Source organism: Mytilus trossulus, chromosome 4, assembly GCF_036588685.1.
Source record: "Mytilus trossulus isolate FHL-02 chromosome 4, PNRI_Mtr1.1.1.hap1, whole genome shotgun sequence".
Taxonomy (NCBI): domain Eukaryota; kingdom Metazoa; phylum Mollusca; class Bivalvia; order Mytilida; family Mytilidae; genus Mytilus; species Mytilus trossulus.
In genome coordinates, this window is record NC_086376.1 from 59,583,528 (window position 1) to 59,719,116 (window position 135,589).

The 135,589-nt window shown below is 32.2% G+C and overlaps 2 protein-coding genes across 3 annotated transcripts; one reads left to right on the forward strand and one right to left on the reverse strand.

Annotated features, from left to right (window-relative positions):
* Window positions 1–616: 616 nt before the first annotated feature.
* Window positions 617–90,198, forward strand: LOC134715647 (uncharacterized). 2 transcript variants are annotated; one of them, XM_063577977.1, is made up of 100 exons: window positions 617–805; window positions 5,486–5,588; window positions 6,185–6,321; window positions 12,142–12,256; window positions 13,275–13,502; window positions 15,189–15,413; window positions 16,004–16,267; window positions 16,652–16,900; window positions 17,274–17,650; window positions 18,550–18,690; window positions 19,287–19,325; window positions 19,576–19,684; window positions 20,496–20,753; window positions 21,297–21,581; window positions 22,148–22,423; window positions 22,671–22,870; window positions 23,310–23,495; window positions 24,072–24,104; window positions 24,770–24,884; window positions 25,565–25,801; window positions 26,166–26,326; window positions 26,742–26,841; window positions 27,703–27,827; window positions 28,303–28,323; window positions 28,639–28,723; window positions 29,009–29,233; window positions 29,509–29,742; window positions 30,259–30,513; window positions 30,773–31,021; window positions 31,400–31,761; window positions 32,263–32,398; window positions 32,872–33,123; window positions 33,537–33,809; window positions 35,166–35,393; window positions 35,745–36,121; window positions 36,557–36,679; window positions 37,113–37,221; window positions 37,697–37,966; window positions 38,382–38,645; window positions 39,005–39,202; window positions 39,903–40,117; window positions 40,637–40,942; window positions 41,395–41,486; window positions 41,986–42,142; window positions 42,559–42,646; window positions 42,976–43,194; window positions 43,718–43,981; window positions 44,464–44,675; window positions 45,160–45,316; window positions 46,038–46,435; window positions 46,801–47,008; window positions 47,683–47,913; window positions 48,846–49,112; window positions 49,643–49,909; window positions 50,962–51,359; window positions 52,015–52,053; window positions 52,733–52,838; window positions 53,144–53,355; window positions 53,589–53,907; window positions 54,348–54,890; window positions 55,521–55,775; window positions 56,250–57,358; window positions 58,151–58,233; window positions 58,819–58,954; window positions 59,488–59,578; window positions 59,948–60,166; window positions 60,649–60,927; window positions 61,334–61,570; window positions 62,035–62,436; window positions 62,983–63,344; window positions 63,658–63,766; window positions 64,583–64,819; window positions 65,049–65,273; window positions 65,861–66,094; window positions 66,457–66,872; window positions 67,226–67,334; window positions 68,066–68,347; window positions 69,069–69,440; window positions 69,683–69,934; window positions 70,517–71,142; window positions 71,511–71,607; window positions 72,343–72,540; window positions 73,032–73,164; window positions 73,660–73,805; window positions 74,203–74,425; window positions 74,822–74,898; window positions 75,435–75,498; window positions 75,931–76,143; window positions 76,399–76,492; window positions 76,873–76,984; window positions 77,318–77,460; window positions 78,208–78,335; window positions 80,998–81,144; window positions 81,397–81,571; window positions 81,927–82,102; window positions 82,788–83,000; window positions 83,519–83,633; window positions 84,741–84,960; window positions 87,510–87,711; window positions 88,748–89,026. In XM_063577977.1, exons 1-99 carry the CDS (start codon window positions 643–645, stop codon window positions 87,706–87,708), a joined length of 21,393 nt encoding a protein of 7,130 aa, XP_063434047.1. In that variant the 5' UTR covers window positions 617–642; the 3' UTR covers window positions 87,709–87,711; window positions 88,748–89,026. The 2 variants fall into 2 exon arrangements, with proteins under 2 accessions (XP_063434047.1, XP_063434046.1); XM_063577976.1 differs by lacking the exon at window positions 87,510–87,711 and having other exon boundaries at window positions 88,748–90,198.
* Window positions 90,199–92,718: 2,520 nt separating this feature from the next.
* Window positions 92,719–103,284, reverse strand: LOC134715648 (small ribosomal subunit protein mS26-like). Its single transcript, XM_063577978.1, has 4 exons — window positions 102,975–103,284; window positions 97,376–97,504; window positions 96,034–96,157; window positions 92,719–92,919 (listed from the first exon to the last, which is right to left on the reverse strand). The coding sequence occupies exons 1-4, from the start codon at window positions 103,202–103,204 to the stop codon at window positions 92,767–92,769; spliced, it is 636 nt and encodes a 211-aa protein (XP_063434048.1). The 5' UTR covers window positions 103,205–103,284; the 3' UTR covers window positions 92,719–92,766.
* Window positions 103,285–135,589: the final 32,305 nt, after the last annotated feature.

Here is a 135,589-nt window from a genome sequence, read left to right on the forward strand (position 1 = left end):
ACGAAAAAAGTTAGAACACATTCCATTCGTTATATTTATTTATTAACCTTACCCATTAATTCCGGCCCCTATGCCCTATGCTTTCACTAAAAAGTCGTCGAATAAGCAACTATTTTACGGTTAAGTTAATAAGTAGAAGTAAGCAACATTTGTACAGGTTGACAAATCATGTTGGACTAGTTTTGTTTATTTTTATTTTTTAGATGTTTTTCGTTTGTTTTGTTTGTTTGCTGTCGAGATCGAGGATACCTGTAGATAATCAAACGTGTTTTAAAAATAAGTTCAAATAACTAATAAAATGCCTGTACCAAGTCAGGAATATGTCAGTTGTTACCCATTCGTTTGATGTGTTTGGACTTTTGATTTTGCCTTTTGATTTTTGATTTTCCTTTTTGAATTTTCCTCGGAGTTCGGTATTTTTGTGTTTTTACTTTTTACGCGGCACCTTTCGTTCTAGCTATGCGGTGATCCGTAACCAGTGGCTGAAAGACAAATTATATTGATTGAAAATCATGAATCAGTGTAAATATAGAAAATTTAAACTCCCGTGTAAATATATCTTATGACTATATAACGGGTTTGTTCGGCTATTTAAAACCCAGTGCCGTTGATTTCACTAAGACAGACAGGCACATTTCCATCATGGGGACACATCAACCCCAATATCATACTCTTTGGACTTTTATACTGTTGTGCTGTTTTATTATTCCTGTTCGGACTGATGCACATGGGAACGAAGTGTCTGAAATTAAGGAACAATTTACGAACAAGCTTAATGAGCTCATCTACGCCGCCAACAAAAGTTGTAAGTATATTATAGATTACTGGGGATCAATTGAAATTTTTGTCCTGCAAAAAATAAATAAAATGGAAACTATATAATTTTAATAGTGATCAATGCATCAAAAATTAAATAAAATAATATTGACTTTGTTTAACATACAAATGTAATTCAACTGATCCGGTTAAAAGGTCAGATTAAGTTACTTTATAACACTATGTAGACGTCTAATAACGCATGAGTCCTTCTGTGTGTGTGTGTCTGTTTGTGTGGATATGCCACTTTCTTCTTTTGTTTAAATCAATCTATTTGGCGTTAGTCCGACGACAGTAAAAACAATTTGAGTTCAGGTGGTATGGGAGTCTAAAATAAAAATTATAGAACTTTTCATACTTTGTTAAAATAACAATAAAAATGATAGGTCACTGCGCATTTTCTCAAGCTACAGATTGTGACAGAATGACACAAAAAAAGAAGTCATTGTATGGATTATACAGGAAAAACACTAAGTCGTGATTAGAAACTAAACAAAATGATAGAATGTTAAAATGAATTAGAAAAGATAGCTTTCATACAATGCTTTGAGAATATTAAAGAAAAGATAGGGTCACCGTACGTTTTTATCCAGCTACAAAATAGGAAATCCCATGAAGATTCCTCCAGAAATGCACTGTTTTAGAGTTACCTCCCCTTAAAATGCCAAACTAATAATATTTTAAAAACAACCAAAAATAATCTACATTGTAAAAATATTAATATTTATAAGTTATATGCTTATGAATTGGTTCTTTCAAATGAAAACTCACATTAAATATCTGCATTCCTGCATCAAAACTTGATAGAAAATCTTGACCTTAGGTTCTCTGTTTTTTACAATCCAAGATGGCGGAAGACACCCATACCACCTTAAGTAACGTTTGAGGTTCCTGTTTTGATACTAATCCACCAAGATACCCAAAACTCACTGAGTCATATTGTTCAAGTCACATACATATCTTATTGCTTTTATTAAAATGGACTTCGCCGTTAATTTTAATAGTACTTTCTTTTTTTTACTTAAAGGGGTTAAACGACTCCATGACTAGACACATCCCTGTAATTTATATCCTCAACTTATCAGGCTATTGCGATAATCTGCTCGAAAATAAGACCTAGCCTTAAAACGTATATTTCGTATCTTATCACTGTGAAGTAGTGAACGGCCCTATAACAAGACATGCTAGCCCTATGTCTAACATTCCGTAATTTATCCCCCTCAGTATAGCGACGAACGGCTCAATGCCAATACATATCTGTGAACCAGAAGGTAAACCATACAAAAACTTTATGAATATTGCATAGCTGCCTTTCCCCGAAAATAGGCGTGGATTGTAAAAGAACTGTATTAACAAAGTGCAACCTATTGTTTATAAACGGTTCCATGACAAGACTTGTCCCTATGTCTAAACATTCCGTTACTTCTCACGTATAATAGCGATGTACGATTATATACACAATATCTCATATTTCGCTTATTCAACTATATATACATGCAATTACCTTCAATTTAGTAACATTTAAAATGATACTTTACGCGTAGTATCGCTATAAAAATCGAACCCTGAGGATGCTTATTGAACTTTTGACTATTATTCCAATATACCACATTATACTGACGAACAACACTGTTATTTGTAGTCTTCATTTGAGAAATTGTAACTTTAATGTAATAAGCCTGAAATATATAGTTGTGTCGTTTGGTTTCTGGCTTTATTGTCCCGGATACTCTGTACTTCTGATAAATAAATTGTATTTTAAACAGAACTTCATATAAACTCGAGTTGTTTGTAGAAATCATTTTAAAAATCTTCAAGGTATAATGAACTTCTGTAATGATAAGATACAGTCATTCATCACAGACAGTCATCACAGACAGTGATATGGTGAAAAGAAAGAAGTTATTAAAAGCAGCTATGCATTTTAACGGAGTTCAAGGCTAATGTGAAACATCAACTTACATTAGATATCCCAATCCAATCGTGAATAATTTATTTCAATTGTGCAGAGTACGCATAAAAAGGGGTATCCGACAGCAATTCAACGACACAGAGAAACAAATAGATATCGTTAAGTCAACATATTGTTGTTAAAACTCAATATGTGCCTATACAGAATAAGCTCAAAATCGTCCCGTGCCTAATCAAATATGAATACATTTAACAAACATTCAAAAATGAGTCACTAGCACTGCATTTCCCAAAAGTTTAAAAAATCTAAGAATATGACCTACCGAATTAGAATTACCAGAGGAGTTATACTCATATGAGCAACACTCGTGTAGCATGATCTGCTTACCCTACTGATGGAGCACCTGAGTTGACTGCCATGGGATTTTGGTGGGGATCGTGTTGCTTTAGTTTTTTTATGCTGTGTTGTGTTATGTTGTGTTTTTTTCCTGTTAAATTGTTTTTCGTTTCCTTTCATGACATTGTACGCTTGTTTCTCTCTTTAAAATCTCAATCCATGAATTAGAATATAAAAGTGTAAAATAAATGTAAACCCCCATTAGCATGGACTTATTATATTGATCTTAGCGCTGAGTTGGAAAAAAATGCACGACTTTATTAAATATCGTACTAATACTCTTACTAAGGTTTATACATCAATGTTACATGAAGTGGATAAATATCTGCAGAAATAAAACTTTTGGTCTGACGCAACTGGGGTTAAGTTCTAATAATGACTCTATGCTTGTGATATATCTTATCCCTATCTTTTTTAATAGACTTAGGTGTCACGGAGTGCTTTGGCTATTGTGTCCGTGTCTTTCATAATGAATGTAGTGGCTTGACCATTGCCCGTGTCTTTCATAACCCGAACTATATATAATAGTGGATTGATGGGGGTTCTCGGCTTTCATAATCAAAGTTATATGTAGTGGATGACCAGTGCCCCTTTCTTTCATAATGTATATCAGAATCAACATTGAAGTCCTTCAAACAAATTATCTTTAAATATGCCAGTTTTATTAATCCTCATGGTAAATATATTAGGTTTATACAGTAAAATTGCTTTGAACGATCAATTAAATCTGAACACAAATTCTAAAGATTTTTTTTCACACAATGTAGACGTTCGCTAATTTACATTAAAAGTGTTATTTTGAGAAAAGGTTGTTTAATTATGTACACAATTCAGTTAAATGGACATAACAAGGCCAAAAGGTTTCCATTGAGAGTTAAGCAACACCTCAGAGTCACGGGAACGTCAAAATGTGGGACGTGGTTACACAATGTAATAACTACTTTGCATTGACACTTATTCTTTTAGTGGGTGTGGTGAATCTAGAACCCGTTAACTTTGATGGATGGTGTTAAAGTTTACTGACCTCTAGTGGCTTACCACTCTGCTATTTTTTCACGTTTTATTGTGTACTAGTATATTATGTTATGCTTTCTTCATTCACAACACCTATTGTGTCTTGGTACTTATTGTATCAGTTCTATTGAAGTATTGGTAATATGTGATTTCATATCAAATATCACATTCAAATATGATATAAAACTTTTAAATACAAATTAAGAATATTGATTAGAGACAACAATCAACCAGAAATAACTGACAAGGACAAAAATAAAAAGACATATTATATCATTTTGCTCCTCGCAATTCAAATTTCAACATTCATGATTATGCCTCAGCGTTATAGTCGGAAAGGGTGAGATAAATGCAAAATCGATGGCGTAAATGGGGAGGTTTGTATACAGATTAAACCAGTCTTTAACGAGTAGCATTAGCAGCTTGAAGACCAGCAATAAGATTTATGTGACATTTACAGCAGTAACCCAAAAATGATAAAAAAATATATCCGATATGGATTTTTTCATCATGTACATTATTTCGTCATTTTAATTTACCTTACCATGAAATCACAACAAATTGGTTCAATACGAATAAAACACAATATTTTGAATACCCAGCAACAACCATCAATACACTGGTCTGCATGTTGTACGGTTGACCTCACTTTGTCTTATCTTCGATTTATTTTTCTTTGGTAAAACTCTCCCCTCGGTCAAGTTAATCACCTTTTTATACACCTTTTTTGAAGAAACGCCATCATATGTCAATACAATTCGGAATGCTATGCACCACCGAATACCTAAAGAAATTGGACATAGATTTTAATGTCCTCTATGTCAACCCCTGTGTTAGAAGAAAACCGACAATAAATTATGGAGATGCTGAATGATATAGTTGAGTAAATAATTTCAAAACTAAATATCAGTGAAACGAAAATCCACGAACACAAGTTTTTAAAAGTAATAGACATGTAGATTAAAAACGCCGAACAAACATCCACCACATATATTCCTTTTCAATTCGACAAAATCTTCCTATATAGTCAAAAATGAAATGTGTTTTTATTTTTTCATGTGACGTACTATATATCTACAGTGCAAAACATATAGTATATAAATATCAATGTATACGTACTTACAATCCCTGTTACATTTTAGGATATAGCTCAATGTTTACAACACTAAAATAATCAGAATCAGCCAACCCAGGCACATTGCAATATTGTGTTTCTCATATCCCCCAAATGAATCAATAGCGCCGTCAAATATTCATTTATTTCTCAGCTGCACGGTGCCATAAGGAACGATAAGTACCAACATGTGCGTTTTAAATTTTAAAACTACATTTTTTTTTTTCTTTCAGCGCCACAATGCAATTTTTACAATGCCAGAATGTGTTTCATGAAGATGGCAAATGCGACAATGGACGCCGTCACAAAAGAAGACGAAAAGGACGACTACTGTCGGTAAGTTGGTATTTTTTACCATTTGAGATTGAAAATGGAAATTGGGAATGTGTCAAAGAGACAACAACCCCACTAAATAACAGACAACAGCCGAAATTTAATAATAAAGTTGATTTTTTTTATAGAAGTTATTTTTAGAACTCAATTGAAACAAACGTAATTGAACTATTTTGATAAATATGTATGAAGCAAAGTGTTAAGTGTTATATATAATTGCAAACAGCAATGGTAAATTCCATCCGTCCAAAGGCTTTTCCGTGTGTTTACGTTCATCAGGAAATATCAAAGCCGAATGTTTGAAAGACAAGAATATATCAGAACCGAAAAAGTTGTAGCTCTATATGACCAAAACTGGACACAGTGACAACTCGTCAACAAATATATATGTGGGCGATGCAAGGAAAGTTTCTTATACTAGGTAATGTAAACCAGTCTAGATCCTTGAATGGGTACAATCATACCCCATTTTCTTGTTATACAAGTATCTTAAGATCGAAAAAACTTAAAAGCGATGATGATATGAGGAAATGTCAACGAAAAGATAAAAACAAAAAGGGCAACATAACTAACATATGTTTTCTATTTTTTTTTTTTAGAGAAGTTGATAGAATGTCGTCTTGTGTAGAATGGAGTATGTCAGACTGCCCATCAGAATATTCATGGCCAGGTCTACGAGTAGTCCATCCATTTGTCAGTTTACTGAAGGCAATAAAATCAACCGTATGTTCACCGGGTATGTACAGTGAACTTCTGTAGTTAAATCAACCGTATGTTCACCGGGTATGTACAGTGAACTTCTGTAGTTAAATCAACCGTATGTTCACCCGGTATGTACAGTGAACTTCTGTAGTTAAATCAACCGTATGTTCACCGGGTATGTACAGTGAACTTCTGTAGTTAAATCAACCGTATGTTCACCGGGTATGTACAGTGAACTTCTGTAGTTAAATCAACCGTATGTTCACCGGGTATGTACAGTGAACTTTTGTAGTTTTTGTAATCCGTTTACATTTTGATATCAAATGCGCATTGTTATTATTTTGATATTTGTACATACATGTAGTTTGTATAGGAATGCAGCTTTTTGCTACGGATTTTGTATGGAGACTAATATGGGTACCAATCAGGCGACTGTCTGTTTGCCGATGTTGTTTCATACATAGCACTTTCGTAATTTCATATTTTTAGGGGGAAGTGATCAAGATGATTCTTTGAACTATCGTTTGAATGGTACATAATGTGAATTATATAAATGTATAGTTGAATTTGCAATTGAATTTACCAGATACACATTTACATCATAGTAAAGATATCAAAACGCACCTGTTAGTATAAACCTCGTTCTGTTTTAATGAAGTGAGCATGTTTTATATGGAGAAAAAGAGAACGGAATGACAAATCAGATTTATGGGGATGAAAATCAATAAGAATTTTCAATTTTCGGGTGCAAAAATACTTTGCAGAAAAATATTTTTATATTTGCCATGTTGTTCTTAAGTCGGCACATGACATTGAGAAAGGCTGTGTTTCATAAACATCGTCGGCATTTTTTTTATATAAATTTGTCATATGCGTATATACCTCTCAGGTTTGGTCATGTTAATCCAATATTGACAGCTTATTTTTCTATTTAAAATCGAGTGTTTACTTTTTTATTGTCAATAAAAACCATGTGCAAACACCATCTATTCATAACCGGTATATAGAAATATGTTGAAGACATTTGACCTGTTAAAAGTACCTGTTAAAAGTCTATACTTTGATCTTTAAAAGTATCTTGCCTTTCCTTCTTGCGAGACGGGATTAAACTGCTATGAGTTTCTCGACCCGATACGGCGAATGCCGATTATGACTTCAAAGTGGAGCAATTATGGGGAACAATCAATCTTATTTCTTTTTTCTTTCAAATTCTTATTTTCTACTTCTCTGCTTAAAGATCGAAAACTTTAAAGTTTCACATTTTCAACTTATAAAGTGACAGACCATCAGTATTGTGACCTCTTATCGGTCAAATGTGTTGTTTACTGACTTTTTACCCCTAACATCCTTTTATGACCACAACTCCTGTAACTTTTCAACAAATTAAAAGCTGCTTTTATTGACCAGATTGACCTACACATTGTTGACACATCACTTTTGATAAATATGTTGTATATATTATTGAACTCATTGAAATCGTGTATACATTTTCTTTGGGTATTGCACAAGATTATGTTCTCCTTCAAGACTCATGCTTATAGTTGTATGACATTGAACTTTTAAGTACAGCCGTCTACATAATTAGAGAGAATGAATTTTAGATAACAATTTTCTTCTGTATATAAACTTTAAAAGTTTTCAGCAATAGAGCTAAGACAACTGTCGATACAATGCCAACAAAGGCATGAAGCAACAATAAACATTATTGAAACTTTGTGATCAATGTGCTCTAAAGAAAAAAACATTCGAGCTTTTGATTAAATTTGTTTTTATCTTAAGGCAGTTGGCTGGCCTTCTTAGTTTCAAAGTAATAAACTTTTCAAAACACTAGCATACACTGACTGATAGGGAATTTATAAAGGAATCAAAAGATAAAAAAAAATATAGGTCACCGTGCTTGTTTTCGAGATATTAGCCATTACAATTTTGGAGGGAAAATGTTCTCTCTTGACTTTTCATAGCTTTATCATTGACAAGTTAAAGTCCTCAAAAACTATTGAAAAATAATTAGAATTTTATAAGACTTTAACAGACAGCTTATCATTATACATGCAAAACAATTACTAGTATATAAAGAAAAATGGGGGTCACCGGCTAAAATTTGTTAAAGCTTTCAATTTGATCAAACCAGAGGATTCCGAAAATCTGACTTAAATACAAAAAATATGACAAGCCAGCTTCCTTGTTAATGAAGGAAACCCAAGCAATCCTTTTATTTAAATAAATTAATCTCAAATTTCTACAAACTGATTAGGCACTGACCATGTACTGTTAGCTATTCAAAGAAAAGCTTTGTAGCCTAAAACTGCACATATCTACAAAAAAGTGAAAAAATATTAATACCAGTGCTTGAAATGAATAAAATCTTTTATATAAAAACGTTAAAAGTTTCAATGGTCTATAATAATATAAGTATATAACAAAAATCTCGTCTGATGAGAAATCAAAAGATCTTACGAAACGTATCATGAATCATGCTATTTAGTCAGTTATTAGCAAAAAAATATATAATTTCATAATATAATGGGATATGTAATGACAACATGTATTCTACAATTTTCAAGGTAACTGTGAAACTACATTGTGAATATAATGACAGTTGTATTGAATATAGAATTGAGCTATTAATACTTTTCCGATGAGAAGTACGATATGTGTCAAACATTTAAAAAATGGTATCGAGTTTTATAATAAAGTTTAAATAGTAGACCGTGAAAACATGCGAAGGCCTGAGTGCGAATCTCAGTGCAGTAGTTATTTAAATTTTGTAGATTCAAATCTAGATACTGATTCATATTTATAAAATCACATGGTATTATAAAGAGAACATGCATACTAGGATTGAAAGTCTGTTGTCTCAATCCCCTTTTACCCTTAATCACCATGCACAATCATTCGTGTATCAAATTCTATTTAAAAGAGCCGAAAATTATGCTATAATTGTTTAGTTATTTTCAATTCTTATAAAGGCAGCCTATGATTTTGAAGGTGAAAACACCTTTGTAAAACCCTAGCTGCGGAATTTTAGTTTTTATGTCCTCATGATATGTTTGACTGACTATTTGCGGATCATATAGTCTTCAAACAATATCACAAGGTCCAAAGAGCTACGGTTTCGCAGCTAGTAAAACCCCTGATTATAAAGGTATATAGATGAAGGTATCAGTCAATGAGACAGCAACCAAAGACACTACTATAACACATGACACTACTATAACACATGACACTACTATAACACATGTGTTATAGTAGTCTCAGAGAAGACAAACAAAAAAATCTGAATCCAAATTTTCTCCAAACCTTGTACGGTGTAAAATTTAAAAAAAAATGATTCTGACTTAGAAAAAATCCCCCCCCCCCCCATTTCAAGTTTAAAAAAAAAATTAATGGTCGCTTCCTAAATTAAAAGTATTAATAAAGGAAATTGTAAGTTCCTACAAAGAAAAGCAAACAAGGATATATATGATATAGAATCCGCTTCAAGGGTCAAGTAATTTCCCAGCTTGAATAACGGGACTATATACTGATAAAGCGAAAGCTTCGGAAGATGGCAAAATTATAGTTTTGGTTCCAGCTCAGGTACCAGGAGATTCAGATACATCTGGCTAAAACTGTAAAACTGTTCGACTTGACACTGCATGTATGGTTGCAGTCTCCTTTGGTAGACTGGTAGATAGTATTGGTTGATTCTTTTATATAGTAGAAAGCTTTTAAGAGAAGCAAGAGTAATGGAAATCAAAATATTATTTCGCTCACGTTCACCCAAAACTTGATAGCAAAGAATGATAACTCCATTTTTTTTATAAACTACTTTGGGGCTTATTTTGGCTCAGAGTATTTTGGTGTTCTCTGATAACATGGTTTTACCAAGTTATATTGGATGATAAGGCAATTAAGATTTCTTAACTTGTATTTAAAAGTTATAAATAAATAATAAACAAATAAATACAAATATTTTATTGGCACAAACACAATTACAATAATTGGCAATGGCCCATACCAAGGATTTGTATAGTGATACAATACAAATCCTTGCCCATACAAACTTTGCAAATTCGATGCACAATAGTAATACAAATACAATGAAAGTCAAATGAAAGTGTTAAATATGACATGAAAACATGATAAAATCAGAATTGTAATGCAACATCATTTGTAATTTTTATTTTGAAATAATTTAATTTTGGATGTAAGACATCTTCTGATTCGCCAAGGACTTATATACGTCCATGGATTCGCTCACTTAGTTTTGTTTATCAGCTCATAGATATAATTTTGTCAAGTAAACGTGATGTCATCAACATTTTTTCATGGTTTACTCTGGTTTAGATTATGGTCATGGAATTTAGAATAAATTATAAAAAATGACTGTAATTTTTTTTCTGTCTATTTCGAAATAACTTTTCAAAGTAACATTGCCTAAATGAGGGGGGATAGGACCTTTATCGGGACTCCGGGATCAGCTGTTTTTAAGCTCGGGATTTCAGGATTGACCCTTTCGGGATCCGGGAATTCTTTTTTTCTGATTTCGGGATGCCGAGATTTACTCTATTTAATTTCGGGACCTCAAGATTTAGTGTTTTTAAGCCAAGGATTTCGGGAGCAGGACCCCTCCTATCCCCCCTCTTACATGGATTATTCAGTGTGCACCACATTTTTTATGTTATTTCTTCATAGATAGAAAAAATATAACAGTCATTTCTAATAATTCCCCTTTAAAAAAAACTCTTTAGAATCTTATGATCTGTGATGGACTGGACTGGACCCGCATTCTAAAACCTTGTGAATTTCTGTTGGTGGATAGAAAACACTGGGAATTTTCATCCTCTTGATAAAGTACACTCACAGGTGGAATCATACCACTGTTACATTTTCTGTCAGTTTCATTAGAATGGAGATAACAATATTGTATTTTAAGCTTCAACAGCATCAATTGGTGATCGCAATTTGATGGTTGCAAATAACGGGTTACTTGCTTTGCTTACTTGTCACCAATTGATTCAGGCAGAGCTTAGAATACTCTACATTTATCTCCTAAATGATCAGAAATTAAATGTAAATGCACATTTAAAAAGAATAAAATTATACTGAATTTGAAAATATGCTATGTAAAATCTTGAGAGTGAAAATAATTTTCTAGTAATATGCAAAACTTACACCAAAATCATCAAATATTTAAAAACAACTGAAGATATTGCTTAAGTGTATACATGAATTAAAAGAAAGCATGTAATACTTGAGATAAAATTCCATGTGTATGAAAATAGATGCATTTGATATATATAAATCCATTCAAAATATTAAATATAATATAAAAATCTTATCACAGACGTATTCCTATCTGTGAGTAAAAAATTATTCACTAATTGCAATAATTTCTGTGTTTATGATAATCTTATTTTTATTCCCTTTCTGACATGTCTGAAGACCTTTAAATATACCAACTGAAATAGGGTACTATGCATAGCCTAGGAAGACCAGCTTGGCTACTTGTCTCTGCATGAGCCAGGTGGTATAGGGGGTACCTTCATGACCAATGTTCACTTTCTTTCAGATGATAAAAAAAGTAGACAGATATTTGACAAATCACATTATTTTTCCCAAAAATAAAGTGAACAAGACTTTGACAAATCAAAGTAAAATTTAAATCAAATTGATGCCTAATGGTAGCCAAAAATTACCTTTTGATGCCAGATGATAAAGGCATTCATACCCTCCTACATGCAGAGTAGCGCAGACACTGCATTGAGTTTGAAAGTTTGGAGTTCAACCTTTACTTATGTGTAATTCAGTTATTTAGGTCTTCAGTTCCATGAATTAATTGACTTTTTATTCAATTATTTTTTTCTTGAAGGTTTTCGAAATGACAAAGAGGACGATGATGAAAAGTGTAATATGGATACCATATCCCAATGCATTGTGGGATTTGTGTACATTGCTGCTGACACTTCCACAGTTAACACATGCTGGTAAGTTTATAAACATCAACAATATAATGGTAAATCTGTGAGCTTCAACAGAAGATGGCAAGTCTGTAAACTAATGATTTAATTAGTCTATCAACCTAAATTTGACACTCGGTAGCAAGTCTTAAATGATTAAAACAGAAAGATAACCAAATGCAAAAGAAACAGAAAAACAGTAGTCCACAAAATTTGAGACAGAAAACAAAATAAATGCCATAAAAAACTAGTGTTGAATTCTTGGTCTTCTGAGAAGAAGGGTAATCAATTCTGCTCCACTTGGGACACCCATTGTGCTGTTCACTTCAGGTAAAAATCCATCGGTAAATTTATAAAAGGTACAATTATGTTCATTAAATACAGAATTAAACTTCAAATATATATTTATATATTATACATATATTATTTCAAAGTTGCAAAAGCCTTAGCTCTATAATGAAAAAGGAAAGAAAATGTCATATAATTGAAGTAATTGGTCAATCAAATGATGGAAACTACTACACACAGTCATTGGTCGTGATGGCAAATTTAACATTTTTATCTTACAAAAAACTTTCTCCAAAGCATAATATATTGGATGATAGCCATTATAATATAAAACAGTATCCATGATAAACCACAATTCTACAGCTTAGACCAGTAAAAATGCTGTGAGGCCCAAAAGATTTTCCTGAAACAAGGCCTCACAAGTCATATAAGTCAAAGAAAATTAATAAATGACTGAAAAAATCATACATGTCACATTTTTGTGCCTGTCCCAAGTCAGGAGCCTCTGGCCTTTGTTCGTCTTGTATTTTATTAATTTTAGTTTCTTGTGTACAATTTGGAAATTAGTATGGCGTTCATTATCACTGAACTAGTATATATTTGTTTAGGGGCCAGCTGAAGGACGCCTCTGGGTGCGGGAATTTCTCGCTACATTGAAGACCTGTTGGTGACCTTCTGGTGTTGTTTTTTATATGGTCATGTTGTTGTCTCTTTGACACATTCCTCATTTCCATTTTTAATTTTATGTATATTCTAGGCAAGCAAAGCAGACTCACAAATGTCTGTCTACAGCTACACAACATTGTAAAAGTCTTCAGATTAAAAATATGGTTTCCATGGTGAATGGACTATTGTCACAAACAGCGAGAGAATCATGTGTAGAACCAGGATGTAATGTTCCTATAGCCAAAGAATGTTTTGAAGCAACAAAAGCCATTTTACTTTCTCCTGTCGGTGGTTTAGAAAAATCTCCAGTTCTATGTGGGTATGTATGTTTAATACAGAAGAAATCTGGTTTGATTTGGTAAAGAAATGGTAAAAACATTAGTTATGATAATAACATTTTAAGTTGTATTTAAAGAGATTTTAGCCAATCAAAATGTTTTGTCGGGCTGTTAGTCTTTTATGAAACTATAAAAAGCATAAAATGTTTTAAGACATAAATTTACTGTTCCATGTCTCATTTCTCATTTAATGTAAAAGCTTTGCAAATATTTCATGTTTACATTTTTTTTTAAAGTCTTTGAAGTTTTTTTTCTCACTTTATGTATTTATTTTTATGAATTTACCCTCTAAATTTACTGCTATCGCAATCATAAATCTCATAATAAAATAGAGATAGTGAGTAGAAAATTACACAGATAGAACTTTATATTATAATTGACATGATTGATACAATTTAGAAATTAAGCCATTTAAAAAAAACATAAATTAAGTTTTCAACATCAAAAATCCATTAGAAATATATTTTAAGGTATCTTTTAATCATTTACTACAGGAAACATGTTTACTTTAGGTATAACATATTGTATTCATTCAAAGTGTATGAAATTCATTTAAAATATTGAATAGCTTAGGGCTACCTATTTAATATGGACTTTCATTGAATATATATTATATTTGAATAACTAAGATATGAAATGGTTTTACCTATTTAAATATGCAAGTTCAAATGTACTGTGACTTGTAAGCAGTTGACTTTATGGTCAAGGTTGCAAAAAATCCTGATTCAGCTAGTAGTCAAAAACATTACCTGCTTAAGGTTTTTTTCCCCAATGAATGGAAAAATATGAGTTCATAAAACTGTATTGAGTGTTAAATAACAAAATGTAAAAATATTCAAAAATAAATTACTTAATTTACAGTTGTAAAATGAAATGTATTTAGATTTATATTAACATACTGATATATAACGACAACTGAACAAATCTTTAGGTAAACAAGTACAGATACCATTTGGATTTAACTTTCATTTTGCAGCCAGTTCATAATGAACAAGAAGCTTAAAATGTTACCAGATAGTAGTTTAGTATTAGCTTTAAAATAAACAAACATCTACTGCTTACTGTTAAGGCTATGACATTGGAATAAAGCCTATGCAGTTTACAGTTAGGCCACTGGAATAAATATTGTTTTTGCTGTTTAACTATCCTACATTGTATCACCATGGATTGTACAGGGAAATAATTTTCTTTTCTTAAGAAACAAATTAAAAACATTGTTTAGAACATCTTCAAAATTTGAAATTTTGTTAAATAAAACAACAATCAAATAAATTTATTTCATGACTTTTAAAAGTTTCATTGATTTCATCACTGATGAATAAAAATGTAAACCATATTATATTTTATGAAGGATGGTATTAATGGGGGTACCTTCATGATGAATAACAGTAAAAGTTCTTGCCAAATGATGTTTCTGGTAATTTTTTATGCATGACAATAAATGTACAGTTTCTTTTAGACAATAATTTTGATCACTTTAAGGAAATTTTGGTGAATCGCAGTAAAATTTTAACCAATTTGAACCTAAAGGTAGCCGAAAAAAAACAGTTTGACAACAGTAAATGGCAATACTATATAGTAACCTCATGAAAATGTCCCTGTTATATAATAACAACTCAAACATGTTTCTGTCTCCCTATCAATATGTTTTTATATTTATTTTTCAGAGCAATGATGGAAATGATGTCCTGCGTATCAAAGAACACTATGAATTGTGAATATGAAGTTTATCAAGAATGGGGAGATCATATGATACATTTACATGAAATTACCAACAAAACCTGCCAAAACAACACTTTAACTATGTCAATGACTCAGCCATTTGTTGGGCATATTGCCTCATTTTATGCTGTGGCAACTAGTCCATTTGCCAATAAAGAAATAGTTTGCCCGTATGTATTATAAATGTTGAACACATTAATTTATTTTTAGTTGCCTGGTTTTGAAAAGTACAGTGTAACCAATAAAAAATGCATCTGTTGTGCAAAATGCCGAGTTTTAATAGAAAAACAGTGTAAAGAATTATAATGCTATTAAGACAAGACAAGTTGTTAAAAACTGCAGACAAGGTTTCAGAACTCAATAATGTTAACTATGTAAACACTTAATTTTGAAGACTCAAAGAAAAAGAAACAATTTTGATTTATGTCTTGTCTGGAATTAAAGATATAAGAAGTTAAATTTGGAAATATCTATACATGCTATAGTCTTCACATTTTGAAAATTTTCAGTTTTTGAAAGATCTTTATCTCCTCATTTAAGCAATTTTTTCGAGTAAAAGGTAGGCTGGAGCAGACAATCCTTGATGAAGTAGAGAAAAAATAGAAGGCTTCAGTACGTCTTAAGGCTCTTACTAGAAGAAGATGTTTAGGCTTATACTTTAATTGAAGCTTCTAAAGGACATGATAACTGACTAAAGCCTATTATATTTTCCATGAGTTTAGATGCAAAAAAAGTGATACATTTTACTGTTATTTTACAGGTTGTATTACAGCTCAGTTCACAAAATGATGGGTATGTTGAGGGAAGGGGAAGGAAACTCAATGGATATATGGTACGCCATAAGTATGGCACAACACACTACTGGGGGAATGTGTGACGATAAAAGAATGTGTGGAGATATGAACATGAAGATGATGATGGAGTCACGTTGTGAGACACAGATGGCTCAAGATTGTGTTAAATACGGTGACATTATGTCACTAGTAGCCAGCGTAGATGTTCTTGGATGGGATGTCGTCTGCCAGTATGTACATTTACAACATTAAGTTTTAGCATCTTAACATTTTAAATTGTACAATGATTGAAATATCTATTATCAGTTGATCACTTTAAAGGTCTAACACACCTTATTGCTATTTGGAAATCTGTGCCTGTTGACCTGAGAATCTGTGCCACATAAACTTTTTGATGTCATACAACAATCACTTTTTCATTGTGGTTTCAATATTTTCTATTGTGTCGTAAAATTTTTATGGGAACCTTTGTTATATCCATTAATGGCAGATAATTAGCAATGTAGTGAAGTGATTTCCTATTTTAAGGTCTGTAATTAAAATCTCAAAATTGAAGACAATTTTGCATAAACATGTTATATTTAGAAGATCAACTACATATTTTTTGTTTGCAGTGAGACATTAAAGATGATGGAGTGCGTTACTCATAGTACTTCTGGTTGTGACATGTCTGTTATGAGAGAGATGGAGGAAACCAATAAAACCATCCACCGTACTTTAATGATGGTAGCTAGCCATTGTCAAGTGGAACCAATCCTGGCCAAAATAAATTGTTTACAACCAAAATGTGATGCCACATCAGCAATGAGTAATTGCTTTCAGATGCCCAATGTAACAACACTAGCTGCAGGTCAAGCTCCTGTGTAAGTCAATATTCATGTATTGTTTTAAGAAATCTAATGAAGAGACACTGGTTTTAGAACAATATGAGTACATGTACAAAGAAACATTATTAAGGTATCAGTATGAATATGATAAAAGAACTTTTAAGCAGTAAGCAAGAATGAGAAACAATTCTATTTATTGTAAATGGATAGAGAATTCTAGGTACAGACACTGTATTCTTTCATTATCTCTGCTAATGATTTAGTTACTAGTCTAAGGTCAAAAGTGTTTTTATGATAGTCTAACTGATAGATTTCAGGTGTAATTTTCATAACATAATATTGTTTGTAGACTTTTTAATCTTGTGTATTCTACTTCTTCAACATCTGCAAATTGTATATGTATTTTCAGGATGGTTAATGAGACTTTACACTGTATCAAACAACATACTGCAGGGTGTCCAATGTCACCCTCTCTGTTACCTCTGGGTTACAGTCAAAAGAAATATCTAGATTACTTGAGGCCATATGCCTACACTCCCCCCATGGAATTGGACGGAAAGGACGCACTGTCACGTATGACAAGATGTTGGTTCAAGTTTATGAGCGGATTTGAGACTGTAATGTCTCACAGTAAGAACTTCAGTCAAGCCATGTGCCATCTGTATATGAGTATGGACAAGGAATGTGGGAAGATGGATGATCTCCCTTCAGTGTTACAGCCAGGAATGAAATATCAAGAAATGATTTGGACTGGAATGGTTCAATACCACTGTTCTCAAATGGAAGGTAACGTTTTGATATACATGTATATATATATATATATATACTGTAAATTCAGAAATTATTGCGAGGTTTTTATTATTGAGAATAATGTGACAGAGTTGAGAACGCAATAATTAAAACTTGCATTTCGTAATATTTTAACTGAATATAGCATGACTTTTCTCAAAATCATAAACATTAAAATCGCATTTAAGAATGAAAAAATCGCAATGATAAATGCATGCAAAAATTTCTGAATTTACCGTATACTGAAATAATAGTTTGAATGATGATGTATAGCATTTTATGCAGTAGAAATTTTAGATGGAGTTTCAAATATTGTCGATTTCAAGAATAAAACTGGAAGAAAACATGAAATGATAGACCTTTATCCCCCCAAAATCAATTTTATCCAGGGAACTGCAGAATTGTAACCCCTGGAAAAAGAATGTTTTAAAAAATACTGAAATATTTTGAAGAAGCAGAATAACAAATGACCCACAAAGATTATTATTGACATTACTTTATTTACTTGTAACCACTTACTACATGTATTTATATTATGAAATATACATTAAAAAAAAGGTTAAGCATTTGCATTTCATAGTAAATATTTACTAACATAGTCAATACTCTTACTTAGAAATACCAAATCGTCAAGCATCTAAACACTGATTTTAAAAATATAAAAGCAATATGAAATGGCATTGACAATTTTGTTTTATAGACATGTTAAACAATTTGAATTCTCATTCACTACTGAAGTTACAAGTATTTGCCAGTAGATGTTAACCAAGCAACGGATTTTTTTTATAACACATATGGTGCCATATTAAGTTTGCAGTAGCTCTATCTGTCAAGAGAAAGCTACTATAATTTAATAAATGTATTTAGAAATAATGAACTTTTAATGTATTGAACAGAATTGCCTGGAAATTGTCCAGAGATATCTAAAGACCAGGCTGGAACATGTGTTGAGCAGTGTTCTGCAATGAAAAAATGTCCTGAAGGAAAGAAATGCTGCAGTAACGGGTGTGGTCATACATGTGTGGAGCCAGTCGTTGGTATGTATCAATATCTTTGTTTCAAGTTATTTATTCTGAAAACTTGGGAGATTTTAATAGCATCATTGTTAAGTTTTTGTTAGAAATATGTCTTGTAATATTAGGACAAAAATCACATCATAACATTGAAACACAGTACTTCTAAAAAGAACAAGATAATTCTAAAATATTCATAGGATATTACAGGAAATTTAAATAATAGTCTATATCAAACTACATGACTGATAGGTTAATAGAAAAGAAGATGTGGTTGAGTTCCAATTAGACTACTCTTCCCAACAGACCAAATTATACAGAAATAAGAAACTGTATGTCACTATAAAGCCTTCAACAATGAGTAAAGCCCATATTGCATTGTCAGCAATAAAAGACCTTGAAATTACAATTGTAAAACAATTAGCATGTTTAAATATAATAAATATATCTTTTGGAAAAGAAATTGAGTAACCTTTTTTTTTTAACTTTTCTATATTAGTTGTTTCATTTAACACCATATCTAGAAAAAGAATTTGAGATTTGAGATGTGGTAAGTAGCATATAGAATAATGGTTGTCATGAAGTTGATCAATTTTTTATTTATTTAAACTCTGTTTTAGATATGGATTCATTGAAGGAACTAATGTCCACAGTGCAAGGTAGGACATTTATTAACTAGGAAATTGTGGATATTCTTATTTGAATTAGATTTTTTTAGAATATTTAAAATTCATCTAGAGGACTAAACATTACATGGATTTATGTAAATTAGAAAAAAATCATGTTTGTGTAATTTAGAAAACTTTTTTGTTTAAGTCGAAGAATTATATTTCTATGTTGTTTTTAAAATGAGAACTGTTTTGTGTTATTTGTGTTTATTTTGATTTTGTGTTATTTATAAAATTTCAGAAAGTGCAACATGTAAAGCAGATGAAGTTGCAAGCTATTTGAGTAATTATTGGTTACGGCTCATGCAAATAGCTTTTACACCAATTAATGAAATGGATGAATTATGCGGGTATATATCTTTATTTTTTATATCTTTTATTTTTTTTATATCTATTTTTTGGTTAATTGATTTTTTAAAGAAAAAGGCAACACTGCCTTGGTTGAATATCTGAGTTGTTTAGTTGTAAGCTGAAATATGGGTAAAAGAGATTATTCCATATTGCTAAAACTTTAGTAGGTTTTCCGATATGAATGGGATTTTGAATAAAAATACATATTCACCTGCGGAAAAAGTATATTCAGCGGGCAAACATTGTGTGCGTTTGCGTGTACAATTTTGGTTAAAAAATGGATTTGAGAAATAATTGCCATTACATACGTTTCTCTTCAAACATGGAATAGTACAATTACTGTTTTTTGTTTTGGTAAATATGTGGTTTAATTGAAGTTTAAAAAACTGATATTAACTTCGGTCCTTGGCCTCAGTGAATATCAGTTTTTCAAAAGTCAATAAAACTACATATTTACCTCATCAAAAGACAGCAATTGTATAAAATCTATTTTAGAGATTAATTTGGTCATCATTTATTTGTGAAGTGTTGTGTTATTCAAGTGTAATAGCAGAAGCTGGTCAACCTGGTGTCAAAATAATGTGGGAGAGTGAACTAAATAACTTAGTTGCATATTTATATCAAGTTAACATATTCTAGTCTTGAATATGCATTTAATTTTTCAATTGACTTTTAGCAATTGTCCATCTAACTTCTGTACTTTTTATTTGTATTTAAAAGTGTTTTTGTTGATGTCATTCTTTGACTTCTGGTTATAGTAGTTCCTTTCCTATTCTTATTTCCCTTTATTTATAAAACTTTCTATTTCAGATCTTTAAGTTGGTTTCACGAGTATGCCATGGCAAATTTAATTGGATGTTCAACAGAGAGAGAGATGGCATTCAATGAAACCTGGGGAATGATAAAAAAAATCCATCAAAATGTGTGTCCAGTTAAAATGATTATAACCTATAATGACCAGGAAATGGACCAACCTATGTGTAACTTGGAAGCTGCAGATATGTGTCATGATCACTTTATGGATGTTCTGCTGAAGACCAATGCTTACCATACAGATCAGACATGCATGTAAGATAGTTATGATAAAAACACAAATAAAATCACTAAAAAACTAAAAAACTTTATTTTTTTTATGGATTTTTAAAAGTTTAAGAGGGTTGAATTTGATGAAAACACTAAGGACAAAATAATGTTCATACTTTGTCAAATGTAGTTTATATCAAACAATTTTCAAAAATGTAACAATGATTATAGATTGTTCTTATTTAAAAAATTGCACTTTGCTCATCATTAAAAATCAAGTCTGATCTTTTGCTTTTATTTCTTATGCTAAGACTCCCCTACCAACTGAAAATTTCAGTATATATAATGTTGTTTAAAACAAGAATATTGTATAAGAAATTCGGAAAAAAATTGAATGACATTAAAAAATATAATAATTGTGATGGTCTATTTTTTTTCTCTCAAATAATAGTTTTTTTTAGACACATTGTAATAAATCAACTATATAGCATGTTGCAGTCAAAATTTTTTTTTTAGATTTTTTTTTTAGATTTTTATTTTTCAAGGCCATGTAAATATATTTATATACTTGTAATGTGATATTTTCAGGGAACTTGTAAAAACATTTAAATGTATGGAGCATGCAATTGGTAACTGTTCCATGGATATACCTGAAATGGATTACATTAAGGTAGAACTTCCATTCCTTAAATCTATGATTGGAAATCAATGCAGAAAACACTTCCATGGAGAAAAATTCTGTGCCATGAGAGAAAATAATGTTGTTAAAATGATGAACGACATGATGTGTAGTAAAACAGAAGCAGAGAGATGTTACAATCTGTTCACCACAGCTAAACCAATGCTGGAACATGATGGCAAAGCTTTATGCAGGTAAGTTTAGATACAGGGCTATTGTTGACAGTTATGTCTGTCAGTCTGTTCACCAAAACTAATCCAATGCTTAAACATAGCTTATATAGTGAAAAAGCTTTTAAGGAAGTAAGTTTAGATACAGAGTTATATTTGACTGTTAGGTCTGTCAGTCTGTTCACCACAACTAAATAAATTCTAGAACATAGTTAAAAAGCTATGAGTAGGCTCATTTTGATACAGGGTTATTGCTGATAGTTAGGTCTTTCTGCCTGTTTACCAAACTAAACCCATGCTAGAACATGATGGAAAAACTGTATGCTGGTTAGTTCATGTACAGAGTTATTGTTGCTTGTTAGGTCTGTCTGTCTGTTCACCATAACTAAACTCAAGCTAGAACATAGTCAAAAAGCTTTATGCTGGTTAGTTTAGATACAGAGCTATTGTTGACAGATAAATATCTTTTTGTGTGTTTATTTAGTGTGGTGTTTGTCTCATTTATGCATATTCTTCCCTTTTTTATCCATTTGTAGTACCGGTAGCAGGTTATTTTTATTTTATAATTTCGTATTTGTATTTTGTTTCAGAGCTGCTAAGGCAACCACAATGTGTGTAATGGCTAAAACAAATAACTGTACCAATTTAGACAACATCTCTGGAGGCAAAAATGTCAGTCAGATTATGGACGAAATGAGTGCTTACTGTCCCGACATGGAGGACTCTGGCATGGAGGAAATGGAAGACAGAGAAGAAATGAAACGCCCAACAGAAAAAGAATGCCACCTCTTGGAACCCATGGCTCAATGTACCACTGTCATTGCACCATGCTTCAATAATTCTTTCACACCATCATCTTTATGCAGGTTTGTAGATTAAGCTACTTCAAATTAAAATTAGTTTCTTGGTAGGATCTCTGGCCTACAGATAAGGAAGGATGCATCATTAAGCTTCAAAGCATTTTTGAAGAAAACAAATATTTATGAAATACTTGTTTCAAATCAGTTATTATTATAAACTAAGTATTTTATACTGTAGCAGAAAGCATGATATTAAAGAAAATCTGTAGAAACTATGATGACTCACTAATATTTTTTTTATAAATATTTTTAGTAATGCTGTTGCTATCAAAGCTTGTATGAACCTGGCTATGGTTGGCTGTAATGATGAGATATTGACTGTAGTACGAAAGTCTGTTCAAGAAATCGAATTTTTAGAGAGCTTGTCATGTAATATTTTACCAGATCTGCCATCAACCTATAAAGCACCTGGTGTCATGTTACCTATTGAATGCTTGAACTCAAATATAACAGGTAATTTGAAATGTTCTGATTGGTGGATGAGCTCTAAAGTAGCAGGCATGATTTAATTTTATCTTAAGAGCATACTTTTAATATATCAGTTTTAAAAGTATACTTTAAATGTTTCAGTTTTAAGAGAATACTTTATATGTCTCAGTCTTATGAGAATACTGTGATTTCAGTCTTGAGAGTATATACTTTGAACATTTCAGTGTTAAGAGCATACTTTTAACATTTAAGTCTTAAAAGCATACTAGAAATGTTTCAGTCTTTAGAGCATACTTTGAATATTTCAGTCTTAAAGCAAAGCATACTTTTAACATTTCAGTCTTAAGAACTTTGAATATTGCAGTCTTAAGAGCATACTTTGAAAGAGTGTACTTTAAATGTTTCAGTCTTATAAGAATACTGTGATAATTTCAGTCTTAAAAGCATACTTTAAATATTTCAGTAATAAGAGAATACTTTAAAGATCCAGTAATGAAGGATGATAAAAAAGAAGCCTGTGAAATGCTTCCAGTAATGGCTGACTGCTTGGTAGAAGGGGTTGAAGGTTCTATGAAAGCTGTTACATTTATGGCACACAGACTAGCTAATACTATTAGACAACACACATTCATTAAATGTGCTGCTGAAGGTATGCTACTATTGTTTATATGTTGTCATGGTAATAATAATAAGTTTTAAAGTTTCTTGACACAAACACTGGCCTGAACATAAGAAATAAGTTCAGATGTCCTCCTGAAAAATGTGTTAGCTTTATTTTTTAAATGTAGTCTGTTCTAATGTGCAATGGGAAATCTTAATCTGTAATCTATAAAAAAGCTTAGACAAAAACATAAGTGGTATACATCACTACTGTGGATTTTATTATTATTTGTTGGGTACCAATTATTGAGGATTCTTTGATACAAGATTCAATCATGTTCAATCAATAACAAATTTTCTAAAAACTTTTATGTATAGTCAACGGCAAAACACAGACATCTAATATCAATGAAAAGTTTTCCTTAATCCATGAAAAATTTGTGCCCATGAAAATAAAAGAAATCATACTAGTTTTGATCATATTAATTTGATATAATTAGTACAGTTAAATACATTGATATAGCATGGAACGCTTAAAGGACAAGAAGAACTAGTCTGATTAATTGTTTTTTACCAGATTTTATTTCCACCACAGAAATTATCAATGATCTCATTTATTTTACAGATAAAATTCTTAACAAAATGGCAATGTTGAATGGTATGTAAATTTTTGCTATAGTAACTTTTGTATTTGTCTTCTATATTTGATTTTGCTAATGAATAAAAAGATTGATCAAATGTTGATTTCTAATATCCGCAATGAATATTTTAAGTGCTTACAATGAAACAGCCACTCAACAATACAAAGCAGACAAAAACAACAACCTAATAGTCACCATATAGATATGATATAATATGAGGGTAATTGAGATATGCATATATAGAATTATAGTTGCCAAATATCCTCATTTTTCAGGCTTACATCTTTCTAAAGCCTATTTACACTTAGTATAATTAAAGCTCATCGTTAATAATTCCATCAAGAAAAAAAACAAACTCAGCTTAATAAACCATTTATAAAACACAAAAAAAGGTTATTTTGTCAATATCATAAAAGGCTTTATTACTGTTTTAATATATTATTCAGAAATGTATAAATGGTTTTTTGCCATTGATTTATAAATAATATAGGGTTATTGCATGAATATTGGGGAATAGTTACATTCTGTGGGAAATATTATATTGCTATACAATAATATGTATTATTACGGCTCACCAGATTAATTTTAATGGTTAGCAGCTAGGAGAACCATAAATAAGACCTATGTCATGAACAGCTTGTTATTAATGTAGAATGTTATTTTTAACAATATTTGTTAACAGATACTGCTACAGGATATTGTAACATAGACTTTGCTGCCACATGTATGCAGGGTGTTAGTGATTATAATTATTTCGGTTTATCTTCACCACTTGCTGACAGAGAAATGATATGCAGGTACACTATATAAATCAGTTACAAATACCTCAAGGGTTCCTTTATATAAATCAGTTACAAATATCCCAAGGGTACCTCTTTCACAATTACTGCCAATACAAAACACTCACTGTAATAAAACATTTACACAAATAGATCTTATTGGTCTTCCTTCTGAGTAAATTGCTTAGCTCTTCATAAAATGGCATTTACTGCTTTGTGACGTCGAATAAGTTGTTCGTGTTTTAACATCAAAGTAAAAGCGTTAAAATCAGCTTTGATAATCTTGATTTTTAAGTCCAAGTCCATTATTTTCTTTTTACTCTTGATCTGCAGGGATCAAGGCCAGAATTTATTAAAATTGAATCTCTCTTTATATATTAAAGAATAGAATTATCTTAGTGATCTGCAATGGTTAAACCCAAAACTTATTTGACAATTTAATTGGTTTCTTATATTTAGCAATTTATAGATAAAATTAAAAATTGCAATTGGGAATATGTCAAGGAGACAACAACCCAACCAAAGAGCAGATAACAGTTGAAGGCCAATAATAGGTCATCAATGCAGCGAGAAAATCCTGTGACCAGAGCTGGTCCTAAGCTGGCCCCTAAATAAACATGTGGACTTCTTTTTATTCGTAGAAAGAGTTGTGGATTTTAACAGAATTTGACTTATTTGATAATATGTTTATATTACAGCAATAGATTAACCTCCCTACAATGTGTCCAGAGTCAAGTTTCAGGCTGCTCTGAAGTGGTGAAAGCCAGATTCTTGCATGAATTAGACTGGGTTGAAGGCATGATGCAAACCATTGGTGTATGTTCTGAAGAGAAACCATTTGTATGTGATCCTAAGGGTGCACTGGATTGCATCAGTCAACTCTCAGCAGGTCATGTGATGAGCAGTGGGACTGAAATGGAATCAGCTATATGTGCGTAAGTATTATTTGTCTACAAAAGGCAGTGTTGATTTCAGTTGTATGTTGGATAATTGCCTTCATTTAATTAAAACAGATACAAATACTGTAAAAGTAGAAATTTGTTGGAGGTTTTAATTTTGTTTATTTTGTGGAAAGAATTAAAACACGAAAATAAAAAACCCAAGAAAATATAACCTTCATAAAACATCAATTCCATGTACTGGAAACCACGAAATTAAATCTCCATGAAACCATTTATAGAGACAAAACCATGAAATTTTAACTCTACGAAAATGAATGTTTCTACAGTATATACCGGTAGGAGATATGATTTAATTCATGTCAATGATGTAGCCATGTTTATGACTTTTTTTCTACAGAGCCATTGCACCAGTAGAGAAATGTGTTGTAGAAAAGGCTTCATCTTGTCCTATGAATATGAGAGCAAGCATAGAACAGTCATTAGTACAAGTTTCCTCAATGGCCCGAAGTGTATGTCCTGATATGAAATCAGATATGGAAGAAGAAGATAAGAAGAAAGGTAATTATTTGGGATAATATTGTTTGGTGTTGTTTGTTTGCTGTCTTTAGGTTTACACTGCATCTCCTGTTACAACTATTGTTTTTTGTTGTTTAGTATCATGATTTAATGGACCTTGTGGCATAATTGACAATATTACAACACAGGTAGACTTAGTTTTGATATACATCAAATAAAAAAAAAAACTATTGTTAGCTTATTTTCTCATGTTTTCATTGTTGATTAGAATTATTCAGCAGTATCACAGTTTCATAAAATCTTACAATGCAATATTTGAATGAATTATTTATCTCTACGTGTAAGCCCTTGTTCTACATTTTTGTCCTAGAGTATTCAAAAGTGGCCTGGGCAAAATCATTTAGAATAAGGCAATTGTTTGCTATCTTTAAGTGAGTGAAGATTTTCTCTCTTATAGGTGAATGTAATATGGAGAAGGCTGGTTGGTGTACTTCACAGCTTCTCAACAAAACATCAATGATGTTGGAAGGCAAAGGGAACAAAAAAAGAACTTGTGGGTAAGTTTGTTATGTAGAAAGTCATGGTTGTTAGAAGGTCAAGGGAACAAAAAAAGAACTTGTGGGTAAGTTTGTTATGTAGAAAGTCATGGTTGTTAGAAGGTCAAGGGAACAAAAAAAGAACTTGTGGGTAAGTTTGTTATGTAGAAAGTCATGGTTGTTAGAAGGTCAAGGGAACAAAAAAAGAACTTGTGGGTAAGTTTGTTATGTAGAAAGTCATGGTTGTTAGAAGGTCAAGGGAACAAAAAAAGAACTTGTGGGTAAGTTTGTTATGTAGAAAGTCATGGTTGTTAGAAGGTCAAGGGAACAAAAAAAAGAACTTGTGGGTAAGTTTGTTATGTAGAAAGTCATGGTTGTTAGAAGGTCAAGGGAACAAAAAAAGAATATGTGGGTAAGTTTGTTCTGTAGAAAGTCAAGGTTGTTAGAAGGTCAAGGGATAAAAAAAAAGTATATGTGGGTTAGTTTGTTCTGTAGAAAGTCAAGGTTGAAATGTATAGTTATGGTTTAAAATATGAGTTATAGGCTTTTGTTATTACAGCAAATGCCCCAAATTGATTTTCATAATTTTATATTTTCTTTTGATGCATAAAAATTGACATGTATTATGAACAAGAGATAATATTGTAGATTATTACTTGAGAAGTGTTCTATTGATATTAACCCCTTTTAAAAATCCTGAAAGTTTTAAAAATACTAAATAGAATTGAGGGAGGAGTACTTATATAAATTGATAGTGATGAATTTTATTTTTCCTTATATTTAATGTATAATTGATAATGCATGTAGAGAATGCACACGATTGAAAGAGAAAAAAATATTTATATAAATTTTTATATAATAAAGATTTTTTTCTATTTACAGTGAGATGGCAGAATTATTAGAATGTGCAGATATGATGTCTATGAACTGCCCAGGAGACCAAGGGAAAAAGATAGATGCTAATAGGCCTCTGCTTAAATTACTGGTAGAGGGGGCTTGTTCTCCAGGTAAAACTTTTTATTTAGAAACAGATTATTTTATCATGATTCATGGATGTGTTTGGCCAACTCTTTGTCTTATATTTTTATTTACATTAATCTATGACATTCTGATATCTTCAAGGACAGTTTCTCTCCAATAAAAGTAACTATAGAAGCAAATGAAAAAAATCTGCCAGAGTACAATTCTGAGACAAACCAGTGGAAGTTTTGTGCATTTTTTCAACACAGTTTATTAACTTGGCTTCAGCTGCAAATAGATATTATCTTTTATATCTTTTTCTATGAAAATTAAATCTTTAATAGAGATAGAGATAGAGTTAATATCTTTATTCATATTTCTTACATAGAATTTCATGTAAACTGATTAATATGTAATCAGATAAGAACAATCTCTACAGAAAAATCATTCTATTAAACCATTTTTTGTGAGGACATTCATTTATGAATTAAAAACTTAAAAATTATTTTTGCTATTTTTCAGATATGGAAGAAAACAGTAAAGGTAATGTCATTAATGAAATCTTTGTTTGTGCATAATTTTTATAGAGTCAACGTTGTAGATTATTATATTTCAATTACTTTGAATTAATTTCCAAAAAGCGTTTTCTTTTTTCCAAGAATTGGGATATAAGGTAATTTAACAGTCATAGGGTTTTACTGGTGTTTCAAAGGGGAAGTGTTCTTAAGAAAGACCACATCAACAGATATGTTTAGATGTATAGCTTTATAGCATGATTGCAAGTTCTTGTTATATCCAATATCTCTGGTTAGCTATGGTATCATATAATGTTTGACACTGTGTATTTTATCTCTTTAGAAATGGAGACTTGTAGCATGATGGCAGGTGCTTGTTTGACACAATATCTGTATCTAGCTATGGGATCATATACTGGAATGTGCAGGTAAATAGAATGTTTGTTTTTGTTCTACTTTTTTTTATATGATTGAAAAGAAATTTCCCCTTCATCTGAACACTTTTGTAATTTGTATTTTACATACAACAAAAATGGACTGTCAGATTTGTTATCTAATGATTTGGAAATATTTAACAATTTTATAGTGTAAAGTAAATTGAAATTATGGTTTAAACAAATTCAATGAATAGTTGATACAAAGTTTGTGTAAAAATAAATATATTTTGTTTTAAATCTCTAAGGATTCAAAACTTTTGATATTTTTTTATTCAGCCAAGCAATACCATCTCTAGCCTGTTTGAGAACAGCTACAGAAATATGTCCTTCACCTTACAAATATGTTGTTGCCAAAGCAACAAAGCACCTAGCAACTGTCTCCATGGAGATGTGTGGATCAAAGGGATGTAGTTCAGATATGGCATGGCATTGTATTGAGGATGCAGACAAGTATATCAAAGCTGCTGGTTCTAAAATGTTGGAATCTCCTATGACTTGTGGGTAAGTAAAGTCTTCTACGCTTAATATTAACTGAACTAACATGCAGTCTAGCATTCAATTTACCAAAAGCGATAAGAAAAAGAGATATAAAGCAAAATGATAAAAAAAAAAAGCTTTGAGATGGAACACGGCAATGAATGTGCTTTTCATGGATAATTTTATTTAAAGACATACAATTATGGTTTGATAGTTTATAAAGGTTTGATAAGGTAAACATTATATCATATTAAATATAGATTTAGTTAGGTATAATTTCCAAAACATTTACATTTCAGAGCTGTGATGGGATCTCTGATGTGTGCAGTGAACCATACTGTCCATTGTGAGAAGGGAGACAACCCTTTCCTTGAAATGAGTATCTGGAGTTTAAAGGTTATGATGGACATGTGCCCCAAAAGTAAATACAATGAAGCTATTAGTGCTGGACAAAACACTACAGCTGTTGAGGCTATATTACCTATACAAATTCTTCTTGGACTACCCCAAATCAATAAGGAAACTCTTTGTCCGTAAGTATGATTTGTAACATAAGCATACTGGTCTCATGGGTTTCCATCTTAAAAATGCATTGTGATGTCACATTTTCTATTGAAAAAGCAAGCATAGTATGAATTCATATGACATCAGATAACATATGATCTGACCATATAATTGTCATTCCTTTGTATTTTTGTCTAGTTTGCTGCATTTTTAAATTACATTGGTACATATGTTATTTATTTGTCTCTCATGCATATAAGTTTATTTAAATAATTGATACAAAACTGTTACAAATGAAAAAGAATTATATTCAATAGAATAATTAGGTCTCACACAAACAGTGGGTGTTGAACATTTTTTTATATCCTGATAATTTTTTTTTTGTAGCTGTCATAATTCTTAAAACATTTTCTTGGAATGACGAAAAAAAATTCTGATAATTTTTTTGTAAATATTTTTAAAACATAGATGGAATATTTATCCTTCAAGTACCAGAGATGATGATAATTTATGTCTGTTTATCATTATTGATATTATTCTTTCAGACAAGCCAAGATTGCCATGGGAAGATTTGCTGAGATGATGTTGTATATGAATGTATCTCAGTTAGCACATGCTCGAGTCAATTCCTATGTCATGGAGAAAATTGTTGGCACTTACTGTTATGATGAAGACATGTGGAAAGATCAAACAGGGCACCAGTCTTGTAATGTTTCCATGGTGATGGCTTGTGCCAAGGAAGTTGATATCCCAAGTAAAATATCAACATCAGTTTTCAATGGTTGGAAACCAGTTTGTGAGTAAGTGGTCAAGTTAAAGAAAATATGTATGGTCCAATGGAAATTGCTCAGTTGCACAAATGTATGTTTTTTCTTAAACATGTTTCTTCATCATACAAACTTTTATAGCTAATCTCAGATTTAGCAGCATGGTGAATTATCAAATAATGTTTTAAAATATCGATTATAATTGTGCTTAGTAAGAAAACATGCTAAACTTCTTCCAAACCTATAAAACACACCTTGTACACATTGTATTATTTTTATGACTTTTCAACAGAGCCACAGAGAAACTTCTTTGCTGCATGCATAACATGTCCAGTTCCTGTTTTGACCATAAAGATGTGTATGCCATGATCCAGCTTGGTTCTGATGTGATGGCTATGGTTGGTGACCATTGTCCACTAAAGGAGATGCAAGCCAGATCCATGAAGTGTACACCCCGTCCACAACCTTGCAACACACATCAAGCTTTAGTAGAGTGTTATATGCCACTCAAAACTAGGAGTGATGTTACACAACTTTGTCAGTAAGTTCACAGAAGTTTTATATTTATTGCCAAGTTCTGACCAAACTAAAAATAAACCAGCTTCAAATTTCTTTGATCATGTTTAAAAATGTTACATTTAATTGTATGTATTGACTTAATAAAATAAAAAAGTTAAATAATATAATATTCAATTTCAACTGGACAAAATTTCAAATGAAAATTAAATTGATCCACTCAAATCAGCCGTCTATATCAAATAGCCATATCAGTAGATATGTATAAACAGTATCTGATTTGTTTTCCCTTTTCCAATAAATCTTTCCCAATGTTATAAGCACCCAGCACGGACTATCTGTAACCTTTTCATTGATAATAATTGAACTTATTTAAGCTTGCAGCAAACTTTTTTTTTTACAGGAATTTGACAGATATAGATCACTGTTTCCAAAGACATCTTAGAGGCTGCATGTCCGCACAGGTTGCGCCACATGCTAATATCCTGAAGACCTATCACTCCATGTGTAATTCCCAAGCTGATACCAGTAGTTTTGTACATGAAGACCAAGTTGTTGGCTCCACCAAGTGTTTGATGGGAATGATGGAAGACATGAGCCAGGGTTTCCTGAAGGAAACATCGGCTAGTAAGACTGTTTGTAAAGCTGTAGCCTCTTTCTCAGCATGTAAAGCCCAATGGGAGAACCCACCACCCATGTATACATATATGACCAGTACAGGAAGTCAAAATTATCAACATTTCAACAAAACTTTCTGTAGTAAAGGTGAGTTGATGTATAACTATTGTAAAACATAAATAATATTTGTTTAAAAAGTAAAATAACAAAAATACAGACCTCAAATAAAAATAGAATTTAGAAAGTCCTTTATCAAATGTCACAATCAAAAGCTTATATATACATCAAATGAGTGGAAAACAACTGTCATATCCTACTTTTGTTTTACTTGTTTTTACTTTCATAAAGTTAAAACAGAGTTTCTAGTTATATTTATTATTTTGCAATTGAATAACTAAAGTTTATATTTACAGGTTACAAAATGACTGTCATAAATTGGAAATTTTATATTAAAGGAAAAGTTTATTTTCATTTTAGAATATTTGCAATGCCCATTCAAATGAGCATATATATGAAATACATTGAATTATGAAATTTGAATTATGGCAAAATCTGATTAAAGAAGAAGCTATGGGTCACCAGTAAAACTACATTTGCGATGTAAAATTGTCAATTGACAGACCTACAGTACTTAATTGTATGTTTCAGATGAACCATCCACTGTACCTGTGGCAGAGCAGTATTTTTGTATGACAGAGGTAGCCTCTATGTGTGTTACATCATACTTTACCAGACTGACTACATGGATGGTCACTCCTGTGCAAGATAGAGAAAATGTTTGCATGTGAGAAATTGTTTTTATTTTTAATATAATTCATAATAGATTGTGTTTGTTAAGGATGTAGTCAGGTTATATTTAGGATACTTTGTCAAATGTTTAGACTCCTTGTGTTTTTTTCCTACCGGTACAATGCAGGGAGAAATATTTTGCTCCATCACACCCACATTTCTTTTGACAGAATACTTCAACAGCTCATAAAAGGTCCATACCAAAATTAGTTCTAGATTTTTTTACAATTATGCAAATGCTAACTAAATGGTAAAAGTTTTGAGTCAGCCTTTTGAAGACTGTCTCATGATCAGTTTGTCATAAAGTTCTGAACAGTCAAATAGGATTGTATATGTTTTTGATTGTATATGTTGTATCTGTTTATGTCTTGTTTTCAGTGCTATGAGTTCATGTCTTGTTTTCAGTGCTATGAGTTTATGTCTTAACTGTTAATGAATTATATTTGTATTATACATGTATTATTACAGGGAACTGGTAACTGTTGAAACTTGCGTTAAAAATGCATTAGCATCCTGTTCTACGGGAAGACAACAAATGTACCGTAACGTAATGGAAATGATTTATTTCTACCATGAAAAAGCATGTCCCACAATGCCATATCAACAACTTTTATTATACCAAGATGATGTCTGCTATGAAGAAACAGCAGCTATGTGTGCTGAGGGATTTGGAAAATATCTCTCTACTACTTCTGGATATAATAAACAAGAATCCTGCAGGTGAAAATTATTCATTTTATTGGGGAGTGTGAGGAGACAGGACACAGAAGCTATAGAATTTTTACACTTTTTCTAAGTGGAATCTAACATTAGTTTCAAAGTTTGAGATCGAGTAGAAGTAATCCTCAAGTTTGTTTGAATGAAAAAGACAAAGATCATCTCTTTTCTATACTCTTTAAGTTAGATCTTACCATTAAATATCTTAAAAAGTTAACTGATAGGAATCATTGTTAAATTGAGAAACTACAAATCTTAAAGCAGGTAAATTTTACAAACTACCTTTACTGCTATTATTGTATCAGAATATCATTAGAACATTAAACAAAGCAGAAATGTATGACTTAATTGTAGGTCTATGATATTTCATTTGAAATATTTTTTGGGAATGTAAAAAACAAATTTCTTTATTTCAGACATTTTGGAGAAATGATTAAATGTCTCCACTACAGTACTAAGAACTGCACATATAGTGAAGCTGCTTATGACAATGTTGTGTCCATTGTTAACTCAGCCAACAGCATTATGGGTAATACATGTCCATTGATGACAGCTGTGGCCTGTGATACTAAAAACTGGAGAGAAATTGTACAAAGAATGTCATGTGATCCTAAGGCTGCTGAGAAATGCATGATGGGATTCAGTATGTCTCTTCCTGAGAACATGGATAATGATACAGCTATGTGCAGGTAACATCACAAATATTATTATACCTTACATATATTACAACCAATTCTATTGGATAACAACTTATCACGTGACATGGAATAATTCGGATAATTTTCATTTAATTGCAAGGGAGGACAAATAACCCTTAACATTTACACCAGCGGTAAATTACCCTATTATTCACCGGCGAATAACCTTTTTAGTGTCTAGATTTGCACTAGAGTTACCTCCCATAAAAATGATGTCACAGACTTAAATAAACAAGATGGCAGCATTCATGTTACACTGACAGCCCATTGAGAGATGAGGAAATAAGGCTTTGGAAATGAATAGAGTGCCAGCAGACGATGATTTCTCTTAATATCTAAAGGTCCTTTTCAGGGCCATAAATATTTTACAAAAAGATTCTAGCTTTGTTGTACATCTGAGAAATTCTTGAACACAAACATGACAAATGTATTTTCTTGAGATGATTTTCAAACGTCAACTTGTGTTTGTTATGTAAAAAATATGATAAGTGTGCAAAAGGCCCTTCCACTGTTAGTTCGGTATAATAAAACAATTGTGGCCCCTTAGAATCGATGAATATTCAAAATTGTCAACCCTTAAAAGTTATTTCACTTCGGGCTATGCCCTCATTGAAATAACCTTCTCATGTTGACAATTTTGGATATTCACCTTTTCAAGGGGACATAATTGTATATTGTAGAAATGTGTAATTTGACAAAAATAAGTACCAATCAAGTGTAAAACCTCTTTAAGTAATTTATTTTTCAACAATGGCAGGAATAATGAGAATTGGCAATGGTAAAAAATGCGAAAATATTACATAATTATTTTTGTGATTGCTAGAAAAATCATATGGCTGAAACATTCCATTGTATTAATAAGTTCTATTTTAACCCAATGTTGTAGTATAGGTCAGTCAGTCATCCTTTTTTTTTGTCAGTATGAGACACCATATTCATTTTTTGTTGGATCTTCATCAAATTTAGATGAATGTTTCCACTTAACAAAATGTAGTATGAGTTCATTTACAAGCTAAAAATCTGGACTGAGTATACATTATTTTGGAGGAGAATTGTAAAATTATCCCATGTTTATTCTTGTCAAAGGTATTATAAAAAAAGGTTTATTCATTTTTTTTAATCAGAAATTCTTGAAATTTGTATGAAGCTTATATTCTTTAAAACCTTTTTGATATTGATATTCTAAAATTGGTGGCCATTTTTAGGGGGAACAGCCACAGGGACAATTTTCTGTTAGTCAAATATTCAAGTTATATCTTTGTTAGGTTTTTAAAACTTTATAAACCTACAACTTTGCAGATCTTGTTTTGATGTTAAACGTAATGTTCATTTTGGTTTTTTTTGAAGTATGTATAAAAAAGCAACAGAATGTGCTGCTCTTCACACCTTATCATGTGACCATAGCAACCCACAAGCTGCAATGGTGAATCAATCAATGTATGTCGCCATGGCAACCTATGGAGCACGTTGCATGGAAAAATATGGAATGACAGAGGAAGAGAAGTGTTGGATGAAAGAACCTTGTACAATGTGGATTGAAAACTGTATTCCAGAGAAACCTGATGAAATCTGCAGGTATGAAGTCTGTCAAGCCTTATCCTTTATGAAAAAAGTATTCATATCAATAATTTTACAGTTTGACTTAGTTCTTAAAAATTGTTTGAATTGCATGAAATGCACTAGTTTGTCTTTTTTCAATCCTTCAAAAAAATAATTGAAATATTTTCTCATAATTTTTCAATCCCATATAACATTAAACATTGGACATCCACAAAAGTTATTATTTTTCTAACTTAATTTAGTCATAAGCTCAAATTTAAGGTCAGTCGTAAAGTACCAGAACCCCTAATTGCTATAGTGCTTGTTGTTGATTATGCAAGGAATGATTGGATTTCTAGGGTTATTATAATATTACATATATTTCAGCAATGTAACTAAGATAGAAGCATGTTTGTCAAAACAAGAGGAAAGTTGTAACCATGATTTCAAACTTATTAGAGCTGGTTTAATCAGAGATTTCCTTACAATGAGAAATGTGTCATGTGATGTCATGAATTTGAAAGGAAGTCCACCAACTGCGAGCCCAAACGTTATCGGACAATGTTATCTTGATCTGAAAAATCTGACTGACATGTATTTCATGATGGAAAATCCAGGTCACGTGGATATTTGTTATGGATTAGAGAATTACCATCACTGTGTGGAGACAAGTTCAGAGAATTTACCTCCACTTTGGAAAGGTATTTGGAGACAGACATCAACCATGATGAAGCAGGCTACTATGACTAACTGTAAATTTTATGGTGAGTGAAATCTTTGCTACTTGCATCAACTTCAGCTTAATTAAAAACAAAAATTGTCCATGTCAAAGTTAATATCAAATTCTAAGATATATCAACTGATTTCTATTCAAGGGGATTTCATTAGAGTTAAATCTATGAAAAAATATCACCCTTAGGTCCAGAGAAAAAAGACCTTATATGTGAACTTTGAATTTTGGTTAAAGATATACAGCTGGATAGGACAGGTTTTTGCCTATGTATAGAGTGGACTTTTTTAACAGATTTGACAAAATTTTCACGACTTGTACAATTGAGAAAAAAATGGCATCACCTATTGAAAAAGTTAGTAAAGAAGCATAAGATAAACATAGCTGTCTTCTGATTTTCATGATATCCATCTTGAAGTTTTGTTTATATTTAAATATTCAGATAAAATATTTGTTTTCTTTGTTTCAGAGCGTATGATGATGGAGATGATGAGAAATGATACTGATGAAAACGACGGTGATGACAGCGGTGAGATGAGAGATAATGGGGACATGGGAGATAACTCTAGAATGATGGCAATGAATTATACAGGTACAAATTACATAGGAAAATTTGTTTTATACTCATAAATAGATAATCTGCTCATATCAAAATAAAATGCAGGTACAAACTTGTCCATATCTATTATAAATTAGATATGAAAATCTGTTGATCATCTTTTTATGATTAATAAGTCACTTGCCATGCCAAAAATTGATTTATGTGAAGATAATATTAATTTACATTTTTCTAAAAAAAAATCATAAATTTCATCACACAAAATCAAAGCCATGGTATTTTTTACATTTAAAAAATTTCCAGTAGACTATTTTAGATTTATCTAAATTGACAATTCATGGTCCACCTTTGCGCCCAATGAAAGATACTTCTGAAAAACTAATAATGAGTTCATGGTACATTTATTTATATTATGAATAGGTTAGATAGACCCTTTTAATCACTAATCATTTGTATTGTTTAACAGAACCAGAAGACTGTAAACCTATGGAAGCAGCCAAGTGTATGTTTGAATATATTGGAATGACAGCATTTTCCAGTTATATACCATTGATGGACAGACCTGGAACTTGTTGGTAGGTATTCAGCTTCTAAGTGTTAAAAAAAGGGGAATGAAAATATAATAAGGAGGCAATTAAAAATAAAAGCTTAATACAAATTAAAGACACCAAGGCCATGAGTTGTTGAGATAACTGTTTTTGGTCTTATGTGAAACATAATCTGTGAATTTAAAGCTGTTCTTGACCTTATGGGAAACATAAGCTGTGAATTTAGATGGCAAATTTTTGGTAATTTCTGTTTATTTAAATCATTTATACATGTATTAGACTTGGATAATTGCAAGCTGGATTGACATATTTTATGGAAACTTATTTCTTGTTGAAGACTGTCTATTTTCCTTAAGACGGCTTGTAATTGTTTGCATCATTGAGCTGCTGTCCTATTAACTCGTACCACACATCTTATATTTTTCATATGGCAATTTAAAACATGGGTTATAGTTTATATGAGATTTTGTTAGCTAATGAAATTTAATCCTTTAATTTGCAGGTGGAAAAAGCATGTGACTTTACCTTGTGTTTCTAATCATACAATGTCATGTTCAGCTCGTACTCGCCAAAAGTTCATTAAAATGTACGAGGTTACACGTAGAATGGAGCTTGCCATTGGAATGTGTCCAGAAAAAGAACAAATGGAAAAAGAAATGGACAATGATATGATGGGTAAATGTCAGCCACAGGAAGCTGCTAAATGTATGGGCATGCTCAGTGGTGCTATCATTGGAAATGTTGGGAAGGAGACTTCTGCATTAATTTGTTCGTAAGTTAAATTTTGATTTCATGAAAGGATAATTTCCTGAATATATTACAATTGCTGAAAAATCTGTTTTAATTGAAAACTCATATAGAGATTTGTAGCAGACTTGAAAGATCTTTATTTTTGCTTAGCACAAGACTTTCGTAGTAAAAGATGAAATGACATAAATAGCGAAATTATTCCTATGTTTTAATGATTTAAATTCGCCAAGGGTGTTGCACAACTGAAAAATTGCATTAAAAAAAAATCATGCTGTATTTCCTAAAATTGCAATAATTAATCATGCTTTTTTGTCAATTTTTCAACTACAGTGACTTATGTATAACAAACATGCATATTTTTTTTAATTAAACCTTTTAATATTATTTTGATATATAAATTATTGGTTGAAATAAAACATTGTATTCAAAATTTTCAGATCTATTGGGCCGGTTCTTTCTTGTGTAGTGGAACAAACATGGACATGTGAAAAAGAAAAACGTGAAACTATCGAAAGACAATGGAACGATCTGTATCCTGTTGCCATGACAACATGCATGATGGGAACACACAAGGAATCACCAATAATGTCATGTGATGCAATGAACCCTAAGGTTAAATGGTCATGTGATATGCCACAGGCTTTGATGTGTATCACATCCTTACAATCTAAGATGATGAAAGGGGATGATGATTTGTGCAGGTTAGTAAGGACAGACAACCTTGAAGTCCAGCTTATCTTTTGAGTACTTTTGACTGTTGTAAATGTCAAAGGTTAAAAGTTAATGTACCAATTTTTATCTATATAAAATGGAGAATAAAATAGGGAATGTGTTAAAGAGATAACAATCTGACCAAAGAGTAAAAAAAAAACAGTGGAAGGCCACTAATGATCTTCAACACAGAAAATCCTGCTACTGGAGACAATCAACAGCTGGCATATTTTTCTGTCAAAGAATGAATTTTGTTGTGATACTGAAGCTGTTTTTAGAATAAAACATTAATGAAAGTTGCATCATGTCCTCTTACTTGACTGATATTTCATTGTTATTCTGTTTACAGTGGGGTACCAGATTTCAGATCCTGTATCTATAAATCTTTATCTGGTTGTGAACCAACTCACCAGGAGGCTATGAAAGTCATAGTTGCTAAAGTACACAAGAGAATATCTGACCGTTGTCCTAAGGCCAATTGTGATATTTGTGGAGCACGCCAATGTCTAATGATGTTTAATGCTACAAAAGAAGACATGACTTGTTTGTAAGTAAATTAAATACGATTCTTTGTGTTACTAAAAAGTGAAATTCACATGGCAGAGATGTAAAATCATCAGAGTTCACGGAACTTTGAAAATAAATGTAATGAAAATAAGTTATAGATATATATCAATTCATGGCACACAATTCTTACAGGGTCTTTACAAAAATTGAAGCAAAAGAAACAACCCCTTAGTTTCTTTAAGTTTTAACAAAGTCACAGTTAGACCAGTCTATACATAATTTGGAATATTCATGACTTAAACATCTTTGAAAAAATGTTAAGGATTACAAATCATAGATATTTTAGAGTATACCAGACATAATGTAGATAGACATTTGTGAAGCCATATATAGTATATGAATATTATTTGATATAACAAAAAAAAAATGTAGAATCTGAAATGTTCCCATGCAATAAAAACAACAGGATGTTGATCATACATTAAGTTCAATGAAACAGAAAACCAACAATACAAGGAATACCTCTATAAAGTATAAAAACAATTGCAGAAAGAAACCACCTGAAAGAAATAATACAAATTTTTGTTTTCTATATGACTTTTTAGATTTAAAAAAATTATATATTTTTTTTTATAGTTAAGTTGTTTTGTATCCCTTTTTTCGTGTCTTCAAATGCAGTTTTAACTGTATTTTTATCCTTGACTTTCAAGAATGTGTTATGGTTTTATTGTTATTTTCAGCGATGCATGGAAAGTCAAAGAATGTGTGAATAATCATGTGACATCTTGTGGCGAGGAAGAGAAAAATCATATGATGTCAGAAATGATGGAAAAATTCAAAAATATACCAGAAACATGTAAAGACAAAAAGGCCTTGGACATGTGTGCTCTGGAGTTCAAGGACATAACCAAGAAATTATTGGGTCTAGATATGAAATTGGATTGGGGAATGGAAGGTTTGTATTATATAGATATAGGAAGATGTGGTGTAAGTGCCAGTAAGACAACTCTCCATCCAAATAACCTTCAACATGGAGCCTTGTATTATGTTCTGTTTACAGATAAGAATGAGAAATTAATAAGAAGAATTTAAATTTTCATTCACCTCCTGGTTCATAGTTTGTTTGTACTTTTGAGTTCAGTCTATAAGTTGGCATCGATTACTTGTCTCACTTATGACTTGATTTTTATGACACATTCAACTCTTCATTCATCAATTGAATATATGTGAACATTATTATTGTTTGAAGTGTTTAAGAGGGACCTCATGGGAATTAGTAATTGTAACCAGCTGTGTTACTCCCTTTTAACATATTAATAATAATTTGCCTTCTAGTAACTTTCAATGATATAATAGTTTAAAATACTGACATATCATATTTTGTACTATAATAAATTTGAATGCAGTTTTCAGAAGAATAAAGAATGTCTTCATACTTACAAAATTTAGTTTCATTTTTTTATTACTTTTATAGAAGATGATGACATGGACGACAACATGCATAAAGACCGAAACATGACCTCTGATAAAAATATGCCTGACGCTGACAATACCATGATGGGCAATCTTACCGTTGATATGGTAATAAAGCATCTTCTATCAAACAAGAGCCAGTGCCTTGCACCCCTAATGGGAGATGATAAGGAGACCTTATGTAAACGTGCTACATTGTCATGGCGATGTGTTGAGAGGATGGTCAATGGTCTTCCCAAGAATTCCAGAGACTTAGCAATGGGAGTGATGAAGATTGTCGGAATGGCTGTAGAAAGTGCATGTTATGGTATGTTGAAGAGATCTAGGGGGACAGATAATACTTTATTGATTCATGAAAGAATGTTTACTCTTTTTTTAAGGAATAAAGGACAAAATCACCACTAATTCTTTTTCATGAACCTATTATAACCTTTAGATTCTCGCTCTCAGACATTTTCTTCAGTTAAAATTGTTTTTAATATTATTGTGAACTTCATATTGGGATGAAAGAAATATTTGATATCTTCGTCCATGGAAATGTAACATTTTGTTAAATGCCATGTCCAATTTGGAGGTCTTGATAAGAGAAGAAATCTGACAAAAGCGATTCTGTGTTATAAGTTGCTTCAGTCAAATGACTGATCCTTTATAAACATACCATTCCATGATAAAATTTGTTATGCAAAGTTTTTATGCAATATATGTTTGAAATCTTTGATATTTAGTCAAAGAACTAATTTATAATATATATTTTTGTAGAGAAAGATTTAAGCTGCTTCAAGTGTAAAAATGCAAAGAGTGATGAAGAGTGTAACATGTTACCCCAGCAACATTGTGATAGACATTCACAGGTTAGTTTAGAAATGACCTTTTTTTCGTAGCACCACTTTGACTTGTTATTGATATGAAAGAAGGTAGCTACTGGATAAAAATGAATCAAACAACAAAATGCATATTTTTTTATCATCAATAAAAAAGTAAAATTTGAATTTTTAAGAATGAACTGCCCTAGTGTATAACAACTACAATAATTTATTCTCTAAAAACCTATAAAATTTAAAAAAGGTACAGAGAATAACATGCAAAAAAAGTATGGTAGATGTATGTTAACATGGGGCATTAAGGGGGAAACATGGGACATTGTAAAGGGAAAACATGTGCTTTATGAGTTGTCAAATTATCTCTAGAAGAAGTACCAGTCTGATACCAAATATTAAAAAAAGATTGTCAAAAATTTACACTTAAGTTATGAATCTTTATATTGTGATGTATTTTTAAAAATGAATAAAGCAAGGATAAGAAGTCAAGTGCTTTGGTAATTTAAAAAAAAATGATTTAATCTATTTTCAGATGTGCTACACAATGGTTGATGAGGGTATGATCACTAAAGGGTGTGGACCTAAAATACCATATGTTGAACAACAACAGTGTGTTAAAAATGGTACCAAGTGTGTGTACATGTGTCATAAAAATGACTGTAACATGATGAAACACAAACCTGTCGTTGGTGAGTAAAAAGAACAAATTGTAATTATTTATCCAGGATTTTAAGGGCTGTTATTGCTAGCTTTGTCTTATCTTATACACCTGTATCCATTTCTTGAAAAATTCTTGGTTTTCTTCTGGTTAAACGGATACATATTGCACATTGTCTATAGTATAGATTCTAATATATAATTAAAAGATGAGCAGTAAATTGAAGAAAATAATTTTATTGTAAGTTTCTGTAGTCTGAGATCTCAATCTCAATCATACCTGTACCTCTCTTACCTTCCCTTGTAGATATAAATCAAACTGTCAGCTTATTGTCTTGGATTGAATTTTAACTTTTTTAAATCAATATCAATGCTTGAAAATATCAATTTAAATATTTTAGTATAAAGCTAGTGCTTAAATATCACTAATATTTAAATTTCATTACAGATCCACCATCTTGTGACAGAAAAGCTGCAATGACTTGTGGGATGCATATGATACATAATATGGTTACCATGGAAGAGCCAGACTGCAGGTGATTATAATAATTCTTTGTTTTTATGTATTTCATTAATTACTATATGATATCATATACAATAGAGTTTTGTCATCAAATAAACTATATTTATGTAATTGTGAAACATGAAGGATTTCAGCAGAACTTCAGATTTTTTCTAATTTTAATTTCATTCTTAAATTCTGTATGTAAATACAACAAGATTAATGGTCAAAAGAAGTCCTCTATCTTCTTGCAGCTAGTATATATCATAATTCATATTCTATATCTATAGTAGTAATCATATTTCATTTTTTTGTAATGAGAATTTCAACCATACTAATGAATAATTGTTCTTTTTTTCATAGCACTCTTGGTGAAGGACTGATGTGTATGCATAAACACACTATGGAATGTATGTCACACAAAGATGATGAGATGTCAAAGATGGTCGCCAACTTGTTCCTCACCCCAATGATGATGAAATGTCACGTTAAGCCACACTACTGTAACTGTGGTAGATGTGATGCTGTGGCTCTCGGTAAAGTCATGTACAGTCCATTTACATCAGCCAGCGATGTCTGCAGGTAATATAGACTTTTCAACTAGTATATATTTGTTTAGGGGCCAGGTGCGGGAATTTCTCGCTACATTGAAGACCTGTTGGTGACCTTCTGCTGTTGGTTGTTGTCTCTTTGACACATTCCCCATTTCCATTCTCAATTTCATTTAATATTCTTCTGATTGTGTAACATCCATAGTAAAGGTCTCCTATAAAACATTATGGTAGCCATGTACAGAGATTAACACACATTTTCTATACCTTCTTCATACTGACATATGAAATTAGTATGACTTTTTTCCTCAGTTTAATTTTTTTTTTATAATGAACATTTATTGTGTAATTTAAACAAAATCTGATTTATTTAGGGAATTATTGAGTTTGAATTTAACAATTTAACTAAAAAAGACTTAGATATTGTTGCTAATAAAATAATTTGATAAAAGAGAAAAAAATAATATTTAAATGTTATTGCTAACAAATTCATCCATCTTAATTTGTTATGCCAAGTAAAACAATTGTGATAAATTTAAATATATCTCTACCAGAATGGCAGAAACTACACAGAAGTCTGTCATAAGTGCTGCTCTCACAGAACAGTGTACTATGGGAGAACTTAAAGACTTGTCAGAGTCTGTCATGTTTGCTAAGACCGTACTTGGAGATGCCTGCAACAGTGAATTTGAAAGAATGGTACCTGTGAAATACGATGAAAACTGTGACCTAGAAAAAGCCAGGATGTGTATGAAAGCAGTAGACCTCCACTGGATGTTGGAGCATCGTGAGAAATTAGGCAAACAGGCAATCTGTGGGTGAGTGTCTGTCATTTTTATTTCCATGGCTATATTAACTTTATTTTTCGATTACTGTATATTCAGAAATTATTGCAAGGTTTTTATTATTGTGAATAATGCGACAGAGTTGCAAACACAATAATTAAAACTCGCAATTTGTAATATTTTATCTGAATTAAGCAGGTATGTTCTAAAAATCGTAAAAATTGAAATTGAATTTAAGTTTAAAATGACAAAATCGCAATGATAAATGCATGCAATAATTTCTTAATTTACAGTACTAGCAATGTTAGTTCAGAAGTATATTTTATGTATGGATTTTTAGGCACAGGATTAAAAGTGAAGTTGGGTATACCTTAATAAGACAGGAAAGAGAAAGAAGATACCAAGGGGTCATTTGTAAGTCATATAAAAACTGACAACAATATGGCTAATGCTTTAATTTATTTGTGTTGTCAATTTATTCTGTTTTATTAAAATGTTTTCTTAATTTTTCACAGCTCTGTGTACAAGATGATGGGTTGTGTTCAAGTTTCCACAGAAAGTTGTGCTTCAATGGCCATGAACACTTTAAATAGCACTATATTTTCCACACTAAGCAATGTATCCAGTATGTGTAATATGTCATTAGTCAAAGAACTAATGAATCCTGCAGTTTTATCCCAGGAAGAAACTGATGCCATTCGAGGACGTATGTTGGAGGCTATTGGAGGTTAGTAACTCTTCACAAAGAAAAATTATTATTACATTTATGAAGGATAGTGGCTTTTACATATGAGAAAGATTGTTTTCTAATACATGTACACGCATCCTGTTAAGAACTCAATTATTCATACATCCCTGACTTTGCAAGTAGTATTGATGATGTGTAAAATGTATTGGTTAGGTATTGTTATAGATTTGACAAATAATGGTTTTTCTTATTTTGACAATTTTGTATTAATTTTGGTACTGAATTTGAGAAAAAATTACTACTGATTCTCAATTGTTTTATAGTACACATAATTATATAGATCAATGTAAGTGAATTTCATTATCCCCTTCTTCTTCCGAATATGGGAGTGTAAAACTTCCCAGGACTTGTGTGCTATGTACATATGAACTTAATTGTAAATTAATATGACAAAGAAAAATAGTTAACAATAACATATATATAGATTATGTATTATAAATCTTAAAATGATTTGTATTTGTAGATAAACAAGAGATGTTGTCACTGAAAATGAGTGTTATCAATAGTGTAATGAAGAGTGGAGTGAAGGGTGACCAGGCTAATTGTAAACCAAGTATAGCACTCAATAACTGCTTCATAGATATGTTCATGACTGCTGGTACTGATCCAAACTTCTGTAGGTAAGTAGGGTGAGGGTGACCAGACAATTGTAAACCAAGTATAGCACTCAATAACTGCTTCATAGATATGTTCATGACTGCTGGTACTGATCCAAACTTCTGTAGGTAAGTAGGGTGAGGGTGACCAGACAATTGTAAACCAAGTATAGCACTCAATAACTGCTTCATAGATATGTTCATGACTGCTGGTACTGATCCAAACTTCTGTAGGTAAGTAGGGTGAGGGTGACCAGATAATTGTAAACCAAGTATAGCACTCAATAACTGCTTCATAGATATGTTCATGACTGCTGGTACTGATCCAAACTTCTGTAGGTAAGTAGGATGAGGGTGAACAGATCCAAATATTGTAGATAAATTATAGGAATACAGATATAGCATTGTTTTTTTTAATTTCTCTACATCATCTTTAACCCTGAGCTGGGATACTATCTTTATATGTAATTTAATAGTAAACAAGTTTACCAAACATAAACTGCTTTTCCCAACCCGCCCTGGTAAAAGCATAGTGTTGGTTGGACCACATGCTACTTTAGAGATATCAGTTGTTTAAAAGTGAACATATAAGACAAAACTTTCAGATTTTAAGTTTGCATGTTAGAATTATGCATCACTCATAATAACTGATTCAAGGATATGTTACATAAACATATCAGCGTTTTCACGCTAGCAAGGATCTATTGACTTAAATTATACTCATTTAAATTTCTTTACATTTCAGTATTGCTCAGAAAGCATGGGACTGCCAGGCTGTAATGACAAGTCAGTGTACACCACTTCAACACTATCCAGTCATGCATGCTTTTTATAGCTTTGCAGCCAAGGACAGCAAATATTGTGGACATCCATTAGAACCAACCAAGGATCAGCTTGAGTACCTAATGATGTCATCATACTACAATTTGTCAGTCTGCGTTGGAGAGGTCATAAAGGCTCAACATGAGGCCTGGTTCAATCCAACACCAGAAAATTTCGCTAAAGACTGCAAGGCAGCTGTAGAACTTGATAATTGTGTTTTCCACCAAGCTGACTGGTCCCCCATGGCTAAAGTGGCACGACAGCAGTTGGCTGAAATGACAGCAGAAGTCAAACGAGTAGCCTGCATGGCAATACCAGCAAGTATGTAGAAAAATATTATTTTCATCAGATTTAAAAGAGAAATCAGAGTATAGAATCAGAAAATTGCTTAAGAAAATAAATAATCCACCTATAGTATAGAAGTATTTGAAGACACCTGGTAATTATTTTTAGAGACTTCAAATTGTCAGTACCAAGCTAAGCTCATGCAAGCAAACATAGCAAATATTCTTCTCATATTATATTTTTTTCAATCATTTAAATTGAGTTTTCCTGTGTTTTCCTATTTTTAACTTACACATTTCAATGCTAACTTTTATATCATTAGCTTATTGTGTGATTGTAAAAAAATAAGAAATAATATTGTAACAGATTTTTCAGTATTTGAATCTTATTTGTATTGACAGATACATCTGATGTTAAATGTGAGAAAGAGGACGTTTTGTGTCAGATGTTACTGAACATGAGCAAGAATATGCAGCCTGCCAGTAGTACACCTGCAGTAGATCCACCCACCTGTAACAAAGATCTCGCAGCTTTCTGCTTGGCTAATTATATGTCTCGTATGTTTGTCTCTCCATTTATGCCAATCCATGATCACCAGTATACATGCAGGTATGTTCTAAATGCATAGACGGATCCAGGGGTGGGGAAATATTTGGTTGATTATACAGGGAATCACTGATGCATGACTGGAGCAGGCCACCCCTTAGTTCAGTCAGCAGGCCCCCCTTACACAATGTTCTGGATCTGCCACTGAAATGTAATCCAAACTTTTTGATTTTGTACATGTTCTTTCTCCCTTATTTTATAAAATATTTTATCAGTTCATTGTAAGTTTTTTTTCAGTTCTAATTTGACACCTCTTTTCAGATTTTTTAAATAATTCACGGATCAGTGGTCATATTCATATTTAATCAAAATTTTCCGATTTTGATATGCATGAAATATTTGCAACTGGTAAAACACAAATCCATCTATTCAAGAAAATGATTGTACTATTTGCTAATGTATGTTACATGTGGAAAACTTGCATTCCAACAAACTTCCAGAATTTTACTAATTGAACAAGACTGAAGTATCTATGCTCAACAAAGAATACTTATGCCTGACATATATAAAAATTCTAAACTATGGAAAATGAACCAATGACGTTACATTATTTTCTTTTTGGTGTCATGCAATGTGATTACTCATAGTCCTTCAGATTCTGAAAAGGCGAATTGAATAAGACTGAAGTATCTATGCTGCACTTATACCTCACATATGTGTGTTTTATTTGATTTCAGAGATTTGAATTCTTTAAAGATGTGTATAGATTCATCTGTGCCAACATGTTCAGAACCTACAAAACAGATGTTTCAGATGAGTTACGCTTGGATGGATTACATGGTCCGCCCTGCTTGCTCGGCACTCTTTGACCTTTCAGAATCTTCATGCATGAAAGCTGGCCAATGTTTAGAGAAGTTTGGACAGTATAGCATGAGAACTGAAAAATTGGAACAGAAAGATTTCTGCAGGTATGTTAGCAATTATACTAAATGTTGGTTGGTTTTTTTTTTTGGGGGGGGGGGGGAATTGGTTACCTTTGTATAGTGGATAAAATTGTGTTGGTTTGGCAGATGTTATAAAAGAATTATTACCATTTCACTTTCATTGTTATGATGTTTTAAATCTGTATTTAAATCTTTCATGCTTATCAAACCCTCCATGCAGGTGAATTGAACTATTAAAGTATCACATGCTTATCAAATCCTCCATGCAGGTGAATTGAACTATTTAAGTATCACATGCTTATCAAATCCTCCATGCAGGTGAATTGAACTATTTAAGTATCACATGCTTATCAAATCCTCCATGCAGGTGAATTGAACTATTTAAGTATCACATGCTTATCAAATCCTCCATGCAGGTGAATTGAACTATTTAAGTATCACATGCTTATCAAATCCTCCATGCAGGTGAATTGAACTATTTAAGTATCACATGCTTATCAAATCCTCCATGCAGGTGAATTGAACTATTTAAGTATCACATGCTTATCAAATCCTCCATGCAGGTGAATTGAACTATTTAAGTATCACATGCTTATCAAATCCTCCATTGCATGGAAAATATCCATAAAAGGTAGAACAAGAACAAGGCAACAATTTTAAAAATATATGCAATCGGCTAATCAGTTTCTAATATTTATTCAAGCATTTAAAGCTGGATTGACATATGAAATCATCTTATATTGTGGAAATTTTTTAATTTTAGTGTCAAAAATCATCATCAGAGATTAATACTCTAGGAGAAAAATAAAAGCTGTCCATCTCCTCAGTTTTAAATTTATTTTCCAAAAAAATCTGCAGTACACTTGAAATTTAACCTTATTTAAAGAACCTACTTCAATATTCATTTATCACATTAAATTCTGACCAGTCTAAATCATTGATGAATCTTTTTTTAGACAACTGAGTAAGACTGTAGAATGTGTAGATCATCATGTGTATAACTGTACAGCTCCTGAGATGTCATATATACAGAAATCTATGTATTTACTGGGTAATGGATCCCATGATTGGTGCCCCGAACAAGAGGAGAGGATCTGTGAAATAACTAGAAGGGAAGCAAGGGATATAACCAAGACCTGTGATGAGGCTACCATGTTAACATGTATTCAAACTTACTATGACCAAACCTATGGAATGGAGTTACAAGAAAACGCTTACTGCAGGTAAATTTTCTATCTTAGACAACACTTACTGCAGGTAAACTTTCTGTATTAGACAACACTTACAATAGGTAAACTTTCTGTCTTAGACAACACTTACAATAGGTAAACTTTCTGTATTAGACAACACTTACAATAGGTAAACTTTCTGTCTTAGACAACACTTACAATAGGTAAACTTTCTGTCTTAGACAACACTTACAATAGGTAAACTTTCTGTCTTAGACAACACTTACAATAGGTAAACTTTCTGTCTTAGACAACACTTATTGCAGGTAAACTTTCTGTCTTAGACAACACTTGATGCAATTCATGTATCCCATTTACAAACTATTCATTTTGTCTTTTTTTTTTCAAATAAATTTAGTACATATCATATCCCATCTTTCAAATCAAAATATTGAGAAGAGTAACAGATTTAAATTTACATACATCCATTGGTAATTTATACATTTTGTATTACATCACTATTATATGTCTTAGATAATTGTGTTTACATTGTGTAATTCTTAATTCCTAATATTAATTTTCAGCCAACTCATGACAGTTTCTAAATGTATCTTCGAAAATTCCAAGAATTGTCCATCACAAAAAGTAAGAGAAATAAGTGAGTTAATTCTGCCTGGATTGAGGTCACATCATGTGAACTGTACCAGTGTGGATGCCTATGCCTTGTCACAGATGCCACGGTGTGAAGTGAAGCAGTGTAACATACAGTATATTATGTATGGTATCATGGAACTAAAGGATAATGTCACAAGGATGACAGAGGAAGGAAAATCTACAATAGAGATCTGCAAGTAAGTGCAAAAATATATTATTTCTATCAGTAGGTTGATACTGCTGCTTGTGGACTGCATCAGTTCAGTGTTGAGTTCTTCTGATTTATAAAATACTTTTTTTAATCCTGTGTTCATCAGTTATAAAACTTTTAAAAAATTAGGTTCCAACTCACTCAGGAAAAGTTTATCCAAGATGAATTTGGCTATACGTTTTAGGTATCTTTTGTTCATAAAGCTCCTCTTGTGATCAAATTCTTTTACACCCTGGGCTTTTAATTGGTTTAGAGCAGAGCGTTCCTGATAGAGTAAATCCAGAAAAGCACTTTGGGAAATTTATAAAATGTTGTTTTCATTTAAAGTAAAGGAACTTGTATTTATGGAAATAGCTCATGACATGACCTTTGTAATTTTAACTGCAGGTTGCATTTCTATAAATATTGACAATGTAATTTCCCATAGGAACTCCTTTTACGGCTCAAACTGTCACTTTAACTATGAAGTTTTGAAAAAAATCTTATCCTAGAATTGAAGTGTCACATGCACCACAGTTTTTTCAAAGGTAAAAATATAGGGCTGTGCAGCATATTTTAAACATTTATATGCCCTGAACTCCTCAGAGTTTAAACTAATACTTATTTTCTTAACTACCCCTACCTCGAATGAAAGGTTACCACAGATTTCAATGTAAACAATATCAACATGTAAATTTACTGGTAACATTCACAAGTTATGTCTCTGTGAGATGGAACACAGAGAGCATAACTGGGACCCAGTATGTAAACAAAACTAATTTTCTATGAATGTTCAAGATCTCCCCAAAAGAGACATGTTTTGAGAAATAGCTGTATTTACAAAGTGCAACCTACAGAAAATATTTGGTTGACCACTTCAGAATAAATGCTACATGCTATTTTCCTTGAGGTGACTGAGATTGTTAATACATATATTAAAGGTTAAGATTTTGGTTAAGATTAAATAAGATTAAGGTATATAGGGCTATGAGAAGGGTCCGATATCACATGAGTAACTAATCACAATAAACCTGATAAACTGATTTTATTTTATTTCAGCTATGTTTCTAGTGTAATATCAGAACATCTAGAAATGGTCGCAGGATGTAACAGCCTACAATCTTATCTCTTACAAAATATTAAGGACAAAGCTCTTGACCAGTACTTAGTTAATTGTCCATCAAACATTGTGGTTGACCTTCCAGCACCAGCTGTTGACGATGTTACAAAACTGCAAACATGCTTTAGTGACCTGGATACTAATATGGGACCAGCTATCAAATCTCCTAAGTATGGATTTATGGATGTTTGTCAAGTAATGTATGGCATGCATAGATGTCTTGACGGAGCATATGCTGACATGGGCACCAGTCCTGTATTAGATACTGCATTGATTATCTTAAACCACACAGCTAATTCCATTACAGAATTTCTAGTTGACCAGTGTAGTTCATTTAGTAAGTTATAGCATCCTTCTTTGATACACCTTATCACTATTTGTCCGCCATTAATGGACATCACAAAGGTTCCAGTAAAATTTTGACGTGGAATGGTGATTGTTGTATGACGTCAAAAGTTCAAGCTGGACCAATTCTTGGTTCATCTGGGAATAGTGATAAGATATATTAATAGGACTGTATTAAATCAGAGTTAATTATAATTTATTTCGATAAATAGCTATCAAAATTTGTCTAATAAATAACAATCACTTTTAAGTCTTATTGGTAATAAATATAATCTAATATTTTCTTATAGATCAATAACTAAAATTGAGAATTTACTCAGAATTCTCCATGTTAGTATACTTTCATTTATTGAGATTTGTGGCAATGTGTTTTCATTATAACGACTGTGAAATTAGTTTTAATCTAGTGATAATTCAACTATTTTGTTGAAGTATTTTAGTTATTGCACTTTTGCAGGGAGAAAAAAATGTGACTATAAGTTGTTGCTATTAAATATGTCTGAGATTTTCACTTATATGAATACAGCAACAAAGTGAGAAATTCAGGATAATAAATCGCTGTTATATGTTGGCTTGAAAATGCTGAAAACTAAAAAGATTTTTCATTGATATATAACTCTTTAATTCCTTTTTTAATTTTTTAACAGATGTCAGCATGATGGTGGAGTTAACAAGCTTACCTGCAGGTAAGTGCACTTTTGTAGTCATGACATTGAACTTAAATAATTTAGTTAAATATATAGCTTCATCTCAGATTAAGATGTATTGTAGAGGTAAACAATAGAACCCCTTTGCAGTAATGATTATATTAAAAATAGTATTGTAGAAGGGATATGAAGGATACCAAAGGGACATTCATATTCATAGGTCAAAAATAAAATGATTTTATGGCAAACACACAAAAAAAACAAAAAATACAAACAACATTATACAAAACACAACATAGATAAATGTTAACTCCACTCAAAAACCAGGGGGTAAGCAGATCCTTCTACAATAGTGAGACCTGTCATGTATCATTTCATTCAAAAAAGTATTGACTAGACATTTGTTGAAGTTCAGGACGAAATTAGGATTAATAATCACATTGTCATATACAAAGTACATAGACAGTAATTATTGTGGCATCATTCTAAATGACTCAGGAAAAATATATACTACAAACTATCCATCATCATAAAATTTTGGAAATACCTTTGCATATCTTAAGAATAAAAAATAGCTAAACATCAAAAAGAGGAATATTTCAAACAATTAAAATACATTGTATACATGTAAATAAATTTTCTTGAAAAATAGGAAAACACTAAACACAAGAATATATAAACAAAAACTGTATAACCTATACTATAAATGTACTTTCAGAATCACCTGAGTGTAAGGTAGACACAGCTATGAATTGTGTAAAACTGCTGACTGTTAAAAATTTAGCAGCTCCAGTGCTGATGGAAAACAAAGACATGTTTTGCAGGTAAGATGGTGTTAAATACCAAGGAGTAGATTGATGATAGTGATCATTAGCATTGTACTATGATCAAAGAAATAAAAGATTTTATGATTGCAATTTAAAAAAAAGTGCATTTTTTTTTTTACTTAATTCAATATTGCAAAACTGTCTTTCAACAACACACAGTTCTGTTTGATTGGACAGCTGCCAATAATATATTATTCTTGAATTTTTTCTCCAAGCATTCAGAAATGATTAAATACAAATGAACAAAAAATAAACAACATATTTTAAACTGTTTAATATGGACATTAATTTTGATATTTTAGGGATGTACAGATGTTACATGAGTGTGTTGAAGACAATGTACAAGCCTGTTCCCCTGTTCTGAAATCACAACTGGTATCAGTATTTCGTCTCAATCTCCAGATGATTGGAGATAAATGCAAACTTAACATGACAGATGAAACTCCCAAGGACAAGGCCAGAGAAATGTACAGTAAACTTGTACAGATGATGTTGATGGGAGAAAACAGAATGGGTATGTTATACATCAAAACTTTTCTTGTCCTAAACAGAATCCTGTTAAAAAGTCTGTTACTTTCCCTTTTTTGTTTTATTCTACAATATTGATTAAAAAAAATAAGCAAAGAAATTTCAAAATGAGAAAAAAGTAATTTTCTAATCAACCACAGCACTTGTATAGTCATTGCAGTATATAAAAATAAACGTTTCTATTTGTAAAATTGAGAATGGAATATGTATTTATTACAGATGAATCAGACAAAAAAGATATGGAAGGGAATAATATGATGAATGATGATGATGAAAGTAACAAGGACAAAATGAATGAAGATGACGATGAAAGTGGTGAAGATGATTCAGATGAAAGCGATGAAGATGATTCAGGTGAGAGTAGCGAAGAAGACGATTCAGGTGAAAGTAGCGAAGAAGAGGATGATGACGATGATGAAGAAGATAATATGGAGAGAAGAGATGATATGAACAAACCAATGTGTAATACCTTCATGGCTAACGAGTGTTTGATGTCTGCCTTAGCTCACTTTGATATGTATGCCCCTAAACTTTGTAGGTAAGTCGTGTTCAAGTGTCTTACAGGCTGATCTATCCATGATATTTGACATTTCAAAAGATGCTTTACAAAAAAAAATTAGTTTAGATTTTAATGAATTTTATATATTTCTATATCTGTTTATCCCATGAGAGGAGTGTCTGCAATGGGGGTATTTTCACTTGTATGCAAATTTGTCCGCCATTATGCTAAATCTAACAAGTTCCTTTAAAACTTGACATCACGATTCAAAAATTTGATGTACCAGTTAAAAAGTAATTGTTGCTTGATGTCAGAAGGTTATGCTGAGTAGATGTATGGACAGTTGGAGACAAAATTCAGCAAAATACCAAAAGTGTAAATACATTTATTTATCTTTTATGTGAGATATTTGATGGGTTTTTCATCAAGCCAGTAATAAAAAAAACATAACAAATCATTTATGGTTTTTCCATTTCTAGACAGAACAGCAAACACTTACAGGAATGTATTCAACCACAGGTAGAACCATGTGACGACACAACAAAGATGATGGTCCATTACAGTGTAGACAGAATGATGGTTCTATTCAGAAAATCTTGTCAGACCTATATGTGGTGGGCCAATTACCTTGGAGGAGACAACATGATGATGGAAAACGATATGGAAGTAGAGAGGAGAAATGCAATGGAAATGTCCATGGAAAGAGAAATGAGCTCCGATGAAATGAAGCAGAAACGTCAATCTGAGGTTGATGAAATATTCTCAAAGATGAACAAAATTCGTCACATAGTGAACTTTATAAGAGCAGCTGACAATCCATTTGAAATGATGAATTCTGAATCAGCTGATCTGATGGAGATGATTAAGAAAATCAGTCAAATGTCAACTAATGACATGGATTGTATTAAGGAAGGTTCATTGGAAGGTCAAGGTCACTGTAGTCCATCTATGGCCCTTGAATGTGCAAGAGCAGTAGAAGAGGAATTAATGTCACCATGGGCAACTAAACACAGAATTTGTTTGTAAGTATTCGATTCAAATCAATACTAGTGATTTGCCATTCTGTTAAACCTTAAAAAATAAATTTATTTAAGGAATGACTGTAATACTTTTTCTTTATTTAAAGAAATAACACAAAAAATTTGGTGCACACTGAATTACACGTGTAGCGGGTTTTTTAACAGTATGCACCACATTTTTTAAATTAATATTGTTATTTCAAATAGACAGAAAAAAATAATACAGTCATTTCTTATAATTTAATTCCATTTCAAACCATAGAAAACCATGAAAGAACTTTGAAGACGTCACGGTCATATGACTGAATTATGTTTATGGGCTGATAACAAAATAACAGCAGCCAATCAGAAGACATGTTACATTCAAAATTAAATAATGTCATTTAAAACTTATGATGTTTAATTCTGTTATTACTCTTGTTAAGATGAAGGTCATATAAAAACCATCAATAACAGGCATAATATCAGAATTATTTGATTCATAAGACAATATTTAAAAGTTTTAATCCATCGTCAGATGCAAGCATTCTTATCTATTTGCTTTATCTTTACTGTGTTCTTGTTTTAAAGATTTCATTTCAACGTTTTTTGCTAAGTAGAATATTTAGATAACATCGTAATGTGATTTTTTAGGAAATTTTCTCTGGCCGTAAGGTGTGCCATGATGACATCACAGGGCTGTGATCACATGACAACATCACATCTGCATATGAGATTCCATGAAGTGATGGGACATGTGGGTAATATGTGTCCAACTGTTGTCAAGGAGTCATGTGAAGTAAAGACAGAATGTAAAGCCAAGGAACTGCCATCTTGTATTACACCCCTTCACAGTAAAATAATGGCGTCCTTACAATTACCTACAGCTTCTACAGTACAACTTTGCAGGTAAGATATATCATTAATGTTAAACAGGTGTGAAAGGTAGAAAAAGGGGGGGGGGGGGGAGAACTGCCATCTTGTATTACACCCCTTCACAGTAAAATAATGGCGTCCTTACAATTATCTAAAGCTTCTACAGTACAGCTTTGTAGGTAAGATATATCATCAATGTTAAACTGGTGTAGAAGGGAAAAAAAGGGGGGTAGAAGAAAGAAAATATGTTGTTTTTCCCTTTTATTGTAATATTTACTGTATATTATAGTATTTGGCCTAATATCATGGTCATTTCAATATTTTCTGTAGTTCTTGAAATTTGATATGTATCAGACAAAAGTAGAACTTAAATTTAAATTTTATGAAACAAGAAAATGATCAACGGACAAAATATCTAGATGAAATATTGGAAAAGAAACATACTTATTTTGAGTATCGAAAGACAATTTAACATGCTATAAAATATCCATGACCTTTTCCTTTTAGCTACATTGAAATTGCTGCAGAATGTATTATGGAGAAAGTAGAGAAATGTCCAGAACAAGTCATATTTAAAGTACATGAATCCTTGAAACCATCACTTGGTATGCTTGGGTCAATGTGTATGACCCTTCCAGGTAAAGCATGCTTCACCTCAATGGTATGGAACCTAGGATCATTAGTACTACTGGATGCAAACATCCACAAAACTGGTGCTATGCATACAATGTTAGAGGTCGCAAAAATGTATAACAAGACCATTGACATGTCCGGTTGGATGACAAAGACAAACCAGGTCAATGTCAGCGAAGAATATCTGAAAACCATAACATTACTTCATAAAATGATGGAGATGAACAAGAACAATTGTAGTTGGGCTGAATTGAAGGGAGACAAAGAAAGGAAAGACGACATGATGATGGACATGGGTAAGATGGAAGGATCTCTCATGGATGGCTTATTACAGATGGTTAAATATGCCATGATGAATGATGATGTCATTGAGAAGGATGAACAAATGATCAAAATGATGAGAATTATGATGTTAAATTTGGATAAAGATCAAAGCATGCAAGACTTATTAGATCAGTCAACCCATATTATTAAAGAAATCCATGAAAGGTATGACGACAAAACTATGAAGAAAATGAATGTTTCTGTTGTCGAGGTGATGAATGAGGTTATCAAGATCATCGTTGGAATGGGTAACGGCCATGAAATCGTGTCGTCTGCCTATCACACCATGGCTTATATGAAAATTGGTGAAATGATGGACCAGATAAACGCTATGGTGATGAAAGAGGATGAGATGGAATACTTCAACCGTTGGGACTACTTAAACAAAGGTCTAGTCGAAAATATGAAAGAGAGGTCACAGAAGGAATTAACAAAAGCAGCAATGGGCTTGATGGACATTTATATGGAGCCAAATAACTCACAAAACTTGGAAGGGTTAATGATGATGATGAAAGTGAAGAAATTGACAACCTGTGCTGATATGATGGAGGTCGCTCAATGTGCCATGGCTCATTTACCATTGCTACCCAAGGATAAAAGGTTCCTGATGAATGCCACACTACAAGCTCTGTCTCATGTAGCTACAGAAGTTTGTATGGGTAAGTTTAAATTAGTCTTAACCCTTTCCTCCATAATGACGCCTTTTGAAGCCAACCCCTTTACTCCATAATGATGCCTTTTGACGCCTGTGTAGTTCTTCAATTGAAATGTTATGACTACAAAGTGTCTGCATCAGACTTAATAAAATTTGTATCCAATATGAAAAGGATATTCATAAGAATATTTGACTTAAATTTATTGGATGAAATATTTGTTTTTTCGCAGTGCATTATAATACTTGAAAGCATGTATTGTCCTATTTGTAATTGTCGTAAAGAAAAAGCTAACAAAACCAAACAAAACAGCTGATTTATCATTTGATATGTCAATTAAGTGTTAACAGGTTTTAAAGTGACTTCTTCATCATTCAATTTAATTTTCACAGACTTGTATGTGATTTTGGATTTTCATTTTTGCTTACTCAAAAAAAATGGAGCTTCATGATTTATATAAACATCGAATTTATATAGACAAGCAGTAAAAATGTTTTATTTTTTCTCTCATTGAAAAATATCATTTTAATATCACATATTCTAAAGAATATATCTAATCTCACATTAATATTGAAATAAAGAAAGAATTATTTCAATATGAAAAAAAACTGAATAGATACACCCAAAAGTATATTCTCAGCGTAATTACCAGATGATAAGCTCTCCACTGAAACCTATAATCATAGCTGTATTCATAATGATAAGGACTTTTGTTTTGATTTAGACAACTATGCACTGATAGATATCTAAAGATCACATTGGATTACCATATGTAGCAATTTTTGTTATTTCTTTCAGGTCAAAAGTGTTACGAGTGCAAAGGTGTTAAAGATAACATGGAATGTAACAAACAAGGGGTCAAGATGTGTGAGGCTGGACAGGTAAGGCATTTTAGAATAAGGGGTCAACAATTGCTGGGCTGGACAAGTAGGTTATTGAAAAACAAGAGGTCAAGACTTGTGAGGTTTTTTTTTTAGTACAGATCTTTAAATTTACAATATAGGGGGTATAGGGGTAAAATGTTGAATTTATAAAAAAACAGGGTTTTTTTTAAACGATAGTCTTCTCCTTTATCAGTAACTAATATAAAGTCCATGCGATCAAGATGAACAAAATGTCAGGACAAACATTAATGACTTTGCTAAAGCTTTTAATACAAAACATAAACAAATTACTATACTAATAATGATGTCAAATATGTTGGGAACATGCTAGAATTCTACATCTGAAACAAAATCATATGTGCATGGATTCATTTTTTTGGGGGGATGAATAAATTTTGTGGATTAGAGATAAGAATTGTAATTAGTAATGAAACAGCAGTGTATGATTGTTAAATTATCAAACCCTTCTTGTTGGAAAACTGAAGCTTAAGAAAATTAACCAAAAAAGTAATCAATTCATTTATAATAGTTTTTTTTTAAATTCTGCTCTTATTTTATATCTATTGTGTCATTTGTTTTCAGGGATGTTTCACTTTACTGAAGGATGACAAAGTTCACAAGGGCTGTATGTACCCATTGTATGGTAATACATTTGGAGAAGATTGGAAATTCTGTCAGGGATCTATGTGTAATAAACACAAATACACGGTAGAAGAAGGTTAGTTAATGATTAAAAAGGAGATACATCAACCTAACACTATTTAAACACAGCAAAATAGACATCAAGAAATACCCAGCAGTTCATAAGTGGGGGCCCACTGACTGACCTAAGAGGGATCCCACTCGGGTCACGCTTCAGTGATTCCCTATATTAGCAACCATTTTTTTCCCCCAAAAGGGGTGGGGGGCCCTGCCCCCCCCCCCCCCTAAATCCACCTCTGCTCAGTAGGTCTTCAAATGTAAACAAGTCTCCACACTTTATTGCTAGCACTACGTTAAAAAAATTAAAATGAATATATAAGATGTAGAAAAGACTGGTGCCCCACACATTCTTAACTGGGTATAGTTATAGCATTTGCACAAAATAGTAGTGTGTTTTGTTATATAGAATTTTGTAACAAAAGACTTAGGTCATTATTAACATTTCAATATAAAGAGTCTTCAAAAATGTACATTGCACAAACTTTATAAGAAATTATTAGTTGACTTCCATATCCATTGATAAAAAATGAAATATTTTATATTGTTTAGAAAAAGATATGAATTGCAAACCAATGGGCGCTTTGATGTGTCTAGCAGGAATGGTGCCTATTATTGCTGCAGAAGGTCCACTTGATGAAAGGTAAGAATTGTATTGACCTTTGATGCCCTTGGTATTAATCCTGTATCTAGTAATTGCTGTTGATTTGTCATGTTCACGGAATATTTATTGTATACCAGTATTGCATAACTTTAAAAGTTCAAAAAAATTATGTTGGATATATTTGGTTAAGCTGAATTTTATGGCAAAATATTTAAATCTGAAAAATGTCATTCACAGGAAGTTGATTCTTTTTCCCATTACAAGATGAAAAAGATAATCAAAACTTATTATTTATTTTTATGATCAAATTGATAAATCTGAATTGAGAAACTTAGTTTGACAACTTGTTCAATGATTCCCATCTTAAAATTTCAACTGGTACCCATGACTTATTACATTTATTTACAGAATGATCTATTCCAAGTTTGCCTGCATTGAGAAACACACATCAACATGTAGTATGTCAAATACCCGTATGATGGCAGATCTGGTTCCCATGCTCAAACATGGTCTGTATGAGAGCCAATGCTCAGGAGACAAAGCAGGATACGAGTGTGGTAGTAGAAGTATTATAGGATTAGGAATGACAGTAATGGACCCTGCTGCTGATCGTATGGGTGTTTGCAGGTCAGTAATAATAACTTTACCAAAATTAATCCAGAATTCTGATAAAAGGGTGTCTGCAGGACAGTTATAATATTTTTACCTAAAAATGAAGCTGTCTTCTATTCAAAACGATGTTTGCAGGTCGTTTAAAATATCTTTTAACTGAAATAAAGCTGATTTCTTATCAAAACGGTGACTGTAGGTCAGTTATACTATCTTTATCTAAATTTAATCAGACTCTTGCCTATTATTTCTTTTTTGCAATAAATAATCTCGTGTATATTATAAGGATATGTTTTTTTAGTATTAAAAAAAATCTATATTTGAACTAAAAGGCATGTATTCTGTAATTAACTGGATAAAAATATGTACAGAAAATGCTGGGTTGTAGTTATAAGAAAAACTTGATTTTCAGTTTAATCTTTACTGGTCTGTTACTAAAGCAACTTATATTAAAGTTGTTTGTTGAAACTGTAAAAATATTTTCTATGTTTGTTTTCCAGCCAATTGAATGATACCTTCCATATGTTAGACAAGGCTGTAGAACACAAAATGTGTTCAGACTACGAAAAAGCAGCTGCTTTTAAAGGAATTAAATCTATCATGCAGACTATAGGTCCAGACTATTGTCCAGGTGTGATGCCAAGCAGAAAGATCTTCTGTGAGAACGTCACTTCTACTGTTTGTAATAAAACTGCTGCACTACAATGTTTCACTAAATACAAGGTCATGGGTCATGTGAAGGACATGATGACCGACATGGAAAACACAAATCTATGCTGGTAAGTCAAGGTCAAAAAGGTCATTGATAATAAAACCTTGTAAAAAATTACTTTTGCACATATTTGTAATTTACTTTTACACAGTATTTTACAAACAATATGATAGATTTAAAATCATTTATCTTTCAAACTGATACCAATCTTTTTATTTATTTTAGATATAAGAACAATAGAAATACTGAATGTTTAATAAAAAGTCTTTATTATCATTTAAATGAACATGATTGGTAACATGTAACTTTAACTACTAAGACTCATTTAGTTAACAAACTGGATGAAAAATTTGAATTAGAAGCTTGAGCACTATTATAACAATACTATGAAGCAATTTCTTTTACATTTTTCCAGCATATCTTATTTTAGATACATTTTTCTTCTTTACAATAATGTAAAATTCTGTTGACAGGAAAATGACAGAATTATTGGTATGTATGGGTGAGGCCACAGCCGGATGTAAAGCCACAGATGACGTGACTGAAGTATTCAATGCATTCAAAGACCAAGTTGGCTATGCTATTAGCCATTGTCCTATTCTACAGATGAATTTAGATATTTGTTATCCAGAGCTGAAGAAACCCTCTGTATGTCAGCCAGCTCTTGTGTATACCATGTGTATTCAACCACTCACAGATGATGGGTGCAGGTTAGTAATACACTTTGGCATGAGTTAAATGTGTCACATTATTTGGTCACTGATTGTCTGCGTAATATACATGAGTAGATTTTCAAATGTTTCTGTTGTTTTATCTTTTGATTTGTTATTTTGTCTTATTTATGAAATAACAGTGTTATTTTGTCTTATTAATTTTATATGGGAAAGGGGGGGGGGGGTTCAGACCCCCCTTGAAAACAAATAAGCACTGTTAAAGTCAATGTTTTGTTTGAATTGTGACTGTTAAAGTCTAGTTCAAATAGACTCCCCTTGAAAATTCCTGGCTACAGGCCTGTAAGGTTGTATATTTTTAAAGTACTTTTGAGAAATAAGGATTTAGTCTCCAAAAGGACAACTATCTGAAAGAATTCTAATAACGTTGAGTTAAACAATTTTATGTTACTAATCTTGTTTTGTATTGTTTTAATCAACTTTCTTTTTTTTTCTAACTATAGTGCTTTAGAAGATGATAAGAAAAGGCAAACAATGGTTAACTGTATCTCTGATCTGACAACAGGCTGCTCTCACATGCAAAATTTACCAGTCTACAACTCAATACACTTTGCAGTAACAGAATACCTAGTGGGTTGTGGAAACCATTCAGTAACAGAAGCTCTGATGACAAATAGGGCAACACGTGTAGATCATGCCATGGCTAGAATGGCAGCCTTAGTAATGACAAGGTCAATGATAATGAAGGTGGAAGAACCAACCAGTGAGATGGTTGTGTCCAGTATGTTCCATAAACTGTTAACTTTAAGGTTGAATGTTACTGGTGCAATGGGACCTTTAAGTAACATGAGCAGTAACATATACATGAAATCTAAGACACTCTTCAAAGAATTGACTGACAAAAGGTAGGCATAGTCATAGTCGGCTATTACTTCAAATTTGTGAAAAATATCAGACAATAAAATGGCTTTAGCTACAGGTTGTGACATTCGTTGATTGAAAAGATTGGTGTTTTTGAAATTTTTTCAAGCTTTTAAAAAAAAAATAGGTTCTTGATAAGTATTGAATTAAATTATAATGAAAGGTTACTTGTGATATTCAATTAAAAATCAGTCATCCTTTTATATTTTAAAAAAGGCTCCTTCAACTATGATAATTTGTTGAAAAACTGTATTTAAAACTTTTAATAAAAGAACTTTTAGAGTGATAAACAAGAAGAAGTCAGAAAATTTTGATTGTATTTTTAATTTCTCTCTTTGTAATGCCACAATAACTTTGGTTAATCTTTTCCTGAGTGTGCAAGTAATGTTACTGAAGAGGTTTACAATCATCATCTGTTAGAAGTTGTACAAGTAATAATATTTAAATGAACTTCTATTAAACATTCACTCTTGTGCATTGTGTGCTAAGGTGTTAAGCAAACAACAATCAATGACATTGAATATTTACAGAATGGGTATCCAGGACGACACAGGGGAGATAACCATGTGTGCTTTACAGTTTGAGACACAAGCAACAGTTGCCATGGCATTCCCATCCATGTTTGATGCTATTTATTGTGAAAGTCTTCATCAATTTGTAAAATGTCTGAGTAAATCTGAAGGTCAAACTGTTCCCATGATGTTTGCTATGTCTATGAAAGACCAGTTTGCTGGGTACATGGAAGGAGTATGCCATAACTATATGGATAAAATGGTAGACATTAGCCAGACTATTATGGGAACTCTTGGTTACAATGAAAATACAACACAGATGGATATGTCCATGATTTCTGATGGTCAGTGGAAAGAACTCCTTGGACATCTTCAGAAAGGTAGGACTTAATATAGAGGAATGAAGATGTTTTTGTATTATCTATCTATTTCCTCCTTATAACGAACCTTGCTCTTCAATTTGTAAATTATTTTTACAACTCAATTCTCCTTCTTTATCATTATGTCATACTGTTTTTCCTGTAACATGTAGGTAACAGAATTAAATCAAAAGTTTCCTCAAATAAAGATATGTAGGAATATCAAACACTAGTTACATTATTTTAATCTTTTTTGATTTGATACAAAAAAGATAATGGTCAATTTAGATTTGAAATTACAATTTATTTGACCACACCTGTTTTAACATTACAGAAGGTGACCAGTGTGACACATGGTACATTGCTGCTTATTTGTCTAATGTTGCTTCTTACGCTCTCTCTGGACCATTCAAGACTAAGGATACCTACGCTATAATGTGTTTGTAAGTATTGAGTATGACTGATAAACAAACTTATGTAAGGTGTAATAACTAATTATACTTTTTGACCCGTGACCTTTGTAATAAAGGTCACGGGCCAAAAAGTATAATTAGTTCATCTTTTGTATATCCAACAATGAAAAAAAATTGAGAATGGAAATGGGGAATGTGTCAAAGAGACAACCCGACCAAATAAAAAAACAACAGCTGTATGTATATACATTGTCAACACTCAGGTTGTGATTTTGAACCCTGCACTCATCTCCAATCTTAATTGACTGGAATTGTCAGTTTTCCTGGTTGAAGTCTGTGTTTCTCTGAGAGCACTCTGGATTCCTCCAACTATACAAAAATAACTGCTGCTATATACTTAATAGTGCAATAAATGGAGACTCTTGTGAATATAAATGGAAAGGATAATAGTTCACATTCCAGTAAGATTGAATTAGTTGAAATGCAAAATAATAAATACTTGATTATTTAAAAAAAAATTAAATTACCCATAACCAGCAATTACTGAAATATACATGTATTGTAAATTCAGATATTATTGCAATGTTTTTATTATTGCAAAAAAAGCAACAGGTTGTAAATGTAATAAATTAATCAATCATTTTAAAAATTTTAATATGAATTCAACAGGATTTTTCTCAATATCACAAAAATCAAAATCTCGTTTTAGTCCAAAATAACAAAATCGCAATATATGCAAGCAATAATTTCTAAATTTACAGTATCCAACTTCATAAAAACAACTACATTTCTATCAAAGGAAAAGAAGATAGATTTTTATGATAATTGATTTTATTATATTTACAGAATAATGGACAATCTTAATGCCACTTTGAAAGATAAGATTGACCAATGCTCTGAGGACCACAGAATGGTATATTATAGTATTATAGAAGGACTGAAAATGACCAATCCTGTCTGTCACAATCCTGTTATGAACATCACCAAACCAACAACATGTCAACTTGAAAGTGCAGGATATTGTGTAGCTTCTGCCATGCCATGGCTTTCATCACAGGCTACACCAGACTATCAGCTCTGCTGGTATGTATAGTCAAATCTGGTTGCAATCATAGATACATAGTTTAAAATTCTTTTAAATACATGTATATTAATAATGGAGATTATGATATAGAAATGCAATACTTTTTCTTTCTAATTTGAGCAACACCAGAATGTCAACATCAAATTATTGTAATAATCACAACTCTGTAGCCTTATTTATTGACATATCACACATTCATCATAATAATCCTATGTATTTGTATTATAGGCATCTGTCAAGAGCTGTTACATGTGTACAACACTCGACCGAGCACTGCTCTGATGGAGAAAAGACTTACTTTAACGGACTGTTGTCCTATATACAGACAATTGTTGGAAACAGGTGCCCCCTACTGACCTCTTTGGTGGCATGTGGTGACTCAACTTCTATGGTTGGAGCTAAGTGTAGTGTCAAGGATGTTCATATGTGTGTTGATGCCTGGGAATCTTGCAGGTAGGTAACCTTGATAGAAATCAAGCCTCGAAGGTCAAAAGAAATTTTTGAACATAAGAACTTCTCTGCTGAAGATCATTTTACTGTTCTTATTTTAAATATCAGGAGTATATACATGTCAATAGAAAAAAATCTATTATACAACCCTCCCTGTTGAATTTTAAAACCTGCCATCAGAAAAATTAAGAGTATATTCAATTTCTACTATTGTTTGTCTGGCTTATTGGTATATTTGTACCTTATGTGAAGAATTTAGATATTATGACATTGTTTGTAACAAAGTTTCCAGTGTAACTTTTGTTAGGTGGTACAAATACACATTGACAGATAAGGAAGTTACTAGATAGTGATTGTAAATTTCCATTGCTGATCTGCATATGAGCTGAACAAAGAGTCAGCAGTTAAGAAAAATATGTGTGTTCATGATTTTGTTCATTAATAATTATGTCTTTGTCTGTAATAATGATGTGATATATGTGTGTTCATGTTTGTATTTATTAATAATTTTGTCATGGTTTGTTTTAGTGATGTGATATATGTGTGTTCATGTTTGTATTTATTAATAATTTTGTCATGGTTTGTTTTAGTGATGTGAGAACCACAACTGAGTGTGTCAATAGAAATTCCTACAACTGTTCTGCCTATGAAATGAAGCAGATTACAGGTTTTATGGAGATGACTTGGATGAACGTATTAAAGGTGTGTCCAGAGAAAGATATTGTAGCAGAGGCTTACTCCAAGGGATCCTGCTCCGCACCTCCAACCTGTTCACTGACTGAAGCTTACAACTGCTCCTTGAGATATGACAGCTCTGATTGCAGGTTAGTGGCAAATTTTATTGATTTATTTATAGTTGATCTGACCAAGATAAATTCAGGTTTTAGTTTTAATTGATTATTTTGCGTTTTTTACCAACTAAATATTTGGTACTCAATATGAAAAATAAAATGTTACTGAATTTGTTTGATGAATTTTAAACCTGCATTCCTGTCTATTTTAACATCATTTGAACAATAAGTGCATGCAGTAATTCTTTATGCTTGAGTTTAATTTATATATTTAATTTGACTTGAGTGTGATGGCTGCTTCCATAATTTTATATTTGTCCAATATTTTTATTGACTATTTTAAGTTTTGTTTTTCTTGAATTAAACCAATTACATAATCTAACTCTATTTTGTAGTCATATGGCTAATATAAAAACATGCTTTGAACAACACACAAGAGGATGCAGTAATCTACAGTTCATGATGGGCAAGGCAACTCTGGATTTCTACCAGAGAACAAAATACCCACTATGCACTGCGATTACCCCAACAGTTCCTGCTTATGCTGGAGATGTAACTGATTTCAACCGTATTTACCAATGTGTAGACAAGTATGTGAAAGGTTCACCAGTTGCTATGATGTCAGACATGCCCTTCACAAATGGTTGTGATGCATTCTGGGAGTTCCTTACCTGCATGGGTACTGGTGTGACTGCAGATGAAGCTGCCTGGGCTGGAATATTTGCTGGTCAAGCATTTAACACCACTGTTGAGTTCATGATGAGATTCTGTGCTCTACCAATAATGGATGAAGCAGATGTCGCTGACCCAGGTAATAATCACGTAGTCACGGTTACATCTTTGATTTACAGCAGTTTCAAAGAAAATTATTTCTTTTAACTTGTTACCAAAACATTCATTTTAGTAAGATTTCAAAGATAGGATTTTTATTTGGAAAAAAAACAATGGTTTTATTTAATGTGAAATTTTTAAATTATTTTTAAAGAACATTGGGATACATTTAGTAATAATGTATACCAATTAATTGTCATTTAGAAATATTTTAAAATTGCATATGTGCACATGAAAAACTAAAATTATTTGTTAAATTATTAGTGATGATATTATAATACAAAAACTCTCTGATATACTTGTGTAATAAAATCATATTATATCTATTTGCAGCTGATAAATGTGACAGGAACATGGCTGGTCAGTGCTTGACCATGTCTAACTTACATCTTATGCTGTCCAGTGTAATGACCATTTCAGATAAGAAAGCTCTCTGTTCAAAGTAAGTATATTCTCCTGGTCAGTCAGTATTGCTCTGAAAATGTACAGTTTACATTTAAGGATGTACTTAGGTGAGTTTAGGTGAAAATTAATAAATCAAGAAGTTAAAATTGATACTTTAAACTGGTAGAGCATCAATTAAGAATAAAAAAAAAAGCTAAACATATTGATAGGTCATGGACCTCCTTTTCGAGATATTTGAGATTTAAAATATGGCGGGAAAAGGCTAACTCGGACTTTTACCTTATATTTGCCTTGGTATTATTAGGTCTTAAAACAAAAGAAAAAAAATTAAGAATCTTCTAAAATTTTGGTAAATGACTTCTCATGAGCTATTACGTTTCATATGAAAAAATAATTTGGTGTTATGGGGCAAAATATTCTACATTATATTGTATGGAAAAAGCACAGAGGAGTCCGAACATTTGACACAAATTCCCAAACCTCACCTAAGTACATCCTTAATGCTTTCCAGTGTTCATTTCATAACTTTAGAATAGTTGAAAATCTTGGATCAAAACATTGTGAAAAAAGTAATTTATTTTCGTTTATAGTGGTAATTGAAACAACAACAAAACTAGTACACTATTGTATTTCTTTTTCCAATATTGTCTTTATCTTTAATTTCATAAAAGATTTTTTTGGGGTGAGCTCCTTAATTTAATATCAAGATAAATTTCTAGATATAAAAAAAAAAAAATTTAAATATTGAGTTGACTATTTATTTTTCAGGTCCAACAGTCCAATGGTAAACTGTGCACCTACATTAATGGGTTGTGCAAATACTACAAGTAATGCTGTCAGATCAGCACATGCTATTCAGGACTATGTCAGAATGTTTTCTGGTGTCTGTTCAGATGAACTTTGGATATGTTCCCCTGAAGATGCAATGTTTTGTGGGACATACATGAATGAGAGAATTGCCATGATGGCTGAGATGTCACCTAGAGGAATGAATTCCACTATGAATTCCACAGACATGGTTGATGAAAAAATGCATGAGGAACTCTGCAGGTAAAAACAAAATTAGGTGTGAGATTCTTTGCAGGAATGCGCAAAGGTAAAACGTGGAACAAGTTTGCACAAATGTGTGGCACTAAAATAAACAAATAATGTGTATATAAGTTGTCACAGAGCTCAAACATGAGTAGTGAAACTTGAAATATCTTGTTGTAAATCATTAAAATTATTTCAAACACCTGAATAGTTTTAAAAATATTATTTGAAGAATAATTGATGGAACTGCATCTTTCATTTTGGTTTAAAGTGATGTATTTCAGTCATGAACAAGGTTGTCAGATTTGGAAGAGGAATGGCATCAAATCATTAATTGTAATAGAGTTTGGAATAACAACAAAAGAAACTACTAGGAAATTCCTTGTATTGCTTATGTTTAAACCATGACAAATTTGGAAGATAATTATTTCTATTTTGAAATTCAACAGTGTCAAAATATAAGTTCTGCTACTTTACTTTCGTTCATATTGCTTTAAACTTGCAACACAGTTTTCCATTTAATTATCAAATACAGTAATTTTGGTTTGCTTAAAATAAGTGTTGCAATTTTGAAGACTGGACATTAACCATTTGAGATTATTGAATGCAAAATTAGTAAAGGCTGCATGCAAACTCTAATAATTTTTTTTTAATGTGATGCTTATTCCATCGCAAAAATGTCTAAATTTACATTAATCAAAACATATGTATCCTAACAATTATGGTTGTTTATTTTCAGAATATTCGATGAAACTTTGCACTGTACACAGCGTTTTACATTTGCCTGCAGTTCAGAAGTGGCTTCACATGTAAAACAGAGTGTAGCAACCTCTGTTTGTCTTGGTTACGACCTTTTCAAATACTGCCCATCTGTAACAAAGGTAACATCAGTTGACCTTCCAAAGTGCATGAGTGAAGATAAGGAAATGGATGATGACAGAAAGGATGATATGAAAGAGACAGACATCACTAAAGCAGATGACAAAGATACTCACATGATGGAAATGGAAGACGACCATTCAATGTGTTCATTAGACAGAGCCATGGAATGCGTTGGAATGATGTATTATGAATTACTTGGTCCATTCTTGGATTGTAGCAGATTCCATAGGTACGTTAACATGCTTGAAAACATTCTCTCAGATGTCCCTCGACCCAAACACATTCTCCAAAATATCCCCCAACATTTGTTGTATGTTAGCCAATGCCTTTATGTCAAGCTCAAACTTATTTTTCTAGTAAGATTATCTAAGATTTAAATTTTACCAAGATTATCATACCTAAGCTGACTACCATTGATCTTGTTTCCACTATCCATGTGATAAAACATTTTTGTTTTTATTAATTTTGTAGAACCTATGTGAAGACCATGAAGTGTGTACATGAGAGTACAAAAGATTGTATGAAGATGAATCCATCAGCTGCCATGTTAGCCCATGCTATCAGTAACATGACCATACAACAAGTCTACATGAAGTGTCCCAATGTTGTCATGACACCCTGCAGGGAACCAGATAATTGTGCCTTTGAGAAAGCTGGTGCCTGTTACTGGAGGTTCCAGCAACACTTCAATAACACACAAATAGGAGGGGAAGAATTATGTTTGTAAGTAGACAGATAAATAAGGGAGAAAACTCATAAGGCATTGATATTGCAATCTTGAAGAAATTGATCTACAAATGTAAACTTTTCTGCTAGACTTTATATCATGTTTAACATATGTATGGAAAAATGGATAAATATTTGATTTATTACCGTATAGCGGGTTATTTTCGCGGGTGTAAAATTTCGCGATTTTCATTGAACAAGGTATACGAAATATTTTGGCGGTTATTATTTTGGCGGATTAAAAACTTTTATTAATACCTTTGTATGTACACTTTTAATTTGGCGGAATTTATTTTGGCGATTAAGTTCTGTCCGCGAAAATAAGCGAAAATTTGCACCCCGCGAAAATAACACGCTATACGGTATGTGTGTAATCAGTCACCAAAGCAATCAAGCAGCTATATATTTGAAATGAAAAAAAGGAACATATGGTATGGATGATATCCTAAGAACACAAAAATAATTCAGAAATCCCTATGGTAATGTATAGAATAATTAACATTTGGAAAGCTGGTTAAATGATATAGTTTTGTTTAGAAATAGTCAAATTCATTCATGCACAATTATTTTTCTTTTCAGATCTAGTGAAGTTGCCAAGTATTGTTCCATGGAACATACAAAACAGTGTTCTATTTTCTCTCAGAGTACATTCCCACAAATGATCGACGAACACTTAAAATCAAGACATATAGACTGTAGTCCAAGTGCTGAAACATGTCTACACAAATATCAAATCACAGCTATGGGAATTATCCATGGTGACCTTACAATGGCTGCCATGGCAAAGAAGAGGGAGCAGATGACCTTGAGAATTGCTGACATGATGATGAACAAAGACAATATGGGTGAAATGATGGACAATGCTACTAGAATGATGTCCATTGATGAGAAAACAATGGCAGAAGCTTTCTTTAACTTCAGCACACTGTCCAAATATGCAGACAATAAAACGCTTCAATTGATGAAGAGTCACATTGAAAGTCTTGCTAGTTTGTCAGAGATGGATGATCCAATGGCTATGTACACTAAAGTCAAGATGTTACAGTGTGTTTCCTTTAACGAGGCTTGGTCATGTTTAATGGACAAGGGTGACGAGGCTGGTTTGTCACCAGAGGTTGTACATGTGTTGAATGAAACCATGGGAATGTTTTACAATATGGTCAGTGGCATGTGTAGCAGAGTTTCTGTTCTATACTTGATGGAAGGTAAGTAGTGATGACAAAAACCCTAGGTGTGAAATAGCCATTTTAGGTCAAGTACATTAGTTTCAACATGACCTGATAGTGATATTAAATAATTGTATTATGATTTTCTCCTTTTATTTTTCTCAAAAGCTTTCAATTTGTAAAATAAGAATATATTTTAACTTGCAGAAAATAAATATTATATCAATTACATTTATTTCTAATACCATTCTGGTATCAAAATATCAATTATAAACTTTTATCCCAAAAAGATGATAATTGATAATCTGCAAAAGACCAAATGATATATCTTTTTAACAAGATTATTAGTTTGTATTACAAAGGATTTGTTTGTGATTGATGAAAATTTGAATTTTATGATATTTTAGAACCAGAAACTTGTCAGATCTTGCCTGCCGCCATGACATTCATGAATCAGATCCAAAAATTGACCATTCCAGACTATGGACTGCCTCTTTTCTGTTTGTAAGTATAACTGAATATCCTTGAAACTGAAAAATAATTCTAGAATAGATTCTTTAACTGTTCTATCCACAATTGTGATTTCTTTTGTTTGAAAGGATAGAATATCCTGGGGTTAGGTTTGATTTTCTTTTATAACCAGGATGTGGGGAATTTGAATATGGGTCCTAGTGGATGGATTAATACAAAAAAAAATTATCAATGATTTTATGAGTTTTGTATGCTTTAATGTTCTGCTGTCAGGGTTTGGGATACCTTTACTTTTACAAAGATTCTTATATCTTTGACATACTGTAAATTCAGAAGTTATTGTGTGCATTTATTATTGCGATTTTGTCATTTTAGACTCATTATGCAATTTTAATTTTTACGATTTTGAGAAAAATCCTGTTTAATTCATATAAAATATTTCAAAATGCGAGTATAAATTATTGAGTTTACAACTCTGTCGCATTTTGCAATAATAAAAACCTCACAATAACTTCTGAATTTACAGTATTGAATATTATTCTACAATATAAGAATAAGATGTAATGTAATTATCAACCAGACATCTTTCCCCCAGAGACCAAGCGATGTGAAAGTTTTAAACTATAGGTCACAGTACCTTCAGTAATGATCAAAACCAGTATAACATATCAAGCTTTATAAGATTAAAACCCCATCTTCACCCATACTCATAATCAGAACTTATTCTACAGACTTAAAATTGTCAACATTAAGATTTTCTGTTTTCAGAACCAATGAATTGTCAGCAGCTATAGATAAAGTGAAGGAATACTCAGGTTCATGCTCTGAAGGGATTAGAGGACAATTTGATAAATTGAACGCTGATGTTGAAGTTGCCAGGGACACACTTTGTAGAGCCAAAGGAGACTGTATGTCTAGCCAAGCTCAGCAATGTGTTAACACATTGAAATCACAAACAGATTGCAGGTACAGGACATCATTTTGTATTGTATTAGACCCGGTAGATATAATGTCCTCTGACAGGAATTTTAATCTTTCTTAAGAAAAAATGAAATCTTTTGGAAAAATTCAAATGTTGCATTTATATTGTAGTCAGCATTTCTGTACACTAAATGGTTTCCTACTATAAAATTTGTTCTAATATATCAGTTTCTATAAAATTTGTTCTAATATATCAGTTTCTATAAAATTTGTTCTAATATATCAGTTTCTATAAAATTTGTTCTAATATATCAGTTTCTATAAAATTTGTTCTAATATATCAGTTTCTATAAAATTTGTTCTAATATATCAGTTTCTATAAAATTTTAACACATTCTTAAGAAATGAAGTGGTGTTTTATTATTTATTTGGAAATAGTAAGTTTTGTAAGTCTGTTTACCATCTTTAACTAAATAAACCTCACTCTTTAAAAGGATCTATAAAGAATCAAATCATTTTGTTTTTGTATATTTCAGTACATATGAGACAACCCATGCTTGTGTTGAAGTAGAGCTGAAGTTTTGTAATGCTAGTGTTTCTGATCCAATAAGACAAGAACTCCAGCAGTTGTATACAACACTGTCCTGTGAGAAACTCCCAGCTATCAAGGTTGGTCTTAAAGAAGTATACTTACTCTTTCTGACATAATAAATGTACTACATGTATTTTTGTTATATATTTATGTTGGATAATTTTGAATAATCCAGAAATATAGGTTGTTCTGTTAAGTGTATCTCTCTTGGTAATTGACAATATATTTTTTTACCCCCGCTTTAAAAAAGTGAGGGTATACTGTTTTTTACTTCAGAATAGAATTTATGTAAAAAAAGTATTGCGTTTTAACTCATTTATTTGTAATTTGTTACTCCTAAATGGAATCTAATTATATTTTGTAATAGATTAATTGTAAGGGTATGAATTGCATGCTGAATGAAAAGTGTTTAGATATCCATACTGAAGGGGATTTACATTTATAAAGGAAAATCTTATGATAAACCTGGGAACAATAAATATATTTTTTCCTCAATAAACTGAACTGCCCCCCCCCCCCCCCTTTTTTTTAAACTTATTTGCAGGTGTTAATCATTATGGTTTTTTTTTCAGGTACCAACAACAGTATTACGTTTATTAGAAGGAGGAGCACCAACAACCTTAGATATTACTGTAGAAGAAGATCCAGCACTTTGGTGTGCTAATGGACAGACATGTGAAATTAAGTTTGACCTTGACATTGAGTCTGGCAATGACAAGTAAGTCATCATACAGGCATACAGTGTTCATCAACATGCATATTATTCTTTATTTCAAATGGGTTTTTTTATTCTTTGAATTTGGGCTACATATGAAGATTGATCTTATAAGCTACTGACAAAATTGTGTAGACAAATTTTGCAGAATAATCATGTAGAAGGCCTCAAACTTTTATATCATGATACATCATAAACTTTTTTAGAGAATTATGGTTGAATACCATAGTCATCTAGTTTTTTTTCTGTGACATAATGTTATCTTCATTTGATTTTTTTCTTAATCGTATGCAAACATATATTTTAGAGGAAAAAAAATTTATAGTTTTTTTTTAATTGAGGCTCTAATACACTTCAAACCTTCTTTTAGCAAGGTAATTTTCATCTTGTATTTTTACAGATGTAAAGATGGCAGCAACATACCACAGATAGTGGTAGCAGACGACACTGGATCATGTCAGAGAACTATCACCACTCAGAACTGGAACACACCAGTATCATACACACTGTTTGCTAGAGTAGATAATAGATATGACGACTCACATAACCTGAACATCAACATAACTGCTCACAAGTTTGTTGATGGAACTAAAGTGTTGACCAGAATTATCTCACGATTAGAGGTAAAAAAAATGTTCAATTTATAAGAAATTAAAGGAGGAAAACTTAGAAATAATTGTATGAAAATCAGATTCCAGTTTTGATTAAATCTTTCTTATGAACTTCAAGTGTTTTAAAGCTTTCTTTTCAAGGATTTTTATATAAAACTGATTTTTGTACATATGCAAAGACTAATAGAATTCAATTGTTTTGTGTTCTGAAAATAAAAATGTTCTTTGTGGACATATGTGTAATAAATAACTTATGATTGTTTAAAGGTTCAGCTGTTATTCTAAATCATATTGATGTTAAGAGACAAAGTTTGAAAAAAATCATAAAGGATTTATTAAAGTTATAGTCAAATTTATAAAATATAAATGGATGACCTGAACATATAGAAAGTTGTATGTATTTTGTAGGTTGTTGTTGTAAACACTGACCAACAAGCTATGTGTACTTCCATGGGTGGAAATCAGCTGTCATCATTTGATGGACTGTAAGTATAAACAATCAAATACACAGGATAAGGTTTTAGAAAAAGACATGACATCTCATTTCTTTATAACAATTATGAGGTTTGGTCCTCCAAAGTCTTAAGAGAAGAGGATGTTAGCAATTATAGTCCACCATACGACCTTCATAAATAAGTACATTCTATGATGTGTACAAAAAAGTATGTAGTAAGGGCATTTTCATTCATGACATATTGGTTTGTAAGAATCAAGTAAGCAATTAAAGGCAAACTTACCATACCTCTTTTAAAATATGATGGGGGATGCTTATTTAAGAACGATATCATGAAAAATTATAGGATATAATCAAATGAAAAATATAATGCATGATTGGATAGAATAAAAAGTGCCTTTCAACAACAACCCTTACATTTATTGTCTTGAAAATTCATGAAATATTTTCCACAGGATGTTAAACAACCAACAATCAATCAAACATCATTTATTTCTGAATCTGCCCTCAGCCAAGCAGTGTAGTTTCCTAACAGTTGTAACTACATTTTATTTTTTATATTTACAGGTTTGAGACTGTCAGATACCAGGGAGAATTTATTGTATACAAAAACAAGGAATTCCCACAAGAGGTAAATTTTTAGGGAGAATATTAAAACAGTACAGCTTGCAGTCAATGTTCTCTTAGGAAATGATATTTTATGCCTTGGAAATAATTATGTATATAAGAAAAATATATTAAACTAAGAAAATGTATGTTAGTATAAACAGAGTTCAGTCCCAATAAGGGCAGGGATATGACAACTTAGCTAATTAACATATTCATACACATGAGATCGCTATTTTTCAAGTTTTTAATGCAAGGTTTACCAAACATCTTGCTATTGTGAAATGATAAATAGTCAACAGCTGGGTAAAGAAGAATTTGTTACTCAAATGATATTTTGAAAAATTTAATTTTATTTTCTTTGCCTATATATATTTAATTTTGAATACAAATTGTGTTTGTAATTGTGCCGTAATAATGAGATTGGTTGACGAAACTCTCAACATTTATCTTTTAGGTTCACACATTGTACCAGACTTGTTCACCATCTGATTCTAACTTGTGTATATGTGCTGTAATGGTGAGAGTTGGTGACGATTCTCTCACCATTGACAAGTGTAGACGATCGGGTCAGACAGGTGCTGTAGCTCCATCTGCCTTATTCTACAAATCAGGACAAATAGCAGAAGGATTCAGGATCTATGTGGCCAATGATGGACAAATTGTCAGAGTAAGCACATTTGACATTTTATTTCCTATTTCTATAAAAGTTGCATATGCTATTGGTGCCTCTTTAAAAAATATCAGAGAACTTTAGTTTCAATTTCAAGTATTTATTATTATGCAATGTTTGAGTGAATGTCAGTTATGAAAAAAAAAAATAAAAAAAAAAAATTGTAGAACAGAATTTAAAGAAGATTCAGAGTTCAACCATTGTTGTTTTATATATAGAATTTGTTTACATAATAAGATATTTTCTTTTCAGCTTATGTTGCCAACAGGAACTATTGTTAGTGTTGACATTAGCGACATGCAGCTATCTATTTTACCTTCTTCATTAGATTGGCTCAGATCAGAAGGTAATAGTTTAACCTTAACATTACTTTTACAACAAGATAGATGATGTTGTAACCAACTATTTAATTTGTAATGCAAAAATTATTGAGCTTTCAACTCTTGATTGAATTTTATGGAAATTATTTTTTGAAAGAAAAAAATGAAATCCTAATTATCTTATAATAAAAGAGCATATTAAATATGTTGATCAGTACCAGACACTGTATCTGTCAATTTTAGAGCTTAGAATAATTGCAGGGACAATATTGTATAACATGATAAAAGAAAATATTTGATCAGATATTATGGGCTAAAATTTCAGCGAACTCAAGATGAAGAGTAACTCTCTTATGCAATATTCTAAAACATGACTGCATTTTACTGTAATTTTAACATTTTACAGGTTTGTGTGGAAGTTATGATGCCAATAAATTTAACGATGCCATGTCTAAAGACGGAACTATTATGAGTCTGGTTGATAATGCTGCTCCCGACCAATTTGCTTCATCTTGGAGGTAATATATATATATGTGACAAAATTGGTATTTACTTCTGTCGATGAATCTTAAGTTTTAAAATTTCTTTCCTGAATTGATGAATGTCATGTACAGATTAATATGAAGATTCAATTTAGTTGTAATTATCTTAAAATTTAGATTTCAAGATAAATTAATGTATCAATTTGGTAATACATGTACCATAAACTTTTTTTGTCTTTTGATTTCTTTTTAACTTGATGAATACCTAGCTGCCACATACATTTTCTTTTCATAAATGTAAAACAAGAGTTACAAGCATGATATATACATTTATGATGTTGTTTTGAATATACACATTTGCTTCAACAGAGTTTCAGTATATGAAAGTTTGTTTTCTGGAGTAAGAACTGTTTCTACATCAGCCTACAAGAGTTACTGCACCTGCCCAGCAGATAGTTCTGCACCTGTTTGTAAAGAAATGAGGATAGTTGAGTCATGTGACCTGGTCTCAGGTATGTATCTTATTCTGCAGAACATTTAAGAATAAGATTCACATTATTTGAATCTGTGAACAAAAGCAGGAAAAGTTGTCATAGCGGCAATGCTATTTAGGACAGTGTAATTATTTTTGTATGTCTATGAACAGAAGCTGGAATTCTTGTCCCTAAGTGGCACTGTCATTTAGGTGAATTGTAACAGTTTGTCTATTTGTCTGTGAAACCTAAATGCATTGTGAACACAGTGCTATTCTGAGACCATTTGTCCAAGTGTTTTCTTACTCCATTGTTGACCATGCTATACTGCCATAATTGGTGATCTATATGAGTGGCATACATAGAGAATATTGAACATTCTTTTGTCATTGTATGTTGTTTAGTACAATGTGGTGGAAAAACTTAAAACCTCTCAAAAAGTACAAGACGTTCACTTTGAAATATAAAATCACTATACAAATGAAAGATACTAGAAATTATAAGAAAGAAATAGTTGAATCAACAAAAGGACATGAATACGTAATTCTTAACACCTGACTGCAAGACCCTAATGGTTAGTCAAGGTGGTTAAAAACCACCATTACAAGACCCTCATGCGTAGTCAAGGTTGTTAAAAACCACTCTTGCAAGACCCTCATGCGTAGTCAAGGTTGTTAAAAACCACCCTTGCAAGACCCTAATGGTTAGTCAAGGTCGTTAAAAACCACCCTTGTCATCATTAACATAAACAGATCTATGTTTAATATAAAATATTGAATATTTCAGGAGTGGATGTTACATCAACCATTGAAGGAACAGCTGTCAATCAAGACAACTCTCAGACAAGGAAGAAGAGACAAACTGTTGACCCGTTGTCAGGTCTAGATGTTGATTATACTTACATCGTACCAGAGGTTTGTATCTAAAGTTTATAGTTATATCTATAAGACAAGGAAGAAGAGACAAACTGTTGACCCGTTGTCAGGTCTAGATGTTGATTATACTTACATCGTACCAGAGGTTTGTATCTAAAGTTTATAGTTATATCTATAAGACAAGGAAGAAGAGACAAACTGTTGACCCGTTGTCAGGTCTAGATGTTGATTATACTTACATCGTACCAGAGGTTTGTATCTAAAGTTTATAGTTATATCTATAAGACAAGGAAGAAGAGACAAACTGTTGACCCGTTGTCAGGTCTGGATGTCGATTATACTTACATCGTACCAGAGGTTTGTATCTAAAGTTTATAGTTATATCTATAAGACAAGGAAGAAGAGACAAACTGTCGACCCGTTGTCAGGTCTAGATGTTGATTATACTTACATCGTACCAGAGGTTTGTATCTAAAGTTTATAGTTATATCTATAAGACAAGGAAGAAGAGACAAACTGTTGACCCGTTGTCAGGTCTAGATGTTGATTATACTTACATCGTACCAGAGGTTTGTATCTAAAGTTTATAGTTATATCTATAAGACAAGGAAGAAGAGACAAACTGTTGACCCGTTGTCAGGTCTAGATGTTGATTATACTTACATCGTACCAGAGGTTTGTATCTAAAGTTTATAGTTATATCTATAAGACAAGGAAGAAGAGACAAACTGTTGACCCGTTGTCAGGTCTAGATGTTGATTATACTTACATCGTACCAGAGGTTTGTATTTAAAGTTTATAGTTATATCTATACGACAAGGAAGAAAAGACAAACTGTTGACCCGTTGTCAGGTCTGGATGTCGATTATACTTACATCGTACCAGAGGTTTGTATCTAAAGTTTATAGTTATATCTATAAGACAAGGAAGAAGAGACAAACTGTTGACCCGTTGTCAGGTCTAGATGTTGATTATACTTACATCGTACCAGAGGTTTGTATCTAAAGTTTATAGTTATATCTATAAGACAAGGAAGAAGAGACAAACTGTTGACCCGTTGTCAGGTCTAGATGTTGATTATACTTACATCGTACCAGAGGTTTGTATCTAAAGTTTATAGTTATATCTATAAGACAAGGAAGAAGAGACAAACTGTTGACCCGTTGTCAGGTCTAGATGTTGATTATACTTACATCGTACCAGAGGTTTGTATCTAAAGTTTATAGTTATATCTATAAGACAAGGAAGAAGAGACAAACTGTTGACCCGTTGTCAGGTCTAGATGTTGATTATACTTACATCGTACCAGAGGTTTGTATCTAAAGTTTATAGTTATATCTATAAGACAAGGAAGAAGAGACAAACTGTTGACCCGTTGTCAGGTCTAGATGTTGATTATACTTACATCGTACCAGAGGTTTGTATCTAAAGTTTATAGTTATATCTATAAGACAAGGAAGAAGAGACAAACTGTTGACCCGTTGTCAGGTCTAGATGTTGATTATACTTACATCGTACCAGAGGTTTGTATCTAAAGTTTATAGTTATATCTATAAGACAAGGAAGAAGAGACAAACTGTTGACCCGTTGTCAGGTCTAGATGTTGATTATACTTACATCGTACCAGAGGTTTGTATCTAAAGTTTATAGTTATATCTATAAGACAAGGAAGAAGAGACAAACTGTTGACCCGTTGTCAGGTCTAGATGTTGATTATACTTACATCGTACCAGAGGTTTGTATCTAAAGTTTATAGTTATATCTATAAGACAAGGAAGAAGAGACAAACTGTTGACCCGTTGTCAGGTCTAGATGTTGATTATACTTACATCGTACCAGAGGTAAGTATCTAAAGTTTATAGTTATATCTATAAGACAAGGAAGAAGAGACAAACTGTTGACCCGTTGTCAGGTCTGGATGTCGATTATACTTACATCGTACCAGAGGTTTGTATTTAAAGTTTATAATGATATCTTTATCATCCGCTTAATTCAAAAGACAATTTATAAGTTTGATGCATTTCTGTCAAAAACTCATACCAGAGGTTTGTATTTAAAGTTTATAATGATATCTTTATCATCCCCTTAATTCAAAAGACAACTTATAAGTTTGATGCATTTCTGTCAAAAACTCTTGTTCTAGTGAACATCTCTATGTGTTTAGGGGTGTCGTCACTTCCTTTCCAATGTTGAGCTAATGGTTGGAAAACTATAATGCTATATTGAAAGAAACATTCAGCAAATTAAATTCTAATAATTGACAATCAGCACTGCTGTCATTAGGGAATTGTGATTAAGTACTTACAAAACAAACATTATTTCTATTTCATCCTTCACAATGACGATCACTAAGATGCTTGATGAACTTTAATAGTGCAGGGATACAGGCCATCCCCTCCATCTGGTTAATGACGTCATAAAGGCAGGCATAATTGAGTTTTTTTCCCCTGTAATGGATGAACTTGAAAGTGGTCTATTAAAATTTCTTACATAGTTGGTTAGTCACATCATTGATAGAGTGAATATTATGATTGTAATGCCTTTTGAACTAAAAAGACGAGTGTATATTCTATCTAACATACTCTCATGCACTATAAAATAGTCTAAATAACTGTTGAAAATACCTTCCACAAAATATTTGAAGACATATATTCCACATACAAGGTTATAAGTATAGAATCAAAATTTAATCTATTTTTAGGCTACATGGTCTAACAACTGGAATGAGACTTCAGCCAGACAGCATTGTGCCAACCTATTGACCGGGTCAGATCTTGGACAGCTCTGTACTGCTGCCACAGGATACACCTTCCAAGCTGAAGTTGAGGCTTGTATTCAAAATATCAAGGTAATATTCTATTCATATGTAACTGAAAGTACAGTTAGAGTGATATATTTTCAAAAGTATTATTTTTGCTCTTTTAAGGTATTAATGATAGAAAAGAAAAGTAAGCAATATTTTAAAAAAGAAAGATGAGAACATAACTGCAAAAACTATTTGCCAAAAATTGAATACTTTTAAACAGTCAATTTTTTTTTCTTTCTCAAATTATTTCCTTAATTTGACAGATGATGTATAGTAATGTATAATTATTTACAGATAAATGGCCACACCAATTCCTTAGGGTCATATGTAGAAGCCATGAAATCTAAATGTGTAGCTGAGGTTGCTAAGAACCTACCAAGTCTGTCAACAGATCCATCACTACTAGCTACAATTCTCAGAAATACCTGTCCAAATGATTGTTCAACTCAAGGAACATGTTCAGACCAAGGTATGTTGTTATAGAGGGAGGGTAACTAGGATGGGAATGTTTTAAAACTAGCTATTCTGGCCTCATTGTCAGTTGAACCTGTCAAAATGGAAAATGATGTTCATTACATTGTCTTAAATAAATTTGGTATTCCAAAAAAGAAATCATTATGCAATTATTCTTGATTACGGTACATTTTTTTAAAAATTATTTAGATAAAAACAGAATTTGGAGAATACATAACTCAAGTTGAAACTATATTGATAAAACATTCTAACTTCAAATTCTTTCTCTTTAGAAACTTTTATACATGCTACGTTGACTGTTTAGTTAATAGAAATGCTAAATCATGAGTTTTCTCCCTTTATCTTTTTAGGAACTTGTAACTGCTACGGTGATTGGGTATCAGCAGATTGTTCAGTCAGTAGATATGCTGAACCAACACTTATCTCCCTAAGAGATGGTGATGTGTGTGATTCCAATTCTTGCAACAGTGTATTTGTACTGGGACAGAACTTCATCGAGCAGACTACACTGTCTTGTCATTACCAGGTATGATTATCTCCCTTTGTATTTTTTTTTATTTATTTGAAATAAGTATAGAAAATGGTTTTGGTAACTTAAGGATAGAATTTCACTGAATATGCTACATTTTTGTGTTAAAAGTATTTACAATTAAAACCAATAGAGGAGTAATGCTAAATTTAAGTCTTAAAAAAAAAATTAAACAAGAAAAATTTGACAACCAGAAGTAACCTACACTAGATGGTTTATCCACCGTTGTGTGGATTTTTTGGGAAAGATTGTATTATTTATAAAAAACTCATTTGAGGAACAAAATTTATATTACATTAAATATATGACCATTCTCAAAGAATGAGTTAAGATGAAAGCAGCAATGAATGTTAGAAAAGGAATATAAGATCCTGAAGTCAACAGCAATATACTTTTTTGTACCTATAAAACTAATAATCAAATTAAAAATGAGTAGAGATTAAACATATTTATTAGGCAGACCTTTTCCTTCTTAGCAACTGACAAGGTATATCAAACTAAACAAAGGTTTCTATTAAAAAGATGAAAATTTCCACAACAATCATGTATAGAAGGAATTTCAACTTATATTAATGCAGGTGTGTAGAAATCAGAAATCTTTAAGCTATTTTAACCACATCTTCTGTTTTACATATCTTTAGCATAGAATTAAATTAAAATATCTTTTTCATTTTGCTTTCAGTCCCAAGGTGATCAACCAATAAAAGTTTCTGCCCAGTTTATAACCAGTTCTATGGTACAGTGTCAAGCTTTGCCAGTAGTGTCAGCATACAAACAAATGACCATCTCTGTAACCAACAGTGGAAACCTCCAGAAAGCTACTGGTACCCTTGGACTAGCTGTGTATCATCCTGGATGTTACAGCTGTGCTAGCTATTCAACTTGTCAACAATTGGTAAGTTTCTGCTCACCTTGACACAGGGTATTTAAAGGAGCTCGTTCATCCTTGTAATGGTCACTTTTTTGCTGGAATGGACACTTACTATACATTTATATATTTTTGTTGTTCCTATTTATAAAAATCTAAAAGAAAGAAAAAAAAATCTACTTTTTTACTGAATTTTCTTAAAAGCTTGATTGATTTGAATAAATGAAAATATCAGAATAGTGATATGTGAAGAGAAGTCAGATAGCTCTAGCTCTGATGAAGAAATTAAACAATGTTTTATAACTTATTGTAAATCTATGTTGGAAAATACATTTGAAGGTAATTTTGGCAATGATGAGATGAAAATGACAAAGCAGATTTGTTTGTCCAAAAGATAATTATTGATTTTGACCCCAAACTCTGCAGCTTTTGTCTCCAGTAAAACAACATGTTGGTTCAGGGGGGGAAGTTCATGAACTACTCCTGAAAACAAAATTACCAGCCCTTTGATTGATTAAAGTAATTTATATTATTTGAATTTGCAGACTACTGGTTGTATGTTAGGTGGTGTATGTTACCATGGAAATTCTGTGAATCCAGGCAACTCTTGTCAGAGATGTATACCAGAAATATCTGTTAATGCTTGGACAAATGTTATAGGTAAATTTCATACATTTAAGACTTTTGTCAACTTCTCTGTTTAAGTTTCCTGAACAATAAGAAGAAAAGAATTATTTAGGACATTAATTGGGAATATGTATACTTTGAGTTTATTGAAAGGAGATAATTTCTTATAATATAGGTGTCATGGTTTATTTTATAATAGACATTTAACATTTACAGTGGATACATTATTATTCGTATGGTATCAATTTTTTACCTAGTTTTTGGGTGTAAAGAAAAACCGCAAATTTACAAGTTTAAGGAATATAAATTTTCTTTAAGCTTGTATATAGATATGTGCAAAACCATGACATCATATATCCACAAAAAATTACATTTTCCTCATACCATTAAAATTGGTACCCACGAAAATAAATGAATCCACAGTACATAATGAATGATTACAATAAAAGTAAAGACTTTGATTTCCGTATACAATGTTTGTTATTTTTTTGGAAAAGACACAGATAATTGCTATTAAATCAGTGTTATGATATTAAAATTTTACAATATACATCTACATCAAAATGTGACCAATTGCAAGGACTTGATGTTGACCATTTGATTTCTTTGCTTGTTTTTGTTTGTGGGTTGCTATCTCATTATTTATGCCTTTTATCTCTATTTAGGAGATAACTGTATTGTATTTTAAGCCCCGACGGCATCAATTGGGTATTTGATGGTCGCAAATTAAGTTTACTGGCGACGCGTTAGCCGAGACAGTAAACAGGTATTTGCGACCATCAAATCCCCAATTGATGCCGTCGGAGCTTAAAATACAATATTGTTATCTCCATTCTAATGAAACTGACAGAAAACAACGTTAAAACATGTATTTAAAATCTGTCATATGTCGTCTGCGCTTGCGCGTACGTCCCATAACATCAATTGTCGATTGATGCCTTGTAAGAAAGTGACGTTATCTAATCAAAATGAACGTTACAAACGTTGTTGCATTAGAATTACTAAGGTTCTATTCCTGTATGTTCAGACAAACTTCTGATGATGAGTTTTAAAGGTAGACAAAACTTTAGTATGTAGGGTCAAACACTGACCTGTTGCAAGTAACTGACAGACAGTATTTATAATCATTGTATATTGTAGGTGGTAGCTGTGTAGGTTACTTAAGTACACCAGAACCCCCAACTACACCTCCCACTACACCCTCATCTGGAGGTATTACCCAGGCCCCTGCAGGTAATAAGGAGGAAGATACAGCTGATGATGAGAATGACAGAGTGGTATACATCGTACTTGGTTGTCTGGCTGGAGGATTTGCTCTCATCTCACTGTTCTTGGCCTGTAAAGTCTGTACCGCAAAAGAGTAAGTATTACAACTTCTCGTTACAAAACTTCCATTTTCAGATTATAGATCAGAGTCAGAGCTATGAATCAGGATGTTTCTTCTACATTTTTTCCTTTCATTTTGGCTGTAAGCATTGGATTAATCATTGTTTAATTTCTGATCATGTGGAGGACTACAAATGTAATATTTTTTTCACAATTTTTCTCACAATTTAGTATATAAAATTGAGAATGGAAATGGGGAATGTGTCAAAAGACAACACCCTAAGGCCACCAATGGGTTTTCAAAGCAGCAAGAAACTCCTGCACCCGGAGGAGTCCTTTGGCTGGCCCTAAACAAATATGTTACTAGTTCAGAGATAAAGGATGTCATACTAAACCCCTTAATTATATTTGTTTTTAATAAGTTACCGAAAAAAGATTAACTTAATGTACTGAAAAGATATGTTTTGCCAACCATCAGCTAATATTGTCAATATTTTGGTATGGGAAACCCCCAGTATCACATAAAAGAAAAATTGAAATTTGCAGGTGTGCATCTTCATGTCTTGTTGAGTTATCATTGTAAGTTTGGTTGATAGCTGTTTTCAAGAAGTTTCAAATGAACAAACAGAAATTGCTTTGTCCATGCTTAGTATGGGAATCTTTAATCTACTAACCCTTGATCAAATGTTGCTTAAATAAATCGGTGTTGGGAGTACTCGTACAAAATTGTGGAAGATAGCTCCCTTTAGTGATTGCTGTTTAACATTTGTTCAAATTGAGTCATATTTATGTATAGAAGACACGCCACCCATACAGGCCCTTTGAAAACTATGGTTGAAGTAATTCAAATCAAATAAATAGTTATATCAAAAGTATAGTCTTTTTTACTGAGTCATGATTTTAAGGTAAGGTAACACACAAATATATTGCAATTATATTATTATGTTGTTATGCATGACTTGAAATATTTATAAAATGTATGTATAGTCAAATATCTTATCTATATGATTTAATACAATATACCACTGTTTATCTTCATTACATCTTGGATAGACATATAATTTATGTATATAAAGAAGGAGATGTATTTTGATTGCAAAATCCCCCTTTCAGAATCTAACGCATTCTTGGTAATGTTTTCAAAAGCGAACATAAGATTTTTTTAAAATGTCACAACATATTTTTCATTTTGGTGTTAGAACAATGAGATTACACACATTTCTGTAGATTCTGAAAATGCGAATTAGACTACTATCCACAAAAGAAAGAAAGACCATACGATAGAGCACCATACTGCCATATAAAAAAACTAAAATTGTCTGCCACACCATTTATATGTAATGGAGATGATAACTAAACTTTGATCAATATTAGAGAACAGGATGATAGTCATAGTTTATTGACAAATACAATTATTTACCATATGACATAAAAATTGTCATAGTGAATAGAAAATATCGAAGTAGCAAAGGATACTTTTCAGAGCAAAGAGAAAATTGCCTGTTTTAGAAACTAAATTAGGACAACAGAAACTTGAACATGCACACACACATTCTTTAAAACAGACTATTATGAAATTCTAGTTTTATCAAGAATATTGATATTGATAAGATTTATGATACTTTTTAAATGTTTGTATGAATATTTTAAAATATGTTGTATATATATTTATAGAATTGCATGATAAAACAAACAATATTTGATTAAAATTGCATGAATGGTGAATGATATTAACATACATTACATAGTTTTTTTTTATTTTCACATTACATTAACATATAGCAGACAATCATTGCATTATTTATTTATAGCAGAACAAATTTTTGTCATATTTATACTGCAAAAAATCAAATGTATCAATAGTCAGCACAAACAGAGCATTTTGGTGAGGGATCCATGCAGTCATATCACATACATATGTAAATGTACATTGCCATTTTACTTGACAGAAATTTGTGAGGCCTAATTTGTTTTTCTAGGAGCTTATTTGGATTTCCTTTTATGAAATTAATTTTGATAAAGATCTGATCAATCACAGTTATCTCCCCTGTTTGTATTTGCCGAATATGAGATCTTAAATTAATTCTCAGTTCAATTAAAATTTGCCGTATAATCACCCCCCCCCCCTTGTCTAAAAAATATTTTCAAAGAAACAGATGTCTATTTTTTTCGGAAAAGTTCTTGGTTGTCTAAAAACACACATAGTACCCTAGGATAAACTTATGCAAGTAAATTTGCTTTGATAACAAAACTATATAAAACTTCTGCTAGTTAGTATATCTGCTTTGGTAATAAAACAATATGCTGAAAAATTGCTTTTTAATAGTTTAAAAGAATGTAGGTGCACTTAGTGTCTTTTTTCCCAAAGATTTGAAATGTTACTTAATCATGTAATGGTTTTCAAATTTATCATTTATGGGCAGAGCTTTAATAATATTATAATAGTAAAATGGCATGTCATACATGTGTGCTTCATTATCTCTATACCCTCTATATCTTTGCGTGCTTCACTTCATATGTATTATATTACTTTTTATTATTTCAAAATTGCGCCTTTTTCTGTATTATCTTATTTTTTTCTAGATCAGAAATTAAGAGAAAATCTCCGAGCTACTCACCTTCTGCCTCCGATTCTGCTAGTAACAAAGACTATGACAATGCTCGTGCTTTTGATAACCTGGGGTACAGTTACTCTCAGTCTTACGCTGAGAAACAACCAGCAGTAGATGATTTACCGCCACCCACTAATATCATTGTCGATGAAGAACGGTCACATTTATAAAATGTAAATAAATCATTACATCTTATATTCTTATATTCCAAAATCAAGTATTTATTTCCGATCCTTTATTTGATGTCTTTCCACAAACAAAAAACTAGTTTCAGTGCACATGAAAAAATAATCTGGACCTAAAGCAACCTAGTATCTTACTATCATTTCATACATGCATATGATAACAAGTATAAGTTGTTTTCCTTTTATTTTTAAGTTGAAATATTGAAATCAAATTATTAAGATAAAACATTATAATAAATTTCAAGAGAACCTGTCCAGTGCTATGCAGAAAAGTCAGGATATAATTTTAATATCTAAGTTCTTCCCCTCGGATGTGGTTTTAGCAAGTCAAAATGTGATATTTGATTGGAACTGTAAAACCTTGAAAGATCTGTTTTCTGTAAATATACTTGATTTTGGGTGTAGGTTTAATCGTAGACTACATATATATTTGTATCAAAATTTAGAAATATTACAGACTGTTCTATTGTTTTATTGGAAAATAATGTAAAATAAATAAATACAATATATCTTAAATAGAAAAAAAAACATCTTTAAAACAAAACCCAGAAAATTCTGCTTTCCCTCTTATTGTATTACTGCCACTTTGTTTTAGTATTCACTGTAGAACTTTGTTCACTATTTATATATGCCTGAACACTCTCAATAGTTGTGCACTCCCCATCATTGCTCATTGGTGTAATAATGGACCCTTATGTTAATGTTGTACTATATATTACACACACCTACATTTCTCATCATTATATTACCATGGACCATTTTTAAGATTTTGTACATAGATGGAGCCACTGATTCACCATTTGCATGAATTTTAATGTTTCACAACCTATTTGTAGTTTGACACCAAGTAACATACACACCAAGGTAATAGAAAAATTAACATCTAAAAAAGCTGAAATTGAAAAATTAAATTTACAGAAAACATGCTTTTTTGGACAAAATAGAGTTGTATATGCATGAAATGCAGACATCATGTAATTTGTATATTTTTTTCGACCAAATTCATTTATTGTTGTTTTTGTAGAAATTCCGACATCAACAGTTTAACAAAATCAAACAGATCAAGTGATTCATATCCAACTTCTACATCTAAATATGGAGACGATGACTATACATTTGTTGATCCCGCCGCCAAACGTGTGGACAGACTGGATCAGGCTTTCTCTCCTACAGATATAAATCAAGGAGCTGCTGTCAAGGACACGACCTTCACAGGAGAGAATGTCAAATCTTCTGACCTAAAAACAGTTGATGTCAACAAAGATGTTTCCATAGCGATAGATGATACTAAACCAGAATCTACTAAATAATTGTATATACAAGAAAATGAATACTTTTCCATATTTTCCAGTGTTTAATTGATGTTCATTATTTATATTTTTTTGTTGATTTACAAACATGTTGTGGATTGCTATTCCATAATTGCTGACTATTTACGCATTTAAATGAATGACTTATTTGATGAAATTTAGCCAATTCAATTAAAAATTTTATCTGTACAGTAGACCTTATGTTTGCCATTGAAGCAAGTGATTTTGTTATTAAATTCCTTGTAAAACAATAATTATGAAAATATGTTTGATAAATGACGATATTTTAAGTGACATCAATTAAGGCATAGAAATTTTTAAGCTTGATTTCAATAAAGATTTGATTTTATAATTATATTAATTGAAATAATTACAGTTTTAAGCATTTGTAAAACTAACAGTATTTGTAAATCAACAAAAAAATATGTTATTAACGAGTTAGGTAAATATTTGTATATTTTGTTAAACTGTTAAGTTTTGTATAAATGACTTGATATTATATTTTTACTAGAAAATGAAAAACGAGAAATCCCTAATGAAAATTACAAATCAAAACACCTAAGAAAAATATTCATTTTCCATAATGCTTTATATGTACCATAGAATTATATATTCATGCATAACACTATTATATTCATGTTCATTTTACCAAATTTCAAAACATTTACATTCCTCCTGCTGAGCAGGATTTGTCTCCCCTTACAAGACATTTGTTTACATAAGTAATGTCTCTAAGTTGTAATCCCTGAAAAATAATTTCTGTGCTTCAATCCTCAGGTCAGCTTATGTATCACATCATTTTTTACTTGCTTTCTTTATATGGAATTAAAAATTAGAAAAAGGTTATGAAATTGTAAAATGTAAAATTTTCAATAAACTTCGTATATCATATATTTGTACTTCAAATTGGTGCTTTCTAATTAAAGTTGGGTTGGTTTTTATGAAAAAGGGTAAATATTGTTGCAAACTTTCTTATTTTATAAAATGTATTTTGTTTTTTTCTTTTGAAGAAAAATGATATATAGTAATTTTATGTTTTATTAATCTTGCAGTCATGTGGAATTTACACATTTAAACAGGGTCTGTTTTATAGTTGTTTTTTATATCTGTTTTCATACTTTTATATTTATATATCTACACTCATTAATAAAAGAACATCATTAGATGTTGTTTTCCTTCTTCCACTGTAATTACTAACAGTATGCATTACTACAAGTACCACAAAAACTTAACATGATCCAAGAAAATTCAGTCAACATCAGTTTTAACCAAACAAGAAATATATGTACAATCATTCAATACACTAAATATATTTGGCCTATTGCTTATAGTAACTAAGAAACAAAGTTAACCATGAAAACGTAAGATTGGCCAATCAACCATGAAAATGAGGTCACAGTTAGATGATACCTGCCAGACAGACATTTACACCTAGCAATCCTTCTATACAACATATATAGTTAACCTATTGCTTACAGTTTGAGAAAACAGACAAAACACAAAAACTTACACTGAGCCAGGAACCGTAAAAATAGGGTCCAGGTCAAATAAAACCTGTGAGACTAACATGTACATCATAAATATATCCATACACCAAATATAGATGACCTATTGCATATAGTATTTAACCTGGATATTTCAGTCCCTACTCTTAATCAATCTCTCCTACTTATGAGCGCCTGAATTCCATACACTATAAAAACTCTTCACAAATCCTGTATTTTGATTGGTGCCCTATAGAAGAGGTGACCAATTAGCAATTAGATCAATTTCATTCGGAATAATTGATTTGACAATTTAGCATTGCCATTGCATTTAGGTGGAGAAATCGTAAATCAGCACAATATAGCAAATGAATTATTCAGGTTATAGTATTAGAAAAAAAGACCAAAACACCAAAACTTAACTTTGACCACTGAACCATGAAAATGAGGTCAAGGTCAGATGACACCTGCAAGATGGCCATGTACACCTTACAATAATTCCATACACCTATTGCTTATAGTATCTGATATAGGGATGTTGGATGCGTACGGATTAATAGTTTAGTCTTATAGGCATGATTTTTTTATTAGTTGTTAGTGGCTTTGAACTAGCTGTCAGATAACTGTGAGTACTCTCAGATCTGTTAATTGTGTATTTTTGTGTCGGGGATGTATAAGTACCAGCCACGTCCACTTGTATTTTTGTCCATCTGATGAGTTAAACCTTTTTCAACTGATTTTTATAGTTCATTTTTATGTTGTACTGTTATACCACTGTCCCATGTTAGGGGAGGGATGGGATCCGGCTAACATGTTAACCCGCCACATTATTTATGTATGTGCCTGTCCTAAGTCAGGAGCCTGTAATTCAGTGGTTGTCGTTTGTTTATGTGTTACATATTTGTTTTTCATTAATTTTTTTATATAAATAAGGCCGTTAGTTTTCTTGTTTGAATTGTTTTACATTGTCTTATCATGGCCTATATAGTTATCCTATTATTCATAATAAGAAAAGAATTAACACTACAAAGAATCTTTACTTTTTTTCAAAGTAGTCATTGAACCATGAAAATGAGGTTAAGGACAAAGGAAATATGACAGGGACAGAAACTTCATACCGTAAGTCATCTATATACAAAGTATGAAGCATGCAGGTCTTCCGCTTTCTAAAATAGAAAGCTTTTAAGATTTTAGCTAACACAGCCACCTGATCACTTTCCCTATGTCGAACTTTCAAAAGTCTCAGGCTTGACAAAAACTAGTTTAAAGGCTGTACCAGGAGCACACGAGTAATCATTTTAATGGATAAGAAATTATTGTAGATTAAAATGAAACTTGAAGAAGGTTTTTGATCAGAATCAAATAAATAAAATGGTCCTTCAAAAAAAAAATACATTCCTAATATATGGCTTATAAAATTCCGAAAGGATTAGAGACATTTAGACCTGATTTTTTCCAAAACTAACTTGCTGTAGACAATTGAAGCAACTGTGTAAAGGAAACCTTCAAGTTCCTAACTTTTAACAATTCATACTCTCAAGTTAGTGAACATCATGTGAAAAATGAATATAAATCTGACTGATAAAGTCTTTGTAACTATAAAAAGACAAACAAAACAAAAAGGTTGAAATCAGGAGGCAGCAGTTTGACAAATTTGTATAGAGTCCAATGTGAAGAATTTACTGATAAAAATTTTGTGTTGAAGAATACCTCAGGCTTCATATCATATTACTTTATTTTTAGTGGACTTTGATGTGCATGTAGAGTAGTTTTTTTGTGTCATGATCAATACACTGTATCCTTTCTTTTCCACTTCCTAAACAGTGATGAATCAAGAAATTTTCATAAGTGGTGGCCCACAGACTGCCTAAGAGGGGGCCCGCTAAGGTCATGCTTCAAAGATTTCCAATATAATCAACCATTTTTTTCCCCCAGAAAAGTAGGGGCTTCTGCCCCTAAATCAGCTTGTGCTAAATATAAGCAGTTCCATGCATTTAGCACTGATGTGAAATTTTATGGATAATAAAGTTTGGCTGACATTTCTATAGTGGTTTCGCGGAAGATTGTGTAAAAGTTTTATGTTGACAAACATCAGTATTGTTACTTTTTTTAAAGATGGATATACCTTAAATAACAGGAGAGCTAGTAATAAACATATAACTGTCAAATTTTATCATCACATTTTCGTCCAAACAAAAGAATAACAAAATGTACAAGTTTTATTTAATATTTATAATGACTATATAGTATTATTTATCATATCTTCGTGGTCTAAATTTAGCTGTTTGATTTCCTTTTAGAACATTGCCACTGCGATCTAAAGAAAATTCATAGTCCATTCGCACATCTAATATTTTTTCTATTTCTTCATCAAGATTCTCCATTGTTATAAATGTCTGTTTCTGTAATGACAAAATAAAAATACTACAGTAAAACCCTGAGTAACAGGAAAATAGTGTATAATTGAAATAACATGACAAAATAGAAATAGTTTTAACACTACAGTAAAACCCGGAGTAACAGGAAAATAGTGTATAATTCAAATAACATGACAAAATAGAAATAGTATTACACTACAGTAAAACCTGGAGTAACAGGAAAATAGTGTGTAATTCAAATAACATGACAAAATAGAAATAGTAATATACTACAGTTAAACCCTGAGTAAAAGAAAAATAGTGTATGATTAAAAATATCACATCACATGACAAAGAGAGAATTAATTCAAACTTACTTTCATTTCAAAACTTTTTAGAAAATAATAGAGAATCAACAGGTTTTTCTGTACTTTGTTTAAGTATGTAGAATTTAATGTTCAATAAAAATTAGAACTTTTGGTTAAAAATGTAATTCTTTGATTAGATCTATACAGCAATTACACAATACCAGTATATACTTAATTGTAAAAAAAACCAGCCTACAAATAAGTATATAAATGATTAATCTCTAAAAAAATACTTTTCTGTTAAATATTCTTTTGAGAAACATCTTTTATGCTAGAATTTCAACATGTTCAATCTAATATTACAAAAAAAAAACCCATAAAGAACCTTCCTTTAATTAATAGAAATTAACCCATGGTATCCAAGTTTTGAATATCAGTTAAGGCAATCTTGACTTGTTCTAGGATATTAAAGTGTTGGACTTACAGACATACTGATTATCTTTAGGCACTAGAACACACCCGCGAAATCGCGGGCATTCAGAGCGTAGTTTAAAGTATGTAAAGTGTTTTTGGAAGAATTTTGTAAAATATTGAATGACTGGAAAATTTCAGCAAAAGTATCATAAGTCATAGGTTATTGGGGACAGGAAAATGTTGTTTTTTTTTTTTTATCCCTCCTCCTTTATTTCCAATATTCCCATTTTTTGGTTCTCTATCAATTTCAATATGAACATACATTTAGTATGTTATGAACATTCAAGTAAGGAGCCTGTAATTCAGTGGTTGTTGTTTGTTTATGTGTTACATATTTGTTTTTCGTTCATTTTTTTGTACATAAATAAGGCCGCTTGTTTTCTGGTTTGAATTGTTTTACATTGTCAGTTCGGGGCCTTTTAAAACTGAGTATGCAGTATGGGCTTTGCTCGTTGTTGAAGGTCGTACGGTAGCCTATAGTTGTTAATATCTGTGTCATATTGGTCTCTTGTGGAGAGTTGTCTCAACATGGCAATCATACCACATCTTCTTTTTTTTGTAATCAATGAATTTTGTAAAATTTTCAGAAAAGGTATCAAAAGTTCACATGAATAATTGTAGCGCTTATCTGTATATTATGAACATTCATTACTATATAAATATAGTGTATTTACTTTCAATTCGAAGTTTACTAATCGATCCATAGTGGTCATTGATAAAGTATACAGACCCTCTCTATTTAATAACCTCTGTGAATGCCGTGGATAGTTAACTTGAAAATGATAGCAGATAGAATTTTGAAAATACACTTTATTCTTTGTATATGTATGTTCAAAGTATACAGAAAAGTATACAGACCCTCTCTATTTAATAAACTCTGTGACTGCCGTGGATAGTTAACTTGAAAATGATAGCAGATAGAATTTTGAAAATACACTTTATTCTTTGTATATTTTCGAAGTTTACAAATCGATCCATAGTGGTCATTGATAAAGTATACAGACCCTCTCTATTTAATAAACTCTGTGAATGCCGTGGATAGTTAACTTGAAAATGATAGCAGGTAGAATTTTGAAAATACACTTTATTCTTTGTATATTTTTGAAGTTTACAAATCGATCCATAGTGGTCATTGATAAAGTATACAGACCCTCTCTATTTAATAAACTCTGTGAATGCCGTGGATAGTTAACTTGAAAATGATAGCAGATAGAATTTTGAAAATACACTTTATTCTTTGTATATGTATGTTCAAAGTATACAGAAAAGTATACAGACCCTCTCTATTTAATAAACTCTGTGACTGCCGTGGATAGTTAACTTGAAAATGATAGCAGATAGAATTTTGAAAATACACTTTATTCTTTGTATATTTTCGAAGTTTACAAATCGATCCATAGTGGTCATTGATAAAGTATACAGACCCTCTCTATTTAATAAACTCTGTGAATGCCGTGGATAGTTAACTTGAAAATGATAGCAGGTAGAATTTTGAAAATACACTTTATTCTTTGTATATTTTTGAAGTTTACAAATCGATCCATAGTGGTCATTGATAAAGTATACAGACCCTCTCTATTTAATAAACTCTGTGAATGCCGTGGATAGTTAACTTGAAAATGATAGCAGATAGAATTTTGAAAATACACTTTATTCTTTGTATATGTATGTTCAAAGTATACAGAAAAGTATACAGACCCTCTCTATTTAATAAACTCTGTGACTGCCGTGGATAGTTAACTTGAAAATGATAGCAGATAGAATTTTGAAAATACACTTTATTCTTTGTATATTTTCGAAGTTTACAAATCGATCCATAGTGGTCATTGATAAAGTATACAGACCCTCTCTATTTAATAAACTCTGTGAATGCCGTGGATAGTTAACTTGAAAATGATAGCAGGTAGAATTTTGAAAATACACTTTATTCTGTGTATATGTATTTTCAAAGTATACAGAAAAGTATACAGACACTCTCTATTTAATAAACTCTGTGACTGCCGTGGATAGTTAACTTAAAAGAAAATGATAGCAGATAGAATTTTGAAAATACACTTTATTCTTTGTATGTATGTTCAAAACGCAAACCGGAAGTCTAATCTTACTTAAAATTCGCCCAATGACGGAACAATATCCGGATGCCTTTTTTCTCGTTTTTCTCCAAAAATAACTCAATCTGAATAATCATATGAATGGATGACAAATTCCACTATGCACTGTACCTATAGGACACAGAGGCGTGTTGATTAATTTATTGTGGAAAGAGGAGAAGCGACACCAAAATTGAGGTCTTCTCGTTTAATAGTATAGATACTTATAAGAAAATACAAGGGGACAAGTCAACTGAATATTTTAAAATTGTAGTATTTTATCAAACCTTTTCAAACTGTAGTCTCTCTTCTGCTTTTGACAGCATTTTCATCATTTCTTCTTCTTTTTCCTTATCTAATTGTTGTTGGGTTTCTAACTCTATCAAATCTTCTTCAGCCTGACGTTTTTCTCTGCAGATTAAGATTTTAAATAACATAATGAAAACCAAGAATACATTCTACGGCAGAATTGTGCATTGTGTTACATGTATAAGCCTTTAATACAATCAATGAAATATGTGGAAAAGCATCTACGGCAGAACTGTGCATTGTGCTAACAAGCCTTAAGATAACTTTCTTTATTAAATGTATCAAAAAGGTTAATAGCAATATGTGTAAAAACTCTTGCGTCATTTAAAAAACCTCAAGATTATGTTTTAGTGTACCACAGTGAGTAACTAAGTATGAGTCAGGAACCTGATGTTCAGTGGTTGACATTTGCTGATATGGTTCATAAGTGTTTCTTGTCTTTATGCCACACCTAAGATTGTTATGCTACACCTACAATAGTGGAGGGGCATTATGTTTTCTGGTCTGTTGGTCCGTTTGTTTGTTGTACCATCTATTTGTCCGTTTGTTCATTGTTCAGGTTAAAGTTTTTGGTCAAGGTATACGTAGTTTTTGATGAATTTGAAGTCCAATCAACTAGAAACTTAGTACACATGTTTCCTTTGATATTATCTTTCTAATTTAGATTTTTCCACTGAACTCAGATAATGATAGTGCAAGTGGGGCATGCATGTACTTGGGACACATTCTTGTTTATATATGGATTACTTTTCCTGTTTGAATGGTTTCACACTAGTCGTTTTCGGGGTCCTTTATAGCTTGCTGTTCAGTGTGAACAAAGGCTCTATGTTGAAGACCCTACTTTAACCTATAATGGTTTACTTTTACAAATTGTGACATGGATGGAGAGTTGTCTCAAATGCACTCATACCACATCTTCCTATAACTACTAGATTTTTAAAATGAAAGTTAGTTAGTAGATAAACTCAAGAGTATGTGATCATGAGTTTCCAAAAACAAACAAAAAACAAAAAAAACCAAAAAAAATCATGAGTTTCCATCTCTTAACTGGTAATGAATACTGGTTTATAAGTTTTATTTTGATGTGAGAAAGACAGGACTAAGGTGTAAATTGTACATTGTATTCCATTTACCGATTACATTTTTTCAAATCTTCAACCAACTAACAGATCTTTATAATGATGAGCAGTATAGAGTTGTAGGTCAAGCTCCAAGCTGCAACAGTCTGAATAAAGTTGTCATTTGCATGAATTACTATGAAAACAATAAAAATGGTGGAATTTATCACTAGTTGTACAAATGCAATATCAATACTGTTACCTTTTAACAGCTGTCTCTTTATTCCACTCTTCTGTCAATTTAACCATCGTTTCCCATCCTTCTTCTGTGTCTACTTGTTTAGACATTTCTACAGCTTCTTTCTTGTCAATCTCAGCTGCCAAGTGCATTCTAAAATATGTACAATAAAATTGAGAATGGAAATGGGGAATGTGTCAAAGAGATAACAACCCGATCGTAGAAAAAACAACAGCAGAAGGTCACCAATGGGTCTTCAATGTAGCGAGAAATTCCCACACCTGGAGGCGTCCTTCAGCTGGCCCCTTAACAAATATATACTAGTTCAATGATAATGAACGCCATACTAATTTCCAAATTGTACACAAGAAACTAAAATTAAAATAATACAAGACTAACAAAGGCCAGAGGCTCCTGACTTAGGACAGGCATAATCAAAGTGATGGATATCACTCATGGAAAGATTAGAACAGTAGTTTGAATTATTTCATATTAAGGTATGGTGGGGAAAATGAATATGTATAAAACACTATTGCTGAAAATTGCATTTAGGTCTTTAGAAAGAAACTTGCTTTTCCAGTATGAGGATAAATGAGCTCAAATCAAATAATATGGTTCTCTATTAAATTTGCACCATTTTACTTCAGTTTATATTACTTTATATTAATTATGTTGCTGGTTCTGAACATGTTTCAAAAAAACAAAAAAATGCCAAAATTCTTCTTGTAATAATTCTTTATTCCGTAAGCAAATATACAGCTCATAGGATTAAATACATACACAAATTATACAGTTTACATAAACATATACATAAACATATACAGCATTACTATATAGCGGAGTTTGGCATATAATTTACATTGGTAATAAAGGTACAAAACAAAAATCAAGTGTTACGAATTTTCTCTGCCTCGTACAGATATTTACCCAGATTATTTAATTCTTTAATATTTCTTACAGATAGTAATTGAACTTATTTGAAGGTAGATGGGTTTCTGTAATAATATATCTTAATAAATTTACTTCTGACATTTACATATTTATCACACTCTAATATAAAATGATATTCGTCTTCGATGACTTTCTTATTACACATATTACAAACACGCTCATTTCTGGAAATATTAAAGTATCTTCCAGTTTCTACATTAAGTGAATGTGAATTTATTCTATATTTAGTTACATATGACTGATATAAACTGTTCAATGGTCGATTCAAATAAAATTGCAAAGTATGTCCATCATGTATATATTGATATAAATAACATTCTGAAGTGTTTTCAAAAAATGACAAGGCTTCGGCTATATAATTATCAACAATTCTTTTTTTAAATTCATGCACATGTTACCAAATATCCTTGTAAGACATTAATTTAGACCAACAGCTAAAAGCTTTAAAGTGCCAACAAAAATAATCTAAAAATGTTGTTTTGGGGCATTTTGTTAGTTGAAACAGAGGTTATATAGCATTGAAAATTAAAAGTTTTAGAATGCCTTTTGATCAAATTTGCATGTATTTTTCAACAGGGCATTTTCAATTTTATTTTTCAACATAAACTAATCAAAAAAACTAATTTTATTAAAATGTGGAATCTTTCTTGATTGCAAAAATATATATATTTACTTCTAATAAAAATTCAAATGACTTAAATAGACATAATGATTGATGGAAAATAAATAAACTAATGAACAATGGTTTGTTATAATTAAACGTTTATGAATTTTAAAACTGTTTCAAGCCAATTCCTGATAAAAAAAAGTGAAATAATCTAAATCGTTGATCAATTACAGGGCCAGTGTCAACGAAGCTGTCCTAGGACTAAGACATATCTTAGGATGATCTTAGGACACGTCTTAGTCCTAAGTCGGGTTAACGAAAGTCTCCTAAAATAAGATACGTCCTAAGTTTGGTCCTAAAGTTAGGATATACAATTAGGTGTCTTAGGATAGTCCTAAGGGTTACATCGTCCTAAAAAGTAATAAAAACAACAAATATAGCATAAATTCAAAACTAAAAACACTAATACAATATTAAACTATCATATTAGATAAAATTAATAACAAAAAATAGTGTTTAATGTTTGTTAAATATTTAATTTTATTATAATAAATTATTTCGTGCTGCCTTTTTCTAAGCCTTAACAATACTATCAGCATAAGCAACACTGATATTTTAAATATAAATGTAAATATGGGGAAAGGTTTACTTCTTTTTTTAATACCTAATTCTGATTCGATACATGTAATGAAATCGAGTGGACCTAAGGACAAAACTAGTTTATGTACTAAAATTGCAGCACGAATATCACAAATTTTTGTGATCATTTACTTTTGTTCACTTATATCTTTTATCATATTTAAAAACGTATTTATTAGTATTCCGTAAAAAGTAACTTCTATTTTGTGTAAATTGTTTTCTATATAAGAGTCATTCTCCCTCTCTTTACATATAGGTTCTAAAATACAATTTAATCTATGTATTACAAATCTCTACATATATTTTCAATAAAATAAATGTGTTAGGATGGTCCTAGGACCATCGTAGTTAGGACTGTCATAAGACAGCTTTGTTTTACATCCTAAGACATGTCTCAGACACGTCCTAAGACCATCCTAAATAATGTCCTAAGACCTATCTTAGGACATATCCTAGGATACTTTCATTGACACGGCCCCAGATGATTATTGGAAATTTATCAAGTAAATTATAGGCCATACTTGAATACCTTTTATATATTCATATTTATATTCACATTTATATTCATATTTCATTTTTTTAAGATCAAGTTAATCCATTAATCATTTATCTTTCAGATATAATTTACAGAATTACTTTATGTAATGTAGATCAAAAGTAACTGGCAATTAATAAATCTATCATCCTTATAAATACCAAACAAATAATACACACATTTGTGTAATCAATTATGAGGTCAAATACTTGTGTATTAAGAATTAGATGCATATTGGAATGATCTGTATAATTATGTAAGACTGAGGTTGATAGGTAATGTGGTCAATTTGATTGGCATCTTAGGAGGTGGGGCGTTGTAATTAAAGATCCATTGTTTAGTGAAAATGACAGTTGTCAATCATACTAGTTGAATCAATACCCACTTACCTAATCAAAATGTTTTTAAAAAAGCTTGCACATCAACACACCTTAATGACATACATTCTTAAATGAACTGCTCCAATAATGTACCCAGTTTTTTCAGTTTATTTGTGTATTATGTGCACATACATGAGAACTATAGGGAACTATATTTTAGTGTGAATACATTTAGTAACAGTAGCTAACCTGTCCTGTTGTTGGGGAGGGTGGTGCCTAAGTAAAGATTTAGAACAAGTTCTAATCTTTCCAAAAATGTGGCGGGGTTAAACATGTTTATGAGATCTCAACCCTCCCCCTTTACCTCTAGCCAATGTAGAAAAGTAAATGTATAACAATATGCACATTTAAAATTCAGTTCAAGATACTAGAGAAGTCCAAGTCTGATGTCAGAAGATGTAATCAAAGAAAATAAACAAAATGACAATAATACATAAATAACAACAGACTACTAGCAGTTAACTGACATTCCAGCTCCAGACTTCAATTAAAATAATTGAAAGATAATGATTTCATCACATGAATATCATGCACAATCCTTCCCGTTAGGGGTCTAGTATCATACCATCATAACATATATGAGAAGAACATAACCCGTGTCATGCCAACAACTGGTTTTTTAATAAATGTGTTTAGCATGTTTAGTCCTGATGCAAAGACCCTATAAGGAATCAATATTAACGCCAAAATATGCAATCTTTAATGACCTGACAACAGTATCGTAACTATATCCCCGTTTTAATAAGTCTATTGAAAGGTTTTGTTAGTTTCTGATGTGAATTCTGACATTTTTGTGCTTTATAAAGAATACATTTGTATTTCCATAAAAAATTTGATGTAAAGTACCTGAACGTATAAGAAGTCTGCATGTTGAGCTATATTTACGAATAATGTCCTTATAATGATGATAAAATTTAGTAAATGTAGGTGTTTAATCTAAGAATTTCTTTTTTAAACTTATATATTTGTTTTATACTCAATTGGTAGTATATGAAGCTACAAATATTTTAATCACAAGAGTGAAATGTCTCGCCTTCTTTACTAATCCTTGATAGACCTAAATATAAAGCTTTATTACAACTGTCACATACAATGTAAACTCAACATTAACCAAGAAAATGAAACATTGATGAATGAATCATGAAAATGAGGTCAAGGTCAGATGAACCATGCCAGGCAGACATGTACAGCTAACAATTCTTCAATACAACAAATATAGTTGACTTATTGCTTATAAATAAAGAAAAACAGACCAAAACACAAACTCTTAAAACTTAGCAATGGACCGTGAAAATGAGGTCAAGGTCAAATAAAACCTGCGTAACAGACATAGAGTTCATAAAATATTTCCATACACCAAATATAGTTGACCTAATGCATAAAGTATTAGAAAAATAGACCAAAACTCTAAAACTTAACTTTGACCACTGTAACCATGAAAATGAGGTCAAGGTCAGATGACACCTGTCAGCTAGACATGTACACCTTACAATCATTCCATACACCAAATATAATAGACCTATTGCATATAGTATAAAAAAAATAGACCAAAACACAAAAACTTAACTATAACCACTGAACCATGAAAATGAGGTCAAGGTCATATGACACCTGCCAGTTGGACATGTACACCTTACAGTCCTTCCATACACCGAATATACTAGACCTATTGCTTATAGTATCTGAGATATATGGACTTGACCACGAAAACTTAACCTTGTTCACTGATCCATGAAATGAGGTCGAGGTCAAGTGAAAACTGTCTGACAGACATGAGGACCTTGCAAGGTACGCACATACCAAATATAATTATCCAATTACTTATAATAAGAGAGAATTTAACATTACAAAAAATTTAATTTTTTTTCAAGGAGTCACTGAACCATGAAAATGAGGTCAAGGACATTGGACATGTGACTGAAGGAAAGTTCGTAACATGAGGCATCTATATACAAAGTATGAAGCATCCAGGTCTTCTACTTTCTAAAATATAAAGCTTTTAAGAAGTGAGCTAACACTGCTGCCGCCGCCGTCGGATCACTATCCCTATGTCAAATGTATGTCGAGCTTTCTGCGCAGGCTCGACAAAAAACCATGAAAACCCTGGTGTAATAACTTTTCAGTAATATTAATACATAAATTTCTCTCGATAAAATCTAAAAGTAGTCAAGACATGGTAATAATTGTGGTAATAAAATAGCAAAGAGGCCCAATCCATGGTAATTCATGATCACCAAACATATGTACACAATGTAATAGATAGTCTCAAGGTGATGGTGTGCCATCTTATAAAACAGGCCATGGAAATTCCAGTCTGCACCCACAACCTTCTGTATATGAGGCAAACACAGTGCCATGAGACCACTTGCAAGAAAAATATGGGGGGTTCCACAGATGAATAATAAGTTAATTGATGTTTACTTAATTTTTTATGTCCAGTGACAAATGTTTCATGCATGTTCCGACAGGACAATCTCAAAGATAAAAGACAATGAAAGAAAATAAAATAACCTTATCGCTTCAACAGTGTTTCTATATTCTTGGTATCTCCATTTCAATTCTTCGTATTCAACGGGATCTATGGGCGTTGGTTCTCTAACATAAAACTCTTTGCTAGGTGCTTTCGGTACCCATCTTGGTTTTCTAAAACGAACTGAATTCAAACATGGTAGAACACTTGCTGTTGGTTTTATAGTCATCAGCTTAAGTATTTGAGACTGAGCAAGCTTTAACACTGCCATTTTTTGCTTTTCAAAGGTTAAAAAGATTTTTTTCACATTTCCATGGGGGCGGCCATTAATTGTATATTACAAATTAAAGAGCACAATCCCGTGTATGTCTAGGAGAAATCCGCGGTATATATATGGTCATATATCCTCCTAAAATATTCTGATGAGATCTATTCTGAGGGGAGGACAGGAGTAAGGGAGACAGGGAGAAAGGGGGTAGGAGAAAGGAGAAAGGGGTGGGAGAAAGGAGAAAGTGGGTAGGAGAAAAGAGAGGAAGGTTGGGAGAAAGGAGAAAAAGTTGGAGAAAAAAATAAAATATGAAAAAATAAAATATCTCTTTTTTCCGGTAAATTAAAAAAAATAATAAAGAGAAGAGGGGTAGGAGAAAGGAGAAGAGGGTTGGGAGAAGGGAGAAGGGTACCCCCTGTCCTCCCTCTCTATTCTGAAATTCAAATAATTGTCTTTTTCATAGATTAATTGATATAAAAATTTACAACACTAAGAGATCCCTATTGTTAATGTTCCTTTCAAATGAAGTTTAATTTATACTTTCTTTTTTTTTTACATAATATTCCCTTTTCAGTTTAGGAATCAGTTCATACACTTTGCCAAATGTAAAATTATCAAATGTTGACCGTACATAGGATATATTTCTTGGCACCTTGAAGCCATCGTGTTTAAGTAGCCCGACAGCCACTTTGACAAATAGTTTTCTTAACAAATACTCAGTTGATTGTCACTTTTGTTTGTTTAATACAATTTACTTAAACAGTTTCTTTGTGTATGATAAGTACAAGAAAAATACAAAAAAATATGTGTTATTTTTAAATAAGTGGTTTCTTATTGAAAGAGAAATCATCTCATAAGTAGACTGAATTTGGTTTCTATTTGTCATGTGAGTTCAATATAAAAAAAGAAGAGGCCGTACATTGACATATGATGGTTTACTTTTTTTAAAATTGTTATTTGAATGGGGCATTGCCAAGAATCTGTCCGGTTTAAGGGAGATAACTCAATTTGATAACAATTATTTGTATCGACAAGAACGATAATCCATCCTCGCTCCACATGGGGTCACTAGATAATTTGACATGTGGGATAAGACGCAAAATTAAGGGGTTGAACACCCGCTGGTCTGTAAAGATAACTTCAGTGAAAACCAATACCAGATGTTATCGCTAAAATAATTTTGATTCATGTTTTCTGTATTTTGGTGCAATTTGTAAAATTAATTGAAGGCCGGAGTTCCGATCTTTGTTGAAACCGGGGACTACTGAATTAGTGTATTAGTCCTAGTTAAAACATTAAAACGACGCAAGATATTTGACACAACTTGGTAAATGAAAAATGCATATACATAAATTAAATTTTCTTATTCAAAATGGATTGATCATCAAACTGACTGAAATGTATTTGAAATTTTAGTTCAACTAACTAAATTGGCCGAAAGGTCGTCGTCTTACGATTCTTTTTATTTTTATTTTCATGTGTATATATGTAAACGGGTACCTCGAGAATTCGGAATGTCTGTCGTTTTATTTTGATTCAATTTTAAAATTCATTGACAGTTAATAATTATTAAATTTACATTCACTTTGAGTGAGAATAACAGCACAATTCCGCAAGTTCTGATATGTTTTTCGTAAATTCTTTTGTTATAAATGAGGCCGTTAGTTTTCTCAATTGAATAATTCCATATTTTTTTAATGTTGGGGCCTTTTATATCAGACCATACGTACGGTATGTTTTTTCCCTCAATGTCGAAGACCGTACGGTTGTCTGTAGTTTGATACGACCACCTATACCAAGTCAGGAATATGACACAAAAACTTTGTTATTCTTATGTGTGTGTCGGGTTTTTTTTTTTCAATTTTGGGTTATTTATATGTTACGAAGTTTTGTGTGACATTATTGTATTGAATATATCCCCCCTTCTTTTGCGTTAAAGACCCATTGATGACTAGGGGTTGTTTTCTGCTCTTTTGTCGGATTGTTGTCTCTTTTTATAGTACTGTTACAGGCGGGCGAGTAGGGGTCGAGTGTACTTTTAATTCTGTATGATTGCTTATTGATAGTGTTCCGTTACTTTGTCTTGTTTTGAGTGTAGTTTGTTGACTCCAGCATAATCATATATAAATGAAGAATGCAGCGTAAAAGAGTGACTTTTATTCTTGTCCAGTAGGCATGTATATCTCAATAAATAACGCATGCAAATATCAGTGGCAAATATCAGCAATAACATAGTATAACCATAAATTGTAATAGTAAGATGCTGGCCTTCCGAACCCCAGTTATAACTTATAAATACAGATTTACAAGACTTTATCCTATCAATGAATACAATAATGAGAGAATGAAATATACGTATTTCATTAAACTACGATATAAGAAAGTTGTCAACGTGGTGGGACATCTTTTCTTTACATCTTTAATAATTTGTGTAATTTGCCAAAAACTGCTATTAGAAATTGTAAACATTGAACTGGTTCCTCATCTTGTCTTAATATGAAGCCACTTCCTGTTGAAGACCTGCTTAAGCGGGAATATTTATAAAACGGTATTTTGGTTCCTAGACGTCCTTATGTGAGCTTTTAGTTAAATATTCCAAAAGATGTAAAAAGATAAATAAAGGCTTGAAATGCTATCGCATAGCTTTTAAGGCGAAATAGCTGTATATCGAAATGTATCATGTACCTAAATAGCTTGCTTGACTTTAAGGGTTTGTTTGGTTTATTGTACTGCTCTGCTTGATCGCCAGATACGATATGCCAAAGTGCTAGTGCGACGCCGTATTTATACTTGACCGTGAAATACATCCGCGACTCACAGAACTGAAAATCTACTATAACTTTGAAATACTAAGGCAGTAAGGAAAACTCTGGCTCATGTACCGAAATGTCGTTATAAATACATAAAATCGCGAAAGTTTGCCTTTAAGGGCATCCGATACAGTTTCAAGGGAGTTAACTCTTGGCGCGACGTTAAGCGTTTGAATTCCCGCAAAACGTCACTTTTTGCGGGACGTAATGCGTGTAATGTTCCGTAATAAGAAACGTAATGTGGAATTTTTATGCTCCAATATATGTTTCTCCCGCATGCTAACTTCTACGCCATTAATATTAGTGCATTCGATTTTAACAGGATAACAGTCTAATAACATTATAAGTAACAAAACAAATTACTGTTTCTTTGAGATCTTCAACAAAATATCGTATAGTGAGCAATCTCAAGAAGACTGACCCTTTTGTTGCATGTCAATTATCATTTTTATTATCATTCATCATCCATGATTGACACTTTATTACATCACAAGAAACCAATGATATTTTAAAACTAACTACTAAAACTAAGTGTTGTAGGCAGAATTTTGTAAAAGATTTATAATGACTTCACAATTTCAGGAAAAGTATCAAAAGTCATAGGTACTTGGGGACAGGAAAATGATTTTTTATTAACCCTCCTCCTTTATTTCCAAAATCCCTTTTTTTTGTTTTCTAGTGTCATTATTAACATACATTTAGTGTACATGTATTATGAACATTCCAGTCAGGAGCCTGTAATTCAGTGGTTCAGTGATATTTGTTTTTCGTTCATTTTTTGTACATAAATAAGGCTGTTAATTTTCTCATTTGAATTGTTTTACATTGTCATTTCGGGGCCTTATATATCAGACTATGCAGTATCGGCTTTTGGTTATTGTTGAAGGCCGTAAGGTGACTTTTAAATGTTTATTTGTGACATTTTGGTCTCTTGTGGAGAGCTGTCTCATTGGCATTCATAATACCACATCTTCTCTTTTTGTAAAACATTTAGCGACTTGAGAATTTCAGAAAAGGTACCAAAAGTCATAGGTAACTTGGGACAGGATAATTGTTTTTCTAGCCCGGTTCCTCCTTCTTCCACAATTTTTTTTTTTTGTTCTTTATTAATTTTAATGACACATGAATAATTTTAGCGCTTATCTGTATATTATGAACATTCATTAAAAGGGGGATCGGGGCAGAGGCGGATTTAGGGAGCCCGCCCCCCCCCCTTTTCTGAAAAATAATTGGTTGCTTATATAGGGAATCACTGAAGCATGACAGGAGCGGACCCCTTCTTAGGCAGTCAACGGGCCCCTGCGTATGAACATTTCTGGATCCGCCACTTCGGAGGGACCCTGATCCCAATATCCCGGGCTCAAAAACATGAAATCCCGAGGTTCTGAATTTATTATACAAATTAGATATCTCGTCATCCCGAAATTCGAAAAAAGAAATCCAGATCCCGAAATGGTCAGTCCTGAAATTTCGATCTTAAAAGCACCCGCTCCAGACGTCCTGAAAGTGTATTTTCTTTTTACAGTCAATTCTCAGTTTAATAATTGATGCACAGCGGTCATTGATATATTATTCAGACCCTCCCTATTAAATACAAATTGTGACTGCCATGGATAATAAACTTGAAAACACTTTATTCGTAGTATATGTATTTGTTTCAAAGTAAAAAGAAAAACGCAAACCGGAGGTCTAATCTGACTTAAATTTCGTCCAATGACGGATATAAGACAGAAAATACACTGTATTCGTAGTATTAATGTATGTTCAAAGTATACAGAAAAACGCAAACCGAAAGTCTAATCTGACTTAAAATTTCGCCCAATGACGGAAACATATCCGGACGTCTTTTTTCTCGTTTTTCACCCAAAATAACTCAATCTGAATAATCAATAAAAATGGATGACAAATGCGATTATGCACTGAACACATAGGACACAGAGGCATGATGATTAATTTATTGTGGAAAGAATAGAAGCGACACCCAAAATGAGGTCTTCTCGTTTAATAGTATAGATACGGAAAATGTAGATAAACGCCGCTAATATAGACAATGACACAACTTTTATCAAAGAACAAATTTCTTATTTCTTCCACGTTGCACGTATTCTATCTAACAAAAGGCAATAGCCAACAATATGTTAATACATCCGTAAATTTTTTTACGGGACATATTATGGTATACAAATGCCCGCGTCCGTCTGTCCGTCATAAACATATGGTACAGCATATTATTCAAAATCATAAGACGACGGGCGTATCATGCGCTCGTAGCGCAATTGTTTATTTTGTTTTTCTATATTTTTTATAAATTATATATTAGAGAAATGACGGAATGACAGCAAATACAATGCAATTTCCAATATAATCAATATTTCCGAATGGCATAACTCTTTTAAAGAATAGTTGATATGCACTGATTTTCGAGCGTGTCCATACGATATCAGTTTTATAGAAAGTTAACAAGAACTGTACACTTGAAAAATTTAATTAACCAGAAGGACCGGAAGGACAGACAGAGGAATGGACGTGCGATATTTTATGTCCGCGCTATATGGTGAAAAATATATATAGTTATTGACCAACGCTATGAGAGAAGGATTTTAATCGCAACTATAATCCAATCGTATTTGCCAAATAAAAAAAATCAAAGTTATAGTTTAATTGTTTGGACAAAAGTATTCTTTAGCAAATAAAAGACTTCTCCTTTATAAGATTTTGCTTTTGTTTTCTGACCACATAAAACAGAAGATGTGCTATAATTGCCAATGAAACAACTCTCAACAAGAGACAAGCATGACACAGAAATTGATAACTATAGGTCACCGTACAGTCTTCAACAATTCTATAAAAGATCACGAAATTACAATGTAAAACAATTGGCAAACGAGAAAAGTAACGGGCCTAATTTATGTGCTACAATTTATGTACAAAAAAATAGGATAATGCTGAGTTCACACGTAATTCGAATTCGATTCGCATTAACTAATTCGAATTAGTTCAATTCGCATTCAAAATGTTTTACGTACAAACGTAAATTCTAATTTGAATTACAATGCGCGTTAAATTTGATTTACTGTCCAAACGACGTTAACTTTTAATTCGTATCAACATAACTGGATTTCTCAGTGGTTAAAACTTGAATATAAGGATGTTAGGGAATATTTGTAATGAAACAGCAGCCCACCAAACAAAACAAAATAAATCTAGAGGTCAAAATACGGTATGAAATAATATACGAGTGTGTTCAGTAAATGTACCTGTATGTCAAGTTTTAAATTGCCGAGTCTTTTCTTAGATTTTAAAAGCCGTAAAAATTATCAACAGTCCGTAATAACTTTTCTTGAGATGTTTCTCACTTAGACCACAAACAGAGAGAGGGATTTGTTATTCACATGATTTTATTTCCGGAAACAATATTACCAATTTATAGATAGTAATTTACACATGTTACAAGCAATATTTATACTATACATCTGAAAAATGTCTCCGGTCATTTGCAGAGATAACGTCGAAATTGTCTGCCAGCGACGTCGTGCACTTTAGCGCTAACGTTGAGGTTACAAAGGGGGACGCAATTTTTAGGATAAATCGCGTTTATCATGGAATCAAGCACGGTGACCTATATTTTTTATTTGGGATTTGGAGAAAGCATGACAAAATGCAATTTATGCAGAAAAATTATAAAAATGACATTTTCAGAAACAGTTTATTTCTATTTTTTTAGGTTTAAAAAAATACCACTTTGAGCATCTGGTCCGCAATGACAAGCAAGGCTTAAATAATTGTATAGTTATTCATGTAGTGATTTATTTTTTTCCTTTTTGTCACTTATCACAGATTCAGATTGAACCCGATCTTAATAATTTACGACGAAAAATATCTGCTCCAAATTTTTTTTAACATTGCCTAATTTTTTTACAAAATTGCACAAATCCCCAATTTTCAGCCTCGATTTTCTCGAAATCAAGTATGGTGACCTATGTTTTATTTTGTGTTTTATTTTATAACTCGCCAAGGCCTACAACATATTACAAATTTATAAAAATGACATTTAATCGAGAAACTGTATCGGATGCCCTTAATTCCAATAAATAAGTGACATAATAAATATAAACCTTAAAATTCCATACTCGTAGCCTTATCGCCTACGTTACTATATGACGTCATTGAAATCACAAAATAGTTCCTTAACGGCGCTACACATGTACACAAAAACGTACTTAACGTAATTATTTCCTATTATTAAATATCCTACACAGTAAAAGGAAGGCCAGCAAGTAATTTAATCATATCTTAATAATACTTTTATGTATTATTATAACTTTATAAAGAAGTACCGTTACCCGGAAGTGACCATTCGTTGGAATGGCAACTTCCAATATACGTAAACAAGCACTCGCCACGATGGAATTTAAGGGAAAGCTACCCAAAAGATGTGTCAAATAACACTGAAACTGAATGAATAGGTAACGACAAACATGTTTTACAAACCCATTATCCCCTGAAAGTGTGAATTAAATGTAGACCCGTGAAAATCGTGATCGAAGTGCCTGTTCACTGACAGTTGAATTTTACCGCTATGTCAACTTGAAAAGTTGATAGACGTTATGTTAAATGTTATGTTATCTGATAAAATTGGTACTTATTATAAAAATATACAATTTGATCTCCCCAAATTGAGTTTGCCAAAGTTGTCTTAGTGTATGAAAATCATCTAAGACCATTATTTTTCAGGTTTCAGATATTGATCCCAATAAAATTTAGAAATATAAAATGTGTTGTTTCTTTGAGATTATTATCAATGCCCATTTATAACAGTACATTTCCCGTTTCCATTCTCAATTCTATTGAAGTTATAAAGCTACTTTACCGTATGGGAGTGTTATCATAAAATCATAACTAATTATACTTATTCAAACTTCAATATTTATTTTTCAATGTATTTTTTTTTCAACGTTATATCAAAGACATTATATGTCTCTGGTTATATTAACAAAAAGTTCTATATAAGTAATAATTTAAAAAGAAATGATGACCAATATTGTCAGTTACTGTTGCCGCGGCTCTGCCTATTAAAATATCTCTAGAAATGGCTATTTCATCGGCAGCAGCTATATATAGAAAATGTGTTTCTGCTTCTGAAAAAAAGGAAAATGATTAATATGTTTATTTTGTTAAGCATGAGGTAAGCAGAAGCCCAACTAAAAAGTATTTACAATAATTGACTAGTATTTCAAAAGCAAGTTTAATTTAAATTTTTTTTTTGAAGATATGAGATTGACTTTCTTCTATTGTATAATGTTTTCTCTATTTCTATGGAAATTTATCCCTCTCCGAACCCATTGTATAAAAAAATTTAATCAACGTGTGGTTCCTGGTGATCTCAAAAGATCATTGGATGATTTTGAGGGTCATGACCTTTTCAGCTAACTGGATGAATCAAAATATGATAACAGGTGTTAATGAAATTGACAACTTCGTGCAATGTGAAAGGCACTCGAAGGGGATTTTCGGTAAACAAAAAAAAAGAAAATTTCTTTTTAATCATTAGAGAAACAGATTCTTACATAGTTACTCGTTGATTATCGGATTTATTCAATCTTGATAGTTAAATTATAAATTTTAAAGTCCTCGCCGCCTTTAAAATTGACAATTTAACTATCTCGATTGGATAAATCCGATAATCCACTGGTTTCAATGTAAGAATCTCTATTTATCAAATTTATGATGCAATGAGATTTTTTACTTTTTTTTAACACAATTAATAAATCTGAGATTTTATTTACTTCGGGGTCGAATGTTTTTCAGTTTGGGATTTAGGGATTGATCCTTTCGGGATCCTGGCATTCTATTTCGAATTTTGGGATGTCGGGATTTAAATTTCTTTACATTCGAGACCTCGCTATTTCATGTTTTTAAGCCCTTGATTTCGGGATAAAGACCCCGTCATCAAGTATATGTATGGGGGTGGGGGTAGGAGGGGTCCTGATACCGAAATCCCAGGCTTTAAAACACGAAATCCCGAGGTCCCGATATTTAAATAAAGTAAATCCCGACATCCCGAAATCCGAAAAAAAATAATTCCGGATCCTAATACTAATTCATATTTGTTTATGATTATATGATAAATGTTTTGAAACAATAAATTATTTAATTCTTTAATTTTGACAGTGCACACTTTCATAGTACCGGTCCCAAAAGTGAATCATGAAATTCCACTCTTTACAAAGAACCTACAAAATAACAAATTAACTATATTGCTGGTAAAAACAGACATTTTTTTGAGAAATAAGACATTTTGCCGGTTTGAATCAATTAAAATATTTTAAGCAGAGCCGGCAAAATAGCCACTGCCAATTAAAATCTTTTACCTGAATTGACCAGATAATTTCCGATCAAATTCTATACCTGCTGTAGTTTTCAAGCTATCATTTTGAAATTTGAATTTTATTATAGAATAGGTATTTGATTAGATTTGTTCTTATAAATGACTACAGAAGAACAAGTAGCGTAACATCAATGCTACAGGCACTAAACTGGAAGACACTACAGGAAAGAAGAGCTCAGTGTAAGGTCATCATGTTCTACAGAGTAGTACATGAACTGATTGCAGTACCAACAACAAAGTTACAGCCAGTAATATCAACAGTAAGAGGACACAATGAACGATTCCTCGTTCATTATGCCAGGACTCAAGTATATCGTCACTCTTTTCCCCAGATACCATCAGAATCTGGAATGGACTGCCACAACACATACTGAGTAAGCTGCACAACCTTTGAATCATTCAAAAGATGTGTGCAAGTGATCTAGCTTCGATAGATATACAACCTTGTTTTTATCATAATTTAAAAAAAAAATCACCGTTTTCACTGTAGATAATCCGCACTTACTGCACATTTGTTGTTCTCACATCGAACATGTACATAAAACAGTACGATAATACTCCCCAGGGAGGCCTGTACTATAAAGAAAGAAGAAGGTAACATATTAAAATGATGAAGAATATTCATAAAAAAAATAATTAATTGTTTATAGCTCAAAATTAAAACTCGTGAGAGAGTATGGCTAATAGCTACTAGTAATGGAACGTAGTACCGGGAGCCAGGATAAGTACTTGCTAACAAATGCCATTGACAATTATGAATCATTTTATAGTACAACAAACATGGAGTAAATTAATGATCTAAAACTCTTCCAAAAGTTGTCAATGTTTTAAAATGCCTCTTTAGGAAATGTTACCATAAATATATATGAGGGTAGTAATGCTGTTGTTGGACAATTATAGTATATTTGAGTCATAATTTAACTTCTTTATAAAGTTTTTGACTGTTCTAGTTATTGCATGTGTTTATTTGTCTTACATAAAACTATTGTCGGAAGTATATGATAAAGCGATTAATACATGGACTTTTCCATATCAGCCTGCATGGGTATCATCCCTCGACCCATATCAGTCAAAACTGTACGGACTTCAAAAATGAGAAAAAGCAATACCATATAGTCAAATGATAAAAGTACGGTCCAGTGGCGGATCACAAACTTTTCATTTAGAGGAGGGGGGGGGGGGGGGGGGGGTCATGATGAAAATTCAGTGATTCCCTATATAATCAACCAATTTTTTCCTCAAAAAGGGGTGGGGATGGGGGTGGTTGTACAGCTGTAAATTTTGCCACATGATGTCTAGCATGAAATTGATTGGAGTGGACAAACCTCTTTAGAAAACAAGAAAAGCATAATCAAGGACAATCAATAATCTTATATTATAGTTTTCAAGCCGGATTGAGTCAATCAGTCACTTCTTAAAAAAGAGGGTGTTCTAACTTGTAGTTTTTCAAATTAACTACATTTCACAATTTAAAAAAATAGAAATTCATGCAACGAATGAAAGATATACGTGAACAAATTAAAAAATTGTGTTTACACTTTAAGAATTCACATTTCACAAATCAAGAATTGAATAATTATGGCGGATGTTCCCTTCTATAATACAGGAGCTTTAATATTAAAAGTTGGGGCGTCCGTCCGGCTATCCTGGATGTTAATGTAAGCAGTCAAGCTCAGCTATTAAAATTGTAGATGTTAAACCAGATACCTCGTTTAGGAAGAATGTCCCATTCTCTGCACATTAAAACCTTTGTAGCATTTCACTCTTTCATGGCAGGGCCGTAACTAGCCTCTGTTAATAGTGAGGCGAAATTTGTTTTGGCGAGGGGTCTTGAGGCCGATGAAGGCCCCAAGAAGCTCTGAGAAACATAACGCAAAATCGTGCATTCTGAAAATTCTGAAAGGTTCTCGCTCTCTTTCTGATATTGAAAAAAACCCAATGTATTTCCATATGGCATTTTACATTGAAGGGTTAAACTTGCATAAAGTCGTGTACTGACTTTGGTGATTATTTATGACTACCGGTAGGTTTTAATATAGTGACAGTGGCAGTATTATACTTTAAGTACTAGTACTGCTTAGATCGACACTAGGGAACATCTTGACCTTGTTTTATGGTATTAATGATTCTTTTGTTATTGCAGACCGTCATGCAACTATCAAGATGAAGAACAGGAAAAAATACTTTGACCATTTATCATTTGTATTTGTTCTATATATGCATTGACTCTGTGTGGCACAATGCGATTAGGTCCCGTGCACGTTTACTCCATATTCCTTTATTTTTCTATTAAATGGTCTGAACACGACTTAATGCAAGTTAAACCAACAGTCTTTTTTTCAAATGATTTGATGCCGGAAACTATGTGGTCTTACTTTAATTTGAACCATGTCAGCTATCTAGTTTTATCCTGCAATTGGGTGTCCTACTATACAGATACAGCCCTACAGATATACTATACAGATATCGCTTCTAAGCTCCGCCCACTGCCGGACTGAGTATTGTTTGAACCTGTGTGACCTCAGAATGTGTATTCCACTTGCATTTCAATGACGATGACAATTGTCGATTTCAAAACTTGAATGTGTATGATTGTGTTACAAAATCAGCCATGTCAATTTCAGCATGCATGTTTAGTGAAAGTCAAGTCTGAAGCGTAGGAAAACTCGTACACTTCTGTTTCAAATTGGACAATGTTTTGTTTTTAATTTTTACTGTTGAAATTAGTTGTTATGTTAAAATAGATATTTATTCACCTTGAGTGATGTATTATTATTGACCATTCGAGATTCTTTTTTTGCGAATCCATCTCCAGCGTAATGTGTGATTTTGATATTACTACGCGGGCCTCAAGGGATTACAAATCGAAAATAAATGCTAAATATGTAAGTTTTTGTGTTTTTCAAAAACACAAACAATTTACAGAATTAATTGCAGGATAAAGACAATAACTGTTTAGTGTCTTTAAATATCAGCTGTATTTGTACTCGGCTCGAAACAATTGTAGTAGCTCGCTAAAAGCTCGCATACACCTTGTTTCCTAGCCTCGTACAAATACAGCTGATATTTAAAGACACTAAACAGTTAATGAGTTATTGTCTATTTATCCACAGGCGCTTGGCACAATCCATGCTAAGAAAAAAATAGTATTTTATCTGAGTCATTTAAATCACTCGAAACTAGGTGAGACATACACAGCCGTGATAGATATGTATTATAAATATAGAAAATTGAATATTTTAATCGACAAAAATAGCTTTATCATATACCAAAGGCAAAGCGCCTGTGGTTTAATATACAAAAAGGTAGTTTTGTATTCTTTGATAATCATATCAAGTTCTATTCGATCTCCATACACAAACGACCATTTCTTCTTGTGTCTAGCAGCATCGTATATTCTCAGTAAAATATTTCCCCGCACAATGATTATGTCTGAACATCGGTGGACATGCAACATCATGTGCACACTTTTACAAATGAAAATCAATGCTCAGACTATAGTCATAAAGTAGGCATTAAATGAACAAAAGACAAACCCGGGACACAGAAGTACAAACAATACACCATCAACTCTGGAAAAAAAAAGTAGAAAAGAAACATGGATAACGAATAAACATGCATTGTTAGCTAATCTAATTCCCGAGCAAGGCGTTGACATCAGAGAGTAAAGAAAACTTGTTTCTTGCACAAGACACTTTCCGTGAAAACAATTTGATATGAAGACGATCTTTTGTTGCAGGATTTTTTTTTTTAATTTCCAACATGAGGTATTTGCCTCATTTGCCTCAGTGTAAATACGGCCCTGCATAGTGCCATTGTATTTCGGAAGGCAGCATATTTTTAAAACTTCAACGACTTTTATTTAAAACGGTCCTATTACATAAAACAAATAATGGAGATTGTAGAAGTTCTTACTGAAGTCATATAAAAAATCGGTCTTTACGAGCTCTAATTTTATTTAGATTGAAACTCCAACTGGTGATAGTCCCGTTAATAAACGTAAAATAGGTCCAACCCATCATTTCCGTAGTACGATACAAATAACATATCTACAGTGTCTATTCATTCTTGATTCAAATAATGCGTGAAATATTTAGCACTGGACGTTATGTCTCCTATGTGTGTTTCTAAAGTGAAGCTCGAAACTTTAAATTTAATTAAAAAAAACTCTGATAACTAGTTTATGATTCGAATGCTTTTAAAATACCAGACTCAGTCTATGGAAGAAGCGTATCGATAAAAACTTTTCTTATATCAATGAGCGATATTGTCTAATATTATTAATTCGTATATTTTAACCAATTTGATTCGTTTAGGGATAGTCACATGTTAAACTATATTCTAATGCAATTTGGATGTAACAAATTTTTTCATTGGATAAAAGTTGCCGTCAAATCCACAGTTGACCAGGCGTAACTAAGGAGGGACCCGCCATTTTGAATTGACGAATCAACAAATGTTCGATTACTACTATATAATCGAAAATAAAACAACACCTACCTAGAATTCGCCGTTTTAATGTAATTTTATCCGAATTTGAAGCGTACAGGTAACGTAATAACATCCAGTTTGTAAGTTTTCATTTGTATGACGTCACGTTTAGCCATGACGTCTTTGTGCCAAAATCATTCATGATGTTTCGCGGATTTTTTTTTTATTTGACAAATTTAGACATATTTTCAAGTTTTATCGTATTTTTCTTTTTGTAATGCATTAGAATCGGAATAACAGTACTGTAGTTGAAGAGTTGCCACCGTCAATTTTGATTTGACGGTCGCAAATCTCCGTTTTACTGTCTCCGCTACGCGTCGCCAGTAAAACTGCATTTGCGACCGTCAAATCAACAATTGACGGTGGCAACTCTTCAACTACAGTACTGTTATTCCTTAATTTTCGAAGGTAGAGAGAAAACGGCGGATAGCAAAAAGCATATTGACCGGCAAAAGGCATATCACACGGTTATTTTTAGAATATATAAAAACCGATATCCTTTGTGACGTCATGTAATTAGCCTGGGGTCCTGGCTAATCTTGTCGGTATGACGCACAGCTAGATTGGGCCGGATCCCAGGCTAGTCATGTAATGAGTTTCAGGATATTGTTTAATATTTTGAAACACATGATATCTGTTATCGATTATTTGTCGAAAAAAATCTTCAAATACATAAGATGTCAAAAAAAGAGGTAAATGAAATAACAACTAATATCATCATATGTATGTTGTTATTGTCAAGGGAACAATGCAATATCTATAAAATTCCCAAAAACCTAAATGACGATTTTGACATATTAGTTGTTATTTCATTTACTTTTTTTTTTATATCTTATGTATTCGAAGATTTTTTTCGTCAAATAATCGATCACATATATTATGTGTTTCAAAACGTAAAACAATTTCCTGAAATTCATTACATGACGTCACAAAGTATATCGGTTTTTAGATATTCTAAAAAGTAACCGTGCGATATGCTTTTTGCAGGTCAATATGCTTTTTGCTATCCGCCGTTTTCTCTCTACCTTCGAAAATATAGTTTAACATGTGACTATCCCTAAACGAATCAAATTGGTTAAAATATACGAATTAATAATATAAGACAATATCGCTCATTGATATAAGAAAAGTTTTTACCGTATCGCACCTTCCATAGACTGAGACTGACTTGAAAAAAGGAAGACAATTCTGCTCAAAGCCCGCCGTGCAAAAAAAAAAAAAAAAATAACTTCTAAAAAACAACGTCTCAATCTTTGCACGTTATAAAGAAAATAGTAAATTGGTCATATGTGTGATTCATGTTTTTCTATGCTTTACACGTATTTTTCATATGTTATATTGTTATTCATCATCATATCACACTAATGACGGACGCATGACTTATTCAAAATCGAGCACACCGTTTTACCTGCATGCTTTCTAGTTACCGCCATCGTTGGATGTGTTTCGCATTTACAGAAAGGTTAGTTAGTAAATCGGTAGTTTATTATAGTGTCATAACCATATATAATACATCATCATATACAATATAAAAATCTTTAGAACCATATAAGTTATTACATACGGAGGTCTTTCGGAGAGATAAGACATTTTCATTTTTTTAAAACAAAATAATATATGTAGGACTCTAAGTGCGAACGTACTCTAAAGTGCGATGTGTTCGCTTAGTAAGATGGTCTACGACTACGCTAAAGTGCGATGGTGTCAGACACTAAAGGCATTGGCGGATCCAGGAAAAAGGGGGTCCGGGGCTTGGTACCCACTTTTTTGGACGATCAATGCATTTGAATTAGAACATGTGGTTGTAACACCCCTCCCCTTTATCATGTGTTAGGCAGCAACCATTTGATTTTCAGGGGAGGGGCTATGGACTTTTTTGGAAAACAAAGTTGGTTTACATTTTTTTGAGAAAAAAATACTTTGTTTTTGACCCTGAGAAAAAAAAAATGTTTGTTTCACCGTCAACTGCCACTATATGTAATAATGCTAAAATTGAAAGAAAAAAATAGTTTTCGATTTGTCGCCAAAAAAATAGATTGTGTTTCGCCGAAAAAAAGAAGGTTTGTCCAGAAAAAAAAATCCATAGCCCCCCCAAAAACAACCGATGTTCTGATACGCTACCCTCCACTAATGTTAGTGGAGGGTAGCGTATCAGAACATCGGATTTTAATGAGATTGCCCAAAAAAAATCATCAAATGGTTGCTGCCTTAGGATCCCCTTTTTAAAAATGGCTGGATCTGCCCCTGAAAGTGCGATGGTTTTTACTTTTCAAGTCCGATGATATGACACGCTAACTTCCGATGGCGTAACGCGGATATATATATATATATATACATGGTTCAGGCAATGGTTTTCTTTTATGACTTTTATAGCTGGGTTTCTATTACTTTCTTGTTTGTTTCATTTATATATATCAAGTCGTAGTCTTTCTCTTTTGAATTGTTTTACACTGGTCATTATATAACCCTGTATGCTGCATGAACGGTGATACCATTATTCCGACAACCATTATTCCGACAGGCCACTATTCCGACAGCCCTTTACTCAGACAGCCCATTACTTCGACAGCCCACTATTCTGACAACCCATTACTCCGACAGCCCATTACTCCCGACAACCCACTATTCCGACAACCCATTACTCCGACAGCCCATTACTCCGACAGTCCACTACTCCGACAACCCATTACTCCGACAACCCATTACTCCGACAGCCCATTACTCCCGACAGCCCATTACTCCCGACAGCCCACTATTCCGATAACCCATTACTCCGACAGCACATTATTCCGGCTAAGCATATATCTTATGTTTATTGGCAACTTATTTTCTCTAAAAAGACCAAATCCATACTCTTTAATATTTGTGGTTGTCCGGTTTGATTCCAATTATTCTTTCCATGCGATATATTTGTCTCAGTATATTAGAGTTGATACACATGCTTATTGCAACTGCTCAGTCCTTTCCCTCGTCCCTCTTTCGTTTTAGTGTCTGGGTATTTTATTTGTCTTTATATTTCATCGTTTGTGTATCCAATGTCAGTCTGTGCTGTTCTAATTCGTTATTTGTTGGTGTCTTGATCTACATTCTTTCACTTTGATTTTTTGGTCCCCCCTTTCGCGTATCCGGGGGATGTCCTGTGAGGTTTCGCCACTATAAACTACATATATGAATATATCGGAGTTGTGTAACACTACCCGCCCTCTTTGGTCGGAACACGTTCTACCCCTTGTGTCACTCATCTGAGTTTTATTTAAATTGATTTTGTCGCAGAAATAAGGGACTAATTTAGCGTCAAAATGAGAAAAACAAAGAGACAAACACATACCCAGATCCTAAAATAAGAGGACAAATTAATAGGACGAAATATGTGCTCTTACCAAAAACAAATATGACGGACATGAACATTTCGGCAACTTCTATTTAAATATTCATGGGGGAAAGTGATATCGGGCCAGTGACTGTATATGACATAGAAATACACAGTGAACACACTTAACTGCTCAAATAGAACGAGTGCAGTATACTATAGTAACAAAATCTTAGATAATGTGTGACATTCTTGTCCCGCTTGTGTCTTTGTTAAATCATCTTATTGTAAAAACTTAGGATTATGTATTTTGAGGCAAACTTGACTTTTAATTTAGAGATTGTTTTCAAGAAGAAAAATATTTAGATATCATTGATTTTAAGAAAAGTATCGGTGGCGTGCTCGCCCATTACATTAGGAATTGAAAATGCCAGATACTCCAAAAATCGTATTGTACAGCTCATAAAGTTGAGGAAGAGCGTCATTTTTCAATCGACTTCTTATTACATAATAATTTGAGGGATGAACTCTTTCAGCATATTTCTAGCAATTGTCAGAACTTTAAAAAGTTAGATAAACATGATAAATCTTCGATGTCAACACAAGAAAACTTTACTATTATGGGAAAACTGATGATTTTATTGTTAGTTCAATTATGTATAATACACGTCTTGATACTGTATAGCAGTATTGTTTATTCAATATTTAGTTTCTTTTCAAGAGTGTAATGAAGGATAAATAAATTGCATTTATTTGATTAATATAACCCCCAAGGGCGACTGGGGAAACAAAAACAGAAACTCTTTGAGGGGTTCGTAGGCGGCCTGTTGCAAGAGAAAATTTCTGTCCCTATCCAGTTTACCCTCATTTTCCAGTGGCAGTCCAAATTTACCCGACCATAATCTCGAATGGCCTCTATTATGACAAGACCTACCTATTTTTTGTGTTGTTAATTTGTTCTCGTCCTGAACATGCATGAAATATTTGCCACTGGACGTTAAGCAACCATCAATCAATCAATTGATTATGATAAATTATGTACCACATCTTTGATTTTACTTAGCATAAAGAAGATAAAGGAAAGATGTGTTAAGAGTGCCAATGAGACAACTCTCCATCATATTCACAATTTATAAAAGTAAACAATTAAAGGCTAAAGTATGACCTTCAACAAGGAGCCTAGACTCACACCGAACAGCAAATTTTAAAGGCCCTCAAAATTAATGGTGTTAAACCATTCCAACTGGAAACACAACGGTCTAATCTATATAAAAAAATCATTTCTGCATGATTTTTGTTTTTTTCAATACAAGTGCGGACACAGATCAATGTGGAAGTATGTTTGACCGTGTTTACTGACAAAAGAAGTTCTGTTTTTGCCCAAAGGGTTCCATATTAAACTGTGCTTCTTAACAGCTAACCTTAACCAAACGTTAACCATACTGAGAAGTATTGTTTATTCAATATTTAGTTTATTTCAAGATTGCCACAGAGGAGACATAATTGCATTTATTTGATTATGATAAATTATGTTCCACATCTTTGACTTTGAATAGCATGCGGAGGAAAACAAGGTTCATTTCTGCATGATTTTTTGTTTTTTTCAATACAAGTGTGGACACAGATCAGTGTGGATAGTATATTTTGATGTTCGTCAATTTAATCTGACAAAAGGAGTTCTGTTTTTCCCATAGGGTTCTTTATTTAACCGTCTTTAGAGAGTGTCACGCTCTTTGCACGTGAAGAACCCTTGCAAAAACTCTTTGATAGGTCCGTAGGCGGCCTGTTGCAAGGGAAAATTTCTGTCCCTATCCAGTTTACCCTCATTTTCCAGTGGCAGTCCAAATTTACCCGACCATAATCTCGAATGGCCTCTATTATGACAAGACCTACCTATTTTTTGTGTTATTAATTTGTTCTCGTCCTGAACATGCATGAAATATTTGCCACTGGACGTTAAGCAACCATCAATCAATCAATTGATTATGATAAATTATGAACCACATCTTTGATTTTGAATAGCATAAAGAAGATAAAGGAAAGATGTGTTAAGAGTGCCAATGAGACAACTCTCCATCATATTCACAATTTATAAAAGTAAACAATTAAAGGTCAAAGTATGACTTTCAACAAGGAGCCTAGACTCACACCGAACAGCAAACTTTAAAGGCCCTCAAAATTAATAGTGTTAAACCATTTCAACTGGAAACACAACAGTCTAATCTATATAAAAAAAATCATTTCTGCATGATTTTTGTTTTTTCAATACAAGTGCGGACACAGATCAATGTGGAAGTATGTCTGACCGTGTTTACTGACAAAAGAAGTTCTGTTTTTGCCCAAAGGGTTCCATATTAAACTGTGCTTCTTAACAGCTAACCTTAACCAAACGTTAACCATAAGAAGTATTGTTTATTCAATATTTAGTTTATTTCAAGATTGCCACAGAGAAGACATAGTTGCATTTATTTGATTATGATAAATTATGTTCCACATCTTTGACTTTGAATAGCATGCGGAGGAAAACAAGGTTCATTTCTGCATGATTTTTTGTTTTTTTCAATACAAGTGTGGACACATATCAGTGTGGATAGTATATTTTGATGTTCGTCAATTTAATCTGACAAAAGGAGTTCTGTTTTTCCCATAGGGTTCTTTATTTAACCGTCTTTAGAGAGTGTCACACTCTTTGCACGTGAAGAACCCTTGCAAAATCTCTTTGGGAGGTCCGTAGGCGGCCTGTTGCAAGGGAAAATTTCTGTCCCTATCCAGTTTACCCTCATTTTCCAGTGGCAGTCCAAATTTACCCGACCATAATCTCGAATGGCCTCTATTATGACAAGACCTACCTATTTTTTGTGTTGTTAATTTGTTCTCGTCCTGAACATGCATGAAATATTTGCCACTGGAAGCAACCATCAATCAGTCAATCAATAGACCACTTTCGAGTTCATCCGTCACCGGCAAAAACTCGTCAATTATGCGAGCCTTTATGACGTCATTTACCAGATAGAGGGGCTCGCCTGTATCCCTGCACTATTTTCGTTCATCAAGCGTCTTAGTGATCTTCTTTGTGCAGGATAAACTAGAAATAATGAATTTTGAAAATTCAATTTGCCGAATAATTCGTACAATATAGAATTATAGTTTTCCAACCACTCGCTCAACATTGGAAGGAAGTGACGACGCCCCTAACGCACAAATGACGGTGATAAAGGCGCGCATAATTGACGAGTTTTTTCCGGTGACGGATGAACTCGAAAGTGGTCTATTGATTATGATAAATTATGTACATCTATTATTTTGAATAGCATGGAGAGGAAAACATTAGAAGATATAGGAAGATGAGATAAGAGTTTCAATGAGACAACTCTCCATCCAAGTCACAATTAATAAAAGTAAACCATTAAAGGTCAAGGTACAGCCTCCAACAAGCAGTCTAGGCTCACACTGAGAAGCAAACTATAAAGGGACTCAAAATTTAACTAGATATCATTGAGATGGGAGCCATCTCTGTGGGCCCCGCTGTCAATAACGTGGGGTAAATAAGTTGTATGGATAATCTGATATGAAGCATTATTTGAAGTTATTACATAGACACAATTTGTTAAAAACAACAAACAGATGGACAGACCGACGGACTGATCTTTGACCTAGGATGCATACATTATGACACATTCTCTGGTGTTGGTTTATATATATGCTAAGTTGAAAATGTTTGTCAGGTATAAAGTATGAAATAATAACAGCTGTCCTCTCAAAATATAGTGTGGATCAAATTTGTTAGGGATGGACAGACCAACAGACAGACAGACAGACAGACAGACAGACCTTTGACCTAGGAAGTGGTACATACATCATGACACACCCTCTGGTGTTGGTTAAAATGGATGTCAAGTATATTTAAAATCATAACAGTTCTCAAGATATAGAGCAGACACAATCTTCACAACAGGACACGGGGTTGTCAACTGAAACCAAAGTTTTTTTACGTTGACCTTTGACCTAGGAAGTTGTACATATATCATGACACGCCCTCTGGTGGTGGTTAAACTGAATGTCAAGTATAAACTTTGAAATCATAAGGGTTATCTAGATATGGAGCGGACACGATCTTCACCACAGGACACAGGGTTGTCAACTGAAACCAAAGTTTTTGACCTTGACCTTTGACCTAGGAAGTTGTACATACATCATGACACACCCTCTGGTGTTGGTTAATAATCTTGTTAAGTATTAAGTATAAAATCATAATGGTTATCTAGATATGGAGCGGACACGATCTTCGCCAAAGGTCACAGAGTTGTCAACTGAAACCAAAGTTTTTGACCATGACCTTTGACCTAGGAAGTTGTACATACATCATGACACACCCTCTGGTGTTGGTTAAAATGGATGTCAAGTATAAACTTTGAAATCAAAACGGTTCTCACGATATAGAGCGGACACTAAAGTGTTACGAACGGACGGACGGACTGACGGAAGGACAGACAGAGGTAAAACAGTATTCCCCTTTTTTTAAAAGTATATGGATGGAAGCAATTTTAGGAAACCATACAGACTTCAAAAATGAGGAAAAGCCTTCTTGGCTGTAAACAGCCCGCTGACATGAAAAGTATGTAACAATTCAATCGAGAAAGGTAATGGCCTGATTTACAAATAAATAAATAAATAAATAAATAACAGCTTGGGGGACCCCATCCCCTAAATGAGGGATATCCCTTAATTTGCTGTTGTAAAAATGGAAAAAAGAAATTGTAGCCTTGATAGCTTATATAAAGGGGGGATTTACAATAGATAACTTGCACTATCATTTTCTTTGTTCAGTGGACCGTAAAATTGAGGTCAAAACGCTAATTTGACATAAAAATAAGAACAATTGGACTTTGGCGTCATCAAAAATTATGCCTTTCAGGTGTTTTATTGCTGTCTGATTGGTGTATACCTCGTATCTCATTGTACTTTAAATACACTAAAATAGAAAGTTCTGTGAAAGAAAGATGATTTACAAATGTACCAAATTGAAAGTATCTCTGTAATTTACAACCATTTACTTCTTGTTTCATATATGCAAAAATAGTTTTTCTCATTTTAACACTGACCTTAAAATTTAGGGAAAATGTTGACAAAACAACAAGCATAATACCATTAAAGGATCTCAAATTTTGGCTGCACAATAAGCTAAAAAAAAATGTTATTCAATTTTTTTTATATACAAATTTTAAAACAACATGCATTTTCATTTTTTTTAACATAACTTGTCTGTTGACACAATAATCTGAATTTGAATTGTATTATATTCTGAAAGTATTTGTGGTTGAAAAATAAAAATATATACAAAAGTTTATTCCAGGTGGTTTAGTTACACTTCTTGAATACACCACTACTATTACTTCACGTCTGTTTATAATGTTTAAGAGTCCTCTTCTGCATATAATTGCTATTTGTACTCAAGGATTCCTTCATACATTTGCACAAGTTTGTCCTCCTAAGATGTTGCTCCAATGATAAAATCCTGTAATGCATACTTTAAGCAATCAAACTTCCTACAGTTCCTGTAATATAATAAAATCTACATGTAATGTTTGTTTCTGTAGTCAAGGTTCACACAAAAAAGATTACATCAAATTAATCTCCAATGATTTACCAAATTTATAATTCAGAGAAAACTGTATTGTATTTTAAGCTCGAACTCTGACATGATCAATTGTTGATTTTGTAGTGATTAAATCTAGTAAAACCCAGACCTAGGTTTTTTTACTAGTACTTTCCCAATGGGCTAGGCATTGCAATACTTATAAAACCCAGGTTTTTGAATTACCAACCCTGTTTCAGGACATTTTATAGCTCAATTATAATGCTGTTTCAGTTTTGCTCATTGTTGAAAGCTGTACATATGATCACTTATAGTTAGTCAGGGAGCGCAAAGTATATATACACCGAGCATGGCAAGGCTAAACAAAAAATTGGAGGTAAAATTGTCTTGGGACAATAAGTCATTATGAAATAGTGTCCTTCTCCATGAAATTTTCATATAAAATATTGTCCACAGACATTATTTTATAATGAAATATTGTCTGAAATATTTAAAAGAAATTTCGACAGACAATATTTCATGGAAGACAATATTTTATGTTACACCTGTTCTGCGGGGAACCCCGAGTTATGATGGCAAGAATTCCTACAAATCTACAACAATCTCCTAACCTACGCACTAAAGGATACATATTGCATATATGAGTGAGTTTATAAAGCTGCAGCCCCACAAACAGAAGCTGAAGATCTTGTAGACATTTTATTTAGATTCTGTGTTCCTGTGCAAACCAATCTACAATCAAGACACAAGCTTTTGTTGTAAAATTATCAGTATCACAATATCAGGTAATAACTTAAAGGGGCACTAGCTGTCAAATTCATGGTCACCGATTTGACTCAAATTCTCATATTTGATTTATAACAATGTAAAACATTTATCCAAACTACCAAAAGTCCAAAAGAAACAGTTTATAGCGCATGGGGTAGATAATATGAAGGTTTGATTAGTGTGAATTTTAGTACAGAGCCATCTTATTAACTATCGATTTGAACTCAGATGACCATATAAGCGAAGTAAACATACATAAAGATATGAATAGATTAAACCAACATGTGCAATTGGATTTTTATAGATTTTATTTTATAGATTCAAAATATGTTTCTCATTGTTTTCAACCGTATAAGAATGCTTTCATATGGATCGAATAAGTAATCAAATGGTTTACCGTAGTTTCACTTTCATTGTTGACATTCCTTTTCTTTAAAAATAACCAGGACAAGTGCATTGTCAATCTCTAGCTTGGGATAAAACTGAATAGATATAGGAAGATGTGGTGTGAGTGCCAATGAGACAACTCTTCATCCAAATAACAATTTAAAAGGTAAACCATTATAGGTTAAAGTACGGCCTTCAACACGGAGCCTTGGCTCACACCGAACAACAAGCTATAAAGGCTATGAAGTTCACATGAATACGGATTTAATGAGGTCGACTGATACACTTGCAAGTGAATTAGCAAATATCAATGTTTCTTTGCTAAATTTGACAAAATTGAACTATTTTGGCTGCTAAAAGCGAATTATTATTTCACTATTTCACTTTCATTATTGATTTAATGTACCAAAAAAAATCTTCCTTTAGATTATTTATATATCTCGTAGCTAGTACCCCTTTAACTAAAACCTTGAAAGACATGGTACTGGTAGTTGTGACATAAAGAAATACAAGAACACCACATTAAAATAAATAATTTGTTTTGCACATCGCTTATATGTCTAAGTCAATTGTAAATGATTTCAATAATGTGAACTTGAACTGCCTTACTTTAGAATTACTTTAACACTCCATTACACCAGCCCTGCCATTAACTTGGTTAAGAGTTGACTGATCGACCCGACCGACAGGCGCAAAGTGTGACGAGACCGATCACAATTGATCACCTGACCAATACTAGTATTATGTTTTGCTAAAGAAAATTTCTACTTTTACCAGCCATTTTTAATTGTGTATGTATATATCAGCCTGCGGACTATTCTCCTCAATATTTTCAGTAAATACCTTTACATGCGTTTTGTGTTTCAAAATGGATAAAGACACCCTTACAGAAAAATAAGGCTTCTTGCAAACATTTGCGGCAATGTTGCTGCAAATAGTTGCGGCAATATTGCTGCAAATATTCATTTTTCGTATGCAAATTAGTTTTCTTGCAAACAGTTGCTGCAACATTGCCGCAACAAATTGCGGCAATATTGCTGCAAATGTTTGCGGGAAAATCAGTAGCTGTGATTGTTGCAGCAATATTGCGGCAAGTTCATTAGCTGCAATGTTGCAGCAATATTGCAGGAAAATTAATTTCTTGCAACATTGCAGCAACATTGCAGCAAATCTTTCAACAATTTCAGTTGAAAAATTTGGAATTAAAAACTAAGCATTTAAAAATTTATGATTTAATAATTAAAAAAAATTGTCTCTGTCCTCTATGGGTTGTCGTGTTACATCTGTGTAGCTTTTAGTTCTGTTTCTCTGTACTCACTGTCCTTAAAGTTGAATTTTCTGATTTCAAATACTGCAAAATAAAAGTTGAAGAATTTTAATTAGTAGACATGAAAAAAATAACTAAACATTATAAAGATATAAAAATATAAGGTACTGCTACTATATATTGTAAATTCTGGACTTCTAGAATGAAAATAACTCTTTATAAAGAGATAATTACGGAGCATTTTTTTCAGAATTTGTTTCACTTATAAAGGGTCAATGTCTAAAAGTGATCAAGTCCTTCTAGAAATTGCATATAACTACAGGATACATTTTACTTCATGCCAGTACTAGGTTGTTATTGGTTTTTTTTTAACATTTGTTTTTCATTGAACTATAACATAACTGGTCTTGTCTATTCTTTAAAATTTTAATTTTTGTGATTAGTTGTGTATATACATTGTTGCCATTTGTTGACAAACCTCTTATTGGCAGTCAAATCACAGATCTCTAATTTAATACCATATATAAGAAGATTTCTTGTTTCAATCTAAGTAATGTTATTTCTAAAACATTATATATACAGTCTTAAAAAGATTTTAAAAAATATCTCCTGTCTTACACAATTTTGATAATATTCATGTGCATAAATCTATTGTTTTACTCTAATACTTTTGCCAACTCTAATAAATTAAGAAGACTCTTTATTTATCACTATTAAATAGTTAAATAATTTGGAACTGTTAAAGAGCATGCACTTATTCAAAATGGTGGACATTCAACTCCATTGTACTTACCAAAAGATGTTGTCCAAATTTAAATATGTGTAAACACCAATCTTCCTGAATCCAAGAGTCATGTCAACGGAAGGCTATCCTATGTACTACCCAGTGTCAATAGAATCAATTGGAACTTTTGGATCTAACATGTCTAAATCCATTGTAAAATTCATATTACTTTATTCCTGATAGAAGACATCTTTGTTTGTTGTAATGCATGTTCATGTCCAGTTCAAATTTTGAATATATATTGATCAAGGTTGCTTAGGGTATTGTTTCAATGTACGTGATCCCTTTGAAATTTGCCCCTAATTATAAATATCAATTGCCTAAATCTTGAATATTTGTTATATATTATAATAAAAAAATAATTATATATAATTTTTTTTTTATCTTTGATGTTATAAGTTATAATGGAAATATATACGAAGAAGAAATGCTCTGCCCTTAATTTGGCCTCAAACTCTGTGTACATTAATTTATGGTACTTCCTGTCTTTACCACTACACAGAGATTAATGTAAACCAGATGGGCATATGGCACATGTAACATTTCTATCACCAGCTCATATTACTAATTGAGATGAGAAAGATAATTTGTGTATAAATAATTTTAAAATAATGATACTTATTATAGAAATTAAACTGTAGGTGTAAATTAAAAGTCTAAACTCATTTGAAGGAAAATATTATAATTAAAAATATTGTTCATAGAAAAATGTCACAAAAAAGTGACAAAAAGGCATAATAATACATATAGAACAAAAAATTATTATGACTCAATTATTTAGATTAAATTTGTTGAAATAAGTACCAAAGTATTCTTTCCTTACAAAATATTATTTAGGTGTGATAGACATGCAGTTTAGGAATTCTTTATAAGCATTACAATTGTTATTTGAAGATTATATAGAATAAATTATTCAAATATCCAGATATATCTGAGTAAAATAAAATAACAAATTTAGATAATTTGAAGTATCCATAACCGAACGTTCAAAGAAACCATATGTTGTGTATTAATTGAACCTTAAATCTTTAAAAAAATATGTAATATTTTAAAATGCTTGAAATATTGGTGCATTAATATAATACATGTGCTATCATGTCTGACATTATTAAAGAAACTTTTCTTGCAAAGTTGTTGCAAATAGTCATTCCTTAAATAATAAAAGAAAAGGTTCCTGCAACTTTCTGGCAAACAAATACTTTCTTGCAACATTGCGGCAAACTTGCTGCAATTTTCTTGCAAACAAACTTTGTTGCAGTAACATTGCGAGAATGTTGCAGATAGCTGCAACAACCTGCAACTTTCTTGCAAACACTTCTTGCAAACAAATTTGTTTGCCGCAATATTGCCGCTATATTGTTGCAATATTGCAGCAAACTTTTCATTTCTGTAAGGGCAATTAATGGAAGTATATGCTTTGTGCCAAAAGAAACGAAGAAAGTGATGCGGTTATTAGTGATTGGGTAACGCTTCAAACTAATGTGGATTAAAATCAAATGTGTGTTCCGATATATTCAATTTCATTGTGGATTAAAATCAAATGTGTGTTCAGCTACATTCGATTTCATTGTGGATTAAAATCAAATGTGTGTTCCAATATATTCGATTTCATTGTGGATTAAAATCAAATGTGTGTTCAGCTATATTCGATTCATTGTGGATTAAAATCAAATGTGTGTTCAGATATATTCTATTTCATTGTGGATTAAAATCAAATGTGTGTTCAGATATATTCAATTTCATTGTGGATTAAAATCAAATGTGTGTTCAGCTACATTCGATTTCATTGTGGATTAAAATCAATGTGTGTTATAATATATTCGATTTCATTGTGGATTAAAATCAAATGTGTGTTCAGCTATATTCGATTCATTGTGGATTAAAATCAAATGTGTGTTCAGATATATTCTATTTCATTGTGGATTAAAATCAAATGTGTGTTCAGATATATTCAATTTCATTGTGGATTAAAATCAAATGTGTGTTCAGCTATAATCAATTTCATTGCGGATTAAAACCAAATGTGTGTTCAGCTATCATATTCGATTCATTGTGGATTAAAATCAAATATGAGTTCAGATATATATTAGATTTCATTGTGGATTAAAATCAAATGTGTGTTCAGCTATATTCGATTTCATTGTGAATTAAAATCAAATGTGTGTTCAGATATATTCTATTTCATTGTGGATTAAAATCAAATGTGTGTTCAGATATATTGGATTTCATTGTGGATTACAAAGATGATATTGTTATAGCAGCTAATAATGGTAAGTTTTATAAATATTATATTTTAAAATGCAGTCCTCGGCTATTAGTTTCTTGTCTTTTAAGTTTTATTTCTTACAAGGTAAATGATTAGAAGAATGGACAAACTTTCAAAGTACAAAACTAACATGGTAAAAGCTCACATGAGGTTTGAATTGCACATATGAGCATTATGTTAGATTTTTGTGGGCACATATGAACTACCAAACTGCACACGTTGAGCAACCTGATTTGCATACAATTATAAGGAAATTGACATGAACCTTTTCGAAGGGAGTCTTATCCAAATATTGGAAATTATCTATATAATCTGCCTTTTGCTCTATAATAAGATTGATATGTATCCATGTATGATATTTCAGCATTATATGTTAAAATTGGTTTTATAAGAGAATCAAAAAGATTACAGCTAGGATACATTAAAAGGGAAATTTCCAAAAAAGGCTGCACGAGTTTTTATTGAAAACAGAGCTTTCCTAGCTATTTTGGCTAATCTGTTAAACTTGCATTTTATAGATTTCCATTATTTTTTATCAGAGTGCCCAGAAATTTATACTCAGTAATGTTATCATTTTTTTTCATCATTGAACCTTACAATGTATGGTTCCAGTTTTGTAGGTTTTTGTTCAATGATCTTTGTTTTTGTTTTTTTAGTATTTAGACATAACTGCCATTTTTCACAGTAATTTGATAAGTCATTTAAGTTATTTTGAAGACCTTCTGTACTTTTGGATAAAATTATAAGGTCATTGTAAACAAAAGACTTCCTATAACAGAATTTAATATTCTCAATGGGTTTGAACCTTTATGGTCAAAATTTTCAACTATGTCATTTATAAATAAATTGAAGAGTGTGGGAATAATACTGCCCGCTTGTTTTGCTCCTCTGTCAATGGGAAAGATCTAGAATGTTTATCCTTATATTTTAAAGATGCTTCAGTATGAATAAACTGTTATTTTATCATTTCAAACATATGTTTCCCTATACCCATTTTTGCTAATTTATAAAGCATTCCAATTCTCCAAAGGGAATCAAAAGCCTTTTTAAGATCTACAAAACAGGCATAAAGTTTTCTTTTTTATTTTTATGAATATATTTATTAATCAAAGTTTTAAGGATAAATACACTGTCTGCAGTTCTATGATTAACTCTAAATCCAAACAGGGCATTATTTTTTTTTCCATAGTTTTAATCATTCTTTGTTTTAAAATACTACTAAATAATTTGGATATACAGTTGATAAAATAAACTCATCTGTAATTGCTTGGATTACTTAACTTTTTTTGAGGCTGTAATCCCCTGCGCTGTCTGGATCCCAGGTCTTCAGAGTGTGTACCTGCAAGAGAAAACAAATGTGTCTATTACTTTCACATTAATACGACAATTTTGGAAAAGGGTCCATTAACATAAAGATATAACTTAACTTTTTTTGAGGCTGTAATCCCCTGCGCTGTCTGGATCCCCGGTCTTCAGAGTGTGTACCTGCAAGAGAAAACAAAAGTGTCTATTACTTTCACATTAATACGACAATTTTGGAAAAGGGTCCATTAACATAAAGATATAACTTAACTTTTTTTGAGGCTGTAATCCCCTGCGCTGTCTGGATCCCCGGTCTTCAGAGTGTGTACCTGCAAGAGAAAACAAAAGTGTCTATTACTTTCACATTAATACGACAATTTTGGAAAAGGGTCCATTAACATAAAGATATAACTTAACTTTTTTTGAGGCTGTAATCCCTGCGCTGTCTGGATCCCCGGTCTTCAGAGTGTGTACCTGCAAGAGAAAACAAAAGTGTCTATTACTTTCACATTAATACGACAATTTTGGAAAGGGTCCATTAACATAAAGATATAACTTAACTTTTTTTGAGGCTGTAATCCCCTGCGCTGTCTGGATCCCCGGTCTTCAGAGTGTGTACCTGCAAGAGAAAACAAAAGTGTCTATTACTTTCACATTAATACGACCATTTTGGAAAAGGGTCCATTAACATAAAGATATAACTTAACTTTTTTTGAGGCTGTAATCCCCTGCGCTGTCTGGATCCCCGGTCTTCAGAGTGTGTACCTGCAAGAGAAAACAAAAGTGTCTATTACTTTCACATTAATACGACAATTTTGGAAAAGGGTCCTTTAACATAAAGATATAACTTAACTTTTTTTGAGGCTTTAATCCCCTGCGCTGTCTGGATCCCCGGTCTTCAGAGTGTGTACCTGCAAGAGAAAACAAAAGTGTCTATTACTTTCACATTAATACGACAATTTTGGAAAAGGGTCCATTAACATAAAGATATAACTTAACTTTTTTGAGGCTGTAATCCCCTGCGCTGTCTGGATCCCCGGTCTTCAGAGTGTGTACCTGCAAGAGAAAACAAAAGTGTCTATTACTTTCACATTAATACGACAATTTGGAAAGGGTCCATTAACATAAAGATATAACTTAACTTTTTTTGAGGCTGTAATCCCCTGCGCTGTCTGGATCCCCGGTCTTCAGAGTGTGTACCTGCAAGAGAAAACAAAAGTGTCTATTACTTTCACATTAATACGACAATTTTGGAAAAGGGTCCATTAACATAAAGATATAACTTAACTTTTTTTGAGGCTGTAATCCCCTGCGCTGGTCTGGATCCCCGGTCTTCAGAGTGTGTACCTGCAAGAGAAAACAAAAGTGTCTATTACTTTCACATTAATACGACAATTTTGGAAAAGGGTCCATTAACATAAAGATATAACTTAACTTTTTTTGAGGCTGTAATCCCCTGCGCTGTCTGGATCCCCGGTCTTCAGAGTGTGTACCTGCAAGAGAAAACAAAAGTGTCTATTACTTTCACATTAATACGACAATTTGGAAAAGGGGTCCATTAACATAAAGATATAACTTAACTTTTTTTGAGGCTGTAATCCCCTGCGCTGTCTGGATCCCCGGTCTTCAGAGTGTGTACCTGCAAGAGAAAACAAAAGTGTCTATTACTTTCACATTAATACGACAATTTTGGAAAAGGGTCCATTAACATAAAGATATAACTTAACTTTTTTTGAGGCTGTAATCCCCTGCGCTGTCTGGATCCCCGGTCTTCAGAGTGTGTACCTGCAAGAGAAAACAAAAGTGTCTATTACTTTCACATTAATACGACAATTTTGGAAAAGGGTCCATTAACATAAAGATATAACTTAACTTTTTTTGAGGCTGTAATCCCCTGCGCTGTCTGGATCCCCGGTCTTCAGAGTGTGTACCTGCAAGAGAAAACAAAAGTGTCTATTACTTTCACATTAATACGACAATTTTGGAAAAGGGTCCATTAACATAAGATATAACTTAACTTTTTTTGAGGCTGTAATCCCCTGCGCTGTCTGGATCCCCGGTCTTCAGAGTGTGTACCTGCAAGAGAAAACAAAAGTGTCTATTACTTTCACATTAATACGACCATTTTGGAAAAGGGTCCATTAACATAAAGATATAACTTAACTTTTTTTGAGGCTGTAATCCCCTGCGCTGTCTGGATCCCCGGTCTTCAGAGTGTGTACCTGCAAGAGAAAACAAAGTGTCTATTACTTTCACATTAATACGACAATTTTGGAAAGGGTCCATTAACATAAAGATATAACTTAACTTTTTTTGAGGCTGTAATCCCCCTGCGCTGTCTGGATCCCCGGTCTTCAGAGTGTGTACCTGCAAGAGAAAACAAAGTGTCTATTACTTTCACATTAATACGACAATTTTGGAAAAGGGGTCCATTAACATAAAGATAACTTACTTAACTTTTTTGAGGCTGTAATCCCCTGCGCTGTCTGGATCCCCGGTCTTCAGAGTGTGTACCTGCAAGAGAAAACAAAAGTGTCTATTACTTTCACATTAATACGACAATTTTGGAAAAGGGTCCATTAACATAAAGATATAACTTAACTTTTTTTGAGGCTGTAATCCCCTGCGCTGTCTGGATCCCGGTCTTCAGAGTGTGTACCTGCAAGAGAAAACAAAAGTGTCTATTACTTTCACATTAATACGACAATTTTGGAAAAGGGTCCATTAACATAAAGATATAACTTAACTTTTTTTGAGGCTGTAATCCCCTGCGCTGTCTGGATCCCCGGTCTTCAGAGTGTGTACCTGCAAGAGAAAACAAAAGTGTCTATTACTTTCACATTAATACGACAATTTTGGAAAAGGGTCCATTAACATAAAGATATAACTTAACTTTTTTTGAGGCTGTAATCCCCTGCGCTGTCTGGATCCCCGGTCTTCAGAGTGTGTACCTGCAAGAGAAAACAAAAGTGTCTATTACTTTCACATTAATACGACAATTTTGGAAAAGGTCCATTAA

Excerpts from the sequence above, each read along its gene's own strand:
- LOC134715647 (XM_063577976.1), top strand. The coding sequence starts at position 643 with ATGGGGACACATCAACCCCAATATCATACTCTTTGGACTTTTATACTG. Across the intron at positions 37,967-38,381 it reads ACTTCTGCATTAATTTGTTC|ATCTATTGGGCCGGTTCTTT; the intron begins GTAAGTTAAATT and ends CAAAATTTTCAG. Across the intron at positions 74,899-75,434 it reads CTGTCATCATTTGATGGACT|GTTTGAGACTGTCAGATACC; the intron begins GTAAGTATAAAC and ends TTATATTTACAG.
- LOC134715648 (XM_063577978.1), bottom strand. The coding sequence starts at position 103,204 with ATGGCAGTGTTAAAGCTTGCTCAGTCTCAAATACTTAAGCTGATGACT. Across the intron at positions 97,505-102,974 it reads AACACTGTTGAAGCGATAAG|AATGCACTTGGCAGCTGAGA; the intron begins GTTATTTTATTT and ends TACATATTTTAG. Across the intron at positions 96,158-97,375 it reads AAAGAGACAGCTGTTAAAAG|AGAAAAACGTCAGGCTGAAG; the intron begins GTAACAGTATTG and ends CTTAATCTGCAG.